Source organism: Diadema setosum, chromosome 1 (assembly GCF_964275005.1).
Source record: "Diadema setosum chromosome 1, eeDiaSeto1, whole genome shotgun sequence".
Classification (NCBI taxonomy): domain Eukaryota; kingdom Metazoa; phylum Echinodermata; class Echinoidea; order Diadematoida; family Diadematidae; genus Diadema; species Diadema setosum.
In genome coordinates this window covers 40299460-40443638 of record NC_092685.1, presented here as the reverse complement: position 1 = coordinate 40443638, position 144179 = coordinate 40299460, and the positions used below count along the sequence as shown (strand labels likewise).

At 38.1% G+C, this 144179-nt stretch overlaps 3 protein-coding genes and 2 pseudogenes across 3 annotated transcripts; all 5 read left to right on the top strand.

The window, feature by feature from the left end:
• Positions 1–41630: 41630 nt before the first annotated feature.
• On the top strand, positions 41631–44382 carry LOC140236594 (galactose-3-O-sulfotransferase 2-like). Its single transcript, XM_072316545.1, has 2 exons — positions 41631–41654; positions 43237–44382. Exons 1-2 carry the CDS (start codon positions 41631–41633, stop codon positions 44380–44382), a joined length of 1170 nt encoding a protein of 389 aa, XP_072172646.1.
• Positions 44383–69231: 24849 nt separating this feature from the next.
• LOC140236495 (uncharacterized) lies at positions 69232–70452 on the top strand (annotated as a pseudogene).
• Positions 70453–79850: 9398 nt separating this feature from the next.
• Positions 79851–81708, top strand: LOC140236409 (uncharacterized). The gene has a single exon (XM_072316366.1). The coding sequence runs from the start codon at positions 79851–79853 to the stop codon at positions 81636–81638; it is 1788 nt and encodes a 595-aa protein (XP_072172467.1). The 3' UTR covers positions 81639–81708.
• A 36-nt stretch (positions 81709–81744) lies between these two features.
• Positions 81745–83587, top strand: LOC140230493 (integrase/recombinase xerD homolog; annotated as a pseudogene).
• Positions 83588–95009: 11422 nt separating this feature from the next.
• LOC140230482 (galactose-3-O-sulfotransferase 2-like) lies at positions 95010–116690 on the top strand. Its single transcript, XM_072310641.1, has 2 exons — positions 95010–95060; positions 114090–116690. Exons 1-2 carry the CDS (start codon positions 95025–95027, stop codon positions 115266–115268), a joined length of 1215 nt encoding a protein of 404 aa, XP_072166742.1. The 5' UTR covers positions 95010–95024; the 3' UTR covers positions 115269–116690.
• Positions 116691–144179: the final 27489 nt, after the last annotated feature.

The window sequence follows — 144179 nt, the reverse complement described above, 5'->3', positions numbered from 1 at the left end:
AGGAAATCTCAAGCACAAAAAACACTGTTGTTGCTTTTTAAATTTGATTCCGGGGTTTTATTTTAATCTCGTCTTGGTTTTTTTTTTCCCCCACCAAGATTATTCCTAAAATGAATAATAAGATTTCCTTTTTCTTACGGCAAGAACACAGTAGGTATACTCCATGAATTCAATTTCAATGTCAAAATTGAAAGCGTGCATCGTACATGTTCAGGTGAAAATCGGATGAAAGCGCGGTGGGTATGATGTCAATGATTTGGTTGGGATCGGTTTGAGCACGCGCGGCATGGGATAACCAGCCAGGATGTCGGCCGGGCTCTCGCCCCCAGTCAACGAGGACTGCATGGCGCTCCATCTGCTCAATGCCAGCGCCGAAGACGGCGCCGCGTCCATGGGCGATAGCGGGGGCAGCGTCGGGCCTCTGCCGAAAACTCCCGGGGTGCCGTTCGATGTCGGTTCGCAGACATGCGAGGGGCAGCCGGCCAGACTCTGCAGGTGGCAAACGCACACGTTGCCGCCGCACGGCACGGGGAGAGCGTGCCGATGACGGTCGTCGATTGTCGTGCCCGGCAGGGATAGTGGCAAGTGCGGGCGATAAGGCAAGTTTAGATTCAGAAATGGAGACGAGGATGAGGTAGTCGGGTACAAGAAAGGATTCTTCTCAGCTCCAAAAGGGCGCCCGAGTCCGAAGTCGAAGTCGAATCGTCCCGGCGACAACGGCGACGGGATCGGGAGTTTCAGCTGCCCGAAAAGACTCAGACCGGGATGATGAACGAACGATCGCGGCTGGCTGTCCATGCCGCCGTGATCGGTGGGTCGAATTTTGTGATTGTCGCTTTTCCCCTTCGGCTCCTGCCAGAAGGAGGCTGGTAGTCGTCGCTTTCTCAATGGTATGCTGTTCAGCTTCGTACCGTCATCGTCATGGGAATCGTCTGGCATGATATTTCTGCTTTCATCGCTCTTTTCCATCCCCCTTTCACTTCCACTATTGCTATCGCACTCCGATGGCTGTCGTTCTTCATCTCTGCTTTGTTTACAATCCTTTTCCCGCAGCGAATCGACGTACCTGAATAGATCCAGACTTTTGAGCTCGTTTTCGCGGCGGTTTGCCGGCTCGTCGTTCATTTCATGGCGCCCATCTCTTGGTCTGAGTTCGACATCTTTAGAACTGCTGTCGAATCTAAACTGGCGCTCAGGCGATGGCTCGGTTGGTGGGTGGTGTAGTTCATATTGCGGGAGAAAAACGTCTCGTGTATTGCGCGGTGGAGGAGCATCACTTTTGTCAGCGTCCATGTCGTCACGGACAGAGCTTTCCCGCTTGTGATGCTGGGGGCTCTGTCCGTGCTGATGATGAGGTTGATGAAGATAGCGCTTGTAGTGATGCGAAAGCATGCTCTCGGGTGAAAATCGTCGAATGGGTGAAGGATCATTTCTCACGACGTCTTGGCTGCCTGCATTTTTCTCCGAGGATAATGAGGTCGGAGAGAGCTGTTTACGTTGTCGATGTAAGTAGTTTCCCTGATCGAGGGCAGCCTTGATGTCGCAGGATGCGTGGTGGACGAACTGCAGAAGGGTCCGCGCGTCCTCCCCGCCATGAGATTGGGATGCAGCGGGCCGTCGGGAAGGCGGAAGAAACACCTCCGTCGCCGCTAGTCCTTGAGGGGAGGGACCAGCTGGATCGGAACGGTGCGACAACTCGAGATTGCGCCGAAACTCTGCCGCCGCTGTCCCGTGACGATGTTCCTCTCCCTGCGTCATTTCTGGAGTGCTCGGAGGGAACGACTCTGTGTAATGGCTCACTGATCTTTCTTGTCACCGACACATCAATATTTTTTCTTCTCCTTATGACTCCGAAACAGACAGTCACAAATACGCCAAACACTATTCCGAGAAGTAATTCCACTGCACACTCCACAGTCGCAAAATGATTATTGAGGGCGAATCGCTGTCACGGTGTACACCCCGCGGTGCGAACGAAGAAAACTACTGCAGTGCGATGCGAAACAATTCCTGGCTTCCCATTGGTTAAAAGGTCATCGCCTGAACTAACAACCTTATTTTTTCCCTATTCGCTGCTGAGCGCGGATGTTGGTAAGTGTTGTGCAAAGCGCGTGTGGCGGTTAACCTCCCAAATCCTCAGCGAATGTCGGACGCTAGTTCTCCGGTTTTGTAATAGGCTCTACTCTGACATGGGCTCTGGAAGAGGAGCTGCTCAATCGCTCTCCAATATAAGAGGCGCACTTTTTTGTCGTGCTGCTTCTTTGCTTTAACACTCGCGAGCGATCAATCGCTCGAATACCTCCGACATTCATCACTTCTGCTGCCATGTATACATGTGCAGCGCTTGTCAAATGGCATTTAGGCTCACAACGGCAGACGACATCTGACAACGTTTGTGACTGTCCTCATCTCGTATCGCTACTGCGGCTCTAAAACGAAAATCCAGACGAGCTTCCCATCGTGAGAAGGCAGAGGATAGAGATAGAATATCAATCAGGTCTATCATCATTATTGTAGTTGTAAATCTGTTCATCATCACTACCCAAATCATCATAATTGGTGTTGCTGCTGCTACCATTGGTATAAGTCTAACTGATGTTATTGGTCTTCCTGATATTCTTTTCATCATGATATCTCTGAATTTAGGGTGGTACTCGAGAGAGGAGCTTGAATAGAGACTGCTGGAGACTTTGCCACAAAGCCGGACAAACGTGCACGCAAACATAAAATTCTTATTTGTATTGGATTCTTCCTGCTGTTAACAAATAGTAATTATGCACAATCAAAGTTTGAAGCAAGAGTCGGAAATGTATGAAGGGTTTGTTCAGTCGTCAACGTGAGGAGGCGTTAGATTGTTTTTGTATTAGCATATTTTGAGGTTACTGTTGATTTATTTAGTCAGCTGAGATCAAGAATATCGTCTGTGAACGTACTGTAGAACAGACAGTACTCTTTTTTGCTGTTTTTGTATTGCTTACTTTTATAATTTGATTTATTTCTTTTGTTTACAGTTTTGAGGTTTGTTGTCTGGTTTGGTCTGTTCTTTATCTTGCTATATGTTCCGTTTTGGGTACGTGGGACTCTAAATTTGAGTTTCATTCGTTAAGTTTCATTTCAGAATTTTCTCTGTTTTACAACTTAGGTGTATTTGCATGCTCTCCGGCAGACTCATATACAGACAGCGTTTTAATGCGGGTACGTTGAATGTTCGTGTTTGCATGATGATGAGTAGAAAGCAACATATCAGATAATGATAATAATGATAAAGTCAGGTGTTAAGAATTAAAGTTAGGAAAAATATCCTGTCTGTCGAAATTCATTCATTCATGTCACTTATATCCTATCATTCAAACTCCTATGGTCTACCGTATATATGCTGCAAAGTGGTCAACAACAGAGCACGGAAGTACATTGAGGATTGTCTTGTTCGACATGTCCATTCAAAGTTCAGTTCAGTTCAGTCCGATTTCGTTTCTGCATTTTTTTCAGGGAAATCATATATAAAAATGACAACAAGTGTATCTGACAACAGAATAGAAAAATAAAACTTTTGACATTCATAGTGTGATAATGACAACAAACTTTAAAGTTTAAACACAACGACAATGAGATCAAAAGGAATCGACACTACACTTGTTTCCAGGTAAAGAGGAAGAAAAAACAAATGCACGAGCCTGCCAAATTTCAAGCAAGTGCTTGATGGTGATGGCAGCCTCAAGGAATCTCAAGGAGTAAGTAAGAAACATGATTACACATGTATAATACAGATTGGGCATTTTCCCATTGAACTGTGCACCCATCTATAAAGTGCAGCTTTCTGCTCCACTGCTCTAAACATGGCTCTCTTCGCATCTGAATGTTCATCAACAGTCGAACCAATCAAACACAGAGTTTGAAGACATATCTATCCTGAAACGCCATGCTCCCATTAAATTTACACCGCCACCACGGCCCAGTTGATCTGTATCTAGTTTGACTCCAATGCTGACCCACTGGTGACAATATCAAAGCGCTTTATATCCAGTAGAAAATGCTCTTTGTAAATATCAGTTGCTCATGGAAGATTATTGCAGAATGGGCACAAAATCCTCTAATCGCGTTTCATGTTTTTGCTTGTTGTTGTTGGGGTCTTTTTAATATATATTTCCCCTTTTTTTTGCCACGGTGTAGAAGTGTTGTAAATGAAAAGATTGTGCTTTCCATCCGGCATAAAACCGTTTATAATTTTTGTCACAATTTACTTGGCGCTATTAAAAAGGGGAATCGTATACCATGACTGTAATTAAGGAATTATCTGCTATGAGCATTGACGCTTTGTAATTATGTTTTGATATTTAGAAAACATGATATACGATGGAATCTGACTTTAGGCAATATCGGAGAGAGATACGTAACCTGGCACTATTATTTCATGTTCCTGTAGGAGAATGCAAAGCTATGGGTGGGTACTCATACATAACATGATTTTGTATGACTCAAGCTATAATACCGATGGTGTCACAACAAACATCAAACCTGTTAATATATTCTACGAGAAAGCTTCACAGCAGACGTATTAAAGAATGACTGTATACGAAGAAAACTGATACCTTACCTTGTGTATTATGGGACAGCTCGGTCTGTAATTGTAATCTACATGATCTATACATCATGAAATGGTTTAAACTCTTGCAGAAAGAGCAGCTGTCTCTATCTTGTCGCCACTCTAAGTCTCTCGATTCATTCATTCCGAAGACGGAAAAAGAAATCGGTCTTGTTAGACGCGAGCTCAAAAATCCGCCTTAGAAAAAAAAAAAAAAAAGGACGCGAAGTCCCAAATATCCTGCCGCTTTGAACGATTCGGATTCATGTAAGAGAGTTAGAAGAAGCTTACGCAAAGCTACTTACTTGATCCCGTAGCTCGAATATAAAAAAAGAGACGATGTGTGATTCCGTAGGTATGTAGCCAGTCATGTATATATTCACATGTTTCGGTGTGTTCCGGTGGCTCTGATTACGGAATACAGAAGAAATCTCTTGCAACTGTTGGCGAATGACCTTCCTAATCGACGTGGTTCCAAATAATAGTCTTCACGAGGTTTATTGCTTTAGTCCCTGTTGATGTGCATCATTACGTATAGTGACGATAACAATGAAAATTATATTCATAATGATAATGATGATGATAATAATAATAATAATGATAATAATAATAATAATAATAATAATAATAATAATAATAATAATAATAACAATGATAATAATAATAGTAATAATAATAATAAGAAGAAGAAGAAGAAGAAGAAGAAGAAGAAGAGGAAATACGTAGGGGTACCAAGATGTTGAAATTAAGGGAGATGATGATGAAATTTAATAGTCACCGCCGCACTCCCACCCCCCGCACACATAATATATGTCAAGACTGTTCAATCACACGAATGTTTTGGGTTTATGCGTGCATATTGTAATTGTTTGTTTGTATGTTTAGAGCATGATATGTTTCGAACATTTATACTTGTTGTTGAAATGAAAATGAAAAAATGCAATGAAATGCAATGAAATGAAGTACACACATGAGACATAAACATTGAAGTAATCAAGCACCTGAATATACTTGAAACAGACAAATCACTGTTTTCTGTTTGGTGGGTTTGTTTGTTTGTTTTTCCTGTATATGGTAACTGAGAGTCGGTAATGATTTTTGCTTCTCCTTTCACAGTAATATTTTGAATATTTTTGAAAATATATATTTCCTTATCAATGTGTAAGTCTGCCGCATTTTCAAGTTGCCTGTAATAAATTACGTCAAATCAGACAAGCAAAGCAATAGACGTTTCTTCAAAAACCGGACGTCAGATAAGAAAGCTATGACATTTTGAAGTTTCATATGTTTTTTTATTTTTTTATTCCAATACAAGTAAGATGGAGGAGGCAATGAGGTCATCATTTCTTTTCTCTCCCTTTGGTTTTGAACAGAAAACTGTCCAGTTGAACCTCTCGTATCCGGACAAGTCGGGACCGGGGCTCATCCGGATAAGGGATTTGGCCGGATACGGGAGACTCAATGCTTTATACATGTACATACATACACATGTACTGATGTAGCCCATTGTAGTACCACATGTAGTAATGTGTATACTGCAACCTTTTCATTGTTACACTCAGTAACAGACCCCAAAATAGAGGTGTATGTTAATGTTGGAAGTAATATGTAATTCATGTGTGTTTGTGTACGAGTTCGCAAGGAGTTGGGAATCCCTCTTTCCTCCCGTAATTATTAAAAAAAAAAAATCATGGCGAGATTGCGTCCGTATAATAGAGAGATCCGGATAAAGGGAGGCCGGATAAGAGAGGTTCAACTGTACTCAAATTCTGTTTTCCCTTTCCACCCTTAAAGTCATCACTACTTGTTTATATAACTTGCTGTATTCATTCCATCTCAGAAGGGGGAGGGGGTAGTATTTAAAGAGCTTTCAACCAAAAGGCTTTTAATCCATTGAAAAGTTATGGACTTAAGCTCTTCATTTATGTATAGGTCAGTGGGAACTTTGTGTCGTGATGACGTCATCAGCTCTGCCAAAACCTGAGTGTTGTGCGACTATACATACCCACGTACTATACTATGCAAGCATGAGTGACACAAGATCCCATGACTTTCTCCTTCTAAGCCCAATTCTATCGAAACCTCCATCATCCAGTTCCTTTGGTTTTTAGATTACCCTATTCATTAATGCCAACTTGAACAAGATGTAGGATTGTGCACTTTGAAGACATTTCCGTGAATTTGATGTTTATTTGAAACAGTTCTGTACGTCTCTGGCCCTTTATGCAAATATGACTGAAATCCAAGTCAGTCAATCTTTCGGGAGATTAATCTCAACAGCCAGCACCATCTCGAGAATCGTCACTGTCATCATCTTCATCATCATCATTACCATCATCATCATTATCATCATGTGTTTATTACTGTCACATCTTCTGTTGGCACCCACGCTTAACAAGCTTGCGGCATAGGTTCCAACGTATTTCGCCAAAGTATTTTAACTTTGATCAAAATTCTGACACATCGACCACGTACCTATGTTCTATGTTAGTAATGTTTTATTGTATATCCAAGCTGGACATTACGTGTCATCATTATTTTATTATATTTCATGCATTTTTCATTGAGAAATATGAAAATAAAAAGGCATTGAGAAATATAAAAATAAAAAGGCATATAAAAATAAAAAAGAGTTATTACTGTCACTACGATATCATCCTAATAGTTTCCTATCAATATCAACTTATTTACTCTTCGCCCCCCCCCCCCCACCCCATCCCGCATGACTAAAGGTATATTTCACCCAATTTGTAATGGGTTCCATCTTTTACAAAATCACACGAAATCACAGAGAGAGAGAGAGAGAGATAGAGATAGAGAGAGAGAGAGAGAAACGATCCACGCTGGCTTCTACTGGCACAAAATTGCGGAAAATAAGATAGCAAAAGTCTTTGATAAGCAGCAATAGAGATCGAGAAACAAACGACACATGCGATATTTCAATTTAATTCAATTTAATAGTTTATACATATATTTTCGCGGGAACGGGAACAGAAAAGCTTACATGGGACATGGCTAGGCAATAATTTAGAGCATGATTTATATAACAATGCTATAATTGCCCACTAATGCTACATAATCATTTATGATTGCTCTAAACATCACTCTGGCCGTGAGCTATAGCAAGAAGTTATAAAGGTCTTTGCTCACAAGAGGCCCATGACTTAAAAATATTATATCCCTTTGTGGCTGAACCTTATTTTGAGAGTGAAAACATTTTCATAGTCTCGATAACGGAAGTGAAGAGCCATCTGCCGTAAACGATAACTTCCGTACCGGAAATTTTTAGGGGTGTATATCATGATGTTTGCAATGTTCTGACGCGCCCAGTTGTCCCGTTGAGTCTTTCTCGTCACGTGTTCGTGGTTAGAACTAAAATAGGTGTGAAAACTTGCACATTTTTATTATTTTTGTTTAATCAAGACGAGCAACACGAAACCAAAGACCGTGGATTCCAGGGGAAGGGGCACAGGGGTAGGCATCAAAAAACAGAGAAGAAATTGAGTCTAAGATGTGTTGCAGTAACATCCTTTATTTTCTTTTTAATTAATCATGTGATTCGTTAGGTGGTGCGGTTAGTTCCCCTTTTCATACAAGGGATCGCGCACGTGTGTTTGTGTACATGCATGCTTAGATAACACTTTGTATGCATGATCAATGTACATTATTTTTATCCACATGGGCATGTACACGTACATTATGTATTCTATTATTACGACGGTCAACTATGTGATACCGCAAACTTGTAAGATCGCACTCTGGTGATGTGGTTTTAATTTTTTTTTTTCGTTAAGATTTGCAAGTGTGAAAGGGTTACCTGACCTTTACTGTCAAGTGCGCAAATATAGCTTGAAACCATGCTATCAAAACGTTTGGTTTACCGCTTGTTATTTTTAGTTACCGTTTAAACTCTCCGTTCATACTCTGATCTTACTTTCCTTGAAAAGAATAGGCAAATCAGTTTATGAAAGTACAATCGTATTCAATACTATCATGCTTATCAATGCTGTCTTCAATATCGTCAATGTCTTCATCATCTACATCACTCGTCATCTGAGGATAACTCATCAAAGTTTTCGTCATTATCACTTGAACCATCGTCATTATTCAAGATTCAAGATTCAAGTCATTTATTATCATGCACTAAGGCATAAAAATCTTCTCAACAGTCTCCATTTCAAAATTCCACATGTAAAGGTTATCATGGTTATGGTTATCAATATTTTCTTTATTGTATATTCATTGTCAGTATTCAATATTTTCTTTATTGTCAAGCATTTTCTTTATTGTCGTCGTCTGCGAACGGTAATGATCATGGTTGAATATCGTGATCATTATCGTCATCTAAGTCACCATTGTTACTGGCACCTTCGGGTGATTAGGTTGGGCGTCCTGTTAACCATCGTAATCGTTCGATTAGCTAGTTGTTATCATCATAATTTTCATTACTATCATAATACAATCATCATCATGAGGTACGAGTTTTCCAAATTCTGCCATTTGTCAATTTTCTACCCTCTGGACAAACGAAATTTGTAACATCGCAACTGCTGATCTTCATTTTAACAAACATGTCGGAAAAGGAACCAGCGGTTTCCCCCCCCCCCCCCCAACATGTTTGTAAAAATGTAAATCAGTAATTGCGATCTTACAATTTTCATAATTATGTACAGAGGGCAGACAGATTAAAAAAGAAGTCATACCTCCTATCTTCACACCTCTGCTTAATATTCTCTTGCTCTCAGTCATCATCATTGCTGTATCATTATCATCGTCATCTTCATTGCCAACATCGTCATTGCCATATTCGTGACCAAAGGCACCGTCGTCATCGTCGACATCGGCGTTGTCGATCACGGTATCATCGGTCGCCTCGCTGTACACCTCCAACGCCGATTTCTTCCTCCTAACATACTCATTCCTGTCATCTATTTCTTTGGTAAGAGTAACTTTCTCTCTTCCTCCTTCCACGTCAATCCCCTCTATACCGCACCATCACCTCTGATAAAGAGTTACTATATCCACCAAACATTCTTTTTTTAGATGAGTACATCACACACCAATTTGTTTAATGGCGTAAATGAGGTAAAGGTAGAACGTGCGAATTTTCTATTAAAAAAGATATCTTGACATACATCAAATAATTATGAAGGTCTCACACGTGAGATTATGTGCCAACAAAGATATGCGTTGTACAAGGAAGAACCTTGACTTTTTATAGTTCATGTTTACTTACCTGGAAAACAGACTATAATTATATATCGTATGGTAACATATTACACCAATAGAATAGTGCAACAGACTGTCCAGCTAAGTCACCAATAAAGTAACAATTTCCATCCTACTATAAAAGTACTACATAATCTTTTACGTCGTTGAGTACTGTCAGTCATTGCAGTCCATATATTTTGCCCACGTATTATAATATATATGTACATGTATATATATATATATATATATATATATATATATATGTATGTATATATATATATATATATATATATATATATATATATATGCGTGTGTGTATGTGTGTGTGTGTTATATACGTAAAGCATTTTTGTTCACTAAAAAAGAAAGTGTGTTTCTTGCGCATCTATACAGCCAACAAAAGTACTCGATGGAATTCTAAATGTTTTCAGCCTCCAGGGTTAGTCAATTGAAGAGTTATTATAAAGTATCCAGGTCACGTGGCAAGGATTTTTTTTTTTTTTTTTTTTTTTTTTTTTTTGCTTATTGTGCACAACAATTATCATTTATATGTCCTGGTAGACTCTAAAGCAGCAATTATAATATTTCTGTAGTTCTACACTTCTATTTTTTTCTTACTTTTTCTTGGCAATATGCAAGCTTTCTCCTTATTTATATATGGAATTCCAGACCAGTCAATAGTTACCGGCAGTTTGATAAGAAAGAGTAAGATGTTTAAGCTCAACAGTGAAATTTTGATTAACTGGCATTAGCCATGATAACCAAATCCATACACATATCAATTTTCATATACGCAGAGACAGGTCGAGGGCTATGAAGCCGCCCACGGCACGCGCGAGCGTTGACCTGATGTTATGCCAGTGAATGTATCGAAGCATCTGTTTGCGCAAACACTGTCGCTTTTGACATCATGTGCATGACAGGAGATATTAGTATTAAAGAAAGCGCTTTATATATTTCTTGGCAGATGCACCTTTAATCACTTCAAGCGAAGCATCGCGAGGCTTGAGCGATACGTCAAAGTCTAGTAAATCCCCTTCCAAGGCCCTCTCTGCGGTGAGCAGGAAGCTGCTTTTAAAGGGATATTTAAGAACGCGTAATTATAGATTTTCTAACAAACTGTCTTAAAATCTATAACGGATATGGAAAGAGGAGGAGAAAGGAGGGAATTATTCCGCGTCCTTTTTTCTTTCGTGAATTAATAGGCTTTATACCGGAATTAGCCTCCGCGCACATAGCCAAAAAACAAAATGGACGTCGGTTGCACATATTGCTTTTTAAAAGCTCGTTATGTTTCGTCTCATCATTGCTTATTAGCTCGCATTATTCTTTTAATTATATTTCCGACATCCGACAGTCCACACAGAGATAATCATATGTTTGTCATCTTCAATCACGGAATCGTTCACTGTGACCAGTATTGTGACCGCTATCATCCTTCTTTATTTTTATTTTCATCTGCATTTAAATTCTATTTTGTTTCATTTTCATGAATACCATTCGTAGTGTAAATCTACCTATCAAACAGTATAAATGAAAGACAAATGTTTTAAAACCCCGTGTATACATTTTGAATTTTACATAGTAATTGCAGGTACAGAATGTTCCTAAATCACTGATCAGCGTGCACTATATGCTTTGCATCTGAAAATTGAGACAATGTGCAGTGGAATTTAACCCACAGAAAAACAAATGTTGTGGGATAGGTCCCTAGAAAAGAAGTCAACATACTCATTTTTAATGATATTCTTTATTTGAATTTCATTTAATATCAGGCTCATTTTCACAATGAAACTAGTCTGAACAAAACTAAGCAGCTGTATTCTTCTCGCTTGTGCTCCTGAAGCATTTTCTAAACATTCACTTATATAGCAAATTCTACCACGTAAAAGTGAAATAAAATTCTGCATAAATCTCATAATACAAAAAAGCTATCTTGATCACCTTGATCTAACTAATCAACATCAACATCAACATCTAATCAACTAGTCATTACACAAACCACACACTAACAATACAGCACTTTCACCTTCAGTAAACTCAGTTTTGAAATCTCATAAACAAATTATTCGAACGAAATTCATCACTTCTTTAAATGCTATCAGCCAACTGCCTCCCATAAGTAATTTTGTTATACAAACAATAATCACATATGCGTATTCTTACAGTATTTACCAAAACAAACTGTACTCTATATACTCATACAAACACAAGCACACAAACACACACACACACACACACACACACACGAACGCAAGGACATGAACAAGCGTGTGTGCACACACCAACACACATAATAGCTCATAAGTATGTGAACCTATTAAAAAAAAAAAAAAACATGCCGAGAATTAATCATTGCAACTACTTTTGAATAATTCTTCTATTTCATGCTGTCACCATTTAAAGTACTGTTAAAGTAGTTCATGTTTAAGATTACGTTTTATTGTATAAAAGCCGGGAGTTCATAGTAATGCAAGATCCAAAGAATTCAAAAGTTTTGGGGCCATTGTAGATGAAAGCATTGTGCAATACAAATATTTTAGTGTGGTTTTGATGAATTATACATGTCACACTGTCTAGTTGAACATTAATGCATTTATTTATCTTATGGACTTCAAAACGTCGGACGGTTCACTTACACAGTTATTCCTTGTTCATTTGTTCATTTTGTGCATCGGGCAGTCAAAGATTCAATGTTCGTTAAATACAAATCGACAATAAGGGATTCTAAGAATACAATTTCTACCACAAAAAAAAAAAAAAGTATGAGAAAGTAATTGTAACTGTAAATGCATCTTGAAGGCATTATTTACTATATTGGATGAAACGAAAACCCAGCTTGGTGCTTCCAAGATAGTTCTAAAATGTGAGTTATGGATAGAAACAAGCAATGTAAAAATGTTGATCAGTATAATCAATATAATGTTAAGTATTGTTAAATATACAAAAGTAAACAATAGTTATAATAAAATTGTTTCTAGACTAAACCGTCTACAGTTATAGTTTATTGACGAGAATATTGATATCTCCTTATTTTATAGGCTTTATTGCAAAATTTATATATGGCATAATGTTTTTATGATACAACTGACCTACACATTATGCATCAAGTGTGATAACTCGAACATTTTTTAAATCACTGCTCCCAATGGTAAACAGTACCTTTAATAGTTTTCTTTTGATTACTGGTATTTCATCAATAATTTGTTCCCCTTCCACAGGGTGTTTTATTTATACACATTCAGAAATTGACATTTACAAATAATTTTTCAATACAAAACAGAATGAGAATTAAATAATAATTCAATCATCGACAAAAAGTGACCTACTGCACTCATTATAATAAGAAAATTTTTTTAACTATTTTTACAACATGGAATTTATATTATTCTTTTTTCATTGGCAGAAGCAACCGTAAAGACACTTTTGATATTATATAATTTTGATTAAATGTTCAAAAACACTTGATAAATAGAGCCCATTTTTTCACTAATAATGATCCTACCTGAGATTCGCCATAAAAGTATTCCGTATACTCTATAGGGTACTATTGTTGTTGAATATGATATACTGCGTTAATAATGTTTTGAAATGATAAGGGACATAATTCTACCGTCATCTTTTCTACTTTCTCTTTTTAAAGAGAGAATTCATCATCACGTTATGAAGAAGCCATCATAATCCCTGCGTGCAGCACCAGCTCTCTAAAGCACATCCTCAGTCATTCCATGTTCCAGTTCGCTTTTCCAGCGTGTAGGCCTTCTTCTTTTTTTCTTTTTTTTTCCCTTCCATTCTTTCCATATATTCTGTCAAGTCGTGTCATGTTGTTGTTTTTCCTGTTTTGTTCCATCCTGTCGTAAATTATATTTGTGACAAGTATTTGTAAATAAGTAATTCATAAGTTGTTGTTTTGTTTTTTTTTTTTGTTGAGTGGTATACAATATACAAGCTTGCTTTTTAGTGGACCTCTCAAATCTTTTTTTTTTTTCTCAACTGAAGCATAACTTTGTATTTTTGCCAGTATGCATTCTTATGTTTATCTGTATCATTTATCTTTTGCAAAGTCGAATGTTTATGTTTATGATGTAATTCTGATTTATTCTAAACCTCCGTTTTGGGGGATAGCGCGCTCAGGTTTTTGCAACAGCACATCAACGAGGTATTAAATGATGACAGGAGATTATGTCTTCAAAGACATTCAGCACCCGCCTTTATAGCACACGCTTCGAATCTTTTAACAAAGCCGCTTGCATATTATGACATCTAATATTTGAGCAGTAAAATGTGTAGATCAAGCTGTATCCGGACTTGCTATAATGCTATAAATAAGCACGTTCTCAAACATCACGTTGTTCTCAAGGGAAGTTTGTGCTAATCTTCCTATTATGTTAATGCATAGTATCAATCATAATTGGAATATCACGCCTTGTTTTGGGTGGAGGGGTTTCCTTTTTGCGTCTATTCTTTTTTTAGCCCCAGCCTTAACCAATCAAATTTAATTCAATTAATAGTTGACAAATCAATGAATTAGGCTATGTCTTCTTCTATTCATTAATCGATTTTTTTTTTTCCTCATAAATGTCTTTTGCATTCTTATAGAGTCAAGTTATACAACCCTCCCCCCAGTTTCAGGATTGTGGAGCATGATGTAGGTTACCACAAATCTTATTTTACAGATTTGAAAAAAAAAATCAAAAGAAAAAAAAACCACAAACTCGTATAGATATATAAAAGTATCCTAATACGTTCGTGTATAACAAGCTACTTTCTGAACAAAATAATAAAGACAAGTTGAGTTACGTAGGAGACCTCTGGGGACTGTTTCATGAAAGTTGTCGGCCCTGACAAGTTGTCAGTCTCTGACAGTTTCGGTAAAATCCTTGGTTTTGAGTGGCTGTGAAACTGTGGTCACTGACTATTACTATGGTAACTGACTGTTACTATGGTAACTGTCGGAGACTGACATCTTGTCGGGGCTGACAACTTTCATGAAACGGTCTCCAGAACTGACCAAGCACTCTCGTATGCTGATCTCTTCAAGTTTCAATTTTGTCTTCACAGCGTATATAGCTAATGTCTCTTGTTTGCTTGCTTTCCATCCAAATCAAATAATGGATGAATGAGAAATCATGCATCATTAAGACTTTTGCTGACCGGAAACGCCTTTACACGTGTACACACACACACACACACACACGCACACACACACACACACACACAAACGCACACATACTGCTACACACATCCCTACACACATTCCCATAGCCCTCGAACAATCAAACGAAAAACTGACCGGAGAAATATCTTCCAAAACGTTGAGCACATGCCAGGACAGTTGTGGTCATCTCGAATGCCACGTTAGTCACGGAGCGTGGTGTCCTCCAAAGAGGGATGTCGTAGAAGAGGCGCACCTGTTGATCGGAAGGAGACACTGCACCCATTAACCCTTTCAATACTCTGAACACCGATTGACACAAGAAACCCTGTTGTACTCACTGTCCAAAAGTCCCTTTGGCACAGAAAGGGTTAAAGAAATCGATTCCAACACGTTCTCACGTTCCTTCCACACACGGTCATCATCACCGTCATCATATTCTGCACAGTATAGTTGATTAAGCGTCTGGACATGTCGAGAGGGCCCTTGGAATTGTCACTCAGGTATAATCTCTTCAAGAACATGACTCGTATCCAGTCACATGGAGTCGTCAAGAACTTGACACGGAATGAAACCGCCCTAAGGTTGCCCAACAAAAACAGAATGCGTCACCCGTTTTAATTGATGCACCACCAAAGTTTAATCCACCACGAGGTCTAATTACAAAGGCTGCCTCTCCTGTCAGCAAAAAGCAACAACAAAAGTGAAATTACAAGGATTCTTTCGAGGACTGCAAACATTTTATCCTTTGGCTCACGATGTCTGAATCATTAATTTGGAGTGCCAAACATTTACGTGGGACCCTTTAACATGATCAGCCTGCAGGGTCTTGGATACTGGTGTTAAAGGACCGGTCGTCTATAACATTTTTCAAAAGATAAATATGTATCGATACACAGTACTTGAAATAGGAATATGGGGCTTTTAAAGTTGATTTACCACTGTCCTGATTCATCAAGGGAAATTACCGGGTATTGAAATGCTGATCTTGAGCGTGGTCGTCGGCATCTATCAATTATTTTCATACTTTCAAATCAAGGAAAGTGAAAAGTCAAAGATCTTATCAATATCGATGACATATACGTCAATATCGATGAGATATAAACTCATGTCTGGATTGATTTACTCAACGTCCCCTCAATTAATCAAAAAGAAATAAAAATGCGTTTGGAAACTCTGCTGATTTTTACAGGTTACCTAAAGTCATCGTTTAGGAGTCTTCTCTAGTGGAAACTAGAGACAATAATATACCTTGCTGCTCTGGAGACTACCTTTTAACTTAGAAAAGGATTTCGATGACATGGTACATGTGTAAATGTTGGTATACATTTAAGCATGATTTATTTACCCTTTCTCCGTCTGATCATTTCAGGGACTTTGCAATAATCAGTAGCCATCCTCTTTGACTCCACTTTTCTGGAATTCTTGACTTTCTTGGGAGATGAAGTAAAGACCAAACTTTAAAGTCGACAGTTGTACGGACTAAAAATTTATCATGTGACTGGAAGAAGTCTAGACTTGCTTTGTATTTTGAATCTATTGACATTATTGTGCTTGTGTCAGTTTATGACCTTACGTAAGTATCTTGAACTTTATTGAACAGCTATTTCTGTATCAAAGTTCTTTATCGTACAGCTATTCATGTTCCTGTATCAAACTTTAGACTGCCGTATAACCAGTTTGTATAGAAAATAGAAGCTCTCTGTTTGCAGTTGTGCGAGAATCTCGAAATAAAATTGGGCACAAAATACAGTGAGCGGATGATCCAAGTGGGTGCTGACGCTTTATAAAACAAATAATGCACGATTATTCAATGAGGCGTTTCGTAAACCGTCTTGGGTATTTAACAATAATAATAAGGTCTTATTTATCCAGAGTAGCTAGGATAGTTAGAAACACGCCTGGCTCCCAAATACTAGCTGTTCTCCAATAATCAATTCTACCTTGATAAATCGGTATCCACGTAGCCATGGTAATACATATTTTGTATACGATCAAATTCTCACAGATGTCAGGATCGGTACTAGTTAGTCACTGACGAACACTTGTCAAAAACTCGAAGACTCGCGGATTGGCAACCCAAGGCTGAGAGGAAGCAGGTAATAGAGTCGGTTCTTGTTGAGCTCGTCTTGTTAGGAGGTGACCTCAGGTGAAATTGACAAAGAAAGCTGGGTGGAATCATCGCGAAATTTGCAGCGGCTTGTTTTGCCTCGACTATTGACTCTATCAATTACCGCTCACAATAGTTTGTTCTTCGGAAAATGTGGTAAACAGAAAGCAATGATTTTCCAATTGAGCTCTTTTGTATAAGCCGTGGATAGATCTTTTTCATTCAGTTGAGACGTGTGATTCCAGAAATTAGATCACTTTTTGCTTGTAAAATATCTCTAATGTGTGTAATGTGTAAATTTTTAGTTCTGGTGGCTTTTGGCTCTGCGATAGTGCTATTCCAAATTGATGGAAAGATATTGGCAATGCTGTCCCATTTAAGGTTTGGGCGACATCTAGATTTCTTCTATACAGGAAAACAGCACGTGTAGTTTGACGAATGAAAAACTTGCATAATATGCTCGCTTTTCTAATAATTAATATTGGGGGAAAAGGTGCAGTGCAGGCTTAGCGAAACAGTTGTCTTGAACGTAGTACTGGTTTTATTCTGGCGGTTCAGTTTGATTTCATTTCTGTATTTTCTTTCTTTCCAGCACTCACAGATAACAGGTATGGCGGGAAAGTTGGAGATACAAAACAATGTAGGAATTGTCACAATATATTCTGTATTATTAGTGACCACCGTCAAAACTGTTTATTAAAGCATAACATCATAGGAAATAAGCGGTGTGCGTACTATAATCGGAAGAAGGAGAAAAACAAAAGAAGAGATCGCCATCATATAGGCATATCTTTACATATGGGGCTCCTCAGGTAAATACAGAGAGTATACGCTTATACCTCATTAAGTGCTACACCGGACATATGTTCGAAATGAAAGGGCAACAAAATGTGCTTTAATAATTTCTTGTCTAATTTGTGTCTATAAGTGTTGAAGTGTGTGGTTAAGATTGCATCGCTGTGCCACTGAATTCATATGAGAAAGTCTAGGTGTATGCATGATGTTTGACAATCCGTTTCAAGACAGTACAAATAAATTCCCATGTAGGTGTGCAGTTCTTTCGTGTAAACTTGGCTGTGGCTGTGACAATAGTGAACGACAGTTGCCTTTTTTTATAAACTTGATAAGGAGAAGAAGGGTATGGATGTCTCAAATCGATGGAACATTTTTATCGCAGTTGAGGAGTGACCAAAACTTGCAAAACTTAATATGCACAAAACAGAAGTGTTGGCTGGGTAAATATATTTTGACAGATACTTTTTCAGATCTGCTTCAAAAGACAACAGACACTTTTTTTCGTCAACATCAGATGTGCCCGTGCCTTAAACCATAACGTTTCTGCAGCATTAGATTCCTTCTTTTTTTTTCTAAGTTATAGGCTACCTTTAATTACACTATAGAGAAGTACTTCTCGAATTGATCTGGCGAAGGGTCCCAGATTTCCAGGCCGTAATGCTGGAATGCCAGATTTCCAGGCCGTAATGCTGGATTGAATTTTTGTTTAACACAGTTTTGGGATTGATGAAGTGAAATACCTTGAACAACGAGTTGGATATGTATACGCCGTGGAACAATGAGCAAAGTTGATCTGTTGTGTATTTGTACATGAATTTACCTGACTGTAAATATCAATGTATTCATTTGGAGTTTTAGTGTTTAAGTGATGGCGCATTTACAAAATCATAACAATGAGATTAGATTATAGTATACTTGCAGTAATACATTTTCCCATACAACATTCAAATACAAGCGGCATGTGGGGGTATAGTTTTAGCGAATGTTACATTGTGTGCATAGAATGTCGAATTGACTTTATTTGAATTAAACGGTTTTTATTCTTTCGCAACATCATGGCAAATTTTGATTTTTTTTTTCGTTTACGTGACTGAGGGCTCTTTCAATTTGTGTTTTGAGGAAAAATTTCTCTCGAAATAACGTTACATCACTTTGAGCCTATATGCAGGTGAATGAGCCAGAATTCAATGCACTTTCCTCAAGCACCTATCAGATCAAAGTTGTCTGTCTGATTTGATTTGATGTATCACTAATCACTCGGAGAGGCCTGAGCGGGCGAATTGATACTTGTAGTGACGTCCCAGTATAGCTTTCAAACGGTATAATATCCCCCGCACATAGGCTGGTTGTCCGTGAACTCTGCACTTCTCCGCCCGCGCTACTGCGCCTAGGTATACGATCATGACGACAACAGCGCCGGAGTTGAGTCCGATGTCGTCAGCTGAAAAAGGTTATCGCAGTGGCATGGTGGCGGGAACCCCTCGACGGCTACGCTCAGGTGTCCCCCGCGGAATGCAACCAATGTCGAATTGTCTCCCCTCTCGACGAGCCGAGGATTCCGCTGCCGGCTCGGCCCGCCTTTTATCTCGGCCACACGACACCAGAGGTCTCGTGAAGCGATGAGCCATACGACAACACGTCACGTCATATGGCGTATTATTGTCGGAGTTTTCATGGAAGGGTGTTTCATTTTTTCTGTCCTTCTTTTCTGCCCAATTCTTTCTTTCTTTCTTTCTTTCTTGCTTTCTTTCCTTTTTTCCTTCCCCTGTCAGAATAACAACAATTTGTATCATGACAGATACAAGCTATCCTGAGATGAATAGATGGATTGAAATGCAGGTTTGATTGTGTGTACTTTGTATATTTGTATTAAAGTTGTTTTTTTTTTTTTTTTGCTGCAATTTACTACCCACCCAATATGTTATTGATAGAATATAAAATCAAACAAAGAGAATGGTAGAGACTACAAATAATGCCGAACTGAAATAAGAATGTACAACATGTTGGTTTATTCATTTCCTATTTTGGCGTTTTGGGGCTGATGTGTTTTTTGTTTGTTTGTTTAGATGTTTATGGAACTAGTTTCGATTACATTGCCAATTGGACGAGGTGATGCTATTTTCATCTCAGAAGCGGTATTGTACTTTAAGCTTGGAGCGGGGGTGCTCAACCCAATCCTCACCCCATCCGTGCCGAGCAGCGGCGGTATGGCATCTGTCGTGGGGTTCCTGGTTGCTTTTCCACCCTCTCGCTTTTGTTTTGATTGTTTGTTGTGTTTTAAATGTTTGTTATTGTGTCTTCTTTCCTCGATTGTCATCATCGATGATGTTTCACGGGTCGAACGGGGCACACGACAGCAATGACTGTTAATTGAATTAAGATCGAGGGAAATTTTGTCTGGCGTTGTGGCATAGTTTTGAGGCTACATGGCGGTCGCCGAGGCACCACACCATACGCTTTCTGGAGGGGATACGGAGGGGAGTGCATAGCATCATTCATGTTAGAGGAACTCCCCTCGTTAAACGGCCGGGTGTCACGCCGAGAGCGGTTAGCCGCGATTTCAGTCGCTCTGACTTACCGTGTTTGACCATAACAAGGTGGTGACACCAATCAAGTACTTTATCTAATAAAGCTACTTTAATCTCCCTTACTGCATCAGGGCTGAAATAATGTTTCGGCTCGCAGTAATCAATCGCGGCAATTACACAGATGTTTGTGACGATGAAAATATTTTGTTACGACGATCACTTAAACTACCACTGCTGCTACTAATAATTATTACTGACAATAATATTGGTATATAGGCATTTTCTTCATTCTATTTCTTATCACTTCATTACTCTTCGAATGTGATAAAGCATTTATGAGAAATTTGGAGATAAAAATGACAATATTAATTTTAATGATTCTTACGACGAGTTGTTTTTATTGCAAGTTATTGACAAATTGCCCTTTATCGACGTAACTTGAATACAAACCGACTATGCAGTATTAAGAGTAACAGTCTTGATAAAAAATCGTGGCATACATACTCGGTTAGGACTCGAACCAGGGAGGTGGTGCACCTCCCTGCTCGAACCCTTGATCTTGATGCTACACAGGCGTCATATCCAACAAACAATTAACCGAGCTTCCGCCCGATGGCCAATGGCCGATGGTTCTGATCCCTTGTAGCAGCGGGTACTATTCAAATGAATTGCGCCGAGTTCTTTACGAACTTCATTAAAAGAAAAAAATAGAAGAAGTCATAAATGTTCATTCAAATTTGTCGAAAAGTTTATTGCGTACTTTATCCTGTTACACATGTCTCTCATAGAAAAAAAGAAGAAAAATACTAAATCGAGCTTAGTAAAACAAAACCAAAAAAAAAAAAAAAAAAACCCAAGTAGAATTGAATTCGATGCAATGATATCACTGGAGTTGAAACGGGAAATCGCTGGTTTTGACTCTGTCAATCTCGAAGAGCGCTTCACGTGTTTTCCAGCTGCTTTGGAAGCGACACATTCTCGACTGGTATATTCCTGTCTCCATGACAACTGGTATAAAGAGGGGGATCAGAGCGGCTTGAAACGCTCAGAGAAAGATGAAGAAGTTGACACTCTTTATGAATCATTTGCGTCTTTGTGGACAGATTGCTTCTACAGACACGACAGAGAATAGTGTGCAGGTATTTGTTGCCTAATTTCAGGAGGTTTAAAGAGATTTCGCTTAACACTGCTCGTGGAATACTGACCGGGAAGGGAAGTATAGCAATGCCCAGAGGAGAAGGGACATTCACCGCAAGTTCAAACACCTCTCAAATTTTGCTCAACCTAACCCTTTGCTCTTCAACAAATTAATAAGAAAGAACGAAATAGAGCTGATGCTGGCGATAATGTTTTCCCCTTTTCTGTCATCTGAAGCAAACCAGGGGTATTGTTGAATGAAAACAAGAGGAGAGTTGTTCTGTTTCCTGACAGATTTTTTATTTTTTTTTAAACTCGAGTATTTAAAGATCGCATTCTTTCTTCCTTGAATGCGACAGGAATAGTTAGCAATAGTTAGCAATGTTAGCGATGGAACTTGATATTGCAGACATTTTCCCGGATCCAAGCTGAAAAATTTGCTAATGCCATTTATTACATGGTAAGAGTTGTTTGTGGTATGGTTTTTATTTCACCTTAATGAACCATGTACTCGCAAAAAACGGAGATCTAAACTTGCATATAACTATGGCACAGTTTCTTACATAAAACACGTGGTCAAGAAGAATGAAACTATACAGTGAGTAGTTTCTTATTATAGCAGATCTGAGAGTCATACAGGGGAGGGGGGGGGGCTGACTGCAACAAGTTTCACGAGTCTTCGGACACACGATGATGACGCGTCATCTTGACAACAAAGATTCCACACCAAGGTAATTACTATGACATTGTGCTGATATAAATGAACCACAAATACGAGAACACAGGGAGACTTCCTAAACCTCAGTCTCTTCTACTTTTGAATGTCAATGTTGTCCCGTCTGCACCCGGTGTGCCGTCTGGTGTACATTTCGTGCGTTTTCCTCGTCGCGTGGTGCATAACTTCTTCCAGGACCTTGTTGCCCGTGGCAACGGCATGTTGTTGCTAATGGAGGCACGCCAAAGAGCCTATCGGAATGTAGCATGAGAATCGATATTTTCATCTCAACAAACTGACGACTGGAAGAGTCTTTTTTTTTGGGGGGGGGGGGGTGGTTCTTTCTGGTAAAGGTATACTATTCTTCTTAAAATTGACAAGATGAGAATATTTCCATACTATCTCACACACAAATGATATTTCTTTATCTTCCTTCTCTCCATCTCTCGCTATCCCTCTTTCTCTCTCTCTCTCTCTCTTTATCTCACTAGCTTGGCATGTTGAATATGCCATTGCTATTACCAAAATGACGCTCTTTAATTGTTACATGTACAGAGAATACTAAGCCGCCTCTGTATATATTTCATAATAAACATCAATAACATGACCCCCCCCCCCCCAAAAAAAAAAAAAAAAAAAAATATGTATATAATTACCGGATGAAAAGTCATCAGCGTGAGACTCGATTCCAACAATTCCATGAACTTTGTAATGAGGATTACTTCTACCGGCTCTCTTCCAGCGAATTAACCGTCACTTTCGATAACCTTGCCAAGAGTGAAGGTCTTTTTTTTTTCTTTCTCCGTTTTTTTTCTTTCTTTTTTATACTCTCGGATCACTACGCGCGAAAGGTCTTTGTTTCATATCATATGGCATCATAACTATACATACATATATCATATAGATGGAAAACTTCGAGAACGAGAAAAAAAGTGACAATAATGTGTAAGCCCTAAGAAACCATAACGAAAACGACAATAAGGACAACAACCTATGACATAGATAAACTACTAAGTGGTGTAACGTCATGCATGTTTTTGAGAGGGAAATGAAAGGATGTCAGGTACGTCGCGTGAGAAGCTTCGAAAGGGCAAGAATGAAATTAATTACTTACTATCGTAACGTTCACAATAAAGCGGAATCGTTTCACGCTTTTACTTTGCGCGCATAAAATACATCGCGATAACCTTGAACCTGTACAAGCGAGTTCATCGCGTGCGTATCAGTTACTTTAGCCGACACCTTTATGACACATATGATTAACTTTCCCATATCAGGATGATCTGTTTGATACGTTTTGTGGCTTGAGTATAAAGCATGTACGTGCTTTCATGACAGAAAAAAAAAATTAAACAAAAATAAACAAAACAAGCTCATTACCGAAAATAAAAAGGTCTCCACCTTTAGAATAATACCTTGCTAAAATTGTTGCAAAGTTGCTAAAATGACACCCTGACAAAAGCATTGGAGGCACGCACAAAGAATATAGCCTGTAGCTAACCATTCTTCTTGAAAATTAAATTTACTGGAGTTCTTTCTGAGACAACAGACAGGATGAAATCAAGTTCCTTTGAGGCCTTCCTCAAAAGAAAGATGTAAAATCAGAAGCAAAACTGTGCAAAAAAAAGGAACAAATGGAAATTGTGTATTCCTTATTGAGCAGCAATTATTGAGTAGCAGTAACACAAATAAAGCACGTCTGATGGACAATGAGGGAGTACGATTCCGAAGCAATATAATTTGCACTTCGCATGCGCGGCTTTACGTGCACGTGTCTTGGTTAATTTCTTTATTATGTCTGATTTTGTTTGCTTGTTTGCTTAGTTGCTTGCTTGTTTGTTGTGTTCTGTTGTTGGTGGTGTGGATTTTTGTGTTGTTGTTATTGTTGTCGTCGTCGTCGTCGTCGTCGTTGTTGTTGTTGTTGTTGTTGTAGGATGGTTGGTTGGTTGGTCGGTCGGTTAGTTGGTTGGTTGGTTGGTTGGTTGGTTGGTTGGTTGGTTGGTGTAGGTTGGGGAGTAGGTTTCTTAATTTTTAAGGCAAATAAGTCCAAGTAGGGTCTTATCAATCACAATTACAACCCGAGTAATTCTAAAGAAGTTGACCTTCCGCAATCACTTATTCCTCAACGAACGTCTGCAAACTGATCGCGAGGTCAAGGCAGATCAATGGATGTTTCAAATGATAGGGTAAAATCGATGTCGTGAATATTGGCGAGAAAAATTAAATTCTTCTTTTCCTGACTGTCTTATATAGCGTTTGTAAAATTTTTCCCTCTCTAATTAGGTTCCGTTTTCGCTTGTCAGTTACGAACAGAGAAACAATTCGTTTTCATTACACTTTTCTTTCCCTCTCTTTCTTTCGCATTAATTCTGCTTCTCAAATCAAGTCAAATTGAAATTACATGATTGTGAAAATTTAAACAAAACATAACCAAAATGACAAAGGAGCGATATACTATAACATACTTATTATAAGACATTTATGGTTGCATGGAATAAATCTATATGAGCCATGTTTCACGTAGATATTCCACCAGTCAAATTTGCTCACTTACTGCCGCTTTGCTCTTTTAACCCATCATGTGGGGAAATGTTGATGCAGAAATGATCATCGTATAATCATTAAATCGGCAACTCTTGATTTTACTGCATTACATCTATCTTGGAGAAAGATTTCATGAAAATGGTCAAGTTCATCAAATCCGCAAAACATTAGGAGATTTTCAGCGAGAACAGGAACTTTAATCTTCAAAAATGTGTTGCCAAGTTAAGAATCAGATAAACATCTTGCGGTTAAGAGGCCTTTAGAAATAAAGAATGTCATGTTACATGTGATTATTTTTTTCTTTTTTCTCACTTCATTTCAACTACATTTCATTGCAAGATCAGCAAGTGAATGCTGTTTCACATCAACGTCCTGTATCAGCCAAAAATCCCCTCCAAAATAGTATGAACGTAATATCATATATCATAACCAATAAAATGAATGAAGGCCCAGCTGAAATTTATAGTGATTTATGCCTTTTACAGCAGGTGTTGAAAATTACAAAAAGAGCGAAGTAAATTAAAACATGCAGGTATGTAGAAAATAGAAATTACAAATATGGCACATATACAATTTAAAGCCATTCCAAGATATATATATATATATATATATATATATATATATATATATATATATATATATATATATATATATATATATATAAGTCCTTGGTTAAATAAAGGACATACACGCAAGCAGAGTCAGATCTGCAACAATGTGATGAATTTATGTGATCGATATTCCATCGGGTAGTCCGCGCCCTTTCGGGTGACCTCGGTGTAAACGAACCGAGGTTCAATGTTTACAGGTATTACCATCGGCGCGCCAATGTATGGCGTTACAACAAAAAACACGCATTTTTGGGGGTGTCGTTCAAAATGCCGAGGCGACAACCGTCCCAGTGTTCCACAAAAAAGATCATCACTTAGTGATGCTACCACGACATGTTTTACTTTGTTTTGTTCCGGTTGTTGTTGGGGTTTTTTATTCTCTCTCTCTCATCGTGGCCCTGCTTATCAGGAGACAGTAGTGGGTACTCAAACTCAATGCATTCAAAACACTTAAACTGTTTCCTGCGATTGAGACGGAGCTGATGTAAACTGGTCCATGGAATTGAGGGCATGTTTTACTTGTGGTATTGTCAGCAGTCGAACGTTACTATCCACCCCCCCCCCCCCAAAAAAAAAGAAAAAGAAAAAATGACAGGTATGAAGATCTCTATCATGGGTTTTTAATGCGAGTACTGGTTGAGTGCTTGAAATATGTGTATTGACTATTTAACTAATGACGCATGGATTTCCCGTTGCTTTTTGTTTTCTTTTAATGACAAGAGAAGCCGAGAACGAAAAAGGAAACTACTAGAAGGTGATTTATAGTGAAAACTGCAAAGGCGAAAAGTGGAGCGAATATGAAACGAGAATATAAGAACAGCACGAAAGAAGAAGACTATTCTGAGGAAAGAGGAAACATAAAGGTAAAAAGTTTATGAAGAAAAAAAAATAGCTAAGATTATTTCTTCATGTTTTTTTTTTTTTTTTTTTTTTTTTTTTTACGCTCACGAAAGTTCAGAGTGGTATAAGTTCTTGAAATTGCAAAACACTTAAATCTTCCCACAGTCATATCGAAAATCTTACATTTTTCAAACTCACACATCCGACATTTATTAATCAAAATTTTCATTTCATTTATTTTTGCAAAAGTGTGTGTCTGTGTATATGTGTGTGCGTGAGTGCTACATGTGGCTGTGTGAGTGTGTGTAGGTGTTTGGATGCGCGCGCGTTCTTGAAAGCTACAAACAACGTATAGGCCTATATTATGCTGAGTAGCTTTAGATGGAGAGAAAAACTGACATCGAACTTCAAAAATTGAGAAGTCAGCTCAATTAATGATAAAAGCGATGTTGATTAGTTCACTACACAATATGACATTCACGAGGCCCATCAAAATACTGTACATCTGACTACATAGGTCGAATGAAAAGCTGCACCGTGTTGCACCAGGGCTAGGGGAGATTTCAGTGGCCCGACAACCTCACCCCCGGGGAACGTCGCCTCTGTCAACACTACTCGTCCGATCCGAGAGCTCGCGGATTACTTCAGACAAATCACAACAAGATATTACACCTGACTCGTGTTTCAACTTGCGAAATATGGCGGGACATGTACCTCAACCAGGGGGTCATGGGGACTGGCCGCCCCTTTTCTTTCTGTTCAAACCACCCAGGAATCATGTATCAAAGTCTACGCACTATAGTATAATTATAATTAGTATATATTTCGCGAGAGATATTGTGCAAGTACTTATCACTGTCTGTCTCGTATGAATATAATATTTTTATTTATCTATTGATCCTTTCTATTTACTTATTTATCAATTTGTTTGTTTGTTTATCTATCTATCTATCTATCTATCTATCTAATATTTAATCTATACGAGATAGATAGAGGGAGAGAGAGAGAGAGAGAGAGAGAGTGGGGTATAGGTACTTGCATTATAAACTATTTTGGCAGCTTGTCCTCGTACGTATCACTTAGACATGTTATGGAAGAGTGAAGCGTTATATGACAGATACGTATACTTCTTCTTCGTCAATAAAATACATTATATCTACAAGAATTGAACAACATTTATTTTTAATCTCCCTCTCCAACTCCTTTTCTCTCTCTCTCTCTTTGCATACAGAACTCTGACGTTGAGATGTTACGAATATATAAGAGGGTGTTAAACGGTATTATATGGATTTTTTTTTCAAATAATGATAATATCATACGATAGCGAACCTCACTATATTTGTTTTGATTAATTTCCTGTATTTTCTTCTTCAACATTCGATTCATAATACGGTCACTTCGATAGGGTTCTACGTATAATATAGGGTTTATTATGATATCCCGTCTCTTCAGAAAATGGGGAAGGATGATACTCAAGTTGACGATAGAGCGCGTTAATTTCGTCTTCGATGACGTCATTCTGTCTTCTTTGCATCGTCTTCCCTCTACTCTTTCTTCTTAACATCCCTTGCTTTCATATCTTTCTATCATTTTATTTTCTTCATCTTTCATTATATCTCCATCTTCTTGTTTTTAAACTTTTTTCTAAACTTTTATTTTTCATTCTGTTATTATATTTCCATAGTAGCATTTAATTAAAATATGTCATATATTTTCTCTTCCTTGCGTCTCCCCTTCAGAACATGTCATCTCCCACGACCGGTTTTGCCCATTTCTACAGCGCCTGAACCCAGTTTCCCTTTGTCCGAAAAACACATCTACCCTCTCAGGGGCTATACGTACACCGACTCAGCTCTCCAGAGAACGTGGACGCGAAAACTTTCCTTCCGAATTTCCCAGCGCACAATATGCGATTCTATCTCGCTCGGTCGGACATCACTAGAATTGCAGTCATAACTTCCATGATCTCCGATAAATAGGGTAAATATTTGAGGAAATTCTGAAGGGATATGGTTGTCGGCTGCCCGAAATTCCAGTGATCGCTGGAGAAGTTTTGCTTGTAATACATGCCGCTGGTGGCGGCCGTGGATTACAGAGGTGACAACTGACGAGCAGAAGTGAGCCCTCGCCGACCAACCTGAGGAAATCGGCGACTGAGCTCGAATACAACACAAGCACTTTTTCTGTAGTGCCCCGTTCACCCATGCGTAGGCCTACACTTTCAATACAAGTACTTGTTTTGTTTTTTCTTCCCCCAATAACAAGAGCAAATCGCAGATCCAAACTCAAACCTCAAAAATCGAGTCCCCCCTTCCCGTCGTTCAAAGTATCGTCCTGTCAGATGATGATATTGGTTCTTAATCTATGAGAAATGTGATTTTAACTCGACGATTTCCGGAAATTTTCCAATAGTTCAAGTTCAACTTTATTTTCATTTCCATTAAATAAGGAGAAATTATGTTCAATGCATAAACAAAACAAATTTGTAGTAATTTCGATAAACGTACATCAACAAGATACATGTGATGATGATTAACGACATAATTGCATTTATAAGGTATATACATATGCATATTACACGGATGGGAATGGAAATGGAGGGTCCCACTAAAAAGCCAAGCTTGTACGATATGGGACCCTCAGAAATACATAAAAAGCAAATAATGGCTTCATGAAACTACAAACAAATATATGAAACAAAATCAAATAAACCAATGTCAACTGACATGAAATGAAAAAACAGGAAAGAACGAGAAAAAAAAAAGAGAAAAGGGAAACAAAAGAAAATGAAACTGCAACACACGCCATCGTGGACACAAGCAAACAGATTTCCAGGATGTATTGGAGTAATAAGACGCACCTTTGAATGATATTGTGAATATATGGATTGGGTACATATACCCGAAAAACTACAAAAGAGCGGACATATTAAAACAAAGAAAACAAAGAATAGACACAATGACGCATTGTTCGATGACTGTCATATTTAAGGAGAACTTATATTCGACAGATTATTTTACTCTCATGATAGAAAATAGTTGATGTGTAATGATTAATGCATATATATATATATATATATATATATATATATATATATAAGATAAGTGATAACTTAATTGAGCTAATGAATCAAACCTAGTCCGGTAATATGTTATAAGATTTCAATAAAAATAATTTCAATTTATTCTTGAAAGAATTCAAAGTTCGTGCTGTTACAATATCATTAGGAAGTGAGTTCCAAAACTTTGGCCCATCGTAAATAAAGGTGTTCTGAGCCAGCAGAGTTCTGAAAAAGGGCAAATGAAACTCATTCGAACGCCTTGTTGGGTAATTGTGAACGGACTGATTTCTTGGAAACATTGTTTCAAATATATTTGGAAGATTTTTTTTATCATAATTAAACATAAATTGTCCTAGGTTATACAGATACAAATCCTTGATTTTCAATATTTTGTTTTCAAAAAATAACGGGTCGGTATGAGACAGAAATGCAGTATGACATATAATACGGAGTGACTTCTTTTGTAATAAAAGTAATTTATCCAAGAATGTTTGATATGTATTTCCCCAAGCAAGAATACCATAATTTAAGTACGGCAATATGAGAGATGAATATAATGTAATAAGGGACGACAAAGGAAGACAAAATTTAACCTTGTTGATTATACCAATATTTCTTGAAATAATTTTACATATACTATCAATATGGAATTTCCATGAAAGCTTATTATCAACCGTTATTCCCAGAAATTTAATATGGGAAACAATTTCCAGTGGAGTCCCATCAAAAACAACGTCAACAGGTGGTTTCTCTATAGAGTTGCTAAAAAACATATATTTTGTTTTTTGAAGATTGAGAGATAATTTATTTGCCTTTATCCATTGGGCGACATTTTCTAATTCAGAGTTTATTGTATTTACAAGAGTAAGAGGATTATTGTGCGAAAAAAAATAAATTTGAGTCATCCGCAAAGAGAATAAAGGAAAGAACATCTGATGACCTACAAAAATCATTTATATAAACGAGAAACAAAAGCGGACCTAATAAACTTCCCTGTGGGACCCCACATTTGATATTTAACATTTGTGAATTATACCCATTCAAAAAGACATATTGCTTCCTGTTCATGAGGTAGCTCCTGAACCACTCCAAGGCCTTCCCACGCACTCCGTAATGATGTAATTTATCAAGTAAAATATCATGATTAATGGTGTCGAAGGCCTTGGAGAAGTCCAGGAACAAACCTATCAGATGCGAAGATCTGTCAATAGCGTGTGCCACTTTTTCTACAAAACTTAATAATGCATGTGTTGACCTGTGTTTTTCTCTAAATCCGAACTGAGAATTTGAAAGTATATGATTGAATTTTAAAAAAGTAACAGTTCTTTTATGAACGATTTTTTCAAGAATTTTGGACAATGTACATAACAAAGAAATCGGTCGGTAATTATTAACATCTAATTTGTCGCCTTTTTTAAACAAGGGAATGACTTTTACTATTTTCATGCTCTCAGGGACAATGCCATTGGAAAGAGATAAATTGAATATGTGAGCTAAAGGATCCGCAATTGAAGATATTACCCCCTTCAAAAGAAAATTACTGATGTCATCATGTCCAGCACTTTTTTTAGAACTAAAATCTGAAACAATATTAATTATCTCCTGCTTATATGTTGGACTAAGAAACATTGAACTAGAATTTGGTGGACCTAAAAATTCAGAAAAATGTTTCGTTGAATGGGGAATATTGCTTGCAAGATTTTCCCCGATTAAAGAAAAATGATTATTCAAAATATTACAAATCTGATGAGAATCTTCAATGATTTCATCTTCAAACCTAATTTTAGTAATACTACATTTATCATTTGATATATTCATTGCTTGCTTTAAAACCTTCCATGTGTTTTGCATATCGTGCCTATACAAATATAACTGCTTGGTATAATATTTTCTCTTTTCTATGCGTATAATTTTCGTCAACGTATTTTTATAACTAGTATATTTAAGTTTCGATTGCTCAGTAGGTTTCATTTTGAATTTATAATATAAATTATTCTTTCTGTTTATTGAACGTAAAAGTGATTTAGAGATCCATGGGAGCCTAGGTATTTGTTTATAATCAGATTGTTTTTGTCTACGTTTTGGCATATGGATATCCAAGAGTCGAAGAAACTTTTGCATAAAGTATTCAAAAGACAAATTTACATCATTTGTATCAAAGATACAAGACCAGTCTGTCATGTCTAAACTAGCACCTAGACTGGCTATATTTTCATGAGTGATTCTTCGTCTCAATAAACAACCATATTTATTATCAATAGTATCATTTAAAGAGAAACTAGTAGAGATGGGGAAATGGTCTGTTATGTCTGAAAGCAGTATAAGGGAATCGGGAGGAGGAAGAATATTACAAAAAATATTATCAATAAGGGAGGCAGATTCATTAACTATTCGTGTGGGCTTAGATATCAAAGGCAAAAAAGAAGCAGATAAAAATATTTCCAAAAAATCTTGTGACATATTATTTTGTTTTAATAAGTCTATATTGAAATCTCCCATTATGAAACATTTTTTGTGAAGAAAAATTGGGTTCTTCACCAAATCCGAAAAATAATCTAAAAATGATTTAGTGTTTGCATTTGGAGGTCTATATACTACACCTATGATAATATTCTTACTGCCAGGAACGGATATTTCAATAAAAAGAGATTCAATCGAATCAGTCATGCTGTTAAGCTCATCACGAACTACATAATCATACATTTGTGAAACGTATAACGCAACGCCCCCACCCACCCTATGTTGCCTGTTGTTAACTACAAAATCATATCCGTCGAGAGCGTATGGAACACTTGAATCCTGGGAAAGCCAGGTTTCGGTCAAACCTATCACTGAGAATTTTTGCCTGATGGGTTTATTCAAAAACAACTGCAATTCTTCAAAATGTTTATTAACACTTCTAATGTTGAAATGTATAAGAGAAAAGGTGGTATCATCATACTCCTTAACAACATTATTAAACTGGTTGAGAGTGAGATATTCAGAAGATGGACTTTGAAGTTGGTTTTCTATGTCAAAATCATATTCAAATTCTTGCGACAATGAATTAAAACTATCTGAAACATAATCATCAAAAAAGGTATCATTTTGAGTGGCATTTGCTTCACGTTCTGCCAAAGAAGGCCCGGCCGTATCAAAAAAGTCATCATCATTAATTGAATTGAATGCTGTTTCTATTGTATTGTGGATCAAAGGGTGAACGTGATGTCCGTTGCTTGTGTCCACGAAGGCACCCGTAGAGGGCAGTACTGATGAGTTTGACATCTTGAATGTCTGTGATGTGCGAAACTAAAGAGAGAGAAAAAGAAAAAAAGGCTGTGTCTACTGGGAACCAGAGTCAACGTATACAAAACAAACTATGCAAGTATGTCAGGACATTATCGGCAAGTGACATGAAAGGTGGCTCCAGATGGCCTGTGGATACCAAGGAAATTACACAATGATAATAATAATGAAAAGAATAGATGACGAACAGGTATCAGTGACGAACAGGTATCAGAGCATTTCCTAGTAAAAAGCAACAGCACACAAATGATAGAGCACCTCGCTGTATATAATGTGTGTTTGTGTGTGTGTAATTTCTCCTCATCGTTTTTTTTTTTTCAAATCCTCGCACATCAATGTTTCTTTTTTCCAAGTTTGTCTTTCCAAGTTTGTCTTTCTAGCGCGTTCTATTCCTGGAACAAGTATATAGCGACCCTTCACACAGTGCGACTAACCGCCCCAGAACCGAGGCCTGAAATTATCATTGGCATCGTTAAAGATGCTACCTTATCAAAGCGTAATCGAAAAACTTGACGCTATTAATTATAATCAATCCTTAGTTCGGTTGCACGCACCCTAAAGGCTCTAGTAAATTGAGGAAAGTAACAACACAAACAAAACTAAACAGATATAACCCTACTCCAAGTTTCATACCTCAGGCCAGCCCGAGCCCCATCATCTCTTTATCTTACCGAGATACAAACTTTAAATCTGGACAAAATGGTACAAAAATAAACCATGCCAGCCTGTAAAGAACTTTAGGTGTCGTTGATGAGGGTGGATTCCTTTACAAAAGACTCATCTCATTTGGAAGCCAGACACGACTTTTTTTTTCAGATATAGGGGGACTACGTTTTTGTTTAGAATAGATTCACAAAACACGTGTAAGTTTGGTGTGAAGAATCAAGCCTTCTTCAAGAACCTCTGAGTGGAATTTGAGCAGAAAAAAATCCCTCCCTTACCCATTCTAGAGTTGGAGTGGAATAACTTGGTCTGATTACACAATGAAACGTGAATGATACTGCAACTTTCGTGTATTTGACATATCTTTTATTTTAACTCTTGTGTCTCTTAAGAATCATTACAGGCGTTAGATTTTGATCTACGTTTCATTTGACTTTATTCCAATTTCCAATTTCAATTTCATTTATTTCTGCCACTTGTTCTTTCAAGAATACAATGTACAAACAAAAATACAACAGTACAGAGATTTAGGTGAAAGTCTACCAAAAGATTCAAGTTTTACCAACAACTTTGAGAAATTTTTCAGATACATAATACTGTAAATGGTTGCATATTTCTCTCCGATGACAGTTTCATGTTCCATGTTACAGGGACCGCCACAAAAACGTGTCTACATGAAGATGCTTTATGAGCTGATAGCCAATTCCTCATGACAAAGCGACTAAAAAGCAAATCTCCAGGATTTACATACAGAAGAAGGGAAAATATGGTGGGGGAAGGGGGATTCACGAAAGCCTGGTGTGATTTTATAAAAAAATAATAATGATAAGAGAGAAAATGATTAGTATGGTTATGCTTAAACGAACATGAATTATGCGTTTCTTTTGCTTGAGTGGTAAATATTACACTTAAGTTCATGATATCCTTTTTTTTTTATTTGTATATTCATTTAAAAAAGTATCATCATTAATTTTCCTTTAATTTTCTTTTAAATGGATTTTAGAAAAATATAAATTGCCCAAGATAGTTAAGTAGAGCATTCGATACATCAGGACTGTAGTTCCCTGATGATTAGGACCCCATTAGAATTCTTGCGTTATTTAAATGAATGTTATTGCGGGTACGTGTTGGATAAGACTTTATTTATAGAGAGTATACTGTATTACACAAAGAAAAAGTCAGTTGGGATGCTTCGAAAAATTAGGCTTCCTTTCACAAAAAATAATGAAATATTGAACGAATTTGAAGTAAAGCGGGTGAGGTGAAGTTATCACCTCATTATTCCCCTTTGGGCTTTCTTTTTACGTAGTTAAACAAAGATTCTAATGATTAAGTGGGGATTATTTTTCGTTAATGGGATTGCTCAAATTACTGAAAGATCAAAACATCTTCATGTCGAGAACAATTCGAGATTATAATGGGATGACATTAGTATTTCATTTAATTTGCGTTTGTCATTTGATTTTGAACGATATCTTTGGGTTGTGAAATTGGGGTCATCCCACGAGTCATACAGTCCATGTATGAATTCGACACTAGACAAAATAAGGCTCATGAGTTCGACACTAGTAGGTTAAAAACAGCCCAATAGTTCGACATGACAATACTGGGCTTAATGTGTCGGTCTCGTGGGCCTTGTTTGCTTAGTGTCGAACTCATGGGCTTTATGACTCGTCCGTGGGCTGTTTAGCTTGTGGGCTGTATGGTTTGTGGGTGCCGAATTCGTAATGTGCATCACGTGAAACCACGTAAAACTGTATAGCGCTGTCAGTTTCTCATTTTCATTGTTCTTACTGTCAATAATACCTTATCTTCTCTGTTTTTATATCAAAGTCAAACAAAACCTGGGGTAGAGTTTCCATTTGCGTACCGAAATGGGGGAATGTTATGAGGAACATTATCCTTTTCATCATTCTGAGGAAAGGCAGAGAGCACGATAATTGTTAGATTCGCGAGCTCATTTAGAGCATTCATACAAATCAATGTTTCCTTTTCAAATTTTTATCTGACATGATCCGCTATTGAAAGATTCATAAATCTCTTATTACAAGTGAAATGATCCTATTATTTATTGAAATAATCAGGACAAAACGTCAAAAAGATCTTGGCTCCTTTTTTTTCCACCTGAAGCTATGCTCAAAACTACAGATGGCGCTCTTCATAGCATCGTTGAGTTCGCTCAATGTACTTTGGACAATAAGTTCGAGGAGTTTCTGAAGTACCATATTATCTGTAGCGAACTCATGTACTGGTATGCAGCTGTTGCCTTTCGAATTTTTTTTTTTTTTTTATTCGACAAAACGTGCAACTCCATTAATCTACATGGACATATTTACATACAAACATGAATGCACTTATCACATTGTTTCATATCTCGCCCTGTATGTCCACAATTACCTCACCATTTAGTAAACATTGTTTGCGTGGTTGTATGGGCGTATAGATTGTATACAGATTTACTGCGACATAGGGACAACTCGTAGTTTTGCATACATATGACATATTTAAGTACAATGTACTTTAAGTAGACATGCAAGCCTTTCAACAACAACAACAACAACAACAACAAAAATCGAGACGGGATGCACGTCAATGGGTGCACGCATGGGAGGTGGGAAACACCTCCCTGGTGCACGTCACGAGCTCGACAGGCACGATCATACAGCCCACAAGCAGTGGCGTATCTAGGGGGGGGGGGGGGGGGCAAGGGGGGCACGTGCCCCGGGCGCCACTCCTTGGGGGCGCAAAAAACGGGGGAAAAATGAAGAAAAAGAAGAAAAGAAAGGAAGAAGAAGAAGAAAAAAAGAAAAGAAGAAGAAGAAGGAAAAAAAAAAGAAGAAGAAGAAGAAGGAAAAAAAAAAAAAAAAACCCGCCCGGAAGGGGGAGGGAGAATGGTGAGGGGGGGGGGGGGGGGCAGAAAACCAAATCAAACAAGATAAAAACTAAACATGATGATGACGCGGACAAAATGACAATGTTTATTGTGTTCACACAAAAATTCCATGTTCTGTGAGCTGAAATACAAAAATTTTCGGCTCGCTCGCTGCGCTCGCTCGCCAAAATTTATTTAAAAAGGAAGGTAAGAACAAAATGACAGTATCTATTGTGTTCACACATGTAATTTTATGTTTAGCAGGCAAAATGTTTCATAGCAGCGGCTGCAATTTCTTTCGTTCTGAAGCGATCGCCAATTGGATCAAAAGAAGGCGCCAACTGTTTCGAACATACGGGGGAGGGGGGGGGCGCAAAAAAACCCGAATCAAACAAGATAATAGCAAAACGTAATGATGACGCGGAAATATACAAATTTCGGCTCACTCGCTCGTACTAATTTAGATTATTTTTTCAAGTCCTCGGTTTGTTGGTATAAATCGTTATCTATAAGGCCGTCACTATTATCTTGATTAGAATTGTAAGATTTAATAAGCAAAAAATGACAAGAGTTTCATGATTTGTAAGCTGAAATACAAAAATTTTCGGCTCGCTCGCTGCGCTCGCTCGCCAAAATTTGTATAAAAAAAAAAGAAGATAAGAACAAAACGTGACGATGACGCGGACAAAATGACAATGTCTATTGTGTTCACTCATGTCATTTTATATTTAGCAGGAAAAATGTTACACGGAGCAGCGTCTGCAATTTCATTCGTTCTGAAGCGATCGCCGATTTTATCAAAAGAGGACGCCAACGGTTTCGAACATAAGGGGGAGGGGGGGGGGGCGCAAAAAAAATCAAAAAAGATAAGAAAAAAAAAGTAATGATGACGCAGAAATATACAAATTTCGGCTCACTCGCTCGTACTAATTTAGAGTATTTTTTCAAGTCCTCACTTTGTTGGTATAAATCGTTATCTATAAGGTCGTCACTATAATTGTGAGATTAAGAGCAAAAAATGACAAGAATTCCATGTTTTGTAAGCTGAAATACAAAAATTTTCGGCTCGCTCGCTGCGCTCGCTCGCCAAAATTTATATTAAAAAAGATAAGAACAATACGTGATGATGACGAGGACATATACAAATTTCAGCTCACTCGCGCGTACTAATGTAGAGTATTTTTTAGAGTCCTCAGTTTTTTGGTATAAATCGTTATCTATAAGGCCGTCACTATATCTTGTGTAGAATTGTAAGATTTGGTAAGCAAAAAATGACAAGAATTCCATGTTTTGTAAGCTGAAATACAAAAATTTTCGGCTCGCTCGCTGCGCTCGCTCGCCAAAATCTATCAAAATTCATTACATTTAAATCACCCTCAAAAAGATCCCTTTTAAGTGCTTGAAAAAGCATAATGTGGACCTTGTTTAAAGTCCCTACCGGGATGGGGTTGGGGTTGAACACTTTTTCAGAAATTAGGGGCGCAATTTTCGTGCTTGCCCCGGGCGCCGTTTTCCCTAGATACGCCACTGCCCACAAGTCATATAGTCCATGAGTTCGACACCAGGCAAATAAGACCCACGAGACCGACACAATAATCCACGATATACGTCGGTCTCGTTGGCCTTGTTTGCTTAGTGTCGAACTCATGGGCTTTATGACTCGTGGGCACGTCGGACTCATGGGCCTGTTTTGCCAAGACATCAGTGTCGGGCTCGTGGACCTTGTTAGTCTATACTGTCGGACTCATGATGGGCCTTATTTGCCAAGTGTCACGGGTTGTATGACTCATAGATTTTTAAAAAAAATCAAAATCGAACTCGTGGGCCGTATGACTCCTGGGTGTCTAGCTCATAACATACACCCGTTTCTATATCGCTCATGTGGATTGGGTTTTTATGCCTATTTACTTCTGATCCCTTCAAACGCCCGTTTAGGGAATCATATTAACACGCTTTCTTTGAAATCTCACACATGCAAATTATCCTTATTTAGATACACGTACTTCAGACAAGGCGTCTTTACAGGGAGAATACAGATTTACTGTGATATAGACTTGCGCGTGTATTACAAAATATCCCAACGAGCTACTCGCATCTAGCGGAGACAACACACAAACACACACACACACACCCACAACACACACACACTCACTGAGAAAAAAAAAATGACATCACCAGCCCTGGTCTGCCACGAACTATACCAAAAGCTACCACGTGTCAAACCAGAGTGGTGGTGGGTGATCGCGAACGCGATCGAGTTTTTGTTTTCTTGCTAATTGCACGAACTTCATGTGCAAATGCCGTTTGTCCCACATAACTAAAACTGAGTGAGAACTGCACAGGGAAATATGGAATCAAAAAAGGTGAGGTCAGCTTAATTACGACTGAATCTGTATTTGCTGATTTTTTTTTTCTCTTTTTTCTTGGGGGGGGGAGGGGGAAGGGGGTAATTTAAGAGCCCTTTAAATCCATCATTGTATATAATAGTTGAGTAGAGTTGTGCGTCTATCTGTGCTACATGTCATTGCAGTGTATCTGTCTGTGCAATGTGTTTGCTGGTCTTGTTTCGGGTCCAATTTAGAGTCCCCGTTCATTATTGTGTCGTGTCTGTGGGTCCGTGCGTTGTACGTCTTGTCATTGTCCTGTAGTGTCTGTCTGAAATTTACAGAGGACGTACTATGATCAAGCGTGTCAATCATTGCTCAATAGTGATGCCTCCAATAACAGCCTTGTGATTGTGAATACGGCAATGATTAGTTTTATAATGAAGACCTAGAACATATTTTCTTGAATAAACGCATCATTTTGTGTACTTACTTCACCATAACTTTTTGCATTGCTTTCTTCTTAAAGTAGCTTCCCGAGATTCTTATGTAATCAAAGTTTTTGACTGGTCATTGACGTGAGATTTTCGGAATTCAGCATCCTGGTGAACTAATACGCTGGTTTTGTAGCTTTGTTTTTTATTTTGCATTGTGAATACTATATCACTGGTTTTCATCATATTTACATCTTTACTCCTGAAAAGTTATTCCTTCAAGTTCAAAGGATCAACACTCTACTCCCATGGTGCATATTCATTCTTTGAGCATTCAATTTCGCTTTGAAATCATTCCCCGAGATCATTTCATGAAAGTTCTTTTTCATTCAAATTAGACAGAAATTCATTCAATTTATAACGACTCAAAATTGTCATTCAAATTTCGCGCCAGCTGGATAGAAATTCAATATCTTCCCAAATACCAATTTCAATGTCATCTACAGACAAACACCTTCGCACTAAGTACGTTCGAATTCAATTATCATGAATAAATCATGCGTCGTATGTTACTCTTATCGCATTCTTATATTTTATATGTTATATGTTTATATGTTTATATCATTACTATTATTATTATCATATATTTCATATTTTGAGTTTTTACATTTTGAATCTCACCCCTAGATGGTAGATTTTGTTTTGTTTTGTTTTGTTTTTGTTTTTTGGATCCCCTCTCCCCCCCCCCCCTTCCCCGTATTCACACATACTGTACGCTGCCAAAATTGACCCAGCGGTAGACTTATGCTCTTCCAAGAGTGCCGGCCATAACAGTTGTAGACAGTCTTGCTGGTAAGCAAATACACTGTAATACTTCTGCCTACCTAGCTCTGTCCGCGTTCGAGATAGCCAACTTGTACTCTCCTTGAGCCGGCGCCACAGTCGTGTATAAATCTGAAAGGGCTGTTGCTTCCGTGGCGGTTGAAGAGGATTGAAAAGTGTCAGTGCAGGGCCAAGGTCATAATAATTATGACCTTGAATTATTATTTCAAGGGTCATAAAGAGTAGTGACGGATCCAGGGGGGTGCACACCGGGCGCGTCCCCCTTTTGTTAAAACAAAAGAAATGCAAACAAAAATGGGGTGCGTGCGTCCCGCCCCTTTAATTTTGTAAAGACGCCCCCTCTTTACGGAATTCCTGGATCCTCCCCTGAAGAGTGCCTAATTTATTCAAGCAGCTGAAGTGCTTCAAAATCATAACTAAAAAGAAAACACATACGCAGCAACGGAAGCCACTGCCGAAATGGTGTACAAGTGCTTGCTTATTTGTGAATTTCAATTTCTCAACATTTTTTTCTTATTTGAACCCCCCTTTTACACGTTTATGTCAGAATATCTTAATATTGCATACTCGTGACGTTAAATTGATTGAATTAGTTAGCTTTTTAAAGTTGAATGTTGATCTTTGTGATCATTCATTCAAATTAAATGCAAAGCTGACTAAATTGAGCGGGAATTCCTATACTTACAAACCATCAAGTTATTTTTTTTTTCTTGCACACTTATCTTTACATTTTCTAATTTCAGCAATGCAAAAAATGCATACTCTGCTAAACTCACACACACACACAAATACACACACACAATTATTTAATGTTCAGGCGGTTTATTAACAGTGATATCGTGGGTACAGACTCGTAATCGGTTTTCACATCAGTACAATAATGATCAATAGAAACAGTTATAAATCGGTAGTGGAATCACTTACACGTATTAAGTAATCCTTTGAAAATGTCCAGATATCATGTTCGATGCACAAATGAATGATCCTTGATGCACCGATGAATGATTCCTCCAATGTAAATCCAGAGGCACTGGTTGCAATAATCCACGTTATAGATCCGGGGTAATATCCACGATAATGTCCACGGCGAAACGTGCAGAATCCAAACGTTATGACGACCACGTCCAGTTGATGCGTTGAATGATGATTCACTTTATAATGTCCAGATAGGAATCCAGCCCGTCAAAGCCTGGCCGTAACAATGTCCGTTGACATTAAAATATGGAGTCTATCCCCAATGAAGGCAAATTAATTCTCTGCAGGCAACATGTCTCCCAGGCCTTATCTCCACAAACACAGTTTGAATAGCAGGTCAGCAGGTAACACAGGACTGATTATAACAAGTCGCTTCAGAGCCAGAAGTGACGTAACTCTCAAAGCAGTGGTGTTAGGTACTCTGCCTACCTCAGAATTTCTGCGGCTTATGTACTATCCATTTCCCCCTTTCTAGTACATTCTGTAATTTTCTCCAACCTGGGGCTACACACTTGAATATTCTAGCAAGTCCAAGTTCCAGGAATCCTGGATGACTCACTGCCTAACTATGTGCATAACATCATTGCCAAAATTATCTACCAATCACATTGGGCTACAGAGACAGTGCCTCACTCAGCCAAATATGTAAGCACTTCCTAGAATTTTCTGGAATGGGTTAAATCATTCTAGATTGAGTGAGCTATAATGTATTTCCTGTCACATGCATGCACTGTAGTTACATTGTATACCACCTAGAAAATTCTCCACTGATCTGGTCAGCCTGTATGTACTATATCTATATCATATAGAATGTTCTCCATTAATCTGGTCACCCCGTGTACATACACATTAAAACAACTATGCATACAGCCTTGATACATGTACATAACTACTTGTGTGTACATTTGTGACAATATGGCTTTATTTTTGTTGCAATCGTCAACCATGATTGTCAGGTTAATGAGCAGAGTAAGGACAGACATCAAGATTTAATAACTTTCAGGAAAATCAAACTTGTAAGGTCAGGACAAAACGTTTCACGTATTTTCAATGAAAAGTATCTTTTTTCCCCCGCAATTACAGTTTAGGCAAAGATATACGTCATTAGCTTATAATTCTCCCATGCAATTTTTGCAAAAATCTCTTTTTTACTAAAAGAATCACATTTTGATCACTGACTTATCAACAGCAACCACTTCTCCTTTATGAAAAATAATTAAGTGTTCGGTCATTGCTTTACGCAACAAAAAATATGCTAAGGAAGCATGCTCTTCTCTTCGATAAGAAAGGACATCAATTAGTATAGATTAAACGATTATAGATTTATTGGTTATAGATGTATACAGATAGTCAATGGAAAAGTCCTGAGGCCGTGACATATACACCGAATATTTGCGTAGGTGCCCGCTTCTAGCATCACCGTTTCGTAAGCACATGTGAAACTTAGTTCAGGCCGGGTTTAATGAAACGTTGAACCATCCTCTATACTTGATTCTACTCTGCCATTACAGGCATTTCAGTAGTAAACGGCCCCTGCGATAGGAACCCGGAAGAAAGACCGAAGCATTTATGTAGAACAAATTTAAACAAAAAGAAAAAATATGAAAATTAGGACCATGTATATATTGAAATTGAAATTAAAATTTGAATTCAAGTTATATTTAAATTTTTCATTCATCTACAGCACGCGACATGTACTCTATTTGTTTGTTTGTTTGTTTTTTTTCGTTTTCCTTATAGCACAGGAATAATGTAGGCTCGCCATACATTGTGAGATGTACAGGGTAGATAGATAAAGCAAAACATTGCAATACATTGTACTGTAAAATTGTAATGAATATAAACTAAAATGAACAATATATATTACGTACGAATTATGAAGGGACCCACGGTAAAGTCAATGGTTGTACCATAATAAATGATGGCTCTTCTGAGAAAGAAACAATCAGCACAAGAGTAGTTTTGGGAGGCTACTAGGCTACTAGGCTACTAGGAGGCTACTAAAGGGACAAGGCTGACATGAAAACAGGACGATATGGCACAAGACTGACAGCCTAGGCGATAACAGTACAACAGAAGAGACAAGTTATTACAGCGGAGACAACAACCTGCAGAAGTATATTAAGTAGGCCCTAGTAGTTAAAAAGTGTTGTGAGAAGGGAGGGAAACTAGAGGAAATTAGACCATTTTGAGGAAATATACCATATTATTATTATATCGACCATTTATAATAGACCATGTGCCAACCCACTCCTCTATCATGCAGTCAGATTAATTCAGTGCATTCCCGTTATAACGAAATTCCGGTTGCAAGGAAGTAAGAATTCAGGACACAGCATTATCTGTTTTGTATCTTTCATTGCTGTTTTTTTTTTTTTTCGGTTATGACAAAATTTTGATATAACGAAAAAAAAAAAGAAGAAAAAAGCTACCTTCCGAGGACTTCGTCATAACGGGAGTGGACTGTATAGCAACAGAATATTATAACCTGTTGTAAAGACATTTACATGATGTTATCCTTCATTTTTTCTTTTCTTGATTTTCTTCCCAGCTACTCTTTATGCTGTGTGCCCTCACGTCATCATTTCTAGTGTCGTGGTATAATGTAACACCACACGTTGCGGCCCCGACAGGTCTTCGAAGACTTCTATATCGGTCGGGGCAAGCGGAGCATTTTAATCCCACGGAACCCCAACAAATTACAACCCTGGTTTTCATTAAGACGCACAAGACCGGAAGTACGACTGTGGGAAACATTCTCAACCGATACGCTTACTCCAGAAATCTCTCCTTCCTAATGTACAGATATGACAGGAACAAAGTTGGACAATTCTTGCAGCACATTCCGAGTAGTCAGAGGGAATTGCTGCCACCACTGGGAGTCAAGGTCGGTGACTACGACAACTACACCAACTACGACTTCATGACGGCACATTCCCGTTTCCTTCCCAGTCTGGAGTTCTTCAAGCGTTTCATGAAGCCCGGCGCGAGGTTCGTCACCATTTTCCGCGATCCGGTAGAGCAGTGGGAATCCACTTTCTTCTTCTTCAAGTGCGATCGCTGGTTTCGCGGAGCGAATGGTTCGCAAAAGATGGACGATTTCTTCAGGAACGCCAAGGCGAGTCTGCGGAGGTCGAGGGGCCAGTGTTCGTTTTACCTGAGGAACGGCATGTGGTTTGACATGACCGACGACAAAGCAATTCATACCGATCGGAGGACGATAAACGAAACTCTAAGAACCCTCGACAAAGAGCTCGATCTCGTTCTGATCCTCGAATACCTGGATGAATCCCTAATACTTCTGAAGGAGCTCATGCATTGGAGCTTCTCGGATATCTTGTACATCCGATTCAACCAGCGCGTCGTCAAGTCTCTGGTAAACGAGCGACAGCGAGCCCTGATCCGAGACTGGAACATGGCGGACGTTTTGCTCTACGAACACTTCAACCGGACGCTTTGGAAACGTATTGCCGAGTACGGAAGCCAATTCCAGAGCGATTTGACACATTTCCGCTCGATGTTAAACATGTATACAGAAAACTGTAAATTCGGGAACTACACTGAAGAATTCAGAAAAGTTTATCGCCTCACTCCTGTGAACAACTCATCCAGTCTCTGTCACGATCTTTCAGAAATGGATTACAAACTTCCGGTAAAGCGCCAAAGCACAGGAATCAAATTAGGAGTGAAACAATAATTGATAATCTCAGTCGTTCACATTAAATCCTAGGATATTTTTTGCTGCAATATTACCATCTCGTCGTCATGTAATCTGTTATACTCTGGATGTCAGTATTTATCTCATATAAGAGGAAACCAAAGCCCTGCTTTCTGAGAGAGGTATAAAGTTAAGAGCTCTTTAATTTGCTAAAAAAGTGATTTTTTTTTTTATTTTCTCTAAATCACTGTCCATTATGACGTCATGAAATCTAGTAGTCTCTTTATCCATAACGATGACGGCATCGAAATAAAAAAAAAAAATCTAATTTTGTAACTGATTGTCCAACTTGTCCGAACTTTCACTGATGTATTGTACTGATATTGCTGCTTTCACTCTATCCGTGTTTATAGTTGGGTTTTGGTCTCCCTTAAAATAAAGATATATATATATATATATACATATATATATATATATATATATACATATATATCAAAAGTATGTCAGAAAGAACTCTATGTACATAGAAATTTCTCATTTTAGTGAGAAACAGCTTCTGAATTTGATTCCCTTTTTAAATAATAGCTGGATGCCTTTGAAAATTTTGTCCATGCATGCCATGTGAACTATACAAAGGGATATATGCATTATCATTTTGCCCTATCTATATGAAACACTAACAATGTTATTCTGTATTTCTGTTATTCCTCCATGTCTTTGGCACAAACTCTTTCTTATCCGAAATGTTGGAAGTGTTGATAAGTTTAAATCTTTGCTGAAAATTTATCTATTTACTCAATCCTGATTTTTGTTGTTGTTATATCATATTATATGTACATAATGCAGTATTTTAATTTTATTTTTCTTTTCTGTATTAATGCACTTAAAGATGTCAGTATTAAGCGCTATATAAGTGTTATTCCTTATTATTATTATCATTATTATTATTGTTATTATTATTATTATCATTATTATTATTATTATCATTATTATAATTATTACCATTAGGTGATCATAGCATTATTAATATTATTATTATTATCATCATTATCATCATCAATAACAATGAAAAGATTCAGAACAATACCACAGTGCTGCAGTTTCTGGGAATAGGAGCTAATCTAACTAAATTGAATTATCTCATAGAGTTGATCTATAAATTCCTGTATAATAGTTAAATCCAGTCCATATTCTACAAAGTGCTATTATGTCAATGCTTCTATATTCAATCATAATAAACTAGAACCAAGATGAAAGTTCAGGTTAGATACATGGCCACGCGTAAGTGCACTCCTATGATATGTTTGCACAGTACACGCCACACCCCAGGTACCTACTTCGCAGTGCTGATAATCCGGTATAAATGTACATTCAGAGTGTAAACATTTGAGCATGTAACTCATTCGCATCACCATGCATTGATTTAGAGATTTGCTCGCATTGACAAAAATATTGTTTTCTTGTGCAAATTTAGCCAAACTGGACGGTGGGAGTCACGTTTTAGCTGTAACTGAACACAAATCCGATGAATGATTTGATATTTATGTCGATAATCTAACAACCGTCACCTGCCACGCTCGTGGATATACCGTATGATGGCTAATATTGCTGTAAATGTAATTATGGTAGCGATGTGCATTATGTTGAGTAAATTTGTCTTTCTCCTGTCCCAATCATTATTTGCCATTGCTAACAATTGATAACTTTTACAATTATCTTGCTTCGCGAAATATAAAACCTAGATGAAACGGTCTATTTGCAAGTTCATACAGCTCCGAGGAACCTAATGCCACTAATAAACCGATGGCGGTGATTGGTATTGATGTGCAATTAGCTGAATAAGTTTTTTTCATTCCTTTCTTTCTTTCATTTCCCATCTTTCTATCTTTCTTTCTTTCTTTCTTTCTTTCTTTCTCATTGATGTTCCACGCTGATAATGTGGCTGGTTTCTGTGTGCGCGTTTTATCTGGTAAATTTACTGAAATACTTCATAACATTTCATTTTATGTTATTTCCTTTCCAATGCAATTGCAAAACATTGATAGACATTTGAATACTCTTAGGTACACAAAAGCAATACAAAGTTGTTATCAAGGAAATACTATAAGAATTGAAATGCAATAAGTGTTATCTCTTTTATGACAAATACAAAATCAGAATTGATTAGAAACGGAGGGGACTGTGTTAAAAAGCAGAGCTTATCGCTTGCGGTCTCCTCACAACTAATAACTAATATGGAGATGGATGCAGAAAATGCAACAGCCATGACGTTATAAATTTATCCTCCGCGTTTCATGCATGAGATTATAACATTTTACTTAAGAGCCTGGCACCTCTTGGTGTTCGGGGATAAACACTTGAATTGTTCCAATATTAATAATTGCCTTGCCATCAGGAATGCTTGTCGTTAAAACTCATAATAGCGTAACGCAATTCGCTTGTTGTTACACGAATCTATGTACTGGAGCTGTAACAAAACCATGCAAGGGATGGTAGCGACACAGGAAATGCTCATGGCAGGTGTGGATAATGCAAAGGTGAATGAACTTTATTTGCAGACGGCAAGTTTGAATAGTAAGTGGAGTTGATGTTGAATGGACAGATGGATGTTTGCTTTCAAGAGGAAACAAATTCACTATCATTATTTTGCGCTGATATCATCTGCGTTAACCACAGACTGTTTGTAATGAAAGCTGATTTGATATTCATTTCACCAATTTGATTTGTTTTGAGAAGCCTTAAAATGATCTATCGTCACAACAGAAATATCTCCTTGTGTCTGAGGATCAGACTACTTTGATATTTGTATATAGGTATAAGGTGCACACAGAGGTATGTACACTACATTGTGTGTGTCCAAATACAGTCTATAACTCAGACTCACAGTACAGGCTATATGTGGACCTTGAGTTGTATTAATTGACCTTGGTTTTTGGTGACAGCGCCACCTCTTGTGCAACTGAAGTGATTGATAAAGAGTCAGTGTTGGAGATGGAGTTGTGGAGCAAATTCATCTTAAATCTTGAGCATCCTGATTCGGGCTGTTCTTAAAAGGAGATGTTTGGAGGCAAAGAGGTCAGTTGAAATGTTCATTTATGTCTAATTAAGAAATATGAAGGCATAAACCAGAAATAAGCAATTCTATTTTGGGTTTGGCACATTGAAATGGCTTAGGTAATGCAGGTGTAATGTAGGTGAATGTACATAGCCTACTACAGTGATGTACAGAGTGTGTAGTGTGTCAATACATACAAGTTAAACATGTAAAGAATTTTGAAAATACTGTAAAGTATTAATTGAGTATGTATGGAATGACAAAACATGCATTTTGTTAGCCAAAGGTCATATACTGGCATTCAGAGCATAAGTACAAGTCCCAGATAGAATAAGGCGCGATGTTTTAGTAAAAGATTATGAGGAGGGAGGTTTGAAAATGTGCTGTTTAAAGTCAATGATGCAAGCTCAAAAAATAAAATGGGTGCAGAGGTTATTTGGGTCATGTTCAAAAGGATGGAAATCCATTTGTTTGAATTTGTTAGCATCTGTAGGAGGAGAATTTTTGTTCTTCTGCAACTTTGATGTTTCAAAGTTAAAGATTAATGTTTCATGGTGGTTTTTAGAGGTATTAGAAACGTGGTCCCTCCTTAAGAACAGAGAATAAAGCATACCCAATCAAATAATCTGGAATAATAAATACATTTTGTTTCACGGGAAGTCTATGTTTAATAAACATATAGTAGAGAAAGGTTTTTTGAAGGTAACTGATATGTTAGATGAGCTAACGGCCGACCTCTGCGTTGGAAGGATTGTAAGGGTAAAGGTTTACAGTTTACTCAGTATTTCACTCTTCTTGATTGTTTCAAGAAGATGCCAAGTGAATGGAAGCTTTTTTTTTTCTTCGTCAAAACTATCACCCCTTTATTAAACCCCTGAGTATTATTCCTTTAATCTGGGTTCAGGGTAGATGGTTGGAATTACATAACGTAACAACAAAGCATTTATATAATATATATCTGCATTTGAATAACCCTGGAAAATCTAGTGTGTTTGATCGTTTTGACGTTATGTATGACATTGGATTTGAAGATGTTCAATCTCTTTTCAAATTACCAGCCAGTTTGACAATTGATACAAAATTAAGAATAACGCAATATAAGATACTGAATAATTTGATCCCCGTTAATTCGTGGCTTGTTCGAATAGGGAGAAAAGATGACTCAAGATGTTCCTTTTGTAAAAGTGAACCGGAGACAATAGAACATTTGTTTTTTGATTGTCGGAAGGTGTTAGTATTCTGGGAATCATTGTTTAAAGAGGAAAAAAGTAAAATTAATTCCTTGCAATTGTTTTCATGTCCAAAGGTGTTATAATGGTGTTATACATCCGAGGAACATTTTGTGCAATATGTAAAAAAAAATATAGTTTGATTGAAGAAGAAATAGCTAAAAGCAAAAATAAATTTGATTTGCATTGGGCAAAGTGGAGGAAAATAGAACAAATTATATCTTTATAGAAAGTCAAATGCCCTTCCCACTCTCTTCTTCATTTCCCTTGCTCTGATGGTCCTTTCTTCCTCACCGCGGTTTATACTCCTTTTTCTAATTCCCTGCTCCCTCCCCCCCCCCCTTCTCTCTCTCTCTCTCTCTCTCTCTCTCTCTCTCCTGTCATGGCATTCACTGTAGTTTATGTTTATGAAACAATTATTCTGTCCTGCATTATCACCTCAAAGATTGCAGCGTCGAATACCCCCCCCCCCCCCAATGCCGGGAGAAGGGACAGGAGACTTCGCATCTTCAGCCCAGGGCTGGGTGTATAATTATGTTATCGTAGAAAGGAAGTTACGGAGAGTGCATAAATGAGCTAGGTGAATAGTACCTTTGATTTGTTTTTTTCTTGTTTTTTTTTTTTTTTTTTTTTTTTTAAAGATTGTAGCGTGTGTTCTTGCACCTTTGGTTTGTTTTGTTTGGTCTTTGGTAATATTTAGTGTTTCCATTGAAGGCTATTATTTTTCTTTTTCTTTTTTTCCCTCGTTGTCTGTGTATACGATTCTAGAATTATTGGTGTTAACGTGTGTTAGAGACTGTAGTCCAAAAAAGGATCAGACGCCTGGTAGTTTTACTATCATTGTATGCTATCAAACTTCCGTTTTGTGATGTCAAAAATGTTTTTGTCATATGACCTGTGAAAAAGCACGATGTTTTTCGATCTGATCAATAAAATCCAGAAATACAAAAAAAAAAAAAATAAGTACAAGTTTGATTTAGACCTGAGTTGCACATTCCAATGATGAATAGCACTTCAGTGCTGTATAGGATTATGCAAATTAAGCATGAATGTCATTTACATTCAGGTCAGATAGGCCTACAGTTGCATGTTTACTGCAGTGAAAGATTTCAGCTAGTGTCATTATAGGTTATGCTTGACTGTGTTGTGATTTTCTATGTTATCAGACGAGGTAAATTTCAGGAAATGGAAGTTGCTTGCCTAATTAAGCAAGCATGTTGTGTTATATGGCATCTGACTCGTATTCTGAGCTGTGCCTGAGATCTATGAAGTTGATTTATCAGAATATCTTGGCTATAAACTCAAAGCTGATAAGTGATACCAATGATTAATTATCCAAATATGTAATGCTTTGTACTTATGATCTTTCTATATCTGTTATACCTTGAACCTACAGTTTTCACGGAATTTGAGGAACTTCAGGCATTTATGGAACTTAAGAAACTTACCACAGAAAGTATGAAAGTAATTTACGGGTTTAGCGAACACAGTTTATACAGCTCTTGATATGATGACGTCTTTACGGAAATTCTCATGGACATATTATGGATTCAAACTCCACCGAGTCGCATAAAGATTGATTACTGTAACCATGGAATTATTGTCTGATGTCAAAATACCGCAACACCCGTGGATTCAGATATTCAAATAAGACGAATAAAGAAACATAATCAAATCTCAAATTCCCGTCGAAGCCTTCGTTTTTATTCATGGTCTCTTCAGCTCGTCTGCAGTTATACTGTTAACAATTAACATCAACTCTTAATAGTCAAACATATTTCAAATTTTGTTTTGCTCCCGGGTTTTTTTTTTTCGGCATCTGATCCCTAATGAGAACATTGGATTACTCTAGACGATGATACATAAATGTGACAGGTCGGGTCAAAATCGATCAATAACGGTATATTCCCGTCATCAAAACACATGGAAATTTTGCAATAAATGAACTTTAATAGGCATATGTAATTTTGTGATCGGAAGATTGGGAACTAATAATTGATCTTTTGTTATTCTGTATCAAATGGTTGCAGAAGAATCTCGAAGTACGGCAGCTTGTTATAAAGCTGGTAAAAGTTGGTTACATTTCTTCCGAATGTTCGTTAATCCGAAAATGAAATGTTAGTTATTTTGAAGGTTTATGAATCCGAAAATGGAATAAGGTTAATAATAATAATACAGGGTACTTATAATGCGCCAGTTCCACATAGTTAACGTGCTCAAGGCGCAGTAGAAGAAGTAAGTTATGAAATACAAAAATCCTTACACAAACATGCACATGAAAATGAATGACACAATAATGATAATGAAAAAATATACATCATGATATACAATTCTACTGGAAAATGGTCATGAACAAATGAGTCTTGAGGGCAACTTTAAAGGAGTCAACATTCGAAATGTGACGGATAGCTTGAGGCAACTGATTCCACAGGTAAGGTCCAGCATGTGCAAACGACCGATCCCCCCATGATTTCTTCGTTTTTGGAACAACAAGCAATCTACAATCGGATGACCTTAAAGGGATCGTATAGTTTTGGTAGAGACCTAATTTCAGGTTTCTAACATTTTTTGGTGAGATAATGAGAAATCTCTTATGAAATATGAAAGAGCATGTAATTCTATGAGGAATTCAGCATTTATTTGATGAAAATTGGTTTTGAAATGGCTGAGATATCCAAAAAGAGCGATTCTAATAAAGTGTGGGACCCACACTTTATCACGATCGCTTTGTTTTACTTTGTTTTTGGATGTTTCAGTCATTCCGAACCCGATTTTCATCAAATAAACTTTGAATTCCTCTTGAAATGGTATGCTCTGTACTATATCATAAAAGTTTTCTCGGTATCTCGCAAAAATTTAAAAGCCCAATTCTCATCTCCACCAATACTGTACTATCCCTTTAAACATCTGGAAGGATTATAAAATGTCAGTAAATTAACATTGTACTCTGGGGCAGATCCATGTATGCAATGAAAAACAAATATATAGTAATAGTTTAAATACAATGCGAGATTCAACAGGTAACCAATGCAATGAGGACAAAACAGGGGTAATGTGAGTATTTCTCCTGGTAAGGGTAACAACGCGGGCTGCTGAATTTTGCAATTTTTGTAACCGTGAAAGTTGAGATTGTGGTAGCTGAAATAGGAGTGCATTACCAAAGTCAAGTCGTGATGATATAAGAGCACGAACTATTTTTTCTGTGGCTGAACGAGTTAAATACTTGCGAATAATGCCCAAATTGCGTAACTGATATCTCACGGATTTACAGACAGCAGAGATCTGAACAGACATGGACATAGTAGAATCAAATAATACTCCAAGATTACTACATGATTTAGATGGAGCAATAACCACATCATTGTCAACCGTCAAAGAAGGAAGACTAACCTTGTCAAGTAGAACCTTGGAACCAATAAATAACAACTCTGACTTTTCCTGATTTAACTTCAATGAATGCGAGCTCATCCACTTTTTGATATCATGGATGCAAGCCTCAAGTTTCTGAATGATGTCAACGACATTTGTTTGGGTAGGTAGAAATGATGTATATATCTGGATATCATCAGCATAACAATGATAGTTAAAAGAGTGACAATGTAAAATCTCTTTCAAACCAGTCAGATAAATCGATAAAAGCGTTGGGCCCCCGACAGATCCCTGTGGGACACCACAGTCTAATGGAGCAGGATCAGATTTTGCATTATTAACACAAACAACCTGAAACCTTTCAGATAGGTATGACTTGAACCACTCAAGAGCTTTACCATCAACACCTAATGACTTCAAAGTATTCACCAGAATCGTATGATTAACAGTATCAAATGCTGATGATAAATCAAGCAGTAAGAGAACAGTAATCTTTCCATCATCCATATCTCTCAAAATATCATTGGATAAGTTAACTAGTAAGGTCTCAACACTATGATGCGGCCGATATGCTGACTGACGGTTATCTAAGAGATTATTCTCCAGCAGAGAGTCTGATAATCGTGAAAAGACAACACGCTCAAGGATCTTGGACAAAAATGGAAGGTTCGATACAGGCCGGTAATGCTGCAGAGCCTCAGGATCAAGGGATGGCTTCTTTAACAAAGGGTGAATGTAAGCCAACTTCAATGAGACTGGGACTGATGCCTGCTGAAGACTCAAATTAACAATGCTGGCTATTATAGGTGCAAAAACTGTAGCACACTCTTTCACTAAGATGGTAGGAATCGGATCTAACTTGCAGGACTTTGCTGATGTGTTGCGCAGAAGTTTCTCAATCTCAGCTGGAGTGGTAGATTCAAATGATAACAAAGATGCACTTGTTTGCAAGGGTGGTTGAGGGGTGACATCTGCATGAAATTTGCTATATATGTTACTAATCTTTGACTTGAAGAACTGGATGAAGAGCTGTGCCAAGGATTGAGCATTCACATAAGCTGGAAGGGGTGATGACTTCTTACGATTCAGGAGACGATTAGCCAAACTAAATAGACGCTTCGAATCCGATCCGCAGTCTTCAATGAGACTAACATAGTAGTTACGCTTGGCCTTGCGAACAAGAGAATGAACAATCTGTCTCTGATGGGAGTACAGCTGCCGATCTATCTCCAGTTTGCCTTTGGTACGCCATTTCCGTTCAGCTTTTCGACAGCTACGCTTAGCAAGGATGATCTCATGAGTATACCATGGACTTGTGGACTGATCCCTCCTGATGCACATCTTAGCAGGTGCGACAGTGTCGAGAATGGTGCCTAGATGCGAGTTATAATTGTCAACAGCACTGCACACATCCAAGTCAGATGAAGACAACTTAAAGGCATTGCAAACATCAGCAGCAAATGCAATCCTATCTATCGATCTGATGTTTCGTACAACCTTGTATCTCCTAGTCTGGCGAGGTTTATCAAGATGGAGGTTGCAAGTAATGGCAGAATGATCAGATATGCCAGGTATGACTTGAACATTGGAATGAAATTCACACTCGGACGAGCGAAACAGTAATACATCGAGAATATGTCCCTTCTCATGGGTATGGACATCTATAACCTGGATGAGACCATGGCTAGAGAGCAATTCATTGAATTTCTTAGCGTTGGAAGAAGCCAAATTGTCCAGATGAACATTCAAGTCACCACATATCAAAAGAGATTATCTGAAAAGTTCATGATTATCTGGAAAGTGCAGAATCCGAAAAAAAAAAAATTATAAGGTTCGTAATTCCGAAACTTCGTTAATACGAACATTGTTTTTTCGTTTTCGGATTATCCAGCCTTATTTCATTATCGGATTAGCGAACCTTCGGAATAAGGAACCTTGTTACATTTGTGTATTAACGAGCCTTTTTAATAACGTCACAAATATTCGGATTAGTAACGAATCCTGTTTCATTTCCTGATCAACGAACATCTAGGTAAATCGATCTGGAATGAAACAGAAAAACGGATAAATTACGGTTTTAGAGCAAACTAGATACAGTTTAGTCTGGAAGATATTATTTATGGTTTTAAAGAAAAGAGAAACGACGCTTTAAACTTTGTTGTGATTCTGATTAAGCAAAAATTATTTGACAAAAGTTAAAAAATAACTTTCCTTGGTTTAAGTTCATGAAGAAAGATTTATGAATATTATGCAGATGAGAGATATATTCATTCTGTGTCGGGTACTCTTAAGTTCAATTTAAAGTCACTCCAACATTATTTTGTTTGTGTTAATGATAAAGAGAGAAATGCAAGAAAAGACGAAATTAAGGTTGAAGATTATGAGTTGTACTATGTTCACATTGAGACAATAAAATACTTCATGGAGGGCTAAAAAGTTTGGAAAAAAAAATTAGGTATAACAAATTCGTGTGTTTCGGAATGACGAGCCTTCATGAGAGATGTTAACGGTGACAATGGGAAGTCCTGCCCGATACCACAGCAGGTGTCTGAAGGTGGAGGTGGTTTGGAGTTTATTGTACAGCGCCAACCGATTGGCATGCTGTCTTTTGAAGAGAAACAATGCCTTGTACATTTACACAAGATTATAGCAAGATTATGGCAGAATTACATGTTATTACCAATTACAAAGAATGTCTGGAGGTGGGGTTGGGTTGGTGTGTGCGCCTGACAGCTGCCACACTCCCTTTTCTCTCTTCCACTTATCTGCTATATTTGCCTTGACAAACATTTACTCCAACATAAATTGTTTGCCAGTTTGTAATTGTTATCATCTTGTGCATTACCTGGACCATTTTTAGGGGAATTTTTGATCTGCAAACCACACATTTCGAGCATCAACTTTTCCATGATCTGCAGTGAATTTTGAGAAGGAAGCCATACTTCTACTGCAGCCAGTTCCTTTGCTCTATTGATGTTCACTCGAGCATGATCATGACCAGTGAACCTGGACTAGCACACAACTAATCTGGAGGATTACTGACTTGGCATTTATATGCCGTTGATTTGGAGTGGGAATGCTTAGAAATGAAGATTCATTGTTGGCTTAGAGAGTGTGTCTCAGCAGGTTTTCCGGTGAGTGTCTCGCACGTGGAGTGGATTCGTATTACATCCAGTTACAGCTGGTAGGTTAGTCTTTGCTCAAGACTCATCACAGCAAAGACTTTACATACATAATATCAACACAATTACAACAATTGTCATCCTTCTTGTATGCTGTCATCAACAGGACTCATCTGAATAGGTCTATTCATGATCATAATAGACCTTCCAAGAACTGCAGCAGAGATTGCACTGGTGGGAGGATGGTGTACTATCCAAGTAGTACATGCACTTTCCGTATCGAGCTATATAGTGCAACATGGCGACATCCATCCAAACCCTGGCCCTGCACTGAAAGAAAATGCAGATGTAAGGCGACAGACAAATACCCCTCTTGGGTTTGAATTTGTAGACTAGTTCCCCAATTCTGTTACTTGCAAGACTGAAGCTTCTGCCAGCAGGTTCTTGACCCCCAACAGTTATTGCCCTTTTTTTTACATGTAACACCTCAAAACAAGACCTTTTGACTTAAACAGGCAGCTCGGATGGACTGGCTGAAGTGATCATAACATTAACCAGAAACAGCCACCGTCGGATGCAAGCGGCAATGTTAAAAGCCCAAAGTGTTGATATTTAGATAAATTTATAAATAAACGCCAGGAGGGAACTTCTGCCAAATGCTTGTTTTATGTTTGAGTGGTGATGGCATCGAATGTCTCCTAACCTGCCACACATCTGTCTTGACCATTATCCCAATGGAGCCCTCTAATGACTTATGGTTTAAATGTCCAAAACAACTTGGTTAATTCCTGGAACATTTCTTGTATTAATCTGTCATCCCTTGTACGCGGATCACGATACTTAGGACCAATGAGATGAGTTTATCCAAGATGACAATCATTTCAAGCTAATCTCAGGACCTCCCCAAAAAGTAATCGGTATGGGATGGAAATATAAAGAGTAAGATTAAGATGAGAAGTGATGTGGGCTTGAAGTGAATTGTTTTAGTTTGTGTGTTAATGAATGTGTAATGACCTATATATCCCCAGCCTTTACCCCCAACCCTGAGAACAGTCCCAAAGCAGCCCCTGAGAATAGTCCCAGAGCAGCCCCGGCAGAAGTCCCAGCCCCAACTCCAACCCCATCTCTGCTCCCGTATTCCAGTTCCCGTTCATCTCCATTATTCATCTGTAACGTACTAATTTTTCCGAAGCTGCGTCTTTTTAAAATATATTCCAAGTTTCGACTGGAAATAGGACTTTTAATTGTCAACGTCAGTAAATTAATTCGAAATATTGCAACTCATATCAAAGGACACACACTGGATTTGATAATAACTCGAGCTTCAGATGACATCATCTCCCCGATCTCACACACTAGTTACTTGCCCTCGGATCATGCAGCAGTTTTCTGTAACCTCTCAGTCAGCAAACCTGATCCTGTGAGGACAAAGATCAGGTTAAGGAAGGTAAAGGGTATCAATCCTGACACTTTGAAGCTGGATATCATTAGCTCCAATTTATACACATGTTACACAGAACTTGACTGCAATGACCTGATTGAGCAGTATATGAGTCAACGCTGCGATGTTTACTTGATTATCATGCTCCTCATACCATCAGAACAATTACTACCAGACCTTGCTCACCTTGGTTCACTGATGACTGCCGGGATGCAAAAAGAAAACTTCAAAGGCTTGAGAGACGTTGGCGGAAATCCATGATGGAAATTGATCACCAGATATTTCTAACGGAGGCATCATCCTCTAATGCAAAGAAGAGTTTTTTTGTTTTTTTTCCTCGATGGAATTAGAAGGCTGTCGTCCAAGAGACTTCTTTCGCGGAGTCAGTAATATGTGGGAGAGATCCGATAAAGCACTGCCAAATGATAATGTTGATAGCCCTTCTCTGGCAGACCGGTTGTGTATCTTCTTTGCTGACAAAAAGAATAGCATTGTTTCATCCCTTGATCCTTCATCTTGTCCTGAAGTTGGTGATGTTATGTTTCATACAACTAACCTGATGTTTGATGAATTTCAAGCTGTATCTCCGCTGCATGTGAAAACAGTTGTGTCCCGTTCAAAATCTACCACGTGTGAATTGGATCCAATCCCAACAGACTTGCTTTAAGAGGTGCATTGATGAGCTAGCTGCTATAATCATAAGGATAGTTAATTCGGTTCTGGTAAGTAGCCGTTTCCTAGCTGATTCATTAAAGAAGGCTCATATCTCACCTATTATCAAGGGAGCTGGGTTGGATCCAGAGGATTTCAAAAATTACAGGCCGATTACGCATCTAAAATTCCTTGTCAAGACGATTCAAAGAATCGTGGTCCATTAATTGAATGATTATCTTGAGAACAACAACCTGTATGTTCTGACTCAATCCGCCTATAGACAGTACCATAGTTGTGAAACTGCATTGAGTTGTCAATTATATCTTTCAGTGCCTCGATAAAGGTGAAGAGGCAATCTTACTCCTACGTGATTATAGGGCAGCATTTGACACGATTGTACATGAAACGTTGTTATCTCGTTTGCATGATAGATATGGTATTGGTGATATGGCGCTTGAACTCATAACGTCATATTTTGAGAACAGGACACATAGAGTGGCTAGTTTAGTGACGACTGTAAATCGGATGTTACGTTCCCCTCTGTTGGGGTTCCGCAATGATAATTTTTTGGCCCAATTCCTTTCAGCCTCTATGTTGCCCCACTGTATGACATTATTTGTGCGCACGAGCATCATAATTCATAATTAATATACATTATAATATCTATACACTAATATTTACTTATGAGTAAATTTAGTGTATACACTCTTATTTCTGCGGCGTCAAAAATAACTCGGAAAGTGTGAAATGTGACTCAGAAATGGCGCCAGCTGGGAGTCAACTCCTTCCGAGTGAAAGCTACTCCGACCACCGAGTCACTTTCCGAGTCATTTCTGTGGCGTCAAATTAACTCGGAAATTGTCACATTTGACTCGGAAATGGGGTCAGTAGGTGCAATCTATTCCAGCAAAATGACACGGATTTCCTAATCAAAAGATCACAATTTCACTCTGATACGGTGTCATTTCTGGCATTATAAGTAACCCATTTTGGTGTAGTAATGACTCGGATTTGGTGTGCACTTTTCTAGAGGAATGCGGAATGGAGGAATACATAGGAGTTTTCATCGGTGAGTACCCACCTCATTCACAACACTCATATAAATAATTGCCTGAAACATGGTCTAAACAGTCAGTTTTATTTAGGGCAAAATGAACTTCCGACACGGACACATTGACTGGTAATGGCGTAGCCGAAGGCGGCCGTAGGGTAGCTCGAATTAGCAATCAAGATCGTATGTGTATTTTATGCATGTACAGTGGAGGTGTAGCTATAGGTAGGTTCACATCTATTGTAGATTGGTTCTAACGTATAGCATATAGCCCAGGGCTACGTACAAAAGGTACGAGCTACCGTACGGCCGCACATCGTCACATAATGTACCCCCGTATCTTATAATCATAGTCCTTGGCACTAATTTTTCCATTATGTTTAATTTCCTAGAAATTTACTTTTAAATGCTCTATAAACGCGACTTATGTACTCTGTTTTACAAAAAGTCCCTACCGTGGTACCCCCGCTTCGCTCCCTTGCCGAGGATTTCACACCGTCACACAATGTGCCCCGTCGAGATTTCCCCCCCCCCCCTCCCCCCAAACCAAAAGTGTTCCGGCGCCGCGCTTGGTGGTAATCAGTCTGAAGCAATTTTGCAGAGTATTGGAAAGGTGTACCTGAAAATCCCAACGTCAAAAGCACCATCCATGCTGAAAAAATGTAAACATCATGTTAAGGATGGCAATGGGAAGGGAAGCTTCGCTCTATTATACCACAAAGAATGTCTGAAGGTGGAATTGGGTTGAAGTGTAGGAGTATTGAAAAGATGATCCTGAAAATCTATTTCCTGATACTCTTTTTTTTTTTAAACTAAGGAAAAGCAAAGAAAAGAAAAAAAAAGGAAACTCTGGCTCCAATAGAGATGTTAAGGGTGGCAATGGGAAGGCAAGATTCCGCTATATATAAACAAAGAAGAATGTCTAAAGGTGAATGAATGTGGAGGTGGGTTGGAGTGCAATGCACAGCATCAATAGATTGGTATGCTGTCTTTTGAAGAGAAGCAGTGCTTTGTACGAGGGTTATCGTTATTGTTATTATTATTATTATTATTATTATTATTATTATTATTATTATTACGAGAGTATTGGAAAGGTGTACCTGAAAATCCCAACGTTATAAAAGCACCATCCATGCTGAAAAATGTAAACATCATGTTAAGGATGGCAATGGGAAGGGAAGCTTCGCTCTATTATACCACAAAGAATGTCTGAAGGTGGAATTGGGTTGAAGTGTAGGAGTATTGAAAAGATGATCCTGAAAATCTATTTCCTGATACTCTTTTTTTTTTTTAAACTAAGGAAAAGCAAAGAAAAGAAAAAAAAGGAAACTCTGGCTCCAATAGAGATGTTAAGGGTGGCAATGGGAAGGCAAGATTCCGCTATATATAAACAAAGAAGAATGTCTAAAGGTGAATGAATGTGGAGGTGGGTTGGAGTGCAATGCACAGCATCAATAGATTGGTATGCTGTCTTTTGAAGAGAAGCAGTGCTTTGTACGAGGGTTATCGTTATTGTTATTATTATTATTATTATTATTATTATTATTACGAGAGTATTGGAAAGGTGTACCTGAAAATCCCAACGTTATAAAAGCACCATCCATGCTGAAAAATGTAAACATCATGTTAAGGATGGCAATGGGAAGGGAAGCTTCGCTCTATTATACCACAAAGAATGTCTGAAGGTGGAATTGGGTTGGAGTGTAGGAGTATTGAAAAGATGATCCTGAAAATCCCAAGGTTAAAACCATCATCCATACTGGAAAATGTAAACAGCACATGAGACTGGTTCTATATTTCCTGATACTCTTTTTTTTAAACTAAGGAAAAGCAAAGAAAAAAAAAGGAAACTCTGGCTCCTATAGAGATGTTAAGGGTGGCAATGGGAAGGCAAGATTCCGCTATATATAAACAAAGAAGAATTTCTAAAGGTGAATGAATGTGGAGGTGGGTTGGGGTGCAATGCACAGCATCAATAGATTGGTATGCTGTCTTTTGAAGAGAAGCAGTGCTTTGTACGAGGGCTGGGAAATAAGCATGAGAAAATATCAATCAAAGGAATTCTTTTCAACATGATTGTATAATGTTGAAAGGTGCTGGCAATTCACTTGTAGGCAAAAGGTATACATGATAATCTCAACGTTAGAAACATCGTGATGGGAAATATAAACACTATTTGCTAATGCTTCTATGTTTCCTTCTAAACTTATTTGTAAGTGAAGAAAAGAAAAAAAAAACAAAAGAAATAGGCCAGGCAAATATGAAATGACCCACAGCTAATTGCAACAGAAATGATTTAGCTTGCATTTGACCAGGAAGAACTAATAAAATAACATATTCAAAGTTCCCTGAAATTTGAGTAGTGGATCAGTGCCTAATTTGCATAAATCAAAAATGGCCGCCATGCAAACTACTTATGACTACATCTCTGCACATAAAGCCCACAGAAAGTAAATTTTGGTATCTAAACCTATGTTTTTAAGGTAAGGAATACAATTCTGTTATCAGTAGTAATATTCCAGCATCCCTTTATACATTTTCTGCGTACATTTGCAAATAATAAGAGCAAAAGGCTGCCATGTTGCTGCATAAGCCCATATCTCCTTACATCTCTAAATGGTATCAATAGTGTCTGTGGTCTTACTTCTGAGAATCATTGATGTATTATATGTAACACTCAAAAACGTCATTGAAAATTCGGAATAAATTCATACATAATTATTCAAATTACTACCCCATAAACTCAAGAATACTTTCAGATATACACTAATACAATCTACAGAACATTAAATGTAATGTCTACATCCACAAAGTCAAGGGCAAATGTTGTCATAATGCCTTTTATAACTTTAACAATTATCCTTACACCTAGTTTCATAAATTTGCATGGATTAAAAGTACTGCACTATACACATTTTCTTCGGATAAAACCTGTGAACATTAAACAACTGTAAGTGATATCGAATAGAACGGATTTTCCACTTAACGTTAGCCTCCACTAAAGATAGCTTTTAGAGTGTGCTCATATAGGTACACAAAAATTGAAGTCTCAAATCAAGTGATAGGAATTGTTTGAAATATCTCATGATTGCATATTGAATTTTTAATTTAATGCATACCAGTATCTACGTTGCAATACTTTCTTTTCTTGTTCTTTTTTTTCCAAAGGTTGGACACGTCTTCAAGAAAATGTTTATCAATCACCTATACATTACAGAAGTTACATGGGTTTGCATGTTGTATAAATGTTGTTCTTGTCACATTTTGGTGTCTTGTCACTCAGTGACTTGTTGAGAAAACAAAAAGACCCAGGGGTCTAGCGCTCAACCCGGGCACTCAACCGAATATCTAAAATTCACCTTCGCCACATTCTGGCAGAATATTTTTTAGGGAGTACATACAAAAATTGGAAGACTTCGGGACCCGCCAGGGCCATGTTTAGAAGCCTTTGGGGACCTCCAGGACCCAGGAAGACACGATGTCCATAATTATGTTTATTCTATGACACTGGTGATAACACCTACCGAGTTTGTAGAAAATCTGACCATGTGCTTTCAAAAAGAAGATACAAAATCAAAAGTGGTTCCAAGTAATTTGGTCTCTCCCCCAAGGGGCCGGGCCACGCCTAGATCTGTTTTTTTTTTTTTTTTTTTTTTTTCATGGGGGGGGGGGGGGCGGGGGGGGGGGGGGGCGGGGGGGGGGCGGGGGGAGGGGAGGGTGGATAATACAAATTTTCAGTAAATATGATGTTCTATATACCACCTGCCATGTTTGGTAACAAATTCATTTACCACACTTTTGGTAAAGATGATGTATGTATGCATAAGTTAAGACACCAACATTTACTTTCTACGGGTTTTATGTCCCGAGACATAGGCATAAGTAGTTTGCATGGCGGCCACTTTTAATTTATGCAAATTAGGCACTGATCCACCACTCGAATCTTAGAGAACTTTTAAGAAGGTTAAATGCAAGTGGAATTGTTTCAGTTGCAATAAGGTGTGGGTTAATCCGATTTTTTTTTTGACTGGACTGAACAGAAGTCTTGCTTCATGAAAGATGTTATGTTTAACAATGGGAAGGGAAGATTTCGCTCTATATCACAACGGATGTCTCAAGGTGGAGTTGGTTTGGAGTGTATTGTATAGCGCCAGCGAATTGGCATGCTGTCTTTTGAAGAGAAACAATGCTTTGTATATTTACACAAGATTATAGTGGAAAGACTGATTCCACATGAGGGGGTGATAATCAGCTGTTTTGCTTCTTCTTCTTTTTTTTTGCGCTCTGAAAATTCACAATTAGGATGCCATACTGGTGGTTTTCTTGTTGGCTTTTGTGGTAGTCTTGACTTGCCAGTTTGGTAATGACGTCGCAATGGGCAGGCCAAGGCTATCCGCGGTTTTCGATGAGCTATCAAGTGAAGAGAAGTTTGCGAGTGAATTTGAAATGTCTAGGGTGTGATAGTTGAAAAGGCTAGATGAGAACAATTGAAAGCCTACTTATCTTACCATTCTGTATAATGTCAGACAGAGGGAATGTTGTTTGAGTGTCATAAAATTTCAGTATGTAACAGATGTTATTTCTTTCATATTTGTATTTCTTTCTTTCTTTCTTTTTAAACATAGATTTTCAAGGCATGAATCTTGTTGAGGGTGATGCAGACAGGTTGAATGCAAGACGTGATGGTTTTGACTGCTATGAATACATATATATATATATATATATATATATATATATTAGCCCGCAATAACGTGAGGCTCTGACATGTGCCTGCAGCACTGTGATGACAGTCATGCGGCCGTTCCACGGTAAAAGGGTCTATCTTGAGAAATGTTACTTCGGAGAAAAATGGGTTTAAAGTTTGGTGTATTTTTCATATTTCATTTTTTATATTTTCATAATACATATCACTCACAAACCATTCTTTTTACAAACACAAGAGGCAGACATACAAATACACCAAACTTTAAACCCGTTTTTCTCCGAAGTAACATTTCTCAAGATAGACCCTTTTACCGTGGAACGGCCGCATGAATGTAAATTTCATGGTGATTTTGTAATAGATCCTTATGACAGAAGCTCCAAGACAACGAAAATTCCTAAATTGGATTTCAAATATTGTGTCCATAGGCATTTATTTGAAGTCGATTGTTGTATGGTATAGTTCAAACACATGATAATGGATTTCAAATACCATGTATATGCAACAAATAACGTGTATAATGTTACATATAGTATATAACAACATGTTGACTGTTTTTGGATTTAGTTTCTATTTTGTGTTCACATTATCAATTTCAGCGTAATCTGATATCCTTTCATTACTATTGCTTGGATTTTTACATTCTATTTTTGTCCCGTTCATGGTAAGATTAAGCGCTTAAATAAACCCTAATACTTCAGAGCCCCATTTCTCAGTACACTTTTCCAGAGTGTGTGCTTCTTTCCAATATTCAAATAGGTTAGGAGAATCCATTTCAATTGAGTTATACATCATTTCAAGGCTTGTAGAGTCTGCTCTTTCAGAATCTACTCTTTAACTAAAAATCTATGTTTGGTACCATGGTGACCTTTTGTTGGTTTTGAGATGCAGGGTCACAATCACTGCAATGTTATATGTGAAACTGCAATCAGACTCTTGCACGATAGAGAAACTTGTTCATGCTCACATTTATTATAATGTCTCGTCTTGATTTCTGCAACGGCATTTTGTATGGTTTACCGAACAATGAAATCCGTAGGTTGCAGAGAATACAAAACTCTAACGCTAGATCGGTTACTCGTGTTCGACTCTTTGAACATTTCAGTCCAATCTTAAGACAACTGCAGTGGATGCCAGTAAAGCAACGGATTGAGTTTAAGATCTCGATCATGGTATTTATATGCTTGCAAAAACTAGGCCCTACTTATTTACAACAGCTGATAACAAAATATCGTCCAGCAAGAAATCTTTGCTCTCAGTCCAAACTTCTGTTGTACACCCCCACAATGTCAACACAGTTCTACGGTGCAAGATCTTTTCAACTGGCAGCAGCGTAGTTATGAAACAAATTACCCACGTATCTCAAGTAAACAGATACAGTAGATGATTTTAAACGTTTGTTGAAACTTTTTAAGATGTCCGTGTACAAGGCTTAACACTGTACAATGTATGTCGCAGCTCTGTCACTTTTCGTCTTGTTTTGTCCTCTCTCTCTCTCTCTCTCTCTCTCATGTCTATTTTCCCGATTTCTATTAGTGTCTTCCTTCAATGTGCATAGAGACATGAATCTATTTTTTTGTGTGATATGCGGTATACAAATATGGTTGTTAATTATTATCGTTATTGTTATTATTATTATTATTACTATTATTATTATTATTATTATTATTATTATTATTATTACAAGAGTATTGGAAAGGTGTACCTGAAAATCCCAACGTTATAAAAGCACCATCCATGCTGAAAAATGTAAACATCATGTTAAGGATGGCAATGGGAAGGGAAGCTTCGCTCTATTATACCACAAAGAATGTCTGAAGGTGGAATTGGGTTGGAGTGTAGGAGTATTGAAAAGATGATCCTGAAAATCCCAAGGTTAAAACCATCATCCATACTGGAAAATGTAAACAGCACATGAGACTGGTTCTATATTTCCTGATACTCTTTTTTTTTAAACTAAGGAAAAGCAAAGAAAAAAAAAGGAAACTCTGGCTCCTATAGAGATGTTAAGGGTGGCAATGGGAAGACAAGATTCCGCTATATATAAACAAAGAAGAATTTCTAAAGGTGAATGAATGTGGAGGTGGGTTGGGGTGCAATGCACAGCATCAATAGATTGGTATGCTGTCTTTTGAAGAGAAGCAGTGCTTTGTACGAGGGCTGGGAAATAAGCATGAGAAAATATCAATCAAAGGAATTCTTTTCAACATGATTGTATAATGTTGAAAGGTGCTGGCAATTCACTTGTAGGCAAAAGGTATACATGATAATCTCAACGTTAGAAACATCGTGATGGGAAATATAAACACTATTTGCTAATGCTTCTATGTTTCCTTCTAAACTTATTTGTAAGTGAAGAAAAGAAAAGAAAAAAAAAACCCAAAAGAAATAGGCCAGGCAAATATGAAATGACCCACAGCTAATTGCAACAGAAATGATTTAGCTTGCATTTGACCAGGAAGAACTAATAAAATAACATATTCAAAGTTCCCTGAAATTTGAGTAGTGGATCAGTGCCTAATTTGCATAAATCAAAAATGGCCGCCATGCAAACTACTTATGACTACATCTCTGCACATAAAGCCCACAGAAAGTAATCTAAACCTATGTTTTTAAGGTAAGGAATACAATTCTGTTATCAGTAGTAATATTCCAGCATCCCTTTATACATTTTCTGCGTACATTTGCAAATGATAAGATGCAAAAGGCTGCCATGTTGCTGTATAAGCCCATATCTCCTTACATCTCTAAATGGTATCAATAGTGTCTGTGGTCTTACTTCTGAGAATCATTGATGTATTATATGTAACACTCAAAAACGTCATTGAAAATTCGGAATAAATTCATACATAATTATTCAAATTACTACCCCATAAACTCAAGAATACTTTCAGATATACACTAATACAACCTACAGAACATTAAATGTAATGTCTACATCCACAAAGTCAAGGGCAAATGTTGTCATAATGCCTTTTATAACTTTAACAATTATCCTTACACCTAGTTTCATAAATTTGCATTGATTAAAAGTACTGCACTATACACATTTTCTTCGGATAAAACCTGTGAACATTAAACAACTGTAAGTGATATCGAATAGAACGGATTTTCCACTTAACGTTAGCCTCCACTAAAGATAGCTTTCAGAGTGTGCTCATATAGGTACACAAAAATTGAAGTCTCAAATCAAGTGATAGGAATTGTTTGAAATATCGCATGATTGCATATTGAATTTTTAATTTAATGCATACCAGTATCTACGTTGCAATACTTTCTTTTCTTGTTCTACTTTTTTTTCCAAAGGTTGGACACGTCTTCAAGAAAATGTTTATCAATCACCTATACATTACAAAAGTTACATGGGTTTGCATGTTGTATAAATTCCATTCCCAACTCTCGATGGAGACGGACGTACAGCTGTAGTTCTCCCGGTTTGTCGGCCGCCGCCCTATTTTCCAGCCTTTTCCTCTCACAAGATTCGTAACTATACAATTCGTCGTGCTCCTAATTTATTGCAAATTGCACCATTATTTCTGGGAAGCCCTTACTCTACCCTCGTGGAGCTGTATTTCGGGCAACTTGAACTCTGCTTGGTCGACACAAAACTGTGTGATTATGGCTTCCCGCAAAACTCGGCAAACCACGAAAGAACTGAGCGCCACCGCAAATATGGCCCACTCTGCTCGGCCCGAGTCCTCGAGTGACACCGAGTCCGCTGACCTCACACTGGCTGACATCCAGCGCAGCATTAAACTTTCCTCTGATAACGTCTGTGCAAAGCTCGATTCGTTGTCCAGTGAAGTGGCCTCTATCAACAAAAAGATCTCCGACCTTGAGGATTCTGTCACAATGAACTCAGATAAGATTACGGAGCTGGAGCAGAGGAAAATCCCAGAAATGGAAAAAAAGATGGCGGAGGAAATCAACAGGCTACAGGAAAAGCTGACACTCATGGAGATCCACGGTAGACGTACAAATCTTCTCTTCTATGGTGTTGCTGAAACCCAGGATGAGCACGTTGACGACGTCCTTCGGGATACCTTCTCCTATCTTGGGATTGGGGACGCTGACAACATTGCCCTGGTTAATGCCCACCGCCTCCCACGCCGTGACAACGCTGCGAACCAGGCCAGCGGAGGTCCGTCCCATGACTCAGCTCCACGCGCTATCATTGCCAAGTTTGTGTACATGAGAGATCGCAACAAAATCCTGACCGCATTCGAAGACCGTCAACGCCAGCGACGACCACAAGGATCTCACGCCGCCACCGCGGACCAGAACCCGCGTAGGATCACAGTCCGCACAGACCTCCCCCCAGCTTTGAAAGCCAGAAGGAGCGTCCTGGCTAAAGCTGCCTACAACCTGCGCAAAGAGAAGCACGTCTCTACGAAAATCTCAGTTGTCGGCTGTAATGTGCTGCTACACTGGAAGGAAAAGGGTACCTCCAGATGGAACCTGTATGAGGATTAACCTTTTGCTCATGTGAATCTTTTCTCTTGTGATCTAATTTACCTAAAATACTTTAATAGATACCTTTCGGTTAGCGAAGATCTCGATTTGTGCTATAGCATCCTTACTTTGTAACCCCTTATCCATTTACTGTAAGTAATAACACCGTTAACTGATTATTTCCAACAGCATCCCCTCTGATGAGCAATACTGTGCGACGATGAAGTTTTTTTTCAACTCTCTACTGTCGTGTATCATTTTGACTATCACGAAGTGCCATAAAATTACTATATCCGTTACATTATCAAGCTGATACAGTTGGTTCTTTTAACACACTGTTCTTCTGTGTGTTGAGTGTGTTGATGTATAGTTACGGCCTTTCCAATGTCACAGAGCCAAGCTTAATAGTCCCCCAGAATGCCTGCTAGGTATTGAGTGTGTTGATGTCAGTGGTTGATGTATAGTTACGGCCTTTCCAAAGTCACATATCAAACCTCAGTCGCCTCAGAATGTCTACAAGGTTTTTCACCTATATAAACTATGTCACAACTTCTTTTCTGATATAGGAGTCTCGACTCCTCTCCTAATGTCTGCATTTTTGTAGCCTCATTTCAGCCGAATCCCTTTTTCTATTAGTCAAAAACTCCAACTTCCTAGCAATTAGTATGGCTTAATTGGCATTTATAATGAGACCGGAGGGTAGGGTGGGTGGCCGTAAAACCGCGGAACCCGGTTTACGAAACTATGTTTGTCCTGAGCCTTTTCTTGATTGCGTATTTTTGTATACTAATATGCTCAAAGCTAGAGCCATTGTTGTTTTTGTACATAATTTTGGATCTACTTTTCTTTAAGAATGCGTATCAGTCAATTCTTACTTTGCAACCTCGTAACAATTATGCCAACCAGAAATCATTGTCCATGCATGCATCCCAGGTCTTCTCGATCGGCTTTATGCTAAACCACATGTCTGCAAACTCTTGTAGCCAAATCTTCATATCGTTATCGTTGTTATACATGTTCTCTGATTGCAATTTTCCGCACACCCATAACATGGCTTCAAAAAAACTCACTCTGAACTTTATTCTTGAAAAAAGCTTTATGTCCTCGTTTGTGCTTGATATGTTCAGACAAATTTATCCACCTGCTTTTTCTACTACAATCTTATGCCACATAAGAGCTTGTACATTTCTCCTTACTCCGCGTCTTCTTGTGTTTGTGACACAGATCACTCATGACGCTTCCTTCTTACGTCACACGGAATTTTCCTTTATTTTCCGTCTGTCCCTCGACATTTTGTATTTGTCCATCCCTAGAGAACACGGTTTCATTATTCACTGTGCATTCCAGTTATTACCAACTGCAAGGTCATTACCTCATGTGAACGCAGTGTGGTATGCATATGCTTGCCAACTGAATGTTGTTTTTGTAACTCGTTTCCAAGAGACATACGGTAATCTAAGTCATGAACATGTATTTCTGGTAAACAACTCATTATTCAACTCGTGTTTGTGCACTTCTGAATATGGATGAGTTCATAAACGCTATTTCTTCTTCTGTTATAGATAGTGATATAAACGATTATCAGCCAGCTGCACTGAATTCCCTCTCACATTCTTATGATAGAGAAGAAGGTGAAGACTCCGATTTTGTTACTTCTTTAAACACAGAAACCCAAGATCTGAAGCTTGATTTTGACGCTAATGATGCGTCTGCTCGAAATGAAATGTATTTGCCTGCGTTACGCAGTATAGCTGGCAAATATTGTTTGGACGGCATAAGTGCGAACACTTAATTGTTTTCAGGAACGCATGACGGAATGCATTGTATCCGTCATGCGAGTGGAGGGAAATTTGAATATGAAAGGTGATAGATGCCTGTGTAGGGAGCGGTGAGGAAGAAGAGGCATTCTAGCCTTGCACTCCATTGCTAGCACGTTCGAATTTTGGGCCTCTCACAATTTACCTTCATTTTACGCGGTTTCTCAATATGGATGCAGCCAGGATAGCCGACATGATTGACTCTAAAGTCAATCAGAGCCAAAACCGTCTTTTATCAGACCTCGATAATCTGATTTCAAACAGACTGAGCAATTTTCAGCAATCTTTGAACGAATCTCAGAAAGCTCTCAGTGACGCGCAAGTAGCCAAAATTGAAGAAATGCATGCGGGCAACTACAAATTTCAACGCAAAGGCAACGAGAAGCAGTACAAAGTCAACATCAAAGTTCAGAGGAAGTTGAGGGAAACAGAACAGATTCTGAAAGAAGAAAACGATATTACAACATCCGTTGCCGACGCGAAAGCAAAAATCGCGGAAGGTATTGACATTATAGACAAACGGCAAAAGTTAACCAAAATGGCCGACAGTTCACCCTTGCCAGGGGTGGAAGATGGTAGCAGAGTACGAGAATAACTCTTTAGCCGACAATTCCGACGATGAAAAGCGGATGTTCAAAGCAGAGGCTAGAGCCGAGAGGAAAGCGAAAAAAGTCAAAAAGCAGTGGGAACCAAGGCGATTCCAACCATACGCCATGAACCGATCATCATGGAGGCCGATTCACACTGGCGCCAAAGACCAAGAAAATCATGCTTCAACCAGCCGCGGAGGAGTAGACGAACGCAAGAGGCCGGGGCTTTGTTTCGCCTGCGGTAAACCCGGTCACTGGAAGGCTGACTGTCTAGCAAGAGGCAATAGATCCGACCAGATAAGTGGATCAGAATTTATTCACGTAGATAAAGAGAATGACACAGAGTCTAAGTTAGATTCGATAGAAAGGGATCAATTTGATAGTACAAGTGACTTGAAGGCACTGCCCAAAAATAGTGGCAATAAGATTAATGTGTCCCCTGTTGGGAGATTGAAACAAAATGTGAATAAGTGGGCCGACTTCGGGGCCAGTAGGGAAATCTTGGATATTATTGAGAATGGCTATAAATTGCCTTTGCACACATTGCCTGATAGTAAAGAGCTTCGTAATAATATATCCGCTTTAAATCATGGCATGTTTGTGGAAGAGGAGTGTAGAGCCCACTAATGTCAAAATCGCCCACTAATGTCAAAACAACCACTAATGTCATAACGCGTCGACGACAAATGTCAAAACAACCACTAATATCATAACGCGTCGACGACAAATGTCAAAACAACCACTAATGTCATAACACGTCGACGACAAATGTCAAAACAACCACTAATGTCATAACACGTCGACGACAAATGTCAAAATTTCCATTTTTACTGCAAATGTCATAACACGTCGACGACAAATGTCAAAATCGGATTAACCACTAATGTCATAACACGTCGACGACAAATGTCAAAATTTCCAAATTTTCTGCAAAATGTCATGACGCGTCACAAGGGCGGATCGAGGAATTCCATGAAGGGGAAGCGCCTTTACAAAATCAAAGGCTGGCGCGACCCTCGCCCCCCCCCCCATTTTCTTATTCTTATTTCTGTTGTGTTCACAAAATAAAGAGAGGGGGGCACTAAGGGGGATGCGCCCCCTCTCAATCCGCGATTGCGTCAAGCGCAAATGTCAAAATCGGGGATTAACCACAATTTAATGTCATAACGCGTCGACCACAGATGTCAAAATTTTCAAACTAACTGCAAATGTCATAACGCGTCACAGGGGTGGATCCAGGAATTCCGTAAAGGAGTGGGGCGCCTTAAAAAAAAAAAAAGGCTGGCGTGACCCCCCCCCCCCTCCATTTTCTTATCTTTATTTCTGTTGTTTTAACATACTATAGTGAGGGGGAACCAGAGGGGGAAGCGCCCCCTCTCGATCCATGATTGCGTCAACCATAAATATCCAAACTCATTGCTTGCATTACAGGGGCGGATCCAGGAATTTCGTAAAGGGGAGGCGGCTTTACAAAATCAAAGGCTAGCGCGACACTCCCCCCCCCCTTTCTTATTTTTGTTTCTGTTGTTTTAACCTAATAATATTACAGTGAGGGTGCACCAGAGGGGGATGCGCCTCCTCTCGACCCATCATTGCGTCAACCACAAATATCAAAACTCATTGCTTGCATTACGGGGGCGGATCCAGGAATTTCGTAAAGGGGAGGCGGCTTTACAAAATTGAAGGCTACCGCATCCCCCCCCCCATATTTTTCTTTTTATCTATGTTTTAACCCCCCCCCCCAAAAAAAAAAAAGAAAAAGAAAAGAAAAGGGGCATCAGAGGCCCTGGGGATGCGCCCCCTCTTGATCCATCATTGCGTCAAGCACAAATGACCAAACTCATTGCTAGCATTACAGGGGCGGATCCAGGAATTTCGTAAAGGGGAGGCGTCTTTGCAAAGTAAAAGTCTTGCGCTACCCTCTCCCCTCCCCTATTTTCTTCTTTTTATTTTTGTTGTGTTGACGAAATAAAGAGATTGGGCACTAATGGGGGATGCGCCTCCTCTCAATCCGCGATTGCGTCAACCGCAAATGTCAAAATCGGGGATTAACCACAATTTAATGTCATAACGCGTCGACCACAGATGTCAAAATTTTTAAACTAACTGCAAATGTCATAACGCGTCACAGGGATGGATCCAGGAATTCCGTAAAGGGGAGGGGCGCCTTAAAAAAAAATAAAGGCTGGCGTGACCCCCCCCCCCCTCATTTTCTTATCTTTATTTCTGTTGTTTTAACATACTATAGTGAGGGGGAACCAGAGGGGGAAGCGCCCCTCTCGATCGATGATGCGTCAACCACAAATATTCAAACTCATTGCTTGCATTACAGGAGCGGATCCAGGAATTCCGTAAAGGGGAGGCGGCTTTACAAAATAAAAGGCTGGCGCGACCTTCGCCCCCACCCCCATTTTCTTATCTTTATTTCTGTTGTGTTGAAAAAATAAAGAGAGGGGGTACTAAAGGGGAATGCGCCCCCTCTAAATCCGCGATTGCGTCAACCACAAATATCAATATTGGATTAACCACAAATGTCATAACGCGTCACAGGGGTGGATCCAGGAATTCCGTAAAGTGGGGGGGGGGGGGGGGGGCGCCTGTACAAAATCAAAGGCTGCATGGCGAGACTCCCCTTTTCTTATTTTTGTTTTTGTTGGTTTAACCTAATATAGTGAGGGTGCACGAGAGGGGAAAGCGCCCCCTCTCGATCCATCATTGCTTCAACCACATATGGAAAAGCTCATTACTTGCATTACAGGGCGGATCCAGAAATTTTGTGGATAAAGGGGAGGCTTCTTTACAAAGTGAAAGGCTCGAGTGACCTTCCCCCTCCCCATTTTCTTCTTTTTATTTCTGTTGTATTGACCAAATAAAGAGATGGGCACTACAGGGGGATGCGCCCCCTCTCAATTGCGTCAACCACAAGTCACAAGTCAAAATCGGGGATTAACCACAAATGTCATAACACGTCAACCACAAATGTCATAACGCGTCACAGGGGTGGATCCAGGAATTCCGTACGGGGGGGGGGGGGCTTTACAAGATCAAAGGCTGGCGAGACACTCCCCCCCCCCCCCATTTCTTGTTTTAGTTTCTGTTGTTTTAACCTAATAATTATAGTGAGGGTGCACCAGAGGGGGATGCGCCCCCTCTCGATCCATCATTGCGTCAACCACAAATGACCAAACTCATTGCTCTCATTACAGGGGTGGATCCAGGAATTTCGTAAAGGGGAGGCGTCTCTACAAAGTCAAAGACTGGTGCGACCCTCCTCCCTCCCCCATTTTCTTCTTTTTATTTCTGTTGTCTTGATGAAGTAAAGAGAGGAGGCACTGAAGGGGGAAGCGCCCCCTCTAAATCCGCGATTGCGTCAACCGCAAATGTCAAAATCGGAGATTAACAATAAATATCATAACACGTCGACCACATAATAGTCTGTTAAAATTTTCAAACTAATTGCAAATGTCATAACGCGTCACAGGGGTGGATCCAGGAATTCCGTAAAGGGGATGGCCGCCTTTAAAAAATCAAAGGCTTGATTATCTTATTCTTATTTCTGTTGTTTTAACAAAATATAGTGAGGGGGCACCAGAGGGGGAAGCGCCCCCTCTCGTTCCATGATCGCGTCGGTAAATTGGCACCTCGTCTACAACCACCCTGTCCAATGTCCACCTAGTCTAATGCCATCTCGTCTAAACTCACTTCGTCTACTACCAACTCGTCTACCAACCATTTTGTCTATATGCCAATTAGTCTAATTGTCATTTCGTCTACTAGCCATTTTATCTAATGTCCAATTTGTCTAAGTCACATTTCGTCTAACACCCATTATGTCTATTGACCATTTCGTCTATTAATCATAAGGTCTATGAATAAAATAGTCTACAGCTCATTTTGTCTAATAGCCAATTGGTCTACAACTCATTGTCTAATAGTCAATTAGTCTAATAACCAGTCAGTCTACTCCCAACTGGTCTACTGCCAACTGGTCTACTCCCAATTGGTCTACTCCCAACTGGTCTACACCCAATTGGTCTACTCCCAACTCGTCTACTGCCAAATCGTCTACTGCCAACTCGTCTACTCCCAACTAGTCTACACCCAACTGGTCTACACCCAACTCGTCTACTGCCAACTCGTCTACTACCAACTCGTCTACTGCCAACTAGTCTACTCCCAACTGGTCTACTACTAGTTATATTTTTTTGTTGTTGTTGTTATTTAAGTCTACTTCATCCAGTTTCTTTTTTCCCAGTGAAATAGGTCGAACACTCTTGGTGCCCCATTTGGTTTAAATCTTTATTATTCTAATTATGACAATTTTTTAGGAAAAAAAGATAATGTCACAGTGTGAAAAACTTGCTGTGTTATTTTTGTGGTGGATGTGTAATTTATATCAGAAGCAATCATGCAGCATTTATATGTCCAAACTTCAACACTCCACGGGTGGACTGGGGTGGTCGGTCGAAATGTAATTCTGTTTCGTATGACTGACAATTCGTTTGTGATGGAGGATTGTAACTGAGCTAGTTTATCATTATTTAGTTATTTTACGGCCAGAATGTAGACTGGATAGTCATGTCTCACTATTGATTAGTATGTCTTTATATTCAGCATGTGCGGAATAATTAACAACTAGAATAGTCCAATATTGATTTTTGTGCTAATCAAGGGCAGGGTTTAATATGAATAGTTCATGACAGTGAGACGGACTGGACACTAGACAAAGTGGTATATTCATTATTAGCATGACCAGATGGAAATGATCAGTTTGGGTAAATTGTTGAGAGTAAAACTATATCAGTTGGGAGTACACCAATTGGGTATAGACGAGTATAGACCAATTGGGAGTAGACAAGTTGGGAGTAGACCAATTGGGAGTAGACCAATTGGGAGTAGACCAATTGGGAGTAGACCAGTTGGGAGTACACCAGTTGGTAGTAGACCAGTTGGGAGTAGACCAGTTGGGAGTAGACCAATTGGGAGTAGACGAGTTGGGAGTAGACCAGATGGGTATAGACCATATTGGGTATGGACAAACTAAGGGTTGGACGATATGATAACTAGACAAAGTGAATGTAGACTAAATGACTTGTAGACGAGGTGGGAGTGGACTAACTAGTAGTAGACAAAATAGATATTAGACGACATGGCAAATAGACATTGTGAGTGTAGACGATTTGGCTATTAGATTAATTGTTTTGTAGACGAAATGCTCCTTAGACGAGTTGAGTATTAGACAGTACGGGTAGTGGGCAAAGTGACTATTAGACAATATGGGTACTGGACAAAACGAGTTGTAGACCAAATGGGTATTAGACGAATCGGTAATAGACGATATGCTAGCAGACCAATTGGAAAATAGACATAGTGGCTGTAGACGAGGTCACTATAAACCATTGCGTCAACCACAAAAATCAAAACTCTTGCTTGCATTACAGGGGCGGATCCAGGAATTCCGTAAAGGGAGGTCACCTTTACAAAATCAAAGGCTGGCGAGACCCCACCCCATTTTCTTATATTTTTTTTTCTGTTGCGTTAACAAAACATAGCGAGGGGGCACCAGTGGGGGATACGCCCCCTCTCGATCCGCGTTTGCGCCAACCGCAAATGTCAAAATTGGATTAACCACAAATGTCATAAGACGTCGACCACAAAAATGTCGAAATTTCCAAACGTACTGAAAATGTCATAACGCGTCACAGGGGCGGATCCAGAAGTTTCGTAAAGGTGAGCCACCTTTACAAAATTAGAACTGCCGCACCCCCTTTTTTTCTTTTTATTTCTGTTGTTTAAAAAAAAAAAAATGAAAGAAGGCAGCAGAGAGGAATGCGCCTCCTCTTGATCCGCGATTGCACTATAGGGGCGGGTCCAGGAATTCCGTAAAGGGGAGACGCCTTTAAAAAAATCAAATGCCTGCGCAAGCCACCTCTCCTTTTTTTTTTTTTTTTTAATTTCTATCCTGTTAACAAAAATAGAGACGGGGAGGGGGTATACCCCCCCCCCCTCGACCCGCGACTGCGTCAATCACAAGTTTTTGGCAAATCTCATCGTTTGCATTGCATGGGGCGGAACCAGGAATTCCGTAAAGGGGAGGCCCCTTTACAAAAGATTGCCGCACCCCCATTCTTTTCTTTTCTTTTTTCTTACGTTTAAACAAAAGAAATAAAAAGAAAAATAAGGGGGAAGGGGATTGCGCAAGCCTTTCATTTTGAAAAGACGTCTCCCCTTTGCGCTTTAAGGAATTCTTGGAAAAAACAAAACTAGAACTGCCGCACCCCCACCCTCCATTTTTTCCATTTTTTTCTATTGTTTTAACTAAAGAAAAAGAAAGAGAGGGAGCACCAGAGGGGGATGCTCCCCCCTCTCGATCCGCGATTGCGTCAACCACAAAATGTCAAAACTCATTGCTTGCATGATATGGGTGGATACAGGAATTCCGTAAAGGGGAGGCGCCCTTACAAAATCAAAGCTGCTGCATCGTTTGCATTACAGGGGTGGATCCAGGAATTCCGTAAAAGGTAGGCACCTCTACAAAATTAAAGGCTTCCTTCCCCCCCCCCCCATTTTATTTATTTTTGTTGTTTTAACAACAAAAAAAAGGGGGGGCACCAGAGATGTATCAGTCCCCTCCCAATCCATGATTGCGTCAACCACAAATGTCAAAGCTCATTGCTTGCATTAGAGGGGCGGTCCAAGTTCCATAAAGGAGAGAAGCGTTTATAAAATCAAAAAGTTGCGCAAACTGCCTCGCCTTTTTTTTTTCATTTAATTTCTTTTGTGTTAACAAAAATAGAGACGGGGAGGGGGTACCGTGTCCCCCTCTAGATCCACGACTGCGTCAACCTCAAGTTAATGGCAAAACCCATTGTTTGCATTACAGGGGGAGGAACCAGGAATTCCGTAAAGTGGAGGCTCCTTTACAAAATTAAAGACTGCCGCTTTAACTGTCCTTTAAACAAAAGAAATAAAAAGATATTGATAAGGGGGAGGGGGATTGCGCCAACCTTTCATTTTGAGAAGACAAGAGAAAATGAAAAGAAGAAAATGGGGTGGTGTCGCGTGAGCCTTTGATTTTGTAAAGGCGCCTCCCCTTCACGGAATTCCTGGATACGCCCCTGTAATGCAAGCAACGGGTTTGGTCATTTTTTTGTGGTTGACGCAATCATGGATCGAGAGGGGGTGCATCCCCCATGGTGCCCGAAAAGAAGAAAATGGGGTGGTGTCGCGCGAGCCTTTGATTTTGTAAAGGCGCCTCCACTCACGGAATTCCCTGATACGCCCCTGTAATGTAAGCAATGGGTTCAATCATATGTGGTTGACGCAATCATGGATCGAGAGGGGGCGCATCCCCCATGGTGCCCGGAAAGAAGAAAATGGGGTGGTGTCGCGTGAGCCTTTGATTTTGTAAAGGCGCCTCCCCTTCACGGAATTCCTGGATACGCCCCTGTAATGCAAGCAATGAGTTTGGTCATTTGTGGTTGACGCAATCATGGATCGAGAGGGGGCGCATCCCCCATGGTGCCCCCTCTATCTATTTTGTTAAAACAAGAAAAAATGAAAAGAAGAAAATGGGGTGGTGTCGCGTGAGCCTTTGATTTTGTAAACGCGCCTCCCCTTCACGGAATTCATGGATACGCCCCTGTAATGTAAGCAATGGGTTTGGTCATTTGTGGTTGACGCAATCATGGATCGAGAGGGGCGCACCCCCCACGGTGCCCGAAAAGAAGAAAATGGGGTGGTGTCGCGCGAGCCTTTGATTTTGTAAAGGCGCCTCCCCTTCACGGAATTCCTGGGGACCGTTTCATGAAACTTTTTGTCAGTGATTTACACTGACAACTGTTAAAAGCTACTGAAATCCTTGCGTCTGATTGGCTGATAGCAAATTTGTCGGTGAAAACCTTCGACGAACTCGTTGATGAAACGCCCCCCAGGATACGCCCCTGTAATGCAAGCAATGGGTTTGGTCATTTGTGGTCGACGCAATCATGGATCGAAAGGGGGCGCATACCCCATGGTTCCCCCTCTCTATTTTTTGTTAAAACAAGAGAAAATGAAAAGAAGAAAATGGGGCGGTGTCGCGCGAGCCTTTGATTTTGTAAAGACGCCTCCCCTTCACAGAATTCCTGGATACGCCCCTGTGATGCAAGTAATGAGTTTTTCCATTAATCTTGTGGTTGACGCAATGATGGATCGAGAGGGGGCGCTTCCCCCATGGTGCACCCTCACTGTATTAGGTTAAAGCAACAGAAACAAAAATAAGAAAAAGGGGGGTCGCGCCAGCCTTTGATTTTGTAAAGCCCTCCCCCCCCCCCCCCTTTACGGAATTCCTGGATCCGCCCCTGTGACGCGTTATGACATTTGTGGTCGAAGCGTTATGACATTAGTGGTTAATCCAACATTGACATTTGCGGTTGACGCAATCGCGGATTTAGAGGAGGCGCACCCCCCTCCTTAGTGCCCCCTCTCTTTATTTCGTCAACACAACAGAAATAAAAAGAAAAGGGGGAGGGTCGCGCCAGCCTTTCATTTTGTAAAGGCGCCCCTCCCCTTTACGAAATTCCTGGATCCGCCCCCGTAATGCAAGCAATGAGTTTTGATATTTGTGGTTGACGCAATCATGGATCGAGAGGGGGCGCTTCCCCCTCTGGTTCCCCCTCACTATAGTATGTTAAAACAACAGAAATAAAGATAAGAAAATGGGGGGGGGGGGTCACGCCAGCCTTTGATTTTTTTTTTTTAAGGCGCCCCTCCCCTTTACGGAATTCCTGGATCTACCCCTGTGACGTGTTATGACATTTGCAGTTAGTTTGAAAATTTTGACATCTGTGGTCGACGCGTTATGACATTTGTGGTTAATCCCCAATTTTGACATTTGCGGTTGACGCAATCGCGGATTGAAAGGAGGCGCATCCCCCATTAGTGCCCAATCTCTTTATTTCGTCAACACAACAGATATAAAAAGAAGAAAATAGGGGAGGGGAGGGTCGCGTAAGACTTTTATTTGCAAAGACGCCTCCCCTTTACGAAATTTCTGGATCCGCCCCTGTAATGCAAGCAATGAGTTTGGTCATTTGTGCTTGACGCAATGATGGATTAAGAAGGGGCGCATCCCCCTCTGGTGCCCCCTTTCTTTTCTTTTCTTTCTTTCTTTTTTTTTTTTTTTTTTGGTTAAAACAACATAGATAAAAAGAAAAATATGGGGGGCGGGGTGCGGTACCCCTTTATTTTGTAAAGCCGCCTCCCCTTTACGAAATTCCTGGATCCGCCCCTGTAATGCAAGCAATGAGTTTTTCCATATGTGGTTGAAGCAATGATGGATCGAGAGGGGGCGCTTCCCCCTCTCGTGCACCCTCACTAACAGAAACAAAAATAAGAAAAGGGGGTCGCGCCAGCCTTTGAATTTGTAAAGCCCCCCCCCCCCCCTTTACGGAATTCATGGATCCGCCCCTGTGTCGCGTTATGACATTTGTGGTCGACGTGTTATGACATTTGTGGTTAATCCAATATTGATATTTGTGGTTGACGCAATCGTGGATTTAGAGGGGGCGCATTCCCCTTTAGTGCCCCCCTCTTTATTTTGTGAACACAACAGAAATAAAAATAAGAAAATGGGGGGGGGGGGCGAGGGTCGCTCCAGCCTTTGATTTTGTAAAGGCGCCTCCCCTTTATGGAATTCCTCGATCCGCCCTTGTGACGCGTCATGACATTTTGCAGAAAATTTTGAAATTTTGACATTAATTTGTCGCCGACGTGTTATGACATTAGTGGTTAATTCAATTTTGACATTTGTCGTCGACGTGTTATGACATTTGCAGTAAAAGTGGAAATTTTGACATTTGTCGTCGACGTGTTATGACATTAGTGGTTGATCCGATTTTGACATTTGTCGTCGACGTGTTATGACATTAGTGGTTATTTTGACATTTGTCGTCGACGTGTTATGACATTAGTGGTTGTTTTGACATTTGTCGTCGACGCGTTATGACATTAGTGGTTGTTTTGACATTTGTCGTCGACGTGTTATGACATTAGTGGTTGTTTTGACATTAGTGGGCGATTTTGACATTAGTGGGCTCTACAAGGAGATTGGAAGGTTATTGGAGAAGGGTTGTGTGACAGAAGTTAAGACAAGGCCCACTGTTGTGAATCCTTTGACAGTTTCGGAGAATAAGGACAAATGTAGGCTCGTTTTGGACTGCAGACACATTAATCCACATTTGTTCAAGCAAAAGTTTAAATATGAAGATACATCAGTGGCGAAGGATGTGTTCGAAGAAGGGGATCATGTGTTCACATTTGATCTTAAATCTGCATACCATCATGTAGAGATTTTTGAACCACACAGACAGTATTTAGGATTTTCGTGGTGTTCTGAAGGTCAAACAAGGTATTTCGTGTTTAATGTGTTACCATTTGGAATTTCCACGGCGGGTTATGTTTTTACAAAAATAACACGGGTTCCAGTCACCTACTGGAGAGCACAAGGGAAAAAGATTGTCATGTTTCTAGACGACGGGATTGCGGGATGCAGCGATAATAAGACAGAGGCGATAAAGATGAGCGGGTCAATTAAATCAGAATTGAATGAATTGGGTTTCCTTTTAGCGGATGAAAAGTGCGAGTGGGAACCTAGCAGTAACGCAACCTGGCTAGGATTGGATTGGAATTTTACATTGGGAGTAGTTCATGTAACGGACCGCAGGATACAAAAATTGAAAAAGTCAGTCGAAAGCATTTTGACCAAAGTGAACAGAGGTAACAGGCTTGTTTTGGTACGCGAACTAGCAAGTGTTGCTGGGCAAATCATTTCCACTCAACCCGCAGTCGGGTTAGTAGTTCAGTTGAAAACGAGAGAAATATTCAAGTGCATTAATAGCAGGGCTTCGTGGAATGCCCCAGTGTTAGTTTCTGACGAGGCGGTATCAGAGTTTAAGTTTTGGTATAAGAACATAGAACGGGTGAATGGCATCCCTATGACATTCGTGAAACCATGTAACGCTACTTTGTTTACAGACGCGTCGGCCACTGGGTACGGCGCCTACGTATGTGAAGATTTCAATCTGGAATTGGGTGGTTTCTGGAAAGAACAAGAAAAAGAGTATAGCTCTTCGTGGAGAGAAATTGAAGCTCTAAGCAGAGCACTAAAATCGTTTGGTTCGTGCCTGGAAGGGCAGAGTGTCCGTTGGTTTACGGATAATAGAAATGTCACGAGAATTGTCAAGAAAGGAAGTAGAAGCCGGCAATTACAGAGCATTGCCCTTGAAATTCATGAAACTTGTGAAAAGTTTGGTTTAACCATAATTCCGGTTTGGATTCCTAGAGAACAGAATACACGAGCTGATAACCTCAGTAAAATTGTAGACAGCGATGATTGGTACATAAGTCCAAATGTGTTTGGTTATCTGGATCGCAGATGGGGGCCACACACAGTAGACAGATTTGCATGCGATTATAACTCACAGTGTAGAAGGTTTAATTCCAGATGGGGATGTCCAAATTCAGAAGGGGTAGACGCATTTAAACAGGCCTGGAGTGACGATGTTAATTGGTGGGTGCCACCACCGCGGCTGGCAGCCAGAGTTATTGATAAGGCAGTACAAGATTGTGCCAATGGTACCCTAGTTGTGCCGCAGTGGAAATCTGCTCCATTTTGGCCAAAAATTTTCAAAGGAGGCAAATTTGCTCCTTTCATTGAGAATTCATTTATGTTTTCCTCAAAGGAAGTAAAGAAAGGAAAGGGTAACAATGGCATCTTTGGTTCTTCGAGAACAACAGATTTCACTTTAATCGCATTGAAATTACGTTTTTGATCTTGTTTATCGCATCGCGACAGGTCTAGGACTATCAGCTGCCATCACAGATGAGATCAAGGCATCCGGAACGCAGACAAGGAATCTTCTTAATTTAGCCGGCAGCATGGCATCTCATTTAGTGCAGTCCAGGAGCGATGGCACCTCAAGTATTACTCATCTTTTCGTAAATGGGAAGCGTTTATCACCGCAGAGGGCGGTAGAGCGATTCCGGCAGAGCCCATACACGTTGCACTGTACTTGACGAGTCTGATCGACGAGGGAAAGTCACCTAGCGTCGTTCAAAGCGCCATGTATGCCATTAAATGGGCCCACAGTATGAGGGGTCTAGAGGATCCTACGACCAATAATTTTGTGTTAAATTTGATCGAAGCAGCAAAAAGGAAGAATTTCAAAAAAGTATCCAAGAAGGATATTTTGTCAAATGAGCAACTTGTGCGCCTTTGTGACAATCACAGTGACACCCATGACATTCTGGTTCTTCGCGATTTAGCGTTCATCGTTCTTTGTTTTAGTGGATTTTTTAGGTTCGACGAAGCTCGTTCCTTGAAGTGTAACGATATTACTTTTCATGATAATTACATGTCTGTGTACGTTTCGAAAAGTAAGACTGATCAATTCAGGAAGGGAGATGAAGTAGTCATCAGCAAAGGTCTGACAAATGCATGCCCCATGAGAATTTTGAAACGTTATATGGAGTGTGCAAAAATAGACCCAAAGTCGGGTCATTTTCTGTTCAAGCCTGCATACGCCAATAAAGGCAAAGTGTCTTTGATACATAAAAACAAGTCCATGAGTTACACAAGAACACGCGAGACGGTTGTAGCTCGCCTGAAAGAGGTCGGCGAAGGCTTGAATTTGGGTCTTCACTCATTAAGAGCCAGTGGAGCCACGGCTGCTGCCAGGGCCAGAGTGAAGGACAGAATATGGAAAAGACACGGTAGATGGAAAGGAGACAGGGCCAAAGATGGCTATATAGAGGATAGTCTGGAAGAAAGACTATCAGTCACTCAGGCGTTACATTTGTAAATAAATGGTAGTTGTATGAGGCAGAGCATAGGTCATTATGTAATTGAGACATAAATATGCAGTTATGCCGGAGATTTAAATTTCTCACCTTGTTCAGAAAATACAAGTAAAATATTTATATTCCGGCTTATATGAAAACTGGGGGCATTAATGTTGTTTACTCTCATACGATTTTTGTCGTCCTTGATACGTTTTGATACGTTTTATGAAACATTACTAGAAATTGTTTGAGGAACGACCATGTTTCATAGCATCCGATCTTGGCATTTTGGAAAAATATGACACGGAAAACGCCCTTCTTTGTGGTAGTCATTCTAGTAGCTCGGCAGGCTATATCCCAAAATATTGGATTGAGTATATTTTGCGGTGTCATTATGTGACCTAATTAGGTAAGGTGAAGGCTGTTAAAATGAGTGGATGATGGATGGGCAGTGTTTTGAACGATAGAGTGATGGACATGTATTTGCCTGCGTTACGCAGTATAGCTGGCAAATATTGTTTAGACGGCATAAGTGCGAACACTTAATTGTTTTCAGGAACGCATGACGGAATGCATTGTATCCGTCATGCGAGTGGAGGGAAATTTGAATATGAAAGGTGATAGATGCCTGTGTAGGGAGCGGTGAGGAAGAAGAGGCATTCTAGCCTTGCACTCCATTGCTAGCACGTTCGAATTTATAAATTTATTAGAAACAAACCAAACTGATGTTTATGCTTACGACTTTGGTCTCAGCCATAGCCATAGGGTTTTTCCAGAGTTTTGCGCTTATTAAGTTTTATCTCTGGTTTTTTCACCCCGGGCTATTTCGTTAATTAGCCCTGTTATACCTTGTTATATCGATTTCCAAAGAAATCGGGATCCGTGTCAGAAGATCGATATGCATATCGATATGAAATATGTCAAGACATATATATATACATATATATATGCAATTATTTTTATTATGTTGATCTCGATAATTAGAGATTTCTATTAATAAAGGCCAGCTCTTCGTGCTAGTAGCTCGGCAGGCTATATCCCAAAATATTGGATTGAGTATATTTTGTGGTGTCATTATGTGACCTAGTAAGGTGAAGGCTGTTAAAATGAGTGGATGATGGATGGGCAGTGTTTTGAACGATAGAGTGATGAACGGCCAACTTTCTCACTATCACTTGGAAAAAGAAATGATTACACTTTCTCATTCACACTCTAACGAGCTTTTTGTTTCACATTTCAATATAAGAAGCCTCAATAAAAATTTTGATAAATTACTTGTATTTCTCAACGAATTACAATTTAAACACAGCATAATTGGTCTCAGTGAAACTTGGCTCAAGGAAACGTCACCTTCTTCTCTATTTACCATAGACGGTTTCAAATTAGTTACCAACAACAGGATTACCAAAAGAGGTGGTGGTGTTGGTTTTTATGTCACGCAAAATTTAAACCATAAACTGTTAAATGAATATTGTATCATGTCTGAATGCCTTGAGAGTATTTTTATTGAGGTGATGACCCCTACTAAGGGGAAAATCATTTTGGGGGAAATTTATAGACCTCCACATTCCAACCTTAATGAATTCACTGAGCTGTTTCACAATCTTCTCTCTAATGATTACTTTGATAATAAGACATGCTTCATTATGGGTGATTTTAATACAAATCTTTTAAATTGTAATGACGATTTATGCAGTCAAGATTTTCTTAATTTCATGTTGTCAAAATCCTTCATTCCTCTTATCAGGAAACCTACTCGGATATCTGATGCTACTTCTACTCTCATTGATAATATATTCGTTAATAACGTTTTTACTGATGTTACTTCTGGTATTGTAGTTTCTGATATCACCGATCATTTCCCGATATATGCGCTTGTTCCACAGTTTTCTATTAGGAAAATGCCAACCCTTAACTTAGGTTCTCGTGATATGTCCGAATGTAATCTTGATAGACTTAGAGAGGGATTGAGGTCAGTTGATTGGTCCTCTGTTTATAACCAAAGAAATGTAAATTCGTCCTTTGATGTTTTTATGAACATCCTTGTAAATATGTGTAATGTTTATATACCCTTATCTAGACGATTCAGATCGAATTATAAGAGAGTACCAAAACAACCATGGATTTCAAAGTCCCTACTTAGGTCTATCAATAGGAAGAATAAATTGTTTTACAGATACCGAAAATCTCCAAATGATGTAACTAAATCCCGTTATATTCGTTACCGTAATGTACTTACTTCTTCGTTGCGCTTAGCCAAGCAACTGTATTTTGCAAATCAGTTTGAAAAATGCAAGTTTGACATTAAGAGTACGTGGAGGGTGATAAACACAGCTTTGAAATCTAGCACTGTTACAAATTCCCCTACTCATATTTTGAATGACGGTCATCAAGTTGATGATCCACAGGAAATGGCCGATGTATTTAATGATTACTTTGTTAACTTAGGACCTGATCTTGCTAGCAAAATACCAAATACCCAGACAACTTTTCATTCTTTTTTAAAAGACAGGAATGTACAAACCATGTTTTTCATTCCTATTGTTGAAGAAGAAATCAAAGAAATTGTTGATAACCTAAATATTAAGAAAACTATAGATAATGATGGTATTTCGGCTTTTCTTTTGAAGAATATAATAAATGACATAATTTCTCCACTCACTTATATTTTCAATCAATCTTTATCTAGTGGCAAAGTCCCAGATAATATGAAAATCGCTCGAGTTGTTCCCATATACAAAAAGGGTCCAAAAGAATTTATGAGTAATTACCGCCCGATATCTCTCTTAACCTCAGTCTCAAAAATTCTTGAAAGGCTTGTTTATAAACGAACTCTTAGATTTCTTGTTAATTGCAATATTCTTTCTAATTTCCAATTTGGATTCAGAAAACAGCATAGCACAACTCACGCATTATTAGCCTTCATTGATAGAGTAGCTCATGCTTTAGACGATGCTTCCCACACCATCGGTGTTTTTCTCGATTTTTCGAAGGCTTTTGATACCATTGACCATCATATTTTGCATTATAAGTTAAGCCATTACGGTATCCGTGGGAGGGCTTTAGAGTGGTTTAAAGACTATCTCACAAACAGAAAACAATTTGTTTGCATAAATGGCTATGAGTCAGGTATGACGTCAACTTCTTGCGGTGTCCCCCAGGGTTCTCTTCTTGGCCCACTTTTATTCATCCTGTACATCAACGATCTCCAAAATTCGTCACAGATTCTTTCTTTTATTTGTTTCGCTGATGATACAAATCTATTTCTGTCTCACCGCAATCCCAATACCCTTGTAAGTATAATGAATAATGAATTGAAGTCTGTTCAGTCCTGGATTTACGCTAACAAGTTATCATTAAATGTTGATAAAACACATTATATGTTATTTAGTAATTCCTTGCAAGTTATTCCTGATGATGTTAAGATTAATGATATTAACCTAACCCGAGTAGATAGTGCAAAGTTTTTAGGACTTCACATCGATAGTGACCTGTCCTGGAAAACTCACTTTAATTTTTTAAGCAAATTTTGTCACGAAATACAGGAATCCTAAACAAACTGAAACATTTTTTGCCCAACCATATTTTGCAGATTGTATATTCAACCATGATTTCCCCATATCTTAATTATGGAATTCTTGCGTGGGGTAACGCATCTAAATACTTAGTGGATTCACTTTTTCTTCTTCAAAAGCGAGCGATCAGAATTATTAACCATGCTGGGTATTTATCTCACACTAACGCTTTATTTCAGAAAAATAAGATTTTAAAACTGATAGATTTGTTTGGTTATAATTTAGGTATTTTTATGTATAAATTTTCCTCAAAAGATCTTCCTGGTGTCTTTTTACAGATGTTCATAAGAAACAATTCTGTCCACCACTATCCAACTCGCCAGAGTGACGCTTATCACCTTCCACGAACTCGAACAGTTTTCGCTAAAAACACAATTATGTATACAGGTCCTAAATATTGGAATGATCTCCCAACAGAGGTTAAAAGCTGTCTGTCATTATCATCTTTTAAGCGTAAACTCAGACAGCATGTATTGAATAGCTACAACACACAAGTGCACTAAAATTCCTTTTTATTATGCTGATGACTGCTCTATTATACTACTCGGTTGTTGCCATGTAAACAAACTCAAGCATATACATTTTAGTTGCATGCTCTCTCAAATTCCTTCCCATCGGTGTTTTTCCTTCCACTTCTAGTAAGACCTTGGTCGTGTCGCATAGTTTCCCCTCCTTTCTTTCTTTCCTTTCTTTTATGCATCATTGCAGCTGGCTGGTATATCACATAAGGGAATTGCAATTGACTCATGTTCTCCATTTTTCAAATCTTTCCCCGTGTCTATGGAAGCCGGAATGTTTAAACCCTAAAATTATATAGTACTTAAGTATTCACGTCATTATCACTCCCATGTCAAAATTGCTTTTAGAGCAACTGCTATAGTGTGCAGCATGTGGTTACTTGTTCTCATTTTATCACACACATAAATACATGTGAGAAGAATCTTCTGAGCCTCGAGTAATAGTCATTCTCTTTTATTTATCCTTACTTTTGGTCTTAATTGTACCCGTGCTCCTCATCCTGTTCCCCTTACTAGGCTTTTGTTGGGACCTACACTCAACAAGCTTTGCTTTTTAGTAGGTTCCATCGTATTTCTCTTCGCATCCTTTACTTTGATTGAAAATGACACATCGACCGTTATGTATTACTTTTGTATTCCTATTTCGTCATGTATATATCCAAGCTGGACATTCTGTATTATATTTTGTTATATACCATGTATTTTCCATCGAGAAATACGAAAATAAATTGAAATTGAAATTGAAAAAATAAATGTTGTTCTTGTCACATTTTGGTGTCTTGTCACTCAGTGACTTGTTGAGAAAACAAAAAGACCCAGGGGTCTAGCGCTCAACCCGGGCACTCAACCGAATATCTAAAATTCACCTTCGCCACATTCTGGCAGAATATTTTTTAGGGAGTACATACAAAAATTGGAAGACTTCGGGACCCGCCAGGGCCATGTTTAGAAGCCTTTGGGGACCTCCAGGACCCAGGAAGACACGAAGTCCATAATTATGTTTATTCTATGACACTGGTGATAACACCTACCAAGTTTGTAGAAAATCTGACCATGTGTTTTCAAAAAGAAGATACAAAATCAAAAGTGGTCCCAAGTAATTTGGTCTCTCCCCCACGGGGCCGGGCCACGCCTAGATCTGTTTTTTGTTTTTTTGTTTTGTTTTTTTGTTTTTTTTTTTGTTGTTGTTTTTTTTATTGGGGGGGGGGGGGGAGGGGAGGGTGGATAATACAAATTTTTAGTAAATATGATGTTCTATATACCACCTGCCATGTTTGGTAACAAATTCATTTACCACACTTTTGGTAAAGATGATGTATGTATGCATAAGTTAAGACACCAACATTTACTTTCTACGGGTTTTATGTCCCGAGACATAGGCATAAGTAGTTTGCATGGCAGCCACTTTTAATTTATGCAAATTAGGCACTGATCAACCACTCGAATCTTAGAGAACTTTTAAGAAGGTTAAATGCAAGTGGAATTGTTTCAGTTGCAATAAGGTGTGGGTTAATCCGATTTTTTTGAAATTTTGACTGGACTGAACAGAAGTCTCGCTTCACGAAAGATGTTAGGTTTAACAATGGGAAGGGAAGATTTCGCTCTATATCACAACGGATGTCTCAAGGTGGAGTTGGTTTGGAGTGTATTGTACAGCGCCAGCGAATTGGCATGCTGTCTTTTGAAGAGAAACAATGCTTTGTATATCTACACAAGATTATAGTGGAAAGACTGATTCCACATGAGGGGGTGATAATCAGCTGTTTTGCATGTTTGTGTTTTTTTTTTTTTTTTTTGCGCTCTGAAAATTCACAATTAGGATGCCATACTGGTGGTTTTCTTGTTGGCTTTTGTGGTAGTCTTGACTTTGCGTTGCCAGTTTGGTAATGACGTCGCATTGGGCAGGCCAAGGCTATCCGCGGTTTCGATGAGCTATCAAGTGAAGAGAAGTTTGCGAGTGAATTTGAAATGTCTAGGGTGTGATAGTTGAAAAGGCTAGATGAGAACAATTGAAAGCCTACTTATCTTACCATTCTGTATAAAGTTCCCCAGAGGGAATGTTGTTTGAGTGTCATAAAATTTCAGTATGTAACAGATGTTATTTCTTTCATATTTGTATTTCTTCCTTTCTTTCTTTTTTCAAGGCATGAATCTTGTTGAGGATGATGCAGACAGGTTGAATGTAAGACGTGATGGTTTTGACTGCTATGAATATATTCTTTTTTTAGCCCGCAATAACGTGAGGTTCTGACATGTGCCTGCAGCACTGTGATGACAGTCATGCGGCCGTTCCACGGTAAAAGGGTCTATCTTGAGAAATGTTACTTCGGAGAAAAACGGGTTTAAAGTTTGGCGTATTTTTCATATTTCATTTTTTATATTTTCATAATACATATCACTCACAAACCATTCTTTTTACAAACACAAGAGGCAGACATACAAATACACCAAACTTTAAACCGTTTTACCGTGGAACGGCCGCATGAATGTAAATTTCATGGTGATTTTGTAATAGATCCTTATGACAGAAGCTCCAACACAACGAAAATTCCTAAATTGGATTTCAAATATTATGTCTATAGGCATCTATTTGAAGTCGATTGTTGTATGGTATAGTTCAAACACATGATAATGGATTTCAAATTCCATGTATATGCAACAAATAAAGTGTATAATGTTTCATATAGTATAATTATAACAACATGTTGACTGTTTTGGGATTTAGTTTCTATTTTGTGTTCACATTATCAATTTCAGCGTAATCTGATATCCTTTCATTACTGTTGCTATGGATTTTTACATTCTATTTTTGTCCCGTTCATGGTAAGATTAAGCGCTTAAATAAACCCTAATACTTCAGAGCCCCATTTCTCAGTACACTTTTCCAGAGTGTGTGCTTCTTTCCGATATTTAAATAGGTTAGGAGAATCCATTTCAATTGAGTTATACATCATTTCAAGGCTTTTAGAGTCTGCTCTTTCAGAATCTACTCTTTAACTAAAAATCTATGTTTGGTACCATGGTGACCTTTTGTTGGTTTTGAGATGCAGGGTCACAATCACTGCAATGTTAGATGTGAAACTGCAATCAGACTCTTGCACTCTAACTACTTGACTTCACTAAGAGTTTTGTCGTAGATGAGTTCACAGGCCATGGTGTAAGTGCTCTGCCAGGTATCAACCAAACCAGAATGAGACAAATTCCCTTTAACAAAAAGCAAAAGCATAACAAAGCAAAATGAAACAAAACAGAAAAGCATGAATAGCGATGAATCATAGCACACTGAAAAGTCAGATTCATAAGTGGAGGGAAGCATTTCAAAATGGACAAATGTAAGTCTCTCTCCACACTTGAGTCTGATTTGTGATTGCTTTGATGATAAAACGGTGTTCATATAAAAAAAACAACTACAAATTGTAGTTCATTAATGTTATTATTGTATTAGTGATATCATTTTAATTTTCATTTTAGTATTATTATTTTTATTATTATTATTATTATCATCATCATTATTATTATTATCATCATTATTATTATCATTATTATCATCATTATAATTATCATTATTATTATTTATCACCATCATCATCGCCACCTCAGAGTGAAAGAGTGTGGACTGTAACACATGTCAATGTATGCTTGCAAATATTTCCCATGATAGATTTGTTTGCAGTTCAGCTGTTTTCACGATTTGATTGATATGAATCAAGCAAACAGAATATGCAATTTTGATAGCAAAACTGTTTAAATATGTTCTACAGTTACATAGTCTGTCACGTGATATATCTAAAACTAGAACTATCGGTATGAAATTGATGGCATTGAGCATGTTGAGCGAACTGCGCTATATACAAGCCCCTCAATTTTCATTTCCACCAAGTCGTTTATGAAACAAGATGTATAATAATTATGTTACAAGATATGTTATCATTTTACGTTTGTATAACCTATGTATATTGATTGGAAATGAAAATGATTGAAAAAAACATGAATGAATGAATGAATGAATGAATGAATGAAATAATCAAATAATTGAATCATTGTCGGTGGCTGTCCTTCTGTATCATTTAAGGAAATGTTCATTCATTTTCATTCAGTCAGTCATTTTCATTCATTCATTCATTCATTCATTCATTTTTTTCTTTTCCAACAAAAACATATAAATATATTACAGAAATTGAATAGATAGATTTCATCATGATACAAACTAAAGGATAAGTTTACCCCCCAAAAAAATTGTAAGTATACGGAAATGTTGGAAATGGGGAGGAATGCTAAAAAGCTGTGCTTGTAGGGTGCATTCTCCCCACACGTAATACAAGAAATTATATGATCGATTGACTGATATACATAAAAAGTGGAAGAGACAAAAGAAACTAAAACAAAAAGACCTATAACTAACCTAACTTATCCGAAACAAAAACCCTGAACAAATCCCTGCACTACGTTCTTCAAATTTGGAAATTGACGAGTAAAATCAAGTCCAATTATGAAACCATGACTACCTTGAGAAATTACTGTAATAGTGTTGCTTGTATTTTTTTTTTTCAATCAGTTTTCAAATGGTCTGGTGATGCTTATTGATAGAATACTGTATACGCCGAATATTTCGCGAGGTTTTTATTTTCGCGAATTTCGTGAGTCAGCTGCTATTCGCGAAATTAAAAACACTCGAAAATATTGACTCTAATACCGATATGAATGTGACAGCGTATACATTTCTCCGTTCACTACATGACTCCACGATCGCAAATTCAACCACTCGCGAAATTGTCGGGAAGTCCTGATTCGCGAAATATATGGCGTATACAGCGGTATGGTATCTTACATGCTGGTGCTTTAATATTATCAAGTGAATAAGAGTAATATGATACAAATCTTAGTAAAGCGTGTTCGTTCGTTCGTTTGTTTGTTTTACATGAGTTTAGAATACTGTAATGTACTTCTGAATCATAGCTCTTCCAAAGAAACAGTACATTTCATACCATCATGCTCGTTCTTATTTCAATCCTAATCACTGTACACCGGCCATATAATGATCGAAAATAATTTGTCAGTTTTTGCGTAAAAATGCCCCTTTTTATTTGTGTGTGTGTGTGAGTGTGTGTGTGAGTGTATGTGTATCTGTCTATGTTTGAATGTTTCCTCATGTTTGATATCATTACTTCAGTTATACTTCCTACTGTTCTGTAAATTCACTCGCAAAATCACTCAACAATAACAATTCTATAAGATGATTAAGATGGTACATGATGCAAATAAGTGATGATATTAAGTTACAAGTTGAGAGCTGTGTGAAAGAGACAAAGGAGGCTTTTTTTTTTTTCCACGGGAGCTCCTCCTCGTATTTCCCTGATGTTTCATTTTCACTAAAATGACAACTGTTGGTGAGGTGGAGTCCCCGCTCCAAAACAGAGATGACACATCCGATATAGACGGAGCAAGAAAAGATATGCTGAGACCTTAAATAGACTAAAAATCATAGAGCTGCAATGTGTAAGACGGAAATACACTAGAGAATGAGAGGAAACACTGAACTGATGAATACTGACGTTCTTTTTATGCCTCAGCCACGAAGTGGTGCCGGAGGCATTATGTTTTCGGGTTGTCCGTCCGTCCGTCCGTACGTCCGTACGTACGTCCGTACGTCCGTCCGCTTTCGTTTACGCGATAACTTGAGTAGTATTGAATGGAATTTTACCAAACTTGGTCCAAGTATAAAGTATGATGGGGCAATTATTTGATTAGATTTTGGATGAAATTGGCCAAAGGTCAAAGGTCAAAGGTCAAGGTCAAATCATGAAATTGTATCCGTTTACGCGATAACTCAAGACTGGATCAAGCAAATTTCACCAAACTTTGTCGGAGGATGATGTATGATGGGGCAATTACTTGATTAGTTTTTTAGTGAAATCGGACAGAGGTCAAAGGTCAAAGATCAAGGTCAAATCCTAAAATTTATCTCTTTATATGATAACTCAAAACTGGATGAAGCAGCTTTCACCAAACTTGGTCCAAGGATGATGTATGATGGGACAATTAGTTGAGTAGATTTTAGGGACATTGGCAAGAGGTCAAAGTTCAAAAGGTCAAGGTCAAATGCTAAAAATGTTGCTATTTCCCCCATATCTATGCAATGCCCAAAGGTATTTTCTTGAAACTTAGTGTAGACATGAACTACTGCATAAAGATTCTCCAGAGAGAGTTTCATGTCATAAGGTCAAAGGTCAAAAGGTCAAAGGTTAGGTGAAAATGTTGCAATATCACTTTTCTCGCAAATGGTTCAATGTATCTTCATGAAACTTGGTACATACGCATGTACTGACTGGCAGGGATTATCTAGGGAATTTAGGGGTCATTGGTCAATAGTCAGGGGTCAAAGGTCAAGGTCAACTCCTCAAAATTTTACCATATCCCTCATATACTAGTATATGCAATGCTTGCATTATTAGTTTAAAAACTTGATATATACATGCATTACTTAATGGAGATTCTCCGGGAAATTTCCAGCCAGAAGGTCAAAGGTCAAAGGTTAAGGGTCAAAGGCCGGGTTAAGGGTCAAAGGCCAGGTTTCAATGCCCCCCACATAATCTATTTTGTACTGTAATTACACTCTTTCTTCATACCTTGGAAATTACTCAATGCATAAACTTGTAAAAGGGTCCGTCAGAAGTCAAGTAAAAATTCTCAATTCCCTAAATATGTGTACCTGCACTCTCAGACAGTCATAGCAAACCCAGTTCAAGGAAAGTGAACATTCAAGATATTTCTGACAAACCTGTCATTTCAATATTTTGCCAGTTATGTGAAACTGTCATCACACATTGTGAAGACATTGTACTATACACCTATTTGGAGAATCATGCACTATGGCGGAGGCATCAGTCGCCATAGCGACATTTCTAGTTTATTGTTGCCTTTGATACTGAAATGGTTTGTTTAGAACCAATTAAAGATGCGAAAAAGGCGAAAAATAGAAAGTATTAGGTATAGTACAGGGATACAAGGTGATTTCACAAGGAACCATACAAATCAAAAAGACTTAGGAAAAAATAAATTATTTCTATACATGTATTTATTCTTTTTCAATTTCAATTTCAACTTATTTTCATATTTCTCGATGAAAAATTACATCAAATATAACAAAATTAAATGAAATACATGACATACATAGAATATTGCAAATATATAAAACGTAATAGTGGTCGATCTGTTAAGTTTGGAATCTGTGAATGAATGCTAAAGAAATATGAAGGAACCTACTTAAAAGCGAGCTTGTTGACCGAAAAGTGCGTGCTGCCTCGTCTAAAACTAAGAATGTTCACTTTTTAGAGCCTAGGTCAAACCTAAAGTGACGAATATCATCGTTTCTATTGACTTATTACATGCGTTGCATCTACGCGCCCGAGATCTGGCGAAGTGACGTAATAGCAAGGTATTCGTCATGTCGCCGTATTCACTCTATTACACGGCATGCTATGGCGATCGGGAAAAGGGCGAATTTTTCGAATTGACATTAGTTGTTTGCACATCATTCTCATTTATATAAGTTAATGTTGCGGTGTGAAAACAACATTTTCTAAAAGCATAACTCTTACACTCACTACTCTCCAAAAATCACAGCAGTTTGATGGGGAAAAGGTATGAAATCAGTGCATTGACGCTAACGTTTTTTACAAATTTTCTTTTTTCAAAAGCGATCATCTCGGAATTGTGATTTTGCGCTGCGCGGAGGTATCTGTAGCCACAAGAAAAAAAAAGGGGGGGGTAGAAGTCAACACCGTGTTCCTATACGGTATTGACACATCACTTCTATATAGTATTTGTGTCTTCTACTCAACAGTTACGAAAGTCAACCTCAAACAAAATTCTCGTTACCGCACAACAAGCACATACATTAATCACAAGGGGGGGGGGGATGACAGAAATCAACACCCAGTGTCTGGATGAACGACAACTATAGTCATAGTCTTTCATAGACGGGACATCAAGTCTTTCATGGTATGATGTGACACACAAACTCGAACACACACGCACACATATATGCACATACACACACGCACACACACACACACACACACACGCACGCACAGAGAGAAAAGATGACGTCACCAGGCCTGGTCTGCCTCAAACGACACAAAGAGCCAGTGAGTGTCACACCCTATTGTACGCCGCTCCTTGTGGTGGTTGGTATTATCGTCGCGCAAGATCCAGTTTTTGTTTTCTTCCAATATTGCACGAACTTCATGTGTAAATGCCGTTTTTCCCCTCTTAACAAAACTGAATGAGAACTGCACAGGGAGATATGGGATCGAAAAAGGTGAGGTCAGCTTTATTACAACTAAATCCGTCATGTCCACGTTTGTTCATTTTTAGGTGATCCGTGTACATCACCGATCAGCTATTACTTTTTTTTTAGTCCCTTACCCATCGTTGTACACTTGGTTGAGAAGTGTTGTAATCTGTGCGATAATACTATGTCTCGTCATCGCGATGTAAGTGTTTGCATGTGTCTCGTTTTCGGTCAAAGTTTTCATCATTAAATTTTTGTGTCGTGTCTGTGGGTCCGTGCGTTGTAAGTCTTGTCATTGTCCTGCAGTGTCTGTCTGAAATTTACAGATGACGTATATAGTATGATCAAGAGTGCCAATCATTGCTCAGATTGACAACCGTGCGAATGCGATGTGAATAATTCAATAATTAAGATATTATGAAGACCTGTGTCACGTGGGTTTACTCAAATAAGGATAACTTCACACATGCCATGTACAGTTACCTCTCAAGGTTTATTTCCAATAAAGTTCAATTCACATACAAAAGATTGTTTGACCGGTCACTCCATTTCTATAGCAAACTCGTCCATTCAAATCTCTAAATTCCAAACATAAACCAATGCAAAAGTCAATATCGAAATCTCACTTTTACTGTTTAAAAGTGCATCGCCCCCTTAGAGATTAAACACATCAGTTGACACTGTCTTGACCTCAAACCATTCCACTGAAAGGTCACTGACCCAACCTCAATTATTCTCACAAAAAACAAAAAAAAAATCAAACTTAATTCACAAATTGACTTCCCTTTGCTTAAATTCCGCCTCATGTATACAGGTCATATTATGAGATGCTGTTTCTGTTAACCAATTAAGTTTGGCTTTAACTCTGGTCCACAGCAAGCCCTGAGCTGACTTGACTCTGTGCGACCTCTCTGATTCTGAGTTAATCCAAATTTACCAAAATGTCCAGGTCCTAATCTCACCTGACATCGACAACTCTATCTCTTCACGTCCACTATCTATATCGTGCCCACCCAACAGGGCTACCACAACTCAATTGACAGTCCTGAATTGACTTGTCCTGAAAATTTGCTAATTCTGGCTCAGAATCACTGCCACATCTCACTTCATAATCTCACTTAAGTCTTGAACCCAATCATCACACTTTAAAGCCACATTCTCCTTTGATTTACCTGGAACAGACTTGACCTGAATAAATTATGCATATTATGATTCAACTCAATAATGACCAATGTTACATCTAGGAATTCTGGTATTTCATACTTATACACCACCTGAACATTTCACAACAACCTGGGTCTCAATAGGTACAAATCAAATATGTCTCAGTGTGTTGAAGTGTATCTCGTCTCACTACGAGTCTTTGAAAATTCATCAGACATTGGAAAATACTTCTGCTCTCAAATGCGAACTGAATGCGAATGTGTATCGAATGCATACATCACCATGATCTGGCCTCTGTAAGTCTATGGACGTGTCCACTAGTCTCGCTAACTAACGATGTAACCACGCGACTCTGACTACCAACGCGAGATGACTATCGCGATAACTTGTGTGCCCTCGCATGCACGTTGTCTCAGCAACATGGAGACTCTAGGCCATGCAGTCCCAGCTTCCAGTCCAGTCCGTAGTGCGACACGGAAACTTCTGTTCCGTCCTTAGTGCCATCTATAGTAATGATAGTCATAATTCCAAACACATTTCCTACCAAATGCCTTATGGTTTTATCATTCACAATGAGATACACTTATGTAAAAATAAGCATTGCACTAATGGGCATTTAAAGTCCCCAAGCAATGACATTCAATAGACCCACATTTTACATCACAACTTTATGACCAACCAATAAAATCATTCCTATCTCACATCTTCACATTTAAATCTGACATACAAAATCTGACGTACAAAAGCATGAGGTTTGTCCAAAAATATCAAATACTTCATCTGACCTTGTCAATATAATGTGAATAGCTGTAATTACTGAAAAGCTGAACTCCAGTCTTCTCAATTTACTTTGTAATTACATAAGTGCACTTCACAACAGTCTTCACCTTTCATATAAGACCTTTGATATTTGTCACTTGTAAATTCACTTATAAATTCATTGTTTTTCACCTCAAACTCCATTGTTTCTAGTGAAGAACAAAGTCAAGATAAAACTCACCGATGGTGACCAAAAATTGCTCGAATACAGCTTACAAACTGCAAAACCAGCTCCAACTCTGCTGGCAGGTTAGCAGCCTTCCTCAACTCGGTAGTTTACAGCTGCTTAAATTAAACTCTCAGACGAATTGCTGCGTGTTGCAAGGTAGACTGTACAGTGTGACAGCTCAGTTTTTGACAGTTTTTATTTTTATTTATTTTTGTTTTGTTTTGTTGAGATAGTGAGAAACCTCTATGAAATATGAAAGAGTATGTAATTCCATGACGATGTCAACGTTTCTTTGATGCGGAAAATTGATTTTGAAATGGCCGAGATATCCAAAATAGAGTGATCCTAATAAAGTGTGGCACCCACATCTTATTACGATCGTTTTATTTTACTTTGTTTTTGGATGTTTCAGCTATTCTAAACCCGATTTTCATCAAATAAACTTTGAATTCCCTTTAAAATGGTATGCTCTGTACTATTTCATAAGTGTTTTCCTGGTATGTCGCAAAAAAGTTAAAACCCAATTTTCATCTCCACCAATACTGTACCATCCCTTTTTCATTCCAAGAAAGTCATTCAATTTGACGACTCGAAGTCGTCATTCAAATTTCGCAATAGCTGGATAGACATTCTATTTCTTCTCAAATACCAATTTCAATGTTATTTATAGACAAACCACTTAGTACGTTCGAATTTGATTAGCATTTGATTTGGCTAAAAGTTAATTTATTATAAAAAAAGGCTATCAGCCTCGTAAGTCAATAGAAAGGGAAACTTTACACATGAGTGAACACCTTTGTTTTTCTCTTCCAAGGCACAAAAGCAAAAATTGCAAAAATGAACAAATTGTAATTCATGCGTAAGTGCTCTGCCATAAAAAAAAAAAAAAAAAAAATAAGACCAAAACACAAATTTAACATGATTAGATGCATGAATTAAGTTTTGCGTTGATCTCTATAATATCTTTGAAGCCCAAAGCATGAATGAAGGCCAAAAATACCATCACCCCACTTAGCCCGCCCAACAAAGCTACGCCGACCTTACATCGGAATCCCTGCCCAGCGCTAATCAACGCTTCTTCAATCGCGTGACAATCCGTGCAGACTTACCTGCCAAGTAACTATACACAGCCCAGTCGCTGTACATGGTACGTCGCGACAGGGCTGTACGCGCGCGACCACCAACCACTAGGAGAGCGACGTAATCGTATCACGATAGCTTTGAATTTTGATACTTAACATCATTTTTGTCACCTCAAACTCAACGAGTATACTCTTCAATATTTACTCTACATCTGATGCTATCAGTATTCAAATGTACGCAATGAAACTTACCGAAATTGATCATCATATCCAGCATGTCCACACGGTACACAATCTTTCACGCCAGGCCTAACTATACACAGCCCAGTCGCTGTACATGGTACGTCGCGACGTACCATGTACAGCGACTGGGCTGTGTTCAAGTGTATAGTTAGGCCTGGCGTGAAAGATTGTGTACCGTGTGGACATGCTGGATATGATGATCAATTTTGGTAAGTTTCATTGCGTACATTTAAATACTGATAGCATCAGATGTAGAGTAAATATTGAAGAGTATACTCGATGAGTTTGACGTGACAAAAATGATGTTAAGTATCAAAATTCAAAGCTATCGTGATACGATTACGTCGCTCTCCTAGTGGTTGGTGGTCGCGCGCGTACAGCCCTGTCGCGACGTACCATGTACAGCGACTGGGCTGTGTATAGTTACCTGCCAAGATGAAAAAAAAAAAGGGGGGGGGGGGGTCGAATTAGCGTCTGTGACATACAAACTCCGCCGTGAAAAGAAAGCAGCTACGCGAATGAGACTGATAGAAATTGTACTTACAAACCAGGCGAGCCCCGGCATACAGCCAAAATGGATCACTGGACCGAATAGGATATTTGTAAGTCTTGAAACATTCATTAATATAAACTCTTCAAGATGTAAGTCTTAAAACATGAATTATTATAACTCTCCTGTTGAACAGCTGTTGAATATTTGAACTCGTAGATCCCATTATTCTTTATGCTACAATACCTAACTATCCAGTTGAATGTTTGAATTGGTAGATCCTATTTTTCTTCATCCTGCAATGTCTAATTTTTGTAAGCCTAACATCCTGCATTCTGTATTTTGTTTTACACTTTGAACTCGTTAGTCTTTTTCCATTTTTGATCTTGTCTGAACCAGCATTGAACTGAGTTGTAGCTCTCGAAATGTTATATTATGTTATTATTTACAAGCGCCCAGCTGGCTTCTGGACGCTTTGCATTCATCAGGTACATGAGTTGTATATGCCATTGTGATTGCCATGAATGACGAGTTTGAAATTTTGAATTTCTTGATGATAATCTATTGTGTAAATGTCCACGTTTATTGTTTACTAGACTCATTATACATCTATGCAGGTGTTATTCTCTAAAGAGCGTGGCCAAATGCGCGGCCAATTTTGGCCTCGCATTTGGCCTTTTGCGCGTTTACACTGAAATGAAGAAGGGCTCGGCCGCGGCCGAGCCTCGCACTGTAAACGGGGTCTAAACTAACGAATTTACTTTTGTTCTATCTCACGGACTGGCACCAACTTGTTTAGGGTATTTATACTAGATTGGAGGATGGGCCCCCGTTCCTCTCCTATTGTAAAGATTACTTAACACCACATTCTAGTATTGAAGTCATTACCCCATGAGCTCGTCTGAACCAACGTTGTCAATCAGTTGTTGCAACATTGAACTCTGCGTACTTCGCTGACGAAATGTAACATGTTATGCAAAGCGCCCGCCAAGCTGGTACGTTGCTGGGCGCTTTGCATTCATCAGGGGCATGAGTTATTGTTTAATTCCTCGTGACTGCCGTGAATAACGAGTTTGATCTTTTTTTTTCTTCTTTTTTTTTTGATTTCTTGATCATGATATTTTGGTGTATACTTCCACGTTTATTGTTTACTAGACTCATTTATGCATCTCTGAAAGTCATATATTAAGCGGCAATAAACTGTATATAAACTGTATAAATTTAAATTTTCAGTTTAAAAACAAAACAATTAGTTTTATTGACCGCAACTTTGCGAAAAATTGTTATTAATATGGGTATATCGTTTTCAATTAAATGCACTGGTTCTTGCGTGGAATGAGACTACGGGTCCCATGGCTTTCCCTCTACAGGTGTCTCCGTGGACTCAGGCAATGGACATCACCGTTCACCCTACAATTCAATAGACACAGCATTCAATTCAATTAATGATGATTACTTTTTTTTAATTGATAGAACCTTCCTTGCTGGAAAGTGAATCAAATATCAATCAAAATGATATTTTCTTTGATAACTACGTTTCAATTCATCGTCGCAAGGATTAGATTATGACTTTGACATAGAAAACCATAGATTGCAAAGTCCATCTTTTGAATATCTTACTCACAACCAGTTTTATGTTGTCAAGGAGTATGATAATACTACTTTTTCTCTTTTAATATACTCTCTAATATTAGGAGTATTAATAAACACTTTGAAGAATTGCGGTTATATTTGAATAATCCCATTATGCAAAGATTCTTGGCAGTAGATCTAACCGAAACCTGGCTCTCCCATGATTCAAGTCTTTCATTCGCTCTCGACTATTCGACAGATGTGATCTTGTAGTTAACAACAGACAAAATTCGGTTGGTCGGGACTTTGCCTGTTATTTCAAAAGTGTTTTTGTATGTTTGTGGGAGCAGCTCAGCGTGTCTGTTTGCCTATCGCCGCAGTTGCATACATCATTTATTATTGTTCTGTTTTGCATATAGGTAGTACGTTTCTAAACTTGTAACCTTGAAGCCGGTCGGTGGCAAATGGGAATGATTTAATGTTACAGACGCTGCGCAGCTATGCACGTCCCCTTTTCATTACCATTGTCAAATTGTGATCGGGGAGTTTCCCGCGCGAATTGGCCCAATTGAATATTCTGTTTACGTAGTCCCCCATTCACATCGGTATGACTTTGAATACGTTTAAAGTACAATCATTACTTTTTGTTTCGGAATTGTGTAGTGGTGCTGGTGAGGGTGTCACCGTGCACCCGACCGCTTGGTTAGGAGGGGGAAAGTGTTGAACCGAAATCCCTCTTTCTTTTTGAGCATCTCTATAACTAACCAATTTACTTTTGTTCTATCTCATGGACTGGCACCAACTTGTTTCGATGATTTAAGGTATTTATACTAGATTGGAGGGTGGGCCCCCGTTCCTCTCCTATTGTAAAGATTACTTAACACCACATTCTAGTATTGAAGTCATTACCCCATGAGCTCGTCTGAACCAACGTTGACAATCAGTTGTTGCAACATTGAACTCTGCGTGACCTATACACACACACGTATTACTGGCTGATTCCCATCACTGCAGCTTACAGTAGCCCGGATCTGCCAGATCGCACGCGGAGAGAGGTCTCCTTGCTCTCCACCGAAGTCAGACATCCTATCTGTTTTTCATCACATTTTGCTTGCTAAATACTTGAAATTCCTGTTGTTGAAATGAAAAAGTTTCTTACCCTACTTATGAGTAATTTCTTGTAGATTTATACCACTCCTTCACAAGACAGTGTGGTCTTTCTTTCATAAATACGAAAAGGATACTTAAAAGGGTACGTTCCGGTTAAGCAAAAGCTCAAGCTCATTTTACAGAGCTTGGAAAATCGTAAGCAATTGCTAGCAAGAACTAGCAAAAGGTATGTTTTATGCATACGTTTTTAAGCAAATGCTTGGTCTCTAAGCAATTGCTTGCGAGCAGCAAGAAATTGCTTGTGCTTGCTAGCAAAAGCTTTTGCTCGCAAGCAATATTGCTTGTTTTTATGCATACGGATTCGAGTAAAAGGCTAGCACAAGCAATTGCTAGCGTTTATGCATTCGGCCCATTCAATTCAATTAATGATGATTCCTTTTTTTTTAACTGATAGGACTTTCCTTGCTAGAAAGTGAATCAAATATCAATCAAAATGATATTTTCTTTGATAACTACGTTTCAGACAGTTTTAATTCATCGTCGCAAGAATTAGATTATGACTTTGACATAGAAAACCAATAGATTGCAAAGTCCATCTTTTGAATATCTTACTCACAACCAGTTTTATGTTGTCAAGGAGTATGATAATACTACTTTTTCTCTTTTAATATACTCTCTAATATTAGGAGTATTAATAAACACTTTGAAAAATTGCGGTTATATTTGAATAATCCCATTATGCAAAGATTCTTGGCAGTAGTTCTAACCGAAACCTGGCTTTCCCATAATTCAAGTCTTTCATTCGCTCTCGACTGCTCGACAGATGTGATCTTGTAGTTCTTCTTCTTCTTCTTCTGGTTAAGTCTGCCTCCTTCAATAGCCTGAAGATTCTTGCAGACTGGTGCTATTTACATTATAATACAATTTATTTACAGATATTTACAAGCACATAGAACATTTGACGAAAACAACTAGCCACTGTGATCAACCGTTAGACGGTTTCGAAATGATCCCACAGATGGCGCAGAAACAATGTTAACAACAGACAAAATAGGGTTGGTCGGGGCTTTGCCTATTATTTTAAAAGTGTTTTTGTATGTTTGTGGGAGCAGCTCAGCGTGTCTGTTTACCTATCGGCGCAGTTGCATACATCATTTATTATTGTTCTGTTTTGCATTGTAGTACGTTTCTAAATTTGTAACCATGAAGCCGGTCGGTGGCAAATGGGAGTGATTACTGATACAGACGCTACGCAGGTATGCGCGTCCCCTTTTCATTACCATTGTCAGATTGTGATCGGAGAGTGTCCCGCACGAATTATGTTTACGCAGTCCCCCATTCACATCCGTATGACTTTGAATACGTTTAAGTGCAATCATTGCTTTTTATTTCGGAATTGTGTAGTGGTGCTGATGAGGGTGTCAGGTAGGAGGTGGTTAGGAGGGGGAAAGTGTTGAACCGAAATCCCTCTTTCTTTTTGAGCATCTCTAAACTAACGAATTTACTTTTGTTCTATCTCATGGACTGGCACCAACTTGTTTAGATGATTTAAGGTATTTATACTAGATTGGGGGGTGGGCCCCCTTTCCTCTCCTATTGTAAAAATTATAACACCACATTCTAGTATTGAAGTCATTACCCCATGAGCTCGTCTGAACCAACGTTGTCAATCAATTGCAACATTGAACTCTGCAAACTTAGCTAAACCTGGATTTCCCATGATTCAAGTCTTTCATTCGCTCTCAACTGCTCGACAGATGTGATCTTGTAACAAACTTCAAGAAACTAATAATGGGAAACAGTTTCCAGTGGAGTAACGTCAAAAACACTATGAACAGGTAGTGCCTCAGTAGAGTTGCTAAAAGCATATATTTTGTTTTTGAAGATTGAGAGATATTTCATTCGCTTTTATCCATTTGGCGACATTTTCTAATTCTGAATTTAATGTATTAACAAGGGCAAGAGGATCATTTTGCGAATAAAAAAAGAATATCTGATGACCTACAAAAATCATTTATGTAGACAATAAACAAGAGCGGACCTAATAAACTTTCCTGTGTGACCCCACGTTTGATGTTTAGCATTTGTGATTTACAGCCATTTAAAGAGATATATTGCTTCCTGTTCATGAGGTAGCTTGAACCACTCCTAGGCCTTCCCACGCACTCCGTAATGATGTAATTTATTAAGTGAAAATATCATGATTAATGGTGCTGAAGGCCAGATGAGATCAGATCAGAAGATCAGATTAGAAGATTTGTCGATAGCATGTGCAACTTTTTCTATAAAACCAGGGAGGTGAGACAAAAAGGAGTGGGCACTCTGCCCTCAGGGTTTTCCCTATCACTCAACACAGGATTACAAGGGATCAGTGCCCCAACGAACAAGTAAACGACCTCTTACGTAATGAGGTCAGTCTGATCGTTATCACTGCTCTTTGATGTTCGATCCTCGGGGCCGCGGTGATTTGGCCCTCTATCGTTAGGAGTATGGACAGGCCAGTTGACTTGTGTGTGTTCACAAGGACTTGTATGTGGGTTTTACATTCTTTATGCAGGCTCACACAGCATATACTCTTGGGACCTGCTAGTCTAAGAATTCAGCTCTCGATAGATACAAAAATTTTGAAAATCGGCCAAGAAGAAGTTGAGTTTTGACAATGTAACTGTTTAACAATAGCCATTGTTTTGTTCTTGTCTTAATCAAATTACGACGCAATGTCAAGTGTAAATCCTGACTAGCGCTGACGAAATTCACCTGTAGATCAGCAGATGTTGGGGTTTTTCTTTAGTCTGATGTATCACTTCATTGTTCGCTCATGTTGGTTCTCTTGTCATATTTTTTGGGAAACTTGCGTACATCCGCCAAGACATGTTTTTTCTGGTCCCACTAACATATTTTTGTGAGCAATTTTAGTTCTCCAGGGGGTGAAAACACTATTTGAATGTTTGTTTGTTGTATGCTTGGGATATATTGAGGCAGGAGGGCTCGAATCTACAACAGAGTGGTCATGATGGAGACTACTATAGGACCTAATTTTGGTGAAATAACTTGCCTCCTTGCCTGGTGTATGGTGAAAACATGTGAGAGTTCAGTGAGAGCTGAACTATCTCACATGTCCTGTATCACTGTATGCCTGATAAGATATTCACCATGGCGCTTTTTTTTTTGTCTGTCTCTCTGTTTTTGTTTTATTCTTATTTGAAAGCTGAATGGGTATCTTTATGATGGTTGTTGCTGTTGTGGTTGGTATTTTCTGTGCTAGCTTGGTATTAAAATTATTATCATCATCAGACATCATTATAGGGCCTGTGTTCCACTACTCAGCTGTTCATGTTTCCTTCATATTCTTACAATCAGTATATTATTATTGGTGCTGCTAATCATAATTTGTTTCCATTTCATGTAAAAGTTATTTCACCATATAACATGCAAAGTACATTGTTCCCAAGAAATCTTATAGTACATGGACATGTAAATGCATATAAGTAATAATACTTTAAATACTAGCTGCAAAATTCAAAATGTGACCATGCAACCAGTTCACTGCACATCACAATGCACCAGTGTTGTTTGCAGGCACAGCAATGGGTAATGCACCAGTATACACCACCCACCAGTACCACGTGGAGTAATCTAGGTTCTGGCCAGGGAGGGGTGAGACCCACCAGCCTGTTGACAAGGATTGCGCATGTGCACTGTGCGGCCAAGCGGCAGTAATCTAGTTAGTGGAGTGGTCTCTTGGGGAGTGCGGCTCCGAGGATGGTTCAAAAGACACTAATCCAGTGCCCACTCCTTTTCCTCTCACCTCCCTGATAAAACTCAATAATGCATGTGTAGTGCTATGGTTTTTTTTTTTTTCCTATTAAAATCCAAACTGGGAATTAGAAAATATATTATTGACTTATTCATTGACAATATTGGACAATGTACAAAACAAAGAAATTGGTCGGTAATTATCAAAATCTAATCTGTCACCTTTTTTAAACAAAGGAAGGATTTTTGCTTTTTTCATACTATCGGGAACGATGCCGTTGAAAAGGATAGATTAAATATGTGAGCTAAAGGATCCGCAATTGACGATATTACCCCCTTTAGAAGGAAATTACTGATGGCATCGTGGTCCAGCACTTTTTTTAAATTAAAATCAGAAACAATGTTGATTATTTCCTGCTTATTCGTTCTATGTTGGACTAAGAAACATTGAGCTGAAATTTGGTGGGCCTAGAAATTCAGAAAACTGTTTTGTGGGGGGGGGGGGAGCTAGGAATATTACTCGCAAGATTTTTCCCAATGGAAGAAAAATATTTATTTAGAATATTACACATTTGATGAGAATCTTCAAAAAATTATCATCAAACCTAATTCATATAAGATTAGACTTATCATTTGGCATTTCAATTGCTTGCTTTAAAACTGTCTATGTATTTTGCATATTATGCCTGTAAAATTGTAACTGATTAGTAATTTTTTTTTCTTTTCTATGCGTATAATTTTTGTCAGAGTATTTTTTTTAAACTCTATAGGTAAGATATTTAAGTTTTGATTGCTCAATACGTTTCACTTTGAATTTATGATAACGATTATATTTTTTTTCTTTATTGAATGCAAGAGCGATTTTCAGATCTATTGGAGCCTGGGTATTTTATTTATTTATTTATTTTTTTTTTTTTTTTGGTAGTTGGATGGTTATCTATACTTTTTGGAATATGGTGTCCAAATGTAAAATAACAATCTTCATGAAGCATTCAAAGGACAAGTTAAATACAGGACCAGTCTGTCATGTCTAAACCAAAGATAGTAGATAACAAGATAGGAAGGCGCGCGATAAAAATGGACACAAAATGGCTACCCTACATGACGATGCAAAAGAGAGCTAAAGTACAAACTCAGTACACCTAGAAACATCATTCATTTCCAACGGTAGTGGTATCTTTATTATCTTAAAAAGATTTGAAAATTATAGTCGTAGCTTTTTTTTTTCGATTAAGGGGATTATCTTGATTATCTTGGTGACTGGGCGAAAAAATGGATGATGGATTTGAACACAGATAAGTGTAAGGTTTTGACAATATCCAGGAAAAGAAGTAGGGTGCAACACGTGTATCATCTAAATAACGCCCCTCTTGAATCTGTTGAATCCGTGAAGTACTTGGGTGTAACCATCACTTCTGATTTGAAGTGGACCCAACACATCAACAATACTGTCAATAAAGCCAATAACGTGCTTGCATTTCTAAAACGCAATCTTCGCATAAAATCTTCTGATGTTAAAGCCACAGCTTACAAAACGTTGGTTCGACCAATATTGTTGAGTATGCTTCCACAGTTTGGGACCCATCTACCAAGGACCTAATCCACCAAGTGGAAATGGTCCAGAGAAGAGCTGCGCGATTCACTTTAAATCGCTACCATAACACCTCGAGTGTCACTAAAATGCTACAAGAACTTAATTGGACCACTCTGGAACAGCGCAGAGAAAATGACAGGCTAATTATACAAAATACACAATAATCTCACTCCTCTTTCAGCACAGGACTATATCGAACAGGCTACTCAGTTAACGAGAGCCTCGCAACCACACTCCTATCAGGTACCATATTCGAGAACTGAATCGCATCGCCATTCGTTCTTCCCAAGAACTGTAAGGAACTGGAATTCCCTGTCGTCAGAAAATGTATTGTTTCAGCGCCATCTGTGGGATCATTTCGAAACCGTCTAACGGTTGATCACAGTGGCTATTAATAGTTTTTTTCGTCAAATTTTCTATGTGCTTGTAAATATCTGTAAATAAATTGTATTATAATGTAAATAGCACCAGTCTGCAAGAATCTTCAGTCTATTGAAGGAGGCAGACTTAATCATCATCAGAAGAAGAACGAGATTTTAAAGTAATAAGGATTATTTCGTGGAGGTAAAGATTTGGCAACTTTTGATAAACAACAACAACAACAACAACAACAACAACAACAACAAGACAGCGCGTCTCAGGCAAAGACGCACATCACCTGAGACGCGCTGTCCATGAAGCCGCTGCTGTTGTTTATCAAGCGTCAAGACAGCGGGTCTCAGGTGATGTGCGTAATACGCTTGAGGACCGCGCGTGCGCGCTGTCCATTTTTGTTTTGTACAGGATAAGCGCGGTCTAAACTAGCACCTTGACTTGCTATCATCTTCTTGTGTGTTATAAAAATGATGCACAGGATAGAGTGCGTTAGTGTAGGCGTAGCGCACTCGAGGGTATTTACAATTGTGAAACATGCACGAGGCGAAGCCGAGTGCATGTTGCACTACATTGTAAATACCCGAGAGTGAGCTGCGTCTCCACTAACGCCACGAAATAATCCTGTGCATCATTTGTTTTATAAAATGGGTCGAAAACTAACAGCATTTTCACGTACCTTTGTGGGTCAATAGTCCAGTCAGCTACATGTAGCACTCGCTCGAGAGAATCGAGTCAAGCACGTCGCACTCGGAAATCCCGCACATGTAAGTACTGTATACGTACGCCACATACTAGTAATATGTTATGCACACAAGAAAGGCCGGCCGGCATACGCAGCCCGAACTAGAAGTTGTTTACAGGTACAGCGCGTATAGTAGCGCGCGACGCACTTGTAACAACTGATTGAGTGCGCGCTGGTACTGCAGTGCAATGGTAATAAAGTAATCAAAGCCCACGTGACTCATTTCAGCGCTTCCTATTGGCTACGTTCTTGAACCCATTTTATAATTCGTTTTAATAAACTGTGTCATTATTAACTGTGTCATTTAAAGAGAAACTAGTCGAGATGGGGGAAATGGTCTGTAATAATGAGGGTAATATGAGGGAATCGGGAGGAGGAAGAATATCATTTTAAAAATATATATTATCAATAAAGGAAGCGGATTCATTGGCTATACGTATGGGCTTAGAAGCAGATGAAAATATTTCCAAGAAATCTTGTGACATATCATTTTGTTGTAAAAAGTTTGTGTTAAAATGACCCAATATGAAACAATTTCTACTTTTAAAAATGGGTTTTTCACCAAATCCGAGAGATAATCTAAGACTTCTTTAATATTTGTGCTTGGAGGTGTTTGTACTACATCAATGATTGTATTTTTCCTTCCAGGAACTGTAATTTCAGTAAAAAGAGATTTAATCGAATCAGTCGAACTACATAATCATAAGTTTGTCGCGAGCGAATGGAAAACTTGAATCATGGGAAAACCAGGTTTCGTTTAGACCTACTGCCGAGAATTTTTGCACGTTGGAGTTATTCAAAAGTAACCGCAATTCTTCAAAGTGGTTATTAATGCTCCTAATATAAAGTGTAAAAGAGAAAAAGCGGTAACCCTATACCCCTTGACAACATTATTAAACTGGTTGTGAGTAAGATATTCAGAAGATGAACTTCACGATTGGTTATCTATGTCAAAGTCATAATCTAATTCTTGCGACGATAAATCAAAACTGTCTGAAACATAATCATCAAAGAAAATATCATTTTGATTGATATTTGATTCACTTTCTATATAGCAAGGAAGGTCCTACCAAGTCAAAAAAGTCATCATTAATTGAATATTGAATGCTGTGTCTATTGAGTTGTGTATTAAAGGATGAACGTGATGTCCACCTGTAGAGGGCAGTAAAGAGCATTTTGACTGTGCATGAAAAAGACGTTCCATGTGTGAGAGGTTCAAGCAAGGACCCGATTACACACACACACACACACACACACACAAACTTTTTTTTTTTTTTGGGTTATTCTTCTTTTCGAAATTACACCCTGATTTGAATAGAGTATAAAAGAAAATCAATGAAAATTATGTTTTAAATTATGTATAGCATAAAATATCGGGGGGTAATGAATAAAATTTTGGTCAGGGTATTGAGATACAAATTGATATTACAATGTCGTGCATGACTGAGCACATGAACTTTAATGGGGAAATCCAGTCCAAATATAAGTTATTGTGATAAGAAAGAGTAAAATATTACGAGTTCAACGGTAAAATTTTGATTGAAATCGGTTGGAAAATAAGGAAGTTATGACATTTCGAAGTTTCGCTGATTTTTTAGGAAACAGTTCTTGAACGGTCAATATGAATATGCAAATGGCAAAGTGAGCATGTCATCCCCTCACAACTTGCCATAGAGTTTGTACATGAAATTTCCAGTTTTTCATTCAAACGCATTTATGCTCGAGGCTCAAATCCTGATCTAACTGATCACTATTCTGAAGTTATTCAACCAGGAATAACATCATGTTTCAAACTTCAATAACAGAAATATTGAATTTTCGTTATTTTTTTTTTTTTTACGATCAATGGAAAATTGTGAGGGTATGACATGGTCAGCTCACTCATTTGCATATTCATATCCACTGTACACAAACTGTTTTGAAGAAATTAGCAAAACTTCAAAATTTCATAACTTCCTTACTTTTCATCCGATTTTAGTCAAAATTTTAACTTTGAACTCGTAAGATTTTACTCTCTTTTTTATCAGACTAACTTATTTTTGGACTAGATTTCCCCTTTAGAGACAACAATGGCAAATTTCACTTTTACCAAGTTGAGTGTCACATGAAAGATCAGTGAATGTCTCACTGAATGGATAAGATCTGTCAATGAAAGAGGCAAAATGGATAGCCCAGCCTGTTCGAATGCAGATTTGTGATAAGGGTTTCTTCTAATAGTTTTTGGTTCATGACCTTTAACATAGTCACCTGCCCGATGATTTGGTCACTCCCACAGTTAATGCCAACCCACAGAGTCCATTTTCTCTGTTCAAATTCAACACATAGCTCTCCGCGACAAACAGCTACAAACCATATCTTGAATATCAAGAGAGAAGTGGATAATGGTTTAGCTTTTGTCGGAGTGGCCAAGTTATCGACAACTTGGCCATGTTGAAGGGTGCGAACCATAAAAGGTCAGATGAAGCTCTAAACACAAACCTGCAGTCGTGCAGGCTGGCCTGTTAATTTGGCCACTTTCATTGACAGATCCCATCCATTCAATGAGACATTCCGTGCTCATTGTCTCAAATGGTTTAAATCATACCTATCACACCATTCACAGTCTGTTCTTTTGAATGGTGTCACATCGTCTTCAAAGCCATTAGGCTGTGGTGTACCTCAAGGCTCTGTTGGCGGGCCCACCCTTTTTTCTATCTATTTGATCGGTCTGCGGAAAATATTTCAAAGGCATTCTGTTCGGTATCATCTATATGCAGACGACATACAAGTTTTTGTATCTTTTCCACCACATCAAATCCAAGCATCTCATGCACTGCGCTGTCTAGAAAATTGCATCATTGATATTGATGCTTGGATGAGGTCTAACTCATTGTTTCTAAACCACAGCAAGTGTGAATTTATCCTTTTTGGTTCTAAATCTCACTTGAATAAGTTGGATATTAATTGTATTTCGATTGTAGGTAATGATATTCCTCTGTCAAAGTCATGTCGCAATCTGGGTGTTATGTTTGACTCTCACATGGCTATGTCCGATCAAATCACCAACATTTCTAAATCAGTCCGTTATCAATTGCGCAATATTGGTTTTATTCGCAAGTATTTGACTCGCTCTGCCACGGAAAAACTTGTCCATGCACTTATTTCTTCACGCCTTGATTTTGGTAATGGTTTGTTTTTCAATCTACCAAACTCGCAAATTGCCCAATTACAAAAGCTACAAAATGCCGCTGCACGTATTGTTTCTTTGTCAAGTAAACGCAGTCATATCACACCTATCCTGAAGAGTCTTCATTGGTTGCCTGTACAGGAGCGTATTCGGTTTAAGATACTTCTTTTGGTTTATCATGTTATTGAGGGAACAGCTCCTGATTACAATGTTTGTTTGTTTCGTCAATACCAACCTTCACGAACTCTTCGATCCTCAACTTCAGGTCTCTTACATATTCCGTTTTCTAGGAAATCTTGGGGGGAACGTGCTTTCGCTCACGCTGGACCAACACTGTGGAATTCACTTCCTCGTGAGCTGAAAGACTCAAGCTCTATAACATCTTTCAGGAGTAATTTAAAATCCTATCTGTTTAGCAGTGCATTTTGAAGACCAGTGTCTTTTGAAGACAGACTTTCATGTCTTTTTTTTTTCTGCTTCTTCATCTTCTTCTATTACTGTGATGTACTTGTATTTTCAATCTGTTTGCTTTGATGTACCTAGTGTAAAGCGCCTTGAGCATTTAATCAAAGTGGAGAACGGCGCTATAGAAATTGTATGTATTATTATTATTATTATTATTCATTGTTCCTTCACGATTACACGCAAACTTGGAAAAAGTGTAATTTGGCATTGTTGTCTTAAAATTCCGTGTGCTCAGTCATGGATGACATTTATCAACATAATTGGGTATCAATGGAAAGAGAAAGAGTTCTTCTTTCTTCACAACTAACATTGTCCTCTCCAAAGCTGATAGTCATGAAATAGTAACGTTCCATCGACACAGTTGGATTACCTTTCCTTTTGATACACACTGTATATCTGTTCTTTGATCGTTCAGTTTTTTCATTCCATTCTGTACTCATAATACAATCGATTTTTCTATTGACTGAGAGAATTTATTTTGAAGTTAACAGTAACCTAAGTGTCTTCTTACAATCCATTTTTATTGTTTTATTATCTTTTTTTTTTTTTGCTTTGGAATAAAAAATCATCCAAATTTCCATAAAATCATCAAAAGACAGATTGACATCATTTTTTGTATACTCGTCACCAATCAGCATTATCAAGAGTGACATCAAGACTGGCTAACTTTTCACATGAGACTCTACGTTTGAATAAAGGAGATGGAGGTTTTCGCATTACCGCCTAAAGTTTTCAAAGTAATTTGAGTCATAATTGGATACCGGTCAGTCACATCTGAAGGAATTATAAAAGAATCGATCTGAGGAAAATATTGCAAAACAAGTTGTAAATTAGAGTAGCAGAGTGATCCGTGACGCGAGTCGGTTTGGAAATTAGTGGCAGAAAGGAAGGAGATAAAAGTGTCAATTTGAGTCATAATTGGATAATGGTCAGTCACATCTGAAGGAATTATAAAAGAATCGATCTGAGGAAAATATTGCAAAACAAGTTGTAACTTAGAGTAGCAGAGTGATCCGTGACGCGAGTCGGTTTGAAAATTAGTGGCAGAAAGGAAGGAGACAAAAGTGTTTCAAGAAACTCGCGTGAGATATGATCATTTCCAGATTTCAGCAAATCAGTCATTTTCCTTCGAAAAACTGTTGTTGTTTTTTTTTAACTAGTTCTGAGAGAAAAGTCAAAAATTAGTGAAATATTTGAATTGGGACGTCTGTATAATGATGCCCAGTAACACATTCCTGCATCCTGCAATTTCTATAAAAAGGGATTCAACAGTGTTATCCACTCTACAAATGTCGTTCTGAACAATACCTTTGTTAGCACTTGATACGTAAAATGCAACACCGCCTCCACTTCTGTGCGATCTAATATTGACATATTGTACATATCGTATCCGTCAATTGCAAAGAAAACAAACAAATCTTCTGAAGTGGAAGTCAACTAATATTTGCTACGTACAATGACAGAGAGTGATTGAATAGCATCGGTTTATTTTATGAACTTTAACTCATCAATTTAATGTCTGTTCAAACCTTATAGAGTGCAACAAAGAAAACGTGTCTTTAGTCAGACTGAAATACATTTCTTTGCATTCATTATCAGTTATATGATTACATTACTAAAATCATAAGGCAGTTAATTTACTGATGAATTAAGATTATCGACTGCAATGGTAAATATGGAATATCAACGATGGTCCCCATGATCACATTTGCCTTAAAAACAAGATATTCGCAAATTTGAGCCAATGGGCTTTTCACACCATGATTTTTTATTTTTCATTATTATTATTTTTTTTTTTTGCATGCGAAAATACCTGGCTTTACAGCATGACATAGGACCTATATAGATTATCACATTGGATACACAATTGGGTAGCAACACCACGTAGTTGAGAAGAGTTGTGAGTGAGAAGGGACGGAAACTTAGTGAAATAAGCCCATTTTGAGGAAGTAGAACATATTAGTACTTAGCTGTATTCCAACCCCCGCCTCTATCGTCCAGTCAGATTAATACAGTGCATTCCCCTTATAACGAACAAATATAACGAAATTCCGGTTGCAACACAGGAAATTTTCATGCTCCAACATTACCCGCTTTGTATCTTTACTTACTGTTGTTGTTGTTGTTGTTTTTCGTTAAGGAAATATCGATATAGCGAAAGAAAACTGCCGGTCCCGAGTACTTCGTTATAACGGGAATCTACTGTACACTTACTGTAGTATATCATACACAGAAGATGATTACCTGTTGCAAAGACATCAACATGATAATTATCCTTCACTTTTTCTCGTTCTTGATTTTCTTCCCAGCTACTCTTTATGCTGTGTGCCCTGACGTCATCATTTGCAGTGTCGTGGTATACTGTAATACTACACATTGCGGCCCCGACAGGTCATGGAAGAACCCGTCCGTATCGATCAGGGCAAGCGGAGCCTTTAAATCCCACGAAACCACAACGAGTAGATCCGATTACCACCCTGGGTTTCATCAAGACGCACAAGACCGGAAGTACGACTGTGGGAAACATTCTCAACCGATACGCTTACTCCAGAAATCTCTCCTTCCTAATGTACAGATATGACAGGAACAAAGTTGGACAATTCTTGCAGCACATTCCGAGTAATCGGACGGAATTGCTACCACCATTAGGAGTCAAGTTCGGTGACTACGAGAACTATACCAACTACGACTTCATGACGGCACATTCCCGTTTCCTTCCCAGTCTGGAGTTCTTCCGGCGCTTCATGAAGCCCGGCACGAGGTTCGTCACCATTTTCCGCGATCCGGTAGACCAGTGGGAGTCCTCTTTCTTCTTCTTCAAGTGCGACCACCGGTTTCACGGAGAGAATGGTTCGCAAAAGATCGACGATTTCTTCAGAAACGCCTCGGAGAGTATGCGGAGATTGAGGAGCAACTGCTTTTTTTACCTGAGGAACGGCATGTGGTTTGACATGACCGACGACAAAGCAATTCATACCGATCGGAGGACGATAAACGAAACTCTAAGAACCCTCGACAAAGAGCTCGATCTCGTTCTGATCCTCGAATACCTGGATGAATCCCTAATACTTCTGAAGGAGCTCATGCATTGGAGCTTCTCGGATATCTTGTACATCCGATTCAACCAGCGCGTCGTCAAGTCTCTGGTAAACGAGCGACAGCGAGCCCTGATCCGAGACTGGAACATGGCGGACGTTTTGCTCTACGAACACTTCAACCGGACGCTTTGGAAACGTATTGCCGAGTACGGAAGCCAATTCCAGAGTGATTTGACACATTTTCGCTCGATGTTAAGCATGTATAGCGGAGACTGTAAATTCAAGAACTCCAGATACAAAAAAAAAGTTTATCGCCTCACTCCTGTGCGCAATTCATCGAGCCTCTGTCACGACCTTTCTGAAATGAGTTACGGAGCTCCGGTAAAGCGCCAAAGCGTTGGCATCACATTGGGAAGGAAAGCATTGAAAAACTCCTCAGGACAGGAATAATATACAATATATTTTGTCATATCTTATGAACCATTGACAATGAACTGGAGTAACCATAATGAAATGTTTTAGGACAAGACTATACAGCACTGCAGTTTCTGGGAATAGGAGCTAATCCAATTAAGTTGAATTATCTCATAGAGTTGGTCTATGAATTCCTGAATGATTTTTGTTAAATCTAGTCGAAATTTTACAAAATGCTACTTGTCAACGCCTCAGACATTCATTTTTTTCAAATTTAGTAGTTTATTTATTTCCATCATCAAAACAGAAAAAAGAAAAAGAGAACATGATTCAAAGCAGTATAAGTTGTCGATTTGTCTTTCATTCGTCTGATAAGGGCATACAGAGTGCTTCATAGTCCGGTATCTAATGCAAATTCACAGTGTAATTTCAGAGCATGTAACTCATTATTCGCAAGATCATGCATTGATTTGAAAGTTTTCTCCCATTAACAAAAATATTGTTTTCTAGTGAAAATTTAATCAAGCACACTTTAGCTCTAACTGAGCACAAGTCCGATGGATGTTTTGATATTACTGTCGATGATAATTTATAACACCCGTCTTTTCCAACGCTTGTAGATACAGTGTGACTTATCTGTGAATGTCATGTAATTAGGTAGCGATATGCATAATGTTGACTAAGCTTGATTTTATCCTGTCAAATTATTATTTCCCATTGCTAGAAATATTGCTGAATGTTGAAATCATCTTGTTTTGCGAAATATAAAACCTCTACAATGAAACGGTGCATTTGCAAGTTCATACAGCTCTATCCGAAGAACCTGACGCCATTATTAAACCGATGGCTGAATAAGGTTGGTTTTTTTTTCATCCTTTTTTTCTTTCTTTTTCTATGGTGTTCCTTGCTGATAGTGTGGTTTGTTTTTTTCTGTGTGCACGTTTGTCTCTTAAATTTATTGGCACATTTTCTAACATTTCATTTCATATATTTCATGTCCAATGTAATTGCAAAATGTTAGTAGACAAAACACAAACCAATGAAAAAAAAATTATGTTCAAGTATACTAAGAATTGAAATACAACAAGTGTTTAACTTTATTACAAATATAAAATCAAGATTAAATTGAAATGGAATCGACTGCTTAAAAGCAGAGCTTATAGTTTGCAGTCTCATCGCAATATAGATGGATGTAGGAAATGTAACAGCCATGATGTTATGGATTATCCTTTGCGTTTCATGCATTAGATCATAACATTTTAGTAAACAGGCTGGCGCCTCTTGGTGTTTAGAGCTATTAAAACACTAGAATGATTTCTATCGTATATTTAATTGCTGAACCATCCGAAATGCTTGTCGTCGTTAGAACGTACATGTATAACTTTATATTTAGTGTAACGCAATTCGCTTGTTGTTACACGAATCGATATACTATACTGAAGCTGTAACAAAAACATGCAAGGCATGGCACATAATTAAAGGCGGGTTTCTTTTTTTTTTTTCGACAGCTATACATAAACTTTATTTTCAGACAGCAAGTTTGAATGTTACGTGTGGAATTGAATGGATGGTTGCTTTCAAGAGGAAACAAATTCCTTATTTTTTTCCTGCTGACATTATCTGCATTAACCATTAACCTTCAACAATCGACATCAAGTCTTGATGAACAAACATGTTTCAAACTGTTTTTTCAGGGTTTTGTTTTTTCGGCATCTTATTTCTGATAGAGTATACGTCGGGTTATTCTATGAATATAAACGTGACAGGCCGGGTCAAAATCGATTTAAAAAAATGGAATATTCCCAAAGTCGGAACACATGAAAATTTTACATTAAGTGAACAAGATATACATTACATGTCATTCTGTGATTGGGAGATTGGACATCTTTTGTCATTCTTTATCGAATGGTTGAAGAAAAATCTCAAAGTACCGTAGCCTGTTATAAACCTGATAAATTGGTTACAATTTTTCCAAAGGTTCGTTTATCCGAAAATGAAAATGTTAGTTATTCCGAAGGTTCATTAATCCACAATTGTAATAAGGTTCGTTAATCCGGAAAGTGAAAAAGCCTCATTGTTTAGAAGATTCGTTCATCCGAAAAAAAAAGAAGATATAAGGTTCGTTATTCTGAAAGTTCATTAGTATGCACATTGTTTTCATTTTCGAATTAACGAGCCTTATTTCATTATCGGATTAGCGAACCTTTGGAGTAAGGAACCTTATTACATTTACGTATTAACGAACCATTGAAATAACGCCACAAAAAAAAAAAAATGAATGCTTTGCAGATAAGAGATATATTCATTCTGTGTTGGGGTAAGTTCAATTTAGAGTGCCAATCACTCCAACATTATTTTGTTTGTGTAAATGATAACGAGAGAAATGTAAGAAAAACGAGATTATGGCTGAAGATTATGAGTTGTACTATGTTGACATTGAGACATTAAAATAGTCCATGGTGTGATCAAAAAAAAAAATATCTAGGTATAGGAAAGTCGTGTGTTTCGGAATGACGAGCCTTCGAAATTACGAACCTGTCATGTTCTTCCTGTTTGTGTGTTTGTTTGAATTCATGAAATGTTTATAATTGAATGAACAGTTTTTTAGGTTAGCCGTAAATCAAGGTCACTTCCTGTCTGGCTGCTGCCTCCCGTAGTATTGTTCCTGTGTGCCCTGGACACATTTTTTGTACATTTCATCCTATTCCACTGTTTTATTGTTACATGTACCTGGTTTGTTTGATGATTCTCTCAGGGTACTGCACTTTCACGATGGGACAATTGTGATAAGCTGCCGTAGATGGCAGCAATGCTACTTTGTCCTTTCAGTTCAGTACACATCAATAACTATGTCGTATGCAATTGCATTGCCAAAGGTATTGGCATTCATTTTTATCGTCTGAGGTATTTCCCTGATACATTTTGATAATATTATATCATGCTTCACTTATTTCTCATATCAATTATTGTAATGGTGCCTGGTCTAATAATGGAAATGATTTTTGTATGGAAAAAAAAAAATGTATTTTTATTACAGAGAAAAGTTATTTGAATGATTTCCAAATCTATCTTATAATGCCCACAGTTTAGCTGTTATTTTGCATTTGAAGATTTTAGATATATTTGATAAGAATAGATATGTTATTTATATGTTTACCATACTCCCGATATTATGTACAGGCTATCCGTTACATTTTGAATGTTGATCTGAACACTCGTTTGTTCGTAACCGCTTTCCAGTAGAATTGTATATTATGAATTTGTTTCTTTCTTCATCATTATTGTTTCACTCATTTTCATGTACATGCGTGTGTAATAATTTTTGTACTTCATAACTCACTTTTCCTACTGCGCCTTGAGCACATTAGTCATGTGGAATTGGTGCATCATAACTACCCTGTATTATGATTATGATTATGCTTATGATTATGATTATGATTATGATTATGATTATGATTATGATTATCTGCTTTCTAGGGGTCAGCGATTCACAAGGCTTATTGCTCTTCCCTGTCGACCCTCCATTCACATATTTTTTTTTTTTTTTGCGTCGGCTGTGTTCTTGTTTTTATTCTTATTCTTTGTGTATGTGTCTGCATTTCTCTTTATAATGTCATATTTATAATCTCCATTTTTTAGTTGCTTTCATTGTATGATGTATTGTTTGTTTGTTTGTTTGTTTGTTTATTTATTTTTGTTGAATGGAAATAAACTTGAACTTGAATTGCTATTTCATTTCTGCATTCCGTTTAACTCCCCCCCCCCCCTCTCTCTCTCTCTGAAATAGGTCTGACGTACACATACACACACACTGCAATACACAGGTTTTGAGACTACAAAACAACTCTAAGGCTTGCAGATACCATAGTTGTTCACTGGGTCGCAAAAATATAGGCATTAATTTTCAGGGCATGAAGGCATTGGGGCATAGACGGCATAATGTTGATGCCTCAAACAATACACTTTGTATTTGAATCATATGGGCCTAAAGGGTATCGGAGTATTGTTTCTAGGCCTACGTATTGAATCGAAGTCGATTTTTTTAAATTGTGTACATGTTTCAGCGAATTTAAATGTCCGCAATTTAGCCTGCTGGCTATCTTGGATGATTTCAATCAAATTCATTTCATAAGGTGAGTGTAAATCCGTGTTTTAAGCTGCGGTGTCTCGGGCGTCCAAACACCTACAGTCCCATGTATGGTATACAGATAATAACTGTTAGGCTGTACTGATATTTTGAAAAGGCAGTGAAAAGAATAAAAGACAGGAGTAGATTATTCCTTAAAAGGGAGTGTAGCATCTGTATACGAGATCTGTAGCAGTTCAGTAAAAGAGGTGGCTTGATGGGAACATGAACAATTTCGAACATACTTGAATAAAGTTATGACAATTTGACTGCCTCGAGGTCATCCATTTTGTTGTCCTTCGGGAATCTACAAAATTCTAATAATATTACATGATATCGTCCCTACAACGTAGAGTTCCGCTTTGGAACAACGAAAGAAATGCCAGGAATATATCATTTTGGCAATTTCCTCACTTTATGAGCGGGGATGTAGTGCCATCACTATATACCCTTTAATGATTTAGTTAGATTCGTCGTAAATTTGGAGAGAATTCCACAAACGATTCATTTTTCATGAAAATTACACATTCCATGGACTTGATATTGTGCTCTTTCGTTGCGCTAGGAAAGTGAAAGGCATGTTGAATTTTCTTTATGATTATTTTCTTTATATTATAGTCTATACACATGATGTCATAAACTCAAGTATAGTCTCCTTCAATATCCACTGGTTCCGACACCAAAACTTTTAAAAAACCATAACTTTTGCATCGATTATTGTCCAATTTTCCTCAAACTGTCACTGATGTGCTCTACTAATGTTGCTGCTTTCACTCAGTCCACATTTCTCTTTGGGTACAGTTTCCTTAAAAATAAAGAGTTGAGAAAACAGAAATTTGACGTTCTGCAAGCTGACTTGTACCTGATCGTATCAATGTGAAGAGTTTGATAGCCAAAAAAAAAAAAAAAAAAAAAAAAAAAAAGGTTAACTCTATTTTTGTTAATGTGAGATATTTAAGATTGTAAAGCTGCCAAAAATACAGAAAATAATAAAGAACTCATAACTTCAGAAATACTTGTAGTGTAACTAGTGAATGAGGTCACTGAAAACGTTTTATTTCGCTATTAACCTTTTTTTTTTCATATCTGATGAAGGATTTACTGTAAATGTTTATAATTGATGCTTTACCCGTTTTGCGATCGCATTTTTCATCCGATTGGAGTTCTGGTCATGATATTACCAGGGTATTTGTTCGATCTTGCTCAAAATAATGTTAATTAATTTACTTTGAAGTCTCTCTACATGCAGGGAGTACAAATTCCTTCATGTGTTTGTATTTCTTTAAGCCGCATGCAGAAAAGATAATAGCGTGCTTTAGACCTGCCACGCGAACGATAAAACGACGCTGTCAGACAGAAATTGGTGTTCTGCACATGCGAGGGGGAGCTATTTCCATTGTTCAACCCGCGGGAGGCTGCGTCGCCTTAGGGCTCGCGTCGTAAATCTAAAGATCGCTATTGTGAGGGAAAACGAAACCATGGTATTTGTATATGAAATCTGTGCGTTGCCCAGATGTGGAAGTATATCAACTGTAAATTTAAGTCAGAAAATTAAAAAAAAAAATATATATATATGCCAGAAAAAAAGTAATAAGCTTTGATGAGGATGAATTGCTTTGTAAAATTTGTGTCTTATTCAAAGGCTGGACATCGTTTTCTTCAATGTTAAAACAGGACCAAATTTTCTTCTGTTTTGATAAACAAACGACGGCAAGTTTTAAGGAGTGGAACCAAAGTGTACCCCTTTTAATGACTCTTTTAAAAAGTTTCAGGAAATATGCATCATTATACTTTATTAGTTGATAGATAGAAACAAAAAAATACATCTAGGACCGATGTGATACAAGATGTTTCACTTGAGCACGAAACAAGCAATATTTAGCGTCCTTGATTTGCTGAATGTTTTTATCTTTCGGTACGAGATAATATCATTCTCTACATGTGTTAGGCTAAGACACGCACAGCTGCAGCGACGTGAAAAAAAAAATCGTTGGAGCGCCATCTATTGGCTGAAACTTCTTAAGTTCCTCAAATCATGGGTGAGTTTATACTGGTGAATCATACATCAACATTCATAAGGTGTGGGTAGAAGTCATTCATGGAAATTACACCCCCCCCCCCAATATGGCATATGAGTGTTATGATATGGTGCTCTAAACGAATCTATTTTTTTTTTTTGGGGGGGGGGGGGTCAATACCAATGCATATAATATCGTAATCTATTTCTTTATTCATGTTTTATTTATGTATTCATTAATCATTCATTATGACTGGATATGAATTGAATTTGTGGCTGTATTTTGGCTTTTCGTACCTAAATGCAGCGCGCATTCCAAGTTTGCTCCACCAGAGCAACTTGCAACTTGCCTTCCTTTCTTGTCTTCAGCAAAGTCCTATCTTTATCAACCCTTTTGTGACATCGCACTTTATATTAGCAAGCAATTTTCTTTTTCTTTTCTTCTTCTTCTTCTTCTTCTTCTTCTTCTTCTCCTCCTTCTTCTTCTTCTTCTTCTCCTTCTTCTGCTTCTTCTTCTTCTTCTTCTTTTTAGCTAATCGGGGCGACTCAAATGATGTCAGTGAAGATGGATTCAGGCTAATATTAGATACAATTCTGGCTGCAAAGAAACAAGAAACATTGATTCCACAGGGAATGTTATTCATTACCATGACTATTTCGAGAATATAAATTTCCTCTCTCTTTGATGTTAAAACAGTATCTTATTATGCCTAAGTGAACATTTTGTATTCCAATTCACTCCAGTTTGTCCTAGGTTGTCTCGGTAAATATCGCAGCGCAACAATTAAGCTTCTGTAGATTTAAAAAAAAAAAAATGAGAAATTGCTCAAGCCTATCAATTTTGAGACCAATAACAAATGAAATAATGATAAGATTGTATAATGAATAGATAAATGGATGGATAAATAGATAAGTATATACGTTTAAAATCGCTTAAAAGGTTGATAAAGGAATAAATTGAGCAATAATGTCTAATGATGGTTATATTATTACAAAAAAGAATGACACCAATCGTACATCAAACAATTTTCTATGGGAAGTAGTATTGAGGGTATTAACTCTATACGTGTATATTATGTCTACTTTTTTTCTCGAAATTATCTTCTTCAAGGATCTAGAAGGACTCCAATACAATATACCTCGAATGATGCATCAACGGGAGAGATCTTTGTACGTTGCTTTGTATGAAAACAGAAAAATCAGAGAAGTAGATCAAGAAACATTCGGGGGGGGGGGGGAGATCAGACACACAGAGAGAGTTATGTGTAGTGGGTAAAGACAGATTGGCAATTCTGTGGGATCGTAGGTGCTGAGCAGTTCTACCGTTCTGCTTGTACACAAAAAATTCATCAATAATGTCCTTTTTTCTCGAATATTTGGGCGCGGAGAGAACTTATCCGCTGAGGAGGACATGCAAGAACATTACTCTTACTATAAAACCAAGCAGATTTTTTTTGTCCCTCGGGAGAAAGTGGAAATTGTTGTACATAAATAATTGTGTGCAAACTGAGAGAAGAGGTGCTCAACACCTCCATCAGAAATTGTTTCCAATTTGTTTTACTCTCTCAACTTTCTCCGTTCATAGCTTTGTTAAAGTGTGTGTGCGTGTGTGCGTGCTTGTGTGTGCGTGTGTGTGTGTGTGTGATTTTTTTTTCAAAATTTTCATTGATCTACTTCTGTAATTTTTCTGGATTTTATAATTACACAAAGCAACATGATTTTAGGATGGAATTTTCCTTGGATTCTGTTAGATAACCTTACAGCCACCCACGGGAAAACAGGAATAGGAAGGCTTGTTTTGATCATTAACTTTCGCACGGTAACCTTTGTCCATCAGTGCTAAGTCTGCATTAACTTATTTTGGACGGAGATCCTTGCAGTCCGGTATAAATGAGGCCTGCAGCCTTCGGACACATCTGAGCGAGACGTCAGTCAGAAAATATCGTTCGTGTCGCGAAAAAAGAAAGAGTAATGAAATAAATTAGTGCTAGCACTGGCAATATATATATATATATATATATATATATATATATATATATATATATATATATATATATATATATATATATATACAGGGCTCGACACTAACGGTGGCCCGCCAACATTTCAGAAATGAAGTATTTGGTGGCCTGATCGGACCACCAAAAAAGGTCGGATGTTTGCCTTTGGGCCACCAAAAATAAAAGTTATTGTGGAGCCCTGATATATATATATATATATATATATATATATATATATATAACATAAAGTAAAGCGCGTCAACCTTTACTCGGTAAAATTATTAAAAAAATAATCGTTAAACTGAAAAAAGTGCAACATAATAAAACCGTCAAAAAGTTACAGATGTAGGGACCTATAATGAGGTATAGATACCCCGTGATAAAAAAGAGGCCATCTATTTAATTATGTTTGATATTTGTTTCTGGAGCACAAATAACTGTTCACAACCGTTTTTAACGTCACTTCAGGAATGAACTACCGGTAAATCACGTTAGAAAAACACGAAAAAATTAGAAAGAAAAACATTTTAGCTCCTCGGGGAGAAAAATTGGTCGTCTTTACGCATTCACCCAGGGGCTTGTGACCAGGTTGTAACAGCCCCTTTAATGCGAATGTATATATCATGCTTTGTGCGGGTGGTCATTGACCCTGAGCGTTACATAATCACCGCGAGAGCGAAGAGGGGAGGGGAAGGGCGCCAAATAACCTCAGAGGGTGACTGGCGCAAGGGGTGGGGTGTCTGAGGGCGGACTGAAGTCACGAACTCTTATAAGTTAAAGGGGATAGTACCTGCGTCCCATATTAGTGGACTTTTGTTTCCTCCAAATTCTAACTCCCCAAATAGATGAAAGTGAATTCTTTAGTTTTACACTTGAAAGTAGAGCATGTGTCATTTTGTGTGCGTTTAAAGTATATGTGTGCGTGTGTGTGTGTGTGTGGGTGTGTATGTGTGTGTGTGTGTGTGTGTGTTTGTGTGTGTGCACTTTTAGAATAGCGTCTGAAGCTCATTCCTCGGGTTTACATTCATTTTTTTTTTATTCTTTCAAACACAAACAACTTCCAATTCCGTGAGATGAGTTTAGTAATCGCACTGTTCGCGACCGCATGATTTGTCATGAAATACAACTAATATGTTTACTTTCTACATCCACACCACAATCTGCACATGGTCTACATTATCTTCAAGAAATTAATAATCACCCCCCCCCCCCCACACACACACACACACATACACACACACACACACACACACACACATAGAAATCGTGACAGAAAGAATCCTGGCTCTGTTCGGTTTCACCACTGAGCTACAACATTAGGTTGTAGCTCCGCGATTTTACCGTAGATTGTGCATCAGCTTTCAAAACCTGACCAACTTCACACTTCCTGTTCTATCTGTCATTTATTTTTTTGCTCTCGAATTTCCCCGGAGCAACTCCAGTGGGATGAAAAGAAAAAGATATATAAGAAATTAGAACAAATGGTAGCATCACACCGTACCGTAGGTTAGGCAATGAAAAAATGAGGCCGAAAAAAACGAGGGAACCGTACCAGGGTAATTTCATGGCCTCATCTAGCGTCCTTCTTCCCGCTCTTGTGAGGTCGTACTCTGAAATCACAGCACACTTTTACTGTCTAGACGATAACTTTAGCATGATAAGCAGGGCATCTTTCGCGCTTTCCTTTGAATCTTAGGGGGAATGAATTTGTTTCGGCGTATGTAGACTCACAAAACACGTTTAAAGGGATGGTACAGTATTGGTAGAGCTGAGGATTTGGCTTTTAACTTTTTGCGAGATACCAAGAAACCACCATATGAACTTATGAAATGATACAGAGCATGCCATTCTAAGGGGGATTTAAAGTTTATTTGATGAAAGTCGGTTTTGGTATGGCTGAGACATCCAAAAACAAAGTACAACAAAGCGATCGTAACAATATTGTGGGTTCCACATTTTACTAGAATCCCTCTGTTTTGGATATCTCAGCCATTTCAAAACCAATTTTCATCAAAGATGGAATTACATGCTCTTTCATATATCCTAAGAGGTTTCTCATTATCTCACCAAAAATGTTAGAAACCTGAAATTAGGTCTCAACAAAAACTCCTACGATCTCTTTAATTCTTGGGCGATGTAAACGTTACAGCAATTATAATGTAATATGTGTATTCGGATTCAGTTAACGCAGTAAAATCAGAAGACACGTTCTTCTTTCTTTTCCCCTGTTTGTTCTTCCTCCCCCTCCTCTCTCATTGCAACATCGCACAAAAATACATCCTGCACGTTCAAGATGTCCCTTCATTCGTTCACATTGTTATTCCTGTTGCATAGGAAATTATTCCATATACATTTGTACATACCTTGGCTTTCTCGTGAAAGTTTGCATTATGATTTGCATACAATGATGTAGACAACTAATGAATCAAATCAAATCCACTGAAACTTTGAAATTCGATATTATTTATGATTTCTTGTTTGATCCTACTGAGACAGGATTTCTCCTGTTCTGTGCCTTTTCTTGTTTTTATTGTAAAAGTTAAAAAGACGAACAAGTGGTTTTCCACTTGAACTTGGAACTCATTCTGCCGAACTTACATGCCCGTATAGGCGACGATAAATTGCTCAATTTCTGTTTAGTTAAACAGACGCTTGGGTTTTTTCAGGGCACCGGGGTCGCTGACGTAATATGAAGTGATGATTACAACAATGGTGACTATACAACAGACACGAGGAATTTAGTTCGTTGGTTTATGAAAGATGATGCGTGCTCGTTATCATGCACAGTTAACGTTTCCTGATTGGATTACGCAATCAGTTTCAGTCATGTTTCGCGCGGTTTCTTGTTCCCATGCTCGATCTGAATGGATGTCGACATTTTTACAGAGCTTGTGTCCGTCAGGTTGTCGGCGACATAACCTCTCGCAAGATAAAGCTTATCGTTATGATAGTTACTCTACGGCAAAAATGATGCTAAAACTGCCTCAATTCTTCCTTCGTCCCCTCCACCTTCCTCAAAGTGTCTTTGCCCAATATCGGCAACTTTCGCCAAAGATTCTCACGCTCCCCACGCTCTTTTGCTATCGTTGTCGTGGTTTTTAAATGAAATTATTATATCAGTGCATCGGTCTGTATGATGTTATGTAACCGTTTGATGCTGGTGCGCGTATGTGCTTCAAAACATCGTATAATAAGATGTCTGCTCGAAGTCTTCAAGTCTGTTTAATAGGTCTCTGACCATTCGCCTCATCTTTTGATCATCTGTCGTAAACATGCGCCGTTTCTCCTCCCTCACCATATTACATTTTATGTCTTGATTTGTGTTACTCACGTAGGCCTACATTATGTGTCGTATTTTCATGATTTGTAAATTCATGTGAAAATGCAATTAGGAGCCTTGCGAAAGCAGCGAACATTTTTCAAAAACTAAATAGGCCAACCCTGTAGGATGATGAAATTCTAAAGGAATCAGATAAATATATAAAGATAATATAGGCCTATATATAAATAGGGCGTGTTGTATGATATGAATCCGTGATAAACGTTGATGATGGCAACCGCATATCCAATATTCATTGCTTCAAAACGATGAAGAATGCCCCCCCCCCCCCATCTTTTCAAGAAAGGTCCGAATGGTATTCATATATTGGTCAACGAATATCTTATAATATCTTATAACTTGCCACATTCTGAGCTATAGCGGCATGCCATAGACGGTGATAGACAATGGATATTTGACGCAATGATTGGAAAACAATATATCGTGATACTGAGCACGCGTACAATCAGATTGACATTTCTCCGCATCCGCCCTAAGCTGCAATATCGCTGCAATAATCGATACAGGAAGTGACGTTTCCATATACAAACACATGAATGCTATTTAAGATTACTGTGTCTTCTGTGTACATTCTTGTCTTTTCCTCTTCTGAGAAAAAAAAAAAAAAACCCACACTGAATGTCGGTTTCGTCGATATAATATTATGCATCAATTAATGGCTAAGCGTTATCTCCTTTCACATACAACAATATCCGGCAATGTTACTCAATGTTACGCAATATGTCTCTGGGGGATATTGCAGGCAGTTATCTACGTTGCTGTTGGGAACTTACCAAAACTTAGAAAAAAAAAACAATAATACATTATACGATGCATTATATTCCTCTAATCATGACAAGAGAGCCAAATTTCACGTTTTTAAAGCATAAAGTGACTTGACTTTCCTCCCTTCTGCTATGAAAGAGCATTGCTAAAAGGGGGAAAACAGACGAAAACGCCATTCTGTCTTAAAAGTACATAGAATATGGAAAGAGGCACATTACTTGTGTTTTCAGGTATTGAAAAAATTGAAACGTATTGTTTGAAGCTCCTTGGTACTAGCATACCTTCTACGTGTTCTACATGCGCGTATCAGCGTCCGCTTGTTATTATTGGACGCCTACGCTCGCTTAAAGCACTCGCAATTTGCATTATCCATGGACCGTACAAAGAATAAACTTCCGGCCATAAAAAAATTAACTACACAACTACACAATTCTTTTTTGTAAACAGAACAAAACCAAGAGAGAAAAAACATATACTTGTATATACACACACACGCCTGCCATTCGGCAGGCATGTCACCTATACCTTAAATGTTGATACTGTTTTTGTACTTTAGACATCGTTCAGCTTTATTCATGAAATTTTGTATGATTTTTCCTGTCTGTAGGCATAGATACTCAAGTCGTTTTTGCAACTAATCCACACTCTTCTGTATTTCTTTTTGATCACTATTATGCTGATGCCATGATTTTTCGATTATGCTCAAAATGTGTAACCCCTCACGGTCATCTGTTGTAAGAAGTTATTTCATATTATAGAGATATTATAGACATTTCCAAGAAGAACCGTTGCGTTGAAATGCTTGCAAAAATGACCACCTCTCCTGAATGTACGATATAAACATCGTGAATGCCAAGTTTGGTTGCTTTCTTCAATACGAAAACGAATACGACTCACGACGAATCATGTCCTCAATAAACATATCAGAGCATTCGATCTGTGGTCGCAAGGGGGCGTTGATGCCCCAGTAATCGCCGTTCAGAAGGGGAACCTAGCTTCTTGTTCAAGTTGACCTCAGAGAATATAGAGCAAAATCCTGAAAATGGAAAAGGAATGATTTCGATGAAAAGGTATTAAAATGCAAAATTTCTAAGGATATAAGCAATTGCATTTTTGTAAACATAGGGGCAGAGCTAACTTTGCCGTTTCGAGAAGATTTATGCGGACCTAATTCAAAGTATCCAAGACATTTCATTGTTTGTGAAACTATTTCATTATGTTTGAATCGACTTGAATTAAATTGCAAGCTAGATTGATTAAAATTGAAACTCGCGCGGTTATATTATTGTTTAACACGGCGCCATAGTCGAAACTTCAATTCAAGCATCGTCCGATGCTTCTGGTCCGTGGAGGCTTGCAGCTGGGTGTGTAGAGTATTGTGAGTGTGACGAATAACAAAGACAAGACAAAGACAACGAAAGCAAGAACAGTCAATCAGTGGACAAATAACGTAATAAAAGGACACACAATACAAAGATACACTCAACACACATAGCTCACAAACACGCACTTATGTGCGCACAATCGCACAGTAATAGACCCACTCGACATGTATTCCAATTTTAGATAAAAGGCCGGATGAAATTCGTATGATGGATTAATGGTTGATAGCGGCATTAATCAGCAATCCTTCACATTGATTAGATTAAACATTTGCTTTCTCGTTATATCGTCAACTTGTCCATTTTGTGGAATGTTTCACTTTAAAGCCACTGTTTACCCTTGGGAGCAGTGACTAAAAAAAAATGTTCGAGCTATCACATATTAATATATGATGCATATTATGTATAGTTCAGTTGTATCACAAAACATCCTGCCATAATTATGAAATTTTGCAATAAGGCCACTAAGGAGATATCACTAATTTTCTCAGTAAACGACCTCATTTGAAACGACAGATGTCGACAATATATCTTATAAACAATTTTGATAAAACTATTGTTCACAATTGTCATTTGTATATCAAACATTGATCATACTGCTGTGATTAACATTTTACACATTGGTTGTTTCTATCCCTAACTCACCTTCAAAACTATTTTGAAGCACTAAAGCTGGGTTTTTGTTTCATCTGCAAATAGTAAATAGTGCCTTTAAGAATGAATGGAATCGCAACTGGTGCGACCCTGCCATATGTGTATTCTTTAATCGAAACAACAACAAAAAAAAGTGGCAAGCACAAAATAATCAAAACCGTTTAGCCTGTTGTTCGCTGCGAGATGTTATCAAGAAACTAATGTGTCGAGCTTTGATTATGAACAAGTGTGGATAGGAATGCGAGTGCTTATATTGGCTCTAAAAAATGAAAGCTCTCTTAAAAATCTTACCTAATTAAGAAACTTGAGAGCACTCCATTATACATTCAACGTCTAATTCTCTTCTTATTTCCAAAGCCAAAGCGTATATTCTCACCGGCGACCACTGAAAAAAAGAAGAAGCAATGAACCCTATACGCAAGTAATATCAAGCAGTGTCAAGTAGATGCGGCAAAGACAAATGGATATAGTAGAAAATCTTATAATAATTAAAAGAAGCTTGTATATAACTTTTTTTTTGATTTCACCAATTTCCCCTGAAAATACACTAGCAGTTAATGATAGATGAAAACAAGTTTGTCTTTTTTCGTTTTATCATTATTAGTTGTTATCGTTGTTACATTATTTTTTTCTTGTAAATGTTGTATGGTAACGCAGTTATATTCTACAATTCTGTGTTGCTCTGGTATTTACTGGTGTAATCTGTTTTAAAATTAGGAAGAGCCACATGTTGTTTAAAGAATAATAATTTCAGTCTACCATACAGTGTCAAAACATTTTTGCAGAGTAATTCTAACAAAATTTGTTGGGGTATGCTGCCTCAAAATGTTTAAAATTCAACTATCATTTACAGTCATTTCTAAAGATGCGACGTACTTCAATGCTGGTATAGTACACTACATATCGATGGAATGAAATAGTCAAAATATTGTTTCATATAAAACTGTCTTTTCGTAAAAGATAAAGTGAAATCCACTCACAAATTCCCGGGGACTTTAAAGCCATATGTGACGCCGCATCACAAAACTAACAAAAAGTCGCCAGACATAGATTTTTAGTTAAGGGTAGATTCTGAAAGAGCAGACTCTAAGCTTTAAAATGATGTATAACTCAAGTCAAATTGACACTCTTAACCGATCTATATATTGGAAAGAAAGCACACACTCTGGAAAAGAGTGAACTGAGAAAAGAGGCTCTGAAGTACAGGGTCTATTCAAGCACTTGATATCTTTACCAAGCAATGCTGTAGCTGTGCGATGAATGTGACCAAAAAAAAAAAAAAAAGCAGGATGTAAACCATTGGAGCAACAATGAAGGGATTTTCAGATTAAACTGAAATCGTGCCTGCTTTATTAGCAACCTTTGTCCATGATTACTGCCAACTTTCAACGCAGTAACATCATATCTTTTCTTAAGTCATTAGACTTGAAAGTTAAGAGTGTGCAAAGGGTTTTTAAGAAATGAAAAGGGGACTCTTTAAGACACACCTTATCACAGTACTCTTCAAAAAGTGGTAAAGAAAAACTGCTAAAAAGACAATTTCCAGTCTGTTTTATGATCCCAAACATTAGCACAATAAAAAAGAAGATTTGCTCTTTCAGAAAATACAATTATGAAAAACTCAAAACTGGATAGGTTGACCCATTTAACCTATTTTCAGTCCTCACACAAAATCAACGCGTGCGACTTTTTTGTTCGTTTTGTGATGCACGGTCACATAATATAGAGTTAAATAAGACAAAAAGTTCGATCGAGAATTAGTTACTTTTCATCTGCAATTTCCTTTCCCAGTCCAAAATGATCCATTTCGAATTTAACTCACGACACTTCCCCATCCCCATTCTTTGCTGCAAGTTAAGACGACCTTATGAGGGGCTTTGTAAGGTTTTAGTTCTGACGTTAGTGTTCGGTGTGTTTTAGTCACTTCATAGTTATACGTCTGCCTACCCGTACATGGTTACATTATTTTGTACTTAATTGATAATGGTTTTGAGGGGAAAGCATATTACAATCTCGGCTATTTTTAGCTTCCCCTCCATTTTCAACATTTTCAACATTATCCAGTATAGCATGTATTTATTTCTTAAATTTTCTCAATCCATTGTGTTTATATTATTTTTATATCAATGTATGCGAATTATGTATTTTCATATTTTTTCCTTGTTTGTGCTAGATTATGACGCTCTTTGTTAAAATGAAATAAATGAAATGAAATGAAATCGGTGATTTTTTACTATATTTGCACTAATAATGGGAGAGTTCTGGCATTTCCATATTCACATGCTTTCTAAAAACAACGATTTTAATTGCAATGATGTTAATCAGACGTGGTAGTTATGTCATGGCTTTGCAAGTTTAGTTTCCCATTCGCTTGCACAGAACTCTTCACGAAACGTCCCCTTTTTAATAAGAAAAATAATTCACTTCAGATTGACTAAGAGTTAGAAATGTATGCAAAAATAGAGTAAAGGGTTTTGTTATTGACTAAAACGATTTTGATCATGTTATTTATATGGTATTAAAAAGTAAACGGTAAAGCCGGATAGTCTAAGAGCTTGTGTAGGCACTATATACTCAATATAATCATCTATAAACATTTCTTTCGAAACTATGTTGCAGTGTCGTGTGACTTCTACTTCGTAACGAGATGATCGGGTTTTCCCCACTTTCCATCATGATTTCAGAATAATGAGTGTTTAGCGTTTTTAATCAGCTAAGTCTTGTTTGTTGATATTCAACTTCATTCGTCCATAATCTATACTCCGTATGGAAAACAATAACAACAGCAGCACGTTATTTTTTTATGTTTTTATTGGAGAAAAACATAACATACACACATAAACAAAACAATACATGCATTATCATTTTAGTAATATCAAACAAGGCATTATACATTTAACATGAACTTATTAAAATAAATACCAAGATTATTATTTTTTGAGGCAATGTTATATTTTTGAGGAGAGCTGTTGATAACCAGACCCAGGAACTACGGTGGTAAAGAGACCCTTACATCACATCAGACAGACAACATACAGGAGACAGAACGACGGGGTTATACACCTACCACACGTGTTATCCGATAATTGTCTACCTTCTCAGGTGAGCGTCCTATTACGTAACAATAGCGTCATTATCGGTCGTCCCGTCCTCTTCTGTGAAAGTATCGAGTTGTATGTGATCTGTCGCTGGTATAATCCCGAGTTATCTTATAAAGCTTGATTTACGCTGCGTTATCGACAAAATTGTGCATGATTCTCACAAAGTCGCTAGTCAAAATCATGAAGTAAAAGTAATGTATCGTATACAAATATTGTAGAACGAGTGATGTTTTCACTCTTTTACCCGTGATTGTGTTTTGTTTGATTCTTTTTAAGGGTTGAAAGGAATTTGTGATGCCCCCTCTCGGTGATCGAACGCTTGAGGAGTTGTTGGGCAAACCTCTGGGTATTAAAATCGAAAGAACTTAGGGTGCGTTCCTGCAAGTGTGTATTATATATCTCAGAGTGGCACAACGTCATGGTTCTTGCGAAATTATTACACTTTTTCTGGTTTTGAAGGGTTGGTTTGGTTGTTTGTTTGTTTGTTTGTTTGTTTGTTTATTTGTTTGTTTGTTTGTTTGTTGCTTTATGTATAATGTAAAGGAAGGACCACTTGATCTTTGCCAAGACCGTGAGAAACCGAACTTGTACGTCCGACCATTTTTAACACCAGATGAAGATATAAGTTAAAACTTTTCGTCATGTATTTCTTTCTTTCTTTCCTTCCTTCTTTCTTTCTATCTTTCTTTCTTTCTTCTTTCTTTCTTTCTTACTTTCTTTATTTCTTTTTCCTTCCCATCTATCTGTTCATCTAAATATCTCTTTGTATTATTGCTGGACTTGCTTAGTTTCTTCTACAAAGCTTAGAAATGACAGAACATGGGGCATGTTTGCTCATCATCAATATAAACTGTACTTCGACGTTCTTTCCGAGCATGCGCGCACATGAAGAGGGTGGTATGGTGGTGGCGGCCAAACCCTGTGTAAGCCAGCCGTCTCGCCAGACGTACTTATCAGTCATTCTCATGTTACGTAATGATACGGCCATGTGTTTTTTCCCTTTCGGCGTCCTTCTCCTAAAAAGTCGTCCGGCTGGAGGACAGATAAATAACAGCATGTTCCACTATTTTAAAGGCCACAGCTATCCGCTTGCAAATGCGGCCGACGTCCATGAAATCTCGTATGTGTTTAGCTTCAGCTCACGTCGCAGCTCAAGCCATACGACATAACGGCGATGAAAATCCGTTTTTACCGTTATGAGAGTGCTGTCCATTTTTTTTTTATGTCTCAGCCAGTGTTCTGATGAGAGAGACATAAACACAGGAGCTCAGAGCATTTCATACCCTTGCATCATCCACTAGACAAAGCAGAAAGCGCCGACCACACAATTTCAATGCTCTAGTATACATGTGATGAATCAAAACGATTTGTTCATCTGAAAACAATTTCACAGCATAAAAACAAATGTGTTTTCATGATACCCCAGAAATGCGCCTTAATTTGTATGACTTCCCTGACATAGCAGCCAATGTTCAGAGAGATATGTTGTCTTTTTTCCAGAAGTCCTGGTCAGCAAATTATTTCCTCATATGACTGCACCTAGATAATAATATTCTACATTGGAACGATATCATTTCGTATTTCATTGATTCAACACATTCAAGTACGATTGACTGTTAGGAATGCAGAAGAACCCTAGGACTCTCTCCGAACAGTAATCAGTTATTTTATGAAATCGGAGGTACAACAGGCTAAAAAGTCAGGGGTCGCATCCTTGATAAAAGACAGAATTACGTAATCAAACTTTCAAACAACACACAAGAATATACACTCGGATCCATGCTCGGATGTAAGGAAAAACTGAAGAGGACGCCACCATACAACAAATAACCCAATATTGGGCATCCATATAGTTTATCATTCTGGGATCATTCGCAGTCGTTCGAGCTGCCAACTTACACGTCACTTAAAAACAAAAGACAATCGACATTCTTTTTGTTCTTTCATCAATTTATATAGTATCTAAGAAACTGGTTGATTATGTGAGAGAAAAACCGATTAGCAACCACAAAATATTCAGTGCATAATGTAAGGCAAAACCCCAACTCGAGGAAACAGCCAATCCTACAGAATATGTGAAATAATTAATATACAGCGTCGCGATATTCTGAGACCGGGGCACTGAACTTTCAATCATTATGTTTGGTTTCTTTTCTTTCCTTCTTTTCCTGATGATTTCCTTTTAGGCATGACCTCAGCCCCCCGAACTCCTTTGAAGAATGCAGAAAGCGGGTCAATAATGAATGTAAGTCCTCGACCGCTTTTCCTTTTGCCCTGTATAATCGTTGAGAAAACCAGCGCGTCCAGCTTGTTCACACCGTAGGTAAGGTGGAGGAGAGAGAGGTATGATGAGGGCGATAGCTACGTGACAACATGACAGCTCCAATGTTACGTCGAGGTTACATTGCCGACGCCCCTTTGATAGTCCTCCAACTCTTCTACCACCACCACCATTGACCACCACCCCCCCCCCCCCCACCACTCCCTTCAAGTGTACCCCCTTGGTTACCATGCAGTCACACCCGTGTCGTAGGCATCTCGCGGTGGGTCTGATTTGGGAGGTGAGTGAGCACCTTCCTGGTCTGATCACCTCCCTGGTCTGATGTTTCATTGAAAAAAAGTGATAAGTTGTGGAAAGTCGACACCATATTTGAATTGACTTTCTTAAAGAAAAACGTTAAAGGACAGAACAGTAAAACTTGCAATATTTCAACAAAATATGACAGTTGATGATTTTGTGAAAAGAATATCATGAACACCAAGAACACAGACACAGTTTTATTGGTCATACAGCACGTATGGAAATTACCTAAGATGATTACTTCATTGCGTCCCGACTTCCCACGTAATAGCTTGTGCATAGAATACCATAATAAAATCATAACGAGTGTTCCGTTAATGTGTTTGTGTATGTACGTGCGGTTTGTCTTTGTTACTCTTTTTCACTGAGATGTGTCAATCTGGCAACTATTATTCAGGTTATCATGGGAAAATCATTAAAATCGTGACATATCTTGTTGCCAAGATTCCCCCCCCCCTTTTAGATCAATTTTGTAGAAAGAACTTTAATGAAGATTTGTATGCAAGTCATTGCGAGCCCTCTATTCATCCTGTTCGACATGTAAAATGTTGGCAAATTTACCGGTTCGATATATCTAAAAGAATTTGAAAGACTACAGTATTTTAGACGTAGACAATGGTAGATCTCTTCTATAAGCATGGTCAGGACCTAAGCGTTTCTTTCCTTTGTTTTAGGGAGGAGGTGTGTGGAGCGTCTCAACGAGGAGACCCTGAGGCTGAATTTGAGATATTTGGTAGATCTACGGCTGATCCCTCTCATCGTCATTATTATTATTATTATTATTATTATTATTATTATTATTATTATTGTTATTATTATTATTATCATTATTATTATTATTATTATTATTATTATTATCATCATCATCATCATCATTATTACTATTATTATTATTATTATTATTATTATTATTATCATTATCATTATTATTATTATTATTATTATTATTATTATTATTATTATTGTTATTATTATCATTATTACTATTATTATTATCATCATCATCATCATCATCATCATCATCACAATTGTTATAATTTCCCTTCCTCTGGTTTATGAATATGTTATAACATAACATCATTTATTTGCTTGACAACTTGTTAACTCGTAAATTTGTTAATTCGAAATAACGATAGAAGCCATGATGATTGTATAAATTGAATCCCAAACAAAGAAGAAAAGATGAAAGCTGGAATTTCTTCCTTGGTCTGCCGTGACGATGAAAGTACAATTCAGACTTTAATGTGAGTATAGAATATCTTCCTAGTAAAATCAAGGAAGCAAGCTTTGAGGTAATAATAATGTTACAATTCAATGGAATACAAATAAAAAGAAAGAAGTAATTTCGAAAGAAAGAGAAAAAAAAGTGAGGACAATCAAATACAAATGAGAAGGTCATAAGTACCCACCTATCAACTCTATCAATGTGACAAATGTGGTGAATATTAATTATAATAACCTGCTTAATATATTCGCTGCGCATCATCTTCATCAACTATCATGTCGAGAAAAGCACTTCAACTGAATTATTAAGCATATTTTCATCTATTTCATTTCATTTCGTTTCGTTTATTCCACATTTAACAAAGAGTGACAATGTACAAACATAGCACGATAAAAGAACAAACATTATACAAGACAATAATTATATCGATATCGTACATTTAGCATAATGTCTAACAGTTCTCAGTAGAGGGCTAATGTATGTTTATCTCCTTTTTTTTTTTGTTTCTTTTAAAGCTCCGCAATTCACGTCATCGAGTTGGCTGCGCTCTTTTTGTGACAAACAAAAAGTGACAAACAGATGCCATCCCCAAACGAGACTGGAATGGGGTGAGAGTGACGTCAACATGGCACCTGCAGCCGCAATTTCATTCACATTCTTGTGGATGGAAGAACAGATATTTACTTTATACTACATATATTACATATATTACATAGGCCTATATGCATAGTGAGAGATATATGAATTAATATATTAACAAATAGACAATTACAGGGAGAGGGAGAGAGAAATTATGTTTTAGCGTTTATTTTCTACATCTAAGCTATTCGCAAGACAGCGCTTTTCGTTAGAGTGTTAGTCTGTTGATGCAAGACATCTGCGAAGTGTTCGCAATGTTGACATCGATTGTAAAGTAATAGTATGTATAGCCTAAAAGTCCTTTGCACAGACTCCTTCCCTTAGAATTATTGAAAATGATATTGTCTCTATGGCATGTCACCTTCGTGTTAAACGAGAACATTAGAGAAGAAAATTAGTTGCTTTCAATAAAAACAAGCAACTGATATATTCAGAAGCGGACAAATTGGCAACTATATTTGATTATACACATCAAAGAAATATTCTCTATCTTCAAAGATGCAGTTACAAAATATTAACCCTTACGTGTTAATAAAAGTCAAGAACAAAATACATCTATGTCTAATGCTTAAAAATAGAGACATTGAAAAAAAAAACTACCTGTATGGAATTGACATTTCTTACACGTGATCATTGTGTCTATCACGTGATTCCCGAAAGCTCCATTTCCGGAGCCAAGCCTACATATTATGATGCAATGAAATCCACATAAAATGTGCACCTTTCTCTGTATCATGAGGTGTTCCTTGTTTGTGGCTTCAAATAACAAAACAAAATATATCGTATTGGCTCAGAGAAACCAATAAATATATACTATATGCAATCTTTCTGTTTTCTACTGCATTCGAAGTTTCAACGTCTGCAAAATATACTTTGATATGGTTTGCATCATGGAGGAAGCAAATCGACGAGTCGGAGGAAAGAAATTTCCATGTTCATGTTTCAGGATGAGAAAAATTGTAGATAGGGACAGACAGACAGAAAGAGACTGACATACTAGTAAACAGACACTGATGAGTCAGTTCAAGTTCAAGTTTGATTTATTTCATTTCCAACAAACAAATAATTAGGAATTCAATGAAATGTTCGCATATACAGATGTTCTCACGAAATCGGTACAACAATGAACATAATAACATGTAACAAAGACACAGGTATATTATCAACAGAGATAATAAATAAATGTTATATCATCATGGTGAAGGCAAAAACAAAATTTGCTGACAAACCGAACGAAAGAATACAAATACAGGTAGTGAAAAGACAATGACACTTTGAGGGACAAGCGAAAAGACAAAGAAGAAACAAAGAGATATCGATAGACATACATGAGAACTCAAAATCATATATAATGTAGTTTACATACCTGACATACAGGGACAATCACACACAAATACGGGACAAACATCGTTTAAAGATGAAGAAACCAAGTGAAAATCTGAGATTATGGAAGAAAGACGAGGGGTGGGGGAAGATAAATTACGGAGAGAGACTGTAATAAAAAGACATGTACAGAGAGAAACAGTTCAAGTTAATAAAACATCCCCATCCCCGCCCCACATAAAAAAGTGGAACATAACAATACAAGACAAGACCAGTTTAAAAAACACAAACAAACAAACAAACTAACCAAAGATACTTTTCTCACCTCATTCGTCTGTGAAAGTCCTGTTGTCGGATTGGTAGAGAACAATGAACTGACCATTGGCCGTATTTTTTTGTTCTGTCCTTTTTTTTTCTGCCCTCCCATCTACCATCTTAAATCATGTGCCCCTACAAACGTTCATGTAATATTACGTAACGAGCCAGCCTACACAACAAGTTAGGCACCTAGCTGCATTGTATGGGGAGGTCACAAAATCAGGTAACCTTGGATTAAAACGCATGTTCTCATCAATAACATCCAACTCCTTTTGCTGAAATTAACGTTTTCTCTGTCTACAAAAAAGAAAAAGAAAAAGATGCTTATCGAAAATATTTATTCCCCTCCCTCTTCTTCTTTGACGTATTAATGACGCAATGTTGGGCAATGTAGTGACAATAACAAGGTTCAAACCTATACACAAGTTTGCATTCATGGGACTTTGCAGTGAGTACATGTAGCGCTTTTGTGTTACAACGAGCGGAATAGATGGCAGCAGACTGGTATGGTGATCTATTTCCAAGACAAGCTACATCGAAAAGCAGAATAGCATTTACCAATAGCAGTTGATTCTCGGGAAAAGGTGAAAAAGAAAAGAAAATCCAAGCGCACTTGCACACACACACACACACACACACACACACACACACACAAAGTTATCACCATTGTTATATTTTATGACGTAAGGAGGACCCAACAGATACAACGATTCTGGTCATTATTCGGCCGTTACACTGACTCTTTAAACCCACTGAAGAATGATTGGACGATGTCCTGGTGTTGTAAATCTAATGATAGTCATTTTATTATAAAAAGAATATTAACGAAATAATGATAATAATGATGATGATAATGACAACAATAATGATAATAATAATAATAATAATAATAATAATAATAATAATAATAATAATAATAATAATAATAATAATAATAATAATAATAATAACAATAATAAATAATATGATAAGCATGATAGCTTAACAGCCCTTGAATGCTGTCAACCAATGTATTTCAATATTCGTGAATAACTTCATCATAAATCTGTAACAAAAATCAATTCGCTTCTCTGTTTCCAAATGATGCCACTTCACATTTTTTTATGACAGGGATAACATAAAAACACAATTAAAAGAATAATTGAATGAATGAATGAACGAATGAATTAATTAATGAATAGAGGGATGAATGAACATTCTGTTCTTTGTTACTTACATAACAAAAATAAAACTAAAAAAGCATAAAAAGTTTAGATCAAACTTGGTACGTTAGAAAATCAAACATAATTCTCTGAATACTCAATTCTGATTGGCTGAAATCTCACTTATGATTTGCTTTATGCCTTATGTTTGATTGCATATTTTTAAGCAAAAGGGGCCTAGAGCGGGGAAATGAAAATTAATGCCTACAGTTACTCGGGTAACAAAAAACTCAAGGAACACCAACTTCTGCAGTTAAAATGTAGCGATCAGCGGCATCTGGAAATGGGGAAATGTTTCAATAAGGCAAAAGAGGAGGGGACACATTGCATGAAGGATGATGCAGTCAGCGTATCATTGAACGGAAAAGGATACATTGTATACTTAGCTTCTCATTACTACTTGACATGCAAGTGATCAAACAAATCATTAACTGCTCGAGCTGACATGATTTGAGTGGCCGTGATACACACTCAGCGAGAGCATGACGAGAGATGGAGAAGCCCGCCACCACGCGACGAGGTCTCCCGTTCCCCGTTCGCATTCTTCCCGTGACATCCAATCGGTAGGCCTAAACCTCACAGTTTTCATTTCGATCCGACAGCACAACAACAATGAGGAGGTCACTGATGCATCCACAGGGAGGTGATGGGAGCTCGTCCCTCGGAACCTTGTCGTGATTCGTTCCCTTTACCTGGATATCAAATTTTGGCGAGCATTATCACTGGTCTTCCTTGCTGAATAAAATGCAATAAAATGAAACAAAACGTCAACTAGTTAGTCATAGAAATTCGCATGCACTAAAACAGAGTAAGGTGGAAAATAGATAATTTGATTTGAGAAACAAAGAAAGAAGAATTGGGTTAAATGTTTACAAGTCGAACCACTCATATTTTGGAAGTATTTGGAAGTTCCGATTTTTTGCTCTAATGGGGAAAGTTGTTAGTGCATTAACGTATAGGTCCGTGTAGTGCAGGGAGGTGGTCTCTCTTCCACCTCCCTGGTTTAATAGTGTGAGCTGTTGCGATTCAGTGGCGGGTTACGCACTGTCAATCGCAAGATTCCTGGTTCGAGTATCCCGCCTACGTTGGTCGTGCCCCTGTGATAGAGCACGTAAGGCGCTTTAATACCCTCTTTACCCAGTCCTTCGGAGCCGTAAGTCACGTGGATGCTTGCTTACACGAATTTGTCTGCTCCTACGCGGTCACGTATGGAAAAACGAAAAATGATAATTTCTTTACGGTACGTTTTTGAAAATTAAGTATGAGATCATATTATAGAAAAGGCATTGCGGCGAGAAAACCGGAAAAAAGAAAGATAGATGACTAGGCGACTTTTTTAGGTCACAAATGATTTGGCCCAAGTCTTGGGCAAGTTTCTGGTGGCAGCAACAACCTTTGCTTCTTGAAGGTATGCATGAAATTTGAATAGAATTTTGTAAACCGGCGACATAATTATACTAGATCCGGAGTCTACTATGGACATACTTCGAACCTTTGTTTCTCCTATTAAAGGAAAATGGAAATGCCTGAAATCCAGTGTGAAGATTTGGTTGTAGATTTGGATGTCGGACAAGGCTCGAGGACAGCCTCTGCTATGAAAGTATCTATTTATAAACTTTGAAATTTGAACATTAGGTCAGAAATCCAGCTTATTCCTGGTGGCGATTGACACATTCAAACTACATCGACACACACAAACACACTGTCACATCGCACCAACTTCAGAGATCACACCATTACAGACTGGAGAACAGTACGTCTAACCCTGTTTCAGGTATACAAACAAAGATATCACCCAGATGAAGACGATTACGTAATCAGGTGAGCCCCCTCCTTTTCTACTAGTACATGTGCATCAATTAAAACGCCTCAGCTGAGGATTGCGAAGGACGCCGAGATGAGAAAAGGAGAATGCACTGGCCACGATGCGATACTTCCCAGCCAAATGATCAATAACTATTGCGTAATATTAGGCAACTCTCCTTTTATCTGCTCCCTCTCTCGCTCTCCTTGCTCTGATCAGCTCTAGATCTGATCAGAACGGGCATCCTTCCGGCTCCTGCGATGGACCAACGACATTGGACCAGGTACGAATAGCATGTATCATCCGCATTCGACGAATGCGTCAACAGACTGTAATCATTGCTGAGAAAACAAAATGTTCCTAGGTGAGACAGGACATTATGAGCGCCTTTATTGTCATCACTGTAGAGTGCAACCTCTCAAAATGCCAACTACATTGCTTGCTATCGATGATGTCGAATATTTTGACAGAGTCGACCAGTCATAGATCGATTACAGTCATGGTCATGATGATACAGTAAGCGTCCATAACGTCACACACGGTGTCAGGTCTATGAGACATCTATACATGAGCATAATTATTATCACGGTCCATGACATCGTCCGGTCCACAGCTTGAAGTACATCGAATAATACCACGTTTCAGTGAACAGCTACTCTTAATTCTTTAGGAAAGTTGCGTAACAAGCAATCTCAGAAAGGGGTGTCTGTGGATTGTGCTCCTTGTCAACGCGGTATGTTTCATTGATAACAGTATAATACAGTCATGGAACGATTTTCATGCCATCAAATAACAACGCGGTTCCTTGGTTGAGGTTACTATACTGCGTTGATAGAATATTGAAGTTAAATGAAACAATACGCCACCCAGGGAATACTTTTTTTTAAACCAATGATAATTATTCAAAAGGAAAAGAGACCTATGGAGCCGGCTTCATTCTAGATAATTTGTGCTCAACGAAATTTTGAATTCCCGTAATTTCTTTTCTTTTCATTTAGACCCTCACTTTATTCTTGATCCGCACTTCGGAAAATATTTTGAACAAGTATCTATTATGAAATAATTCAACACGGGAAACGTAGCGTCCATTCAGAACTTTTTGAAAGTGATAAAACATAATCTTCTTCGAAGCGATTTCAGCAAGTAGATATTATTCAGATGTTTAGATTAGTAGGCCTATATTCTTTTCGATTAAGAAGTAAAAGTCAGAAACTTATTTTGATTTAAAAGTTTCACATAGTTATTTTCATTTAACAATGACGTACTGGATCACATCCACATTCACAAACTACATAGAGGAAGCGACGTAATCAATCATCCCATTATAAATACAGGTAACAGACTGATTCACACACGTTCGCTAAATGTCCTCGATCAAATGAGTCTAGAATTTTGCTTGTTCAACTTGTGAGAGATGTTTTTGAAGTTCCCTTAAAAAAGCGAACAAATACAATAAACAGATGACTATAATATAAGCAGTAAATAAGAAAGAATGAAATGAAAACAAAAGAAGGGAAAATACATGTCACAACAATAGTGACTGTAGATTATTCTTCCTTATAGTGACCGTAGATAGACAAAATAGCTGTATAAAAGAATGATAAACAATTACTTCTACCAACTCTTTAAATGATGAAAGAAATGGTAATGATAGCAGGCATGAAGTATAATGATAAATGAGGTAAAAAAAAAAGGAAGAAAAGATTAATCGAAAAGGAAAGGGGGCAGGGAAAAAAGCAGGGTAAAAGTTGCCGTTCTTGAAAAAAAAAAGTTGACAACACCTTCGTCGGAAAGCCGTTTGGTAGAGTCAAATAATGACGTGTATCCGATAAGGAAGGCTCATTAAAGTGGTGACGACACAAAGCGGGCAACAAAAGGCTGTTAGCTGAGCTTCGCGGATAATCCGGTTGCCAAACTCAAGATTAAAGTCTATTGTAACGCCTACTCCTCACCCCAATCCGAGCGTGGCTTTGATTGTCTTCTCCCCTTTTTATTCGTTTTTTTTTTTTTTTTTTTTTTTTTTTTTTTTTTTTTTGCTTACTGGTAATCTAAACGCAGACGTTAGTTCGATACGAAGTGGTGGCTCCTTTTCGAGTGTTTTTTTTTTCTTAATGTCTCCTTTCTTGCGCATTCAGTTTCAGAGTTCAAGTTGGCCAATATTTGTTGTATGAAAGTATCGATTCAGCTAGAAGGTGTTAACTAGAATCGCACTTACCACCAGTTGTAGACGTAGACAGGCCTGGGCACACATAATGATATGTTCACTGCAAGGTAAAAAACGAAAGAGAGTGGCGTCGCACCTTTCCCAATCCCAATCCTCAACCCCACTTCCCCCTGCCCCGCCCCTCTACCCATCCCCTCTATTATACCCTTGCGCTCTCATTCCAATCCAGAAATAAGTTAGTCTCATTAAAAAAGAGTAATATCTTACGAGTTCAACAGTACGAATTTGACTGAAATTAGATGAAAA

Bases quoted from the DNA above. Each gene is read 5' to 3' on its own strand.
- LOC140236409 (XM_072316366.1), top strand. From the start codon at position 79,851: ATGACATTAGTGGTTGTTTTGACATTAGTGGGCGATTTTGACATTAGT.
- LOC140230482 (XM_072310641.1), top strand. From the start codon at position 95,025: ATGAGAACTGCACAGGGAGATATGGGATCGAAAAAG. The intron at 95,061-114,089 runs GTGAGGTCAGCT...TTTTCTTCCCAG, and splicing joins GAGATATGGGATCGAAAAAG to CTACTCTTTATGCTGTGTGC.
- LOC140236594 (XM_072316545.1), top strand. From the start codon at position 41,631: ATGATTGTCAGGTTAATGAGCAGA. The intron at 41,655-43,236 runs GTAAGGACAGAC...TTTTCTTCCCAG, and splicing joins TTGTCAGGTTAATGAGCAGA to CTACTCTTTATGCTGTGTGC.